This window comes from Hyla sarda, chromosome 10 (genome assembly GCF_029499605.1).
Source record: "Hyla sarda isolate aHylSar1 chromosome 10, aHylSar1.hap1, whole genome shotgun sequence".
Classification (NCBI taxonomy): Eukaryota; Metazoa; Chordata; class Amphibia; order Anura; family Hylidae; genus Hyla; species Hyla sarda.
The window spans coordinates 30847650-30991828 of record NC_079198.1 but is presented as its reverse complement, the minus strand read 5'-3'; the positions used below and the strand labels follow the sequence as shown (position 1 = coordinate 30991828).

Genomic DNA, 144179 nt, shown 5'->3' with positions numbered 1-144179 from the left:
TTATTGTGTGGGACACTTATGGGGTTATTATTACTTTATGGAGCACTATATGTGCTGGGAAAGAGTGGAGCCTAAAATGTTTGCCTGGCCTGTTTTGTTGAGATGAGTTGTGGCTGGAATAAATCATCATGACGGTCTATGCTGGATAGAGAAGAAAAAGCAAAGTGAACAACTCAAATTCTAAAAAAGAAAAATGGCTGTTTACCACAAAAAGTAAAACATTTGCCAAATGCCCCTTTAAAGGAGTACTGTATCACAGATGTCATGGAAGAAGCTGCTAAAGCCTTCGAGGTCACAGGAAACAGGATAATCCGTCCTGTTGGGATCAGCAGCAGGAAGGACCTCACGCACATTCAGGCACTGGTTGCTCCAGAGAAAACCCTGGTTTTCATTTCTTCTGCCTGCTTCTGAGATGAAAGGTCAGAGCAGGATCTGTCCACCCAGCTAATCATTGGTCAAGACAGGACATATAGAGATAGTCAGGGGCAGACTGACTGGCCTGGACTGACGTGGTTCGAGGGCCCGGATGGGTAAAGGGCCCCCCATTGCCGCCGCTACTGGGTATCCAGGACACTTGTCCCGGATTCCCAGGCAGACAGCGCTGCCTTCTGTTGTATGTGCGGTACTCGCTCATACAGGAGAAGGCATCTGTGGCCTACACAGAGGGGAGACGTGACCTCTGCCCCCACGCAGCACGTTGGTGCCTGCACTGTTGAGGAAGAAAAACGCGGGCCCCTGCTGTGCTCCGGAGGAAAAGATCACTGCGTGGGACTTCAGGTAAGCATAATTTTTTTTTCAACCTGGGAATAGAGGGGAGAGAGGAAAAACTGTTCAACTCTGCTGCCTACACCTGCTGAAAGGGGGGGGGGACTCAGCTGCCTACACCTCCTGAAGGGAGGGGGGGAAACTCTGTTGCCTGCACCAACTTGGGGGGGGGCGAGGAAGAACTCTGCTGCCTGCACCAACTGGGGGGGGGGTGGGGTGGGAAAAAACTCTGCTGCCTGCACCTACTGGGGGAAGGGGAAAATCTCTGCTGCCTACACCTGCAAGGGGGGGGGGAGGAAGGGGAAAACTCTGCTGACTACAGCTACTGGGGGGAGAGGGGAAAACTCTGCTGCCTACACCTACCGGGGGGGAGAAAACTCTGTTGCCTACACCTACTGGGGGGGGGACTCTGCAGCCTACACCTACTGTGGGGGGACCCTGCTGCCTACACCTACAGTGGGGGAACTCTGTTGCCTACATCTACTGTGGGGGAACTCTGCTGCCTACACCTACTGTGGGGGAACTCTGCTGCCTACACCTACTGGGGGAGAAAAACTCTGCTGCCTACACCTACCGTGGGGGAACTCTGCTGCCTACACCTACTGGCGGAGGGGGAAAACTCTGCTGCCTACACCTACCGGGGGACAAAAACTCTGCAGCCTACACCTACTGTGGGGGAACTCCTCAGCCTACACCTACTGTAGGGGAACTCTGCTGCCTACACCTACTGTAGGGGAACTCTGCTGCCTACACCTACTGTAGGGGAACTCTGCTGCCTGCAACTACTGTGGGGGAACCCTGCTGCCTACATTTACTGTGGGGGAACTCTGTTGCCTACACCTACTGTAGGGGAACTCTCCTGCCTACAACTACTGTGGGGGAATTCTGCTGCCTACACCTACTGTGGGGGAACTCTGTTGCCTACAATTAATGGGGGGAACTCTGCTGCCTGCACCCTACTGTGGGGGAACTCTGCTGCCTACACCTAATGTGAGGGACTATCTACTATATTCCTGCCTAGCTAATATGATGACAAACTTCCAAACTAATAGGAGGGCTACCTACTACCTACATAGCTGGTTTTCATGCAAGGGGCAGCTATCAGTGGGATTTACCTACAGGGGGCATGCCAACCTACCTGGGGACATTAACTACCTGGGGGCATGATCTACTAGGGGCCACTACCTCCTGGGGACATTACCTACCTGTAACTTCCATAAGCAACACCTTATATTCTGTCTGCTAACACAAAATACTCTGATAGTGCCCCTCCCGAGACTAGACTTCTGGATCCGCCCCTGGGTGGAGGGGGTGCTGGCTACCTACTTGACTAATTACCTGGCTACCTAACATTTTACCTGGATGCCTAACTACTTACATACATATCTTGCCACCTACCTACATATGTACATACCTGGCCTTCATACATGGCTGCCTAACTACCAAGCTAGCAACCTACCTACCTGGCTAGTCACATACCTACATATCTGGCTTCCTGATCTACCTACCTAGTTACCTATTTACCTGCCTGCCTACCTACCTGCCCTTTTACTGTGCAGAACACCAAGGAGGGCATTATGACAGTTTTGTGAGCCTATAGATGGTGAGATTGTGTAGAGGAGGGCACTGGAAAAATGTCCAGAGTCTAACATGCTTATCTTGCAGATGTTAAAAGATTAATATGGCGGTCTGATCCGGATGGAAAAGGAAAGGAAAGAGAACGCTGACGATCAGAAAATACATAATTGTAATCACTTCAAAGGTGTACAGATCTCTGTACAGCTGGTATCACCCGCTATATGGTCCTGCTTATAATCACTTATATTATATACAGATCTCTGTACAGCTGGTATCTACAACTATATTGGCACTGTATATAATCACTTATATAGTATACAGATCTTGTATAGTATATTGGTCTGTGTATAGTAGTTTTATTCAGTACAGTATGGCAGTATTATCCAGTTATTGTGTGGTGGTATATATTTACCTTAAAGTGTTTCTTATATATAAAATGTAGGTGATTTTGAGTGCAGGGGTGGTGCAGGGATTTGAGTGGAATAGGGGCGGAAATGTGACCAGCGACAGAGCATCGCAGGGGGCCATTGCTTTTTCGGGGCCCCTAAGTGTTGTCAGTCCGCCCCTGGAGATAGGAGTGGGCCCAGGTATGGGTCTCAAAAGAGAGATTTGCATCTATCATACATTTATGGCATATGGCAATGGATATGCTAATCCTTTTAGATTTAAATAAACCTGCATAGTGTTAAATATTTGATATGTCATGGAACTTGTAGAACTTGTAGTTTTCTTGGCTCTTATTGGCCTTTTTCGTCTGCTTGCAGATTAAAACATGAGCATTATTCAGGACACTACTGAGTGGAGGAAATGAAGTGCATTAACAACACAGCATCAACTGGTAGGAATGAAGTTTCTACCTTTCATTTATACAGAACATGTTTACCTAGAGTCATCACCTTTTTGGATCTTAACTGTGGCTCCCATTTCTCAGATGCCCCATAGACTTACCCCTTTGCATTCACTTCCAAGAAAATACTGCAAAAGAGAGGATGACTTTGGTTCAGAGACATCCACACATGGACATATAAGGGGCCCTGTCCTTTTTGTACACCTGCCCTTTGATGTCCTATTGACAGGCATATTATTACATTTTGCCGTGATTTCACACAAATGCGTCAGATTGCAATAATATGAATTTTGTTCTATATCTGTTTGGGCTGCACAGAGCCCATAGAGCAGCACAAACACCATTACTGGACCTTTAGACTATTTAGGACCTGTCATGACATCAGCAGAGGAGAAGAAATTAATGGGAAAAGTATGGGGGTATTGTATAGAAACCAATATATGTGGAGGTGTGGAGGTCATAGGGAGCGGTATATAGGGGGGAGGGGTAGGAAGCAGTATATGTGTGTAAGATAGAAGGCAGTATATATGAGATAAGGGGCCATAAGGAGCAGTATACATGTGTGTGTGATATGTGAGATAGGGCGTCCTAAGGAGCTGTGACATCACTGTTTGTATTATCCCTGTACTGTAACATCACTCTGTGTATTATCCCTGTACTGTGACATCACTCTGTGTATTATCCCTGTTCTGTGACATCACTGTGTGTATTATCCCTGTACTGTGACATCACTCTGTGTATTATCCCGGCATTGTAAAATCGCTGTGCATATTATCTCTGTACTATGACATCACTGTGTATTATCCCTGTACTGTGACATCACTGTTCTTCCCTGTTTTGTGAAATCACTGTGTTTATTATCTCTGTACTATCTGTAAAAAAAGGAAAAAACTGCGCTCCGTGGTGTAATAAAAGAGAGACCTGTATGGTAACGTAACTGCTATGAAGCTGCTCACCTGGGATAGTTGTGTACCCACATACACAACAATGGTGAGCGCGTAAGAGAAAGGTGTCTGCAGCCAACCGCCTCAATACAATGAATAAAGAAGTAGTCTAGACCGGAACGCCGGTTTCACATGGCCCAGGACACAGATGCCAACAGGTAAGTAAGAGCAATGATGCTTCTCCCAGAATGCAATGTGTTTCACTTCTACGGCAGCTTCATCAGGCATGCAGTGAAACGCGTTCCATTCTGGGAGAATAAACCATTATTGCTCTTACTTACCTGTTGGCATCTGTGTCCTGCGCCACGTGAAACCGGCGTTCCTGCCGAAGCTACTCCTTTAATCTCTGTACTAAGACATCACTGTCTGTAATATCCCTGTACTGTGACATCACCGTGTGTATTATCCCTGTACTGTGACATCACTGTGTATATTATCCCTGTACTGTGACATCACTGTGTGTATTATCCCTGTACTGTGACATCACTGTGTGTGTTATCCCTGTACTGTGACATCACTGTGTATATTATCCCTGTACTGTGACATCACTGTGTATATTATCCCTGTACTGTGACATCACCGTGTGTATTATCCCTGTACTGTGACATCACTGTGTGTATTATCCCTGTACTGTGGCATCACTGTGTATTATCCCTGTACTGTGATATCACTGTGTATTATCCGTGTACTGTGACATCACTGTGTGTATTATCCCTGTACTGTGACATCACTGTGTATTATCCCTGTACTGTGACATCACTGTGTGTATTATCCCTGTACTGTGACATCACTGTGTGTATTATCTGTGTACTGTGACATCACTGTGTGTATTATCCCTGTACTGTGACATCACTGTGTATATTATCCCTGTTCTGTGACATCACTGTGTGAATTATCCCTGTACTGTGACATCACTGTGTGTATTATCCCTGTACTGTGACATCACTGTGTATATTATCCCTGAACTGTGACATCACTGTGTGTATTATCCCTGTTCTCTGAAATCACTGTACTGTATATAATCCCTAAACTGTGACATCACTCTTTAAAATCCCTATACTGTGACATCACTGTGTGTGCATTATCCCTGTTCTGTGGCATCATGGTACTTTCGACTAGAGGAAGGGGTCATGGTGAACACAATAAAAAAGTTCAAAAGAGACCTGGATGCAGTTCTGGAAAGTAATAACATTACAGTATAGGTTATGAATACTAGATTAACAGAGATAGAATGTTAAACCAGGGATTTATTCTAATGCCATATTGGAATCGGGAGGAAATTTTTCCCTCTGGTATGGAGAAATTGCCATCAGCTTCATAGAGCTTTATTTTCCTTCCTCTGGATCAACACACACTAGGAATATCAGTTGAACTTGATGGACGTTTGTCTTTTTTTTTTTTTTAACCTTATGAACTATTTCCTATGTTACAGTAGAACAAAATAGTATAACAAATAGGCAGTTGCTAAGTAACAATAAAAGAAATAATAACTTACTAATAGATGACAGGATGATGGAACAAATGATCGATAATAATGGCACTCAGGAATGAGGCACAATATGATGAACAAATACAAGGACTAGTTTTTCCCATGAACTGTAACCTAACATCATACAAATTAAACGGAATGAGAAAAAATGTATACTGCTTACACCAGAAAACTGGTGTTGAGACAGTGAGCTTTGTGGTGAGGCAATACTCTGAGGGTATGTTCACACCTCAGCATTTCCGTGCGGAATTCAACGGGATTCTGCTGCGCTGTGCACACGGAGGAATTTTCGTGCCAGATGTTTCTGGACCGGAAAGTCCAATTTCCATGTCCGCAGGTAGAATGCATAGCTGTCTATGAGACGGTGCATTCCCGTATGGTCTTAGCGTCGGCATGATATGTCGGCAGCCGCAGTTTTCGGAATGTCCGCACAGATTTTGCTTTATTGTTGAATTGTTTCATATTAAAAAATGTGTAAACCAATTATGATTCAATAAATCTATCTCTAAGCAGGTTTGCCCCTTAGCACACCCTTTACATTATTTATCATGTGACTTCCATGAGACCTTGACTCGTAAAAAATAGAACACAAAAACGATGCAATCCTCATTCTCTGCATTATGTATGTGAAATGCAATGTATGGTATGCAGGAGGAAAAATGAGGAAGCAAGATTATTTTTCATTGAGCCATATGACATGTCTAGTTAAATGGTCAGACAAGCAAACAGCAAGGTCAGAAGAATCCCTTACTGGATAATGTGCTAAGTCCCAACATTAGGATGGAAGCTGAAAAAGTATTGGTGGTGGAAACATTACAATGTCTCTTTAGACAGACAAGTAGAGAATAGCTTTTACAATTTAACCCCTAAGGACTAATTTTCAGCTTAAGGACTCAAAACAATCTTCGTTTTTTCCTCCTCATCTTCTAAAAATCAGAACGCATTCAATTTTGCACCTACAGACCCATATAAGGGCTTGATTTTTGTGTCACCAATTGTACTTTGTAATGACGTTACTTATATTATAACATAATCTGCGGCGAAACAAAAAAAAATATTTGTGGGGTGAAATGAAGAAAACAAACGCCATTTTGCTAATTTTAGGGCTTCCGGTTCTACGCAGTGCACTTTTCGGTAAAAATTACAAATTATCTTTATTCTGTAGGTCCATATGGTTACAGGGATACCCAATTTATGTAGCTTTTATTTACTTTACTACTTTAAAAAAAAGTATAACTACATGCACCAAAATTAGAATGTTTAAAATTGTCATCTTGTGACCCCTATAACTTTTTTAATTTTGCTCATTTTGGGCTATATGAGGGTTTATCTTTTGCTCCGTTTTCTTTAGTTTTTATTGGTACCATTTTTGTTTTGATGGGACTTTTTGATCGCTTTTTATTAATATTTTTATGGAATCGAACGTGACCAAAAGTTCACTATTTTGGACTTTGTTTTTTCTTTTTAACGTGTACGCCATCGAAGGTACGGTTTAGTTAGCCTTATATTTTAATAGTTTGGACATTTATGCACGCGGTGATACCACATATGATTTTTTGTATTACATTATTTTATTTAAAAAAACTAGGAAAAGGGGGGTGATTTAAACTTTTATTGGGGGGGGGGGGGCTTAGTCACATGTATTCTCTTATTTTTTTTTTACCACTTTTTACTTTTCTTTTTAGCCCCCTTAGGGAGCTATACTATGCAATCTTCTGATTGCATGCACTGTTCAATGCTATGACATTGCACAGCATTGATCAGTGTTACCGGTGCTCTGCTGCTCTAGCCTGCTGCGCAGGCATGGTGCAGCAGATCGCCGATCGGACGACGAGGAGGCAGGTGAGGACCCTTCTGTCGTCCAGTAAGCTGATCGGGACATCGTGATTCTGTCGCGATAGTCCCGATCAGCTTCGATGAGCTGCCAGGATAGTCTCCCTTTCAGTTTAGATGCCACAATCAACTTTGATAGCGGCATCTAAAGGGTTAATACTGGGCATCGGCCCGATCGGCGGTGCCCGGCATTAGCCGTGGGTTCTGGCTGGGGACCCATGGGGTTTAACCCGTTCTTCGCTTGTGAGAACGGTTTAAACCCCGTTAGAGGGACACAGGACGTACAGGTATGGCCTGAGTCCTTAAGGTATTGGGAACGGAGGCGTATCCGTACGCCTTGCTTCCTTAAGGGGTTAAGCTGGCCTTACAGCTTACATAAATATTGATGAGACTGCTGACTGCTTATTTTTTTTTATCATATAGTATTGCAAATTTTCTAAGAAATTATGGGACCCAGTGGCTAATTTTTAAATAGCCCAATGTAGGTTGTATTTGTAGTCATCAAAGGGCTACATAAACCATTCTTGGCTATTTGTTATTACCGTGATAAATGTATATATATTTTTTTTAGCTTTTAAGGCTATTTGCTATAGGAGTGTAAATGTTTTGCTTTCCAACTAGTAGGTGTGCTATAAGAAATGTAATACAAAACTTACATCCACTATGTTGTGAAGCCATAATACAACACTGGGAATCTGTTTGCCTCATGCACATGAATATACTGTTTCCATTCCTGCAAGATAAATCTGTTTCTTATCAACCAATAATTAGCACTATGAAATGTTACTTGATAATCATGGAGATTAATGTAATTCTATGGTGTGAACTGGAATAGATTCATACATAAACAGGAAAATTGAATAAACTGAGGCAGGCTGCGGGGATAACCAGAAGTAATCCACAGTCTTATCTCTAATCTGTGACTTCTCGGTGACTGGCAGCACGCTTGCTTTATTTAGTCTGGCAGAATTAGTAATTTGGATACTTCGAGTAGATCATATCTCATCATATCAGTGTCTCCAGCTCTGATGCCTTCCTTGCCTGTACTCCCTCTTGTCTGTCTCTGAAATCCACTTAGGAAAATATTACATTGAATAAGTAATGTTTCATTTCCTCAAACTTTTTAGTTAAGAGTAGAGATGAGGGAATTTTTTTGAAAAATTTGATTCAGTTGATTTGCCAAATCTTTGTAAAAAAATTAGTTCCGTCCAAATTTATTTGCGTTAAATCTGTATTAAAAATGGTTATTGCTGGCCTACAGAGAGCATCAATAGGGGTGTAGAACACTTTGTATTGCTGTAACACACATAGATTGCCTGCTGGGCTAGTGAAATAATACTGTTATTCTGTATGACATGCAGATTAGAGGCGTCGCTCTTAGAATCACTGTCGCAGAACGGCACAATGACAGAGCCTGGAGGTGGCAGCAGCATGAGGAGACCATATAGTGGCTGAATGACAAAGCCTGGAGGTGGTGGCAACATAAGGAGACCATATAGTGGCTGAATGACCCAGACTGGAGGTGGCAACAGCCTGACGAGACCATAGGGCCTCACAATTGAAGAGATTAAAGATATTTTTTAACATTTAAATTGAAGATTTCAACTAGATGAACCTAAAAAGTTTAATTTAATGTGCCAGCAGCATGAGGAGACCACATGACGGTACAGTGACACAGCCTGGAGGTGGCAGAAGCATGAGGAGACCATATAGTGGGTGAATGACACAGCCTGTAGTTGGCAGCAGCATGAGCAGACCATATAAAGCTGAATGACACAGCCTGGAGTTGGTGGCAGCATGAGGAGACCATATAGTGGCTGAATAACACAGCCTGGAGTTGGTGGCAGCATGAGAAGACCATATAGTGGCTGAATGACCCAGCCTGGAGGTAGCAACAGCATGGCAAGACCATAATTGGCAGCAGCATGAGCAGACCATATAAAGCTGAATGACACAGCATGGAGTTGGCAGCAGCATGAGGAGACCTTATAGTGGATGAATGACACAGCCTGGAGTTGGCGGCAGCATGAGAAGACCATATAGTGGCTGAATGACCCAGCCTGGAGGTAGCAGCAGCATGACAAGACCATAGGACCTCACAATTGAAAAAATTAAATATATTTTTAAATTGGAGATTTCAAATAGATGAACCTAAAAAGTTTAATGTGCCAGCAGCATAAGGAGACCATATAGTGGCTGAATGACACAGCCTGGAGTCGGCAGCAGCATGAGGAGACCATATAGTGGCTGAATGACACAGCCTGGAGGTGGAAGAAGCATGGGGGAACTATATAGTTGCAGAATGAGACAGCCTGGAGGGGGCAGCAGCATAAGGAGAACATATGGTGGCAGTAGGAGACAGCCTGGAGGTGGCATCAGCAGCATCAGGAGTCCTGAAAGTGACCCGGTGACATAGTGGGGCGGTGGGCGGCAATGCCCGGTGATGAAGGTAGGTGAAAAAAGGAGAACTTGGCATCAGATGTGTGGCATCAGGTGGGTGGAAGGATCAGAATAGTGCAAAAATGTTATATATAATAAATTATATACAAGACCAGTCCTCAAAGGACAGTGAAATACATAAAAAAAGAAAGGAAAAATTATATGAAATAAAAATAATGCGAGAGATATAGGATATAAATATATGTATATACACACATATATTAGACCTGAATCAAGGGAGAATATAACAAATACAGTTTAAGATATTTAATGATATATAATAAAAATTCTCACATCTGGGCAGGGCCCTTGCACCAGATGTAAATTAGACACAGTGCAATATGATAAAAGACAGTGTAATAAGACCACCTAAAGTAAAAATAGACACATATATGTATATATATATATATATATATATATATATATATATATATATATATATAGATGGATAGCCTATGGATATTGTTACGCCTAGCGCTCCGGGTCCCCGCTCCTCCCCGGAGCGCTCACGGCGTCCTTCTCCCTGCAGCTCCCCGGTCAGCGCTGACCGGGAGCGCTGCTCTGCCATGGCCGTTGGGGATGCGATTCGCACAGCGGGACGCGCCCGCTTGCGAGTCGCATCCCAGGTCACTTACCCGTTCCCGTCTCCTGCGGTCATGTGCTGGCGCGCGCGGCTCCGCTCTCTAGGGCGCGCGCGCGCCAGCTCCCTGAGACTTAAAGGGCCAGTGCACCAATGATTGGTGCCTGGCCCAATTAGCTTAATTGGTTCCCACCTGTTCCCTGCTTATATCTAGTCTCCTCCCTTGCACTCCCTGGCCGGATCTTGTTGCCTTAGTGCCAGTGAAAGCGTTCTTGTGTGTTTATACCCTGTGTACCAGAACTATTGCTATCTCCCCTGACTACGAACCTTGCCGCCTGCCCCCGACCTTCTGCTACGTCCGACTTTGCTTCTGCCTACTCCCTTGTACCTCGCCTATCTTCAGCAGCCAGAGAGGTGAGCCGTTGCTAGTGGATACGACCTGGTCACTACCGCCGCAGCAAGACCATCCCGCTTTGCGGCGGGCTCTGGTGAAAACCAGTAGTGGCTTAGAACCGGTCCACTAGCACGGTCCACGCCAATCCCTCTCTGGCACAGAGGGTCCACTACCTGCCAGCCGGCATCGTGACAGATATAGTTTTGTGGTGTCCATATATGGGAACAAGGTAAATGTATAGTCCGACAGTCCTGGATGGTAATGTCTAATATATCCAAATGGCAGCTCAGGGAGCGATGTTACCAGAAATAGTATGAGTGGTAGTTTAGTAAAGGTTCAGAGGTACGTTGATAGTAATACCCGCAGTCCACGATGTGATTTGATATTACTCACAATCTGTACAGCCGGCGATCTCGCAGTTCTCGCGGTGAGGGCAGCAGTCGGCACTGGTACGAAGTGGTGTCCGGCCTCTGTGTGGATGAGTTGACCAGGTACAGTAAGTGGTCTCAGCAAGGTGCAGGCTTGCACGAATAGGCATCTGGTTGGAATGATCTTTGAAACAGGTAACTGGATTTCTCGCAATCCCTGGCATCCTTGTGGTAGATCGCGTGAGATCATTTAGTGGTCCAATAAGTAAGGTGCTGCAGCGCTGCCAAAGGCTGTTACATAGGCTTTAAAAAAAATAAAAGTGATAAAAGGTGGTGATGATAGAAGTTGAAATATTATACAGGGCTATATGCGTTTCAAGACAACGGTTTTATTCCACACATAGGTCATAAGTAAAACCAAAAGTGTTATATATAAATACATAAGCTCTCTCAAAGAAGGAAGAAAAAGAATAAAAAGCAGAAATATACACATGAGAAAGAAAAATTAGAGAAACCAAAAAAATGTATGCAGGAACAAATGGGGATATAAAAAAAATAATAAAAGCAAACCACATTATATAGGAAAAAGAATAATATATATTCCACAATAAATTAGTGTATGGATGTAGTGATGAACACTCTTTCCATAGGAAATGGATATGAAATGAAAAACAATTTTTTTTACATATGTAAAAATGTATAAAATATATAGAAATAAATAAATGAAATAAAATAAAATATAATAATAAAATAAAATTAACATAATAATAAATATAAAAATAAACAATGGATAAATACCATCAGGATCAGAATAGTAGCTGAGGCAGGTAGGCAGAAAAAAACGGTCTCTTTTGTAAAAGTGTTAGTGTGCACAAGTAAGTATTGAGGATATGCATTAAGTAAAACTTAACTTTTAATAATATTCTTAGGATAAGAAAATGTTTTTGAAATCAAACAAAAGGAAAGGTGGGCAAAAAAAAAAATATGTGCCACCTACACCACCAAGTATTCTTGTGATGCAAAGATCTCTAAAAGGTGGAAGGGAACAACGTATGGTCCATTGTAACCGGTGGGGGTAAAATCTTCCCCTGTAAGGCCCTACTCTCGCATTATTAATTCCCTTCTTGGCAAGTGTTACTTGCCCTAAAAAAGGGCAGCCCCACACAGGAAACTCTCCCAATTTCCACCTAAAAACCCTGGGAAATGGCAGTGTTTGTAGGTGGAAATAGGGAGAGGTTCCTGTGTGGGGCCGCCCTTTTTAGGGTGAGTAACACTTGCCAAGAATGGAATTAATAATGCAAGAGTTACAATGGACCATAAGTTGTTCCCTTCCACCTTTTAGGTCTTTGCATCACATCAATACTTGGCGGTGTAGGTGGCACATGGTGTTTTTTGCACACCTTTCCTTTTGTTTGATTAAAAAAAAAATGGGTCCATATATTTTATCCTAAGAAAAGTTAAGTCTTAGCTAATGCATATCCTCAATAGTTACTTGTGGTCTGATGCCAAGGAATGTCTGTAACTGGGGAGCAGCACCTTAAATATGTTTTGCACTATCCACATTTGTGAAGTGTTGGTGTGGCACCATGGTCAATCTACTCTGATGCATCAGGCATTGGTGGGTGGAAATCCTGGCTGATCCATGCCTGATTCATCTTCACAAAAGGTCAGTCTTTCCACATTTTTCGTTAACAGACAAGTTCTCCTCGGGGTAACTATGGCCCTCACCGCACTAAACACCCGTTCTGATGGCACACTACTGGCCAGGCAGGACAGCTTTATCATGGCAAACTCTGCTAGTTGCAGCCACAAATCAAGTTCGGCTGCCCAGAAGTCCAGCGGATCTTCAAGGTGTGTTGGCATGGTCATGTCAAGGTATGCCACCACCTACTGGTTCAGGTCCTGCTCCAGGTCTACCTGCTGCTGATGAGTTGCTTCACTATGCGGGTGAAGAAAGCTACTCATCAGCGACTGTAGACTCAGGCTGCTGCTGATGGAGCTTGTACTGCTCCTACCACCCCACCCCTTCCCAGCAGCCATGGCAGTGGAAGGTGAGCACAGAGGGCCCCTGAGTCAGACCTGTGAGAGGATGGGCGATGGCGCAGATAGGCATCAGCCAACTGACTACATAGGATGTCTCTGTAGTAGGTCAGCTTGTCCTCCCTTGTAAAATAGACCCCCATGTTGTCCAATAAGGTGGAGAGCCAGAAGTCATCCTGCTGCCGAATGGTGACAGTTCGGCAGTCACTATGCAAGCAAGTGAGCATGCATCTTGCCATTTGTGCAAGTGACTCAGAGGGACTCCCTGCCTCTATCTCCACTGCAGACTGCCACGATGTGCCTGGGTCCTCTGTCTTGCCTTTCTCATAACCCTCTTGCTCCTTTAGCTGTTCCTGCTCCTCCACTCCTGTCAGATGACTAGAAAAACTGCCCATCTCTCGAAACCTAAACTGTGCTCCACTGGGCCCATCCCCCTCCTCCTCCTCCTCCTCCAGTTCAGCCCCCACAGGGTTCATGTGGCCATGAGATGTAGGGGCCACGTCTCCAGTGCCCTGACCACCCATCATTTCCAACATATGTTGTAGTAAATGAAGCAGTGGAATGACATTAGTGAAGGACTTACATCTCTTTGCGAGAAAATTTATTTTTAAAAAGATGTTTCACTCTACACCGGACACAGAGACCTTTCAAACAGCAGAAGAAATTGATGCAGTTCATACATTGAATGAACTTTTGGAAGAACAACAACTCCCAGAAACTGGTAAGTTCCCTAAACATCTTTTTTCCAAGTCTAAAAACTTCCCTCCACTCACATTGAACCATTATGTAGACGTTTTTGTCCAGTTGGTTACCAAAGAATTTGAACGTATACCCAGGAATCGAGCATCTGATAATCTTACAAGGGTGCAACGCAGGGCTCTCATCGATCTGGGCCACTTGGACGACATTGTCATAAAACCATCTGATAAAGGTGGCAATGTCGTCCTGTGGCCCAGATCGATGTATGAGAAAGAAGCAAGTAGACAGTTAAGGGATAATGTATGTTACAAACGCCTGACCTTCAACCCACTTTCCAAGTATAAACAGGAACTTGCTGCTATCCTGGAATTGGGTGTGGAGGAAGGTGTAATCACTCAAAAACAATTTTCATACTTGCTACCGGAACACCCTGCGGTAGCCACACTGTATCTGCTCCCTAAAATCCACAAAGGATTGGAAAATCCACCCGGTCGCCCAATTGTGGCAGGCAATAATTCTCTCTCTGAACCCATTTGTAGATACATTGATCATTTTCTCAAACCCATCGTTGAATCCCTACCTTCCTACCTACGAGACACAACGGACATTCTGAGACGGTTAGATGGCATCCAATTGGATCAAGATGCCCTTCTGGTAACGTGTGACGTTGAAGCTTTATATACGTCCATTCGCCATGCAGACGGTCTTGAAGCAGTGGAGATGTTCTTTTTGATGACTGACTTCGAACCAGAAACCTGTGAGTTTATTTTAAACTTATTGAGATTTGCTCTTACGCACAACTTCTTCTTATTTGGGGACCTCCTCTACCTACAAATCCAGGGAACTGCTATGGGGGCGGCTTGTGCGAATTTGCGAATGCAAATTTATTCCTTGGATTGTGGGAGAGGAGGATATTCATGCTTGAACCCCCTGCACTCATTGAAAAGGTGTCGCTATGGGGCAGATTTATTGATGATATTCTGTTTGTCTGGCATGGGTCCACTGACGAGTTAGGATCATTCATGGATCAACTCAACAATAACAACTACAACATTAAACTAACATATAAATATGGACGTACAAATATGGAGTTTTTGGATGTACTATTCAACATCGAATCAGATGGATACATATCATCAAATGTATATCGTAAAAAGACCTCCACAAACTCCCTTCTACACGCGACATCTTCTCATCCAAAACCTCTCATCTCCAACATCCCTGTAGGTCAATTCCTCAGGATGAAGCGCATCTGTTCATCGGATACATTCTTTGAGGAACAGGCTAAGGACCTTACAAATCGATTCAAGGAAAGAGGATATAGGCAGCAGGATATATCTAAAGCATATTCAAGAGCAAAGAATACCCCCAGGAACAATCTGTTGATGCAACCCAAGCAGAAAACCCCGGATAACCAGGTGAGATATATATCTAATTATACCTCACGCTGGCGACAAATGCAGAAAGCGCTACAAAAACACTGGTCCGTTTTGCAAATGGATCCAGTTATTGCACAGTATTTAACCACTAAGCCATCTATTACATATAGACGTGCAAGAAATTTAAAAGATATACTTGTGCACAGCCACCATAAAAAACCATCTATGGAAGGCATTTTCGGAACAAGGGGCCCCAAATGGGAGTGCAAACCATGTGGGGGATGTGTGGCTTGTCCCAACATTGAAAGGGCCACAGACTTTTGGGACTCCACAGGGTCCAAAAAGTATAAAATCACCCACGCCATAGATTGTTGTACTACTGGGGTTGTCTACTATGCTGTTTGTCCCTGCAATTTGATCTATGTGGGTTTGACCTCTAGGGAGCTACGGAGAAGAGTAAGGGAACATGTTCTGAGCATCGAAGCAGCCAAGAATGAACAGGATGTCACTAAACTCAAGACATTGGCTAGGCACTTTAAAGAGCATCATGCATGCAATGGACATCTATTGAAGGTAAGAGGAATCGATAGGGTGATTGTGGGACCCAGAGGGGGAGACTGGAAGCGTATTTTGGCACAGAGGGAAACCCAGTGGATTTTTGATTTAAAAACTGTTACCCCCTTTGGCCTCAACGAGCACAATAATTATGCTCCATTCTTGTAATCATGGTTGTTCCCCATATTTTTATCTTTATCTTCATATGTATATTCCATTTATTATTGTACTGACCACGTCTGGTCTGTGGTTGGTTTTATCATTACTCTTTGAGATTTTATGGACTAATTGGTTTTACATTCTTTTTGTTCTCTCTTCCTCTTCCTCATTTGTATCTTTTCTTTTTTCTTCTTTTTTCTTCTTTTCTCCCCTCTTTTCTTTTCCGTTCCCTGGCTTATCTATATCTTTATCCTGGTTTTTCTTTCTTTCTTTCTGTTTCTTTCTTTCTTCCTTTTTCTTTCTCTTTTCTTTTTCATTTCAGGTACCTGGCATATCTGCGGATTTTGAGTTCAGCGCGGGACTATATGCACCGACTCAACACCACATTGTGATTATCTATTATTATAAATATTTTTGTAATACACTTCATCATTCACCTATTCATTTTACACATAATTATGTATAAGTACACTCAATATGGATACACCTACATGCACATATTTGCATATGCACACATGCACTTTATCCATCATATATTTATGTGTCATTTTTTACAAATTTATTCCTCATCATGTGATATTATTACTACATTTTACTCTGTGTTTTTTATTACGTTTCACTTTTTCACGAGCATGATCACTTTATTTTATTTTGGGCACGAGCACTTTGCACATTCTTGTCATCACTACATGTTGGTCTGTGTTGTCTATGTTCTCAATATAGCGCTCCCCTTATTACCACTATTTGGTTACATGCGCCCGTTGAATACGGGCTTATCCTCTCCACGCACGCGCAGCATATCTACCGGTCTGCACATGCGTTGGATTTTCCCTTACCAGTTCCAGCTTCTTGTGTTCACTGCGCGTGCGCCCGCTACCATCGTGGTGACGTCAACACGTACGCACTCCGGTGGTGCCGTGCGCATGCGCGGTTGAAGACAAGATGGCGCAGACCATTACATGTCACGCTTACAGCGCGCACAGCTGTACCAGGTATTTAATTCTTATAGAACTTGTTTGATTGGTCGATATCATGTATATAAACTTCCGTTTACCCTCCATATGACACTCCCTGAGGAAGCGAGTGAGCGAAACGACGTAGGGGTAGGCTCCCGACCTTTGTAAGTATAGCTGGGTGTCAGTTGGCTAGGTGCATGGACAGTCTTATATGTTTAATAAAACTTTTTTCAGGGACAACCGATGCTCCAACTTTTACCGAGGTGGTTTGTTTCCCCTCAGATATGTATGGGTAACATCCTTGTCTCCCTGTATTCATACTGCCGATAGCTCTGGGCAAATGACACTATACTAGCTATACTTCTTTATATGTCCTTCTTGTTTACATTAGTGTACTGGGTTTACTTAGGCACCTTTAGGTGTATTCTTTATATAGATACATGTACTGTGGCTTGTTTTTAAGTCCACTTTTCATTGAGTATTGTATACCTATATTTATGTGCCATTCCATGTGCCTATTGGACATTATTTAATATCTGTGTTCGGAGTCGTTTTCTTTCTAACTGCTGCTGATTTTTTATCATGTTTTATCTTATCTGATTATAATAAAGATTTATATTTACTCATAATATTGTGTCAGTTTGGTGCATCTATATAGGTTTTCTAGTATTTTTGGGCACCGAACAGTGGCTTATACCTTGTTTGTTTTTTGGCCTCAATTTATTGGTTTACACAGTGGAATGACATTGTTCATTCCGTAATCCAGGTGACTGACTAATAATGTGGCTTCCTCAAAGGGCCTGAGCAAACGCCAGTTGTCACGTACGAGCTGCCACTGGTTGACATTGAAGTTACACAGGGGAGTCCCCTATCCGCTTGGATCATCAAGAAATCGGTGATGGCTTTTCTCTGTTTGTATAGTCGGTCCAACATATGGAGGGTGCAATTACATCGTTTGGAAACGTCGCAAATCAGACTATGTTGGAGGAAATTGTTCTGAAGCTGCAGCTCAACGAGGTTGTGCTTTGCGGTGTGCGAGTGGCTGAAGTGCATGCAAAGTTTCCTTTCCATTGTTAGGATGTCTTGCAGATGGGGGGAACACTTCAGGAACCGCTTGACAACCAGATTGAACACGTGTGCCATGCAGGGTACATGTCTCAGGCTTCCTTGTCGCAGAGCAGACAAGATGCTCTTCCCGTTGTTGGTCACCATGGTTCCCATTTCCAGTATTCGTGGAGTAAGCCATGATTCGATTTCTTGATGAATGACTTTTAGCAGTTCCTTCCCTGTGTGACTCCGTTCGTCAAGGAAAACCATATGAAGAACAGCGTGACACCGCTGTGCCCTGCACACATGGTATGCCTTAGGGGCACTGAGACTTGTCCATGCAGTGGAGGCTGAGTACACAGTGGAGGATGAGGAGGTGGAGTCGTACACTGTCACAGGACCAAGGGCCTGAGAGCATGGAGGCGGAAGCGGCTTGACCTGTCCAAGTTGCTGTTGTGGCTGTGCAGAAACCACAATCAGCCAGTGGGGTCATGTATTGTCCCTGCCCGTAGTTACAGCATCACACGTACAATTCAATTTGGTACACACCGATAGGCTCAAGGACTGACCAACCTCCTGTTCAACGAAATTGTGCAGGGCTGGTACTGCCTTCTTCGCAAAGAAATTATGGCGTGGGACTCTCCACCTCGGTTCGGCACAAGCCATCAGTTCTCTGAAAGGTGCAGTGTCAACCACTTGAAAAGGGAGGGACTGCAGCGCCAGCAACTTAGACAGGAGCAAATTCAGCTTCTGCGCCGTTGGATGAGTGGGCGCATAGTGTTGTCTCTTGGATATGGCTTTGCCGATGGATTGCTGGCGGAATAACTGACTCGAAGTAGGAGAAGCAGGAGCATCTTGAGCGACAGAAGATGTATATGAAAGACAGCTCCCTTTGCCTGAGGTGGGGGAGCCTTGGCTGGCTGAAACAGGGAACGGTGTGCCACTGGGTGATGCAGCAGGCTGGACCACCACATCGGAGCCACGGTTCTCCAAGGCCACTTTATAGTGATGCTACATATGTTGACACAGGGCCATGGTGCCAACATTGGGACCCTGGCCACGCTTCATGCCAACACATCTTGCATGTGGCCAGGTTAACATCCTCTGGATGCTTGATGAAAAACTGCCACACCGCCAAGTACCTGATTTTCCCACCAACAGTTCGCACTGATTGACTGCTACTGCCGCCAACACCAGGATCCCCTGTTCCACTACCTCCCGGGAAGGTAGGCTGCCAGGAAGTAGGTGGTCTACACTGGGCACGGATGGTTCCAGATTTCCACTTCTGCCACCATGCTAACTGTCAACCATGCTACCACCTTGCTGGCTAAGTGCTGCCTCATGGGCAACCTGCAACTCTCTTCTCCTGATGATGATGATGAAGCCCCTTCTGCACCCAGCTGCCAAATGCGATTGGCTTCATCATCATCGAGTTGTGTCTGCACGTCACTGATGTCCTTCTTAGGTTCCTCAACAGTGTCTGCTTCAGGAGCCTGAATGCTTGCAACACCACCTCCCATGCTACTCTCCTCATCACTACTTGTCTCCTCCACTTCTTGGCTGGGCAGTAGCTGCTGACTGTCCTCTAGTAGATCGTCCTCACTAAATAGTGAAGCTGAACCCACAGCATAAGATACTTCTTTGGGGGAGGGAACAGCATAGGACAGAGACACTGGGAGGACAGGGACTGCTCTCAAGTCATAGCAACTGAGGGTTGTGTCTGAGGAACCCACCAACAGTTGACTGGGGGTGTCAGATGTCACTTGTGATGAAGTGGATGCCCGTGTTAACCAATCGATGAAGGCAGATGGGTTGCTGGTCGAGACACGACCACTAGCTGACACTGGGAGCTCTCTCTCTCTCTGCGACACCTGCTGCCACTCGCTCCTAGTCTGCTGGGAACTTTGCCTGATGATTTTAGGCCTCTGCCACTCCTCTGTGCATGTCCTGGCCCTTCTCTGCCTGACAGTGCGTATATGAGGGGAGTACAATACGCTCCACTACTATTAAAACAGTATTTGTCTATAACACTAGCAGGTGTGTACTTTTGGCTGGCCTTTCACAGTATCTAGGCTCTTAAGACTTTAACAGGGACAAAATGGTACACCACTTAGATATCAGTATTACCTATCAGTGATTCTAGGCTAGATTTGGGCTTGAGGTGAATCGCTGCTGTAAAAAAGGCTTTTCTGTGCAACACACACTGCTGTCTGTCTCTCTCTCTCTCTGCAATGGAACACTGATGTGACTGGCCGCAAGATGGCAGCCGATTATATTGGGAGTTGACATCACAGGGCTTACTCGCTGCTGATAGGCTGCATGCTGCATGTGATTTAGGGTCATCCCGCTGATCTTTGTTCCCACCTTCCCAGGATTCCTTGTCCCATGTCCTCACATGTGGAGATGCAATCACACATTCATTGTGGAGATGTATTCACATTCATTACGAATCCAATTTTTCGTAACTAATTCGGATTCGTCAGATTCGATTAGCTCATTCCTAGTTATAACTTTTTTTTTTTTCCACATTCGAGGAAGTATGAGAGCTCATATTTTGCGCCGTGAACTGAAATTTTTTTTGGTACCATTTTTGTTTTGATCAGACATTTTGATTGCTTTTTATTCATTTTTTTTATGGTATAAAAAGTGACCAAAAATGGGCTATATTTGACTTTGGAATATTTATTTATGTGTACGCCATTAACTGTGTGGTTTAATCAACGATATAGTTTTTTTAGTTCGGACATTTACGTGGTGATACCACATATGTTTATATTTATTTATTTATTTACTGAAGCTCAGGCTTGGAGCAATCAATCGCCAATCAGACACGGAGGAGACAGGTAAGGGACCCTCCTCGTGCATCCAAGCTGATCGGGACACCGCTGTTTCACCGTGGTGGACCCCATCAGCCCGACTGATCAGCCAGGAATGCTTTTTTTTTACTTTAGACAAGTAAAAATAACGTAACAGCTGTCACGCCCCCTCGCATAGGCTTGCATTGAGGGGGCGGAGTGTGACGTCACATGGGGGCGTGACGTCACATTGCTCCATCCTCGTGATTGCCAGTAATCAGACCCAGAGCGAACATGCTCCGGGGACTGATTTTAACGGGGTGTGGCGTGCAAGATCACGGGGGTCCCCAGCGTCCTTGATCTTTGAATAGGGGATAAGATGTATAAGCGCCGGAGTACCCCTTTAAGTCCAAAGCTATGATCCTTCTGGTGATTGTTGAGTGGATGGAAGCTTTAGGAGGAGTACCACTTCCGGCATGGCTGGAGACCTTTTTACCACATTTTTGTTGTCCAACATGCAGAATTACAAAAAGGAATGTTCAGTCTCCTGCTGATTAAAAATGCCTGGGCCAAAAGGGTGAAGTGGAGTGCTGACCATGGAAAACTTTGCGGGACTTTGCCACCACTGACCTCAATGTAAGACTGTCACTTGGCTATTTTGTTAGCAGAGAAGTGCCAATTGTAATGTAATCTGTACAGCATTACAGTGAATGATGACACATTCCTGTGGAATGACTTCTTCAAGTCCAGAAACATTTCCCATTCATTTCAATGGGTCAATTTAAGCAGAAGGGCTGTCCCCATAATAATGAACAAAAAATTAATAAAACAATTACAAACATAAAATAGAAACTGATTACAGAAACCTTTACTGTGGTACAGAGGGAGTAAAGGTAACCATACACCTTAGACTAAGGCCCGACCCTATTGTTCTGGGAGGGGTGAGCTGCTGCCAGATACCTCCCCTTCCTGTGGAGAATACATTAACTTTTGCCCATGTATGGAGAGGTCAGGAGAGATAACTCAGTTATTGAAAATGGGGTAAAGGGGTACTCCGCTTCTAGACATCTAATGATGTATGATCACAGGAGTTCTGATGACTGGTGATGCAGGGGCCGGAGACTCGTGACCTCCCTGCCCTGCCCCCTCATGACGTCACGCCCCGCCCAATGCAAGTCTATGGGTGGTACTGCACCCTGTCATATGGCCCTTGCATTGCCAGTCATCAGGCACGGAGCGAAGTTCGCCAAGTGCACCATATGACAGGGCGTGCTGCAGGACAGATTGCGGGAAGTTCCAGAGTCGGGATCCTGCAATCAGACATCTTATCCCCTATCCTTTGGATAAAGGATAAGATGTCTAGGGGCGGAGTACTCCTTTTAGTTAACCTATCTAGGGAATTCGCTTCTGCTCCTGTGTTTAGTCTTTGGATCGACAGATTACATGATATACAAGTGTTTCATCAGAGGGAAAATCCCATCAGAGGATAATTAGTGACTGCTTCTAAGTTTATAGAGCTCCAAGAGGATGTCAAGGGAAAGTATATGGTTGTATTACTATGGCATAGTGTTACGAGTAGCACCACTGGCCGCGGGTGCTTTTCCAGCCCAACTCCCCGTACGGACGGTTCTGCGCTTCGCATGATGCAATACAAAAGCGTGCGGTCCACTGTTTCTCGCCTGCCCTGCCATCTTCCTGCTTCCTCCATTCTCCCTGCTTGCTGGCACGCGCATACCCGCCTCCTAGGGTGCGCGCCAGTTCTCAGAGGTTTAAAGGGCCAGTGCACCATTGATTGGTGCTTGTCTGGAACTGACCCTATTTAACCCTGCACTTCCTCCTGTTTCCTGCTGGATCTTTGTGCCCTGTTGCCTTAGAGAAAGCATTCCCTTTGTTATCTGCTATTCTGTGCACCAGTTCTCTTGCTACGTTTCCTTACCACAGTTCCTTGCTGCCAGCCCTGACCTACCTGCCTGTCCCCGACTCTGAGTTTGTTTCTTCCTTCTGTACCTCCCATCACCTTGGCTGCCTTTGTGAACGAGTCATGCCAGGGGTAGCGACCTAGGAGCCGCCTGCTGAATCAAGTCCATCCCGCTTTGCGGCAGGCTCTAGTGAAAACCAGCGGCTCCTTAGACTCCACTCCCTGGTGCGGCTTACCCTATCATCCACACAGGTCCAGCAGATACCCACCACCAGCCGTGGCACATAGCTTCTGGTTGGTGCCTCTCTCTGAGGACAAGGTGGAGTGCTGACGATGGCATTTGCTGACCCGAGGGTGTGTAAGGGGTAAACATCGTTGCTACTTCTTACATACAGAAGTACAGAGATACTGTGCTAATTTATTCAGAAGATTCTTTAGTACTCCATACACAGTCTGAGCATAATGGGGGAGACTCATCAAAACTTGTGCAGAGGAAAAGTGGAACAGTTGCCCATAGCAATCAATCAGATTGCTTCTCTTATTTTTGGAGCAATCTGATTGGTTACTATAGGCAACTGCATCACACTTCCTCTACACAGGTTTTGATATGTCTCCCTCAATAAGTACTGAGCGTCCATTTTATTCGACCTGAAAGTTTGAAATTCTTGATCAAGGCAATGCACTCCGCATATGGGGGGATATTTATGGTTGGTTTGGTGACCGCGGCAGCCCATTCTCCACGAATGCTCTGGACGGGGGTGTACTCCACAATTTCACCCACTTCCAAGGTGTAGAACTTCTTATGGAGATATGGCCTTTGCACTGCTCGCCGGTTTACGAGGATGGTCTGCCCAGTGTGGCAGTCAAGGAGTGTCCCATAACCTCTGACCTTGTCGAACTTGGCCACAGTTGCTCTTGTTCTTTCTAATGGCTCCTCCCCTTCTCGGGGGTGATCCCATTTACGGATGTACAATGCCTTCATTTCTTTGGTATTTTCTTGATACCGCACTCTTTCTTGTGCTTGTGAGCATAGAGTTCTTTGTATCGGGCCTTTAGCTTTTCCATCAATTCGGCCAGCTCGGCTTCTTGACGGGCCCTTTCCCTTTCTGCAGTTGGGATTGGTGGGAGTGGCTTCCCAGGTAATGGTTGAAGTACTCTGTGCATGTACTCGATCAGCTCCGGCTCATCTCCGAACACCCATTGCGGCAATTTTGGTGAGATCGGTCGTGCACTTGGCAAGCTTGATTGAGGAATGACCTCAGGGCTGGAGGAGGAAGAATAAGCCGATGGGATTTCGGCCCATGAGCCCCAGGTTCTGTGGTGAGGGGACAATCTCACCGGTGACGCACCTCCAGGTGTCCCTGCACTGTTCACTGGAGGTGTCTCTGGCCAATCGTCATCATCATCAGGCAGTGGGGGAAGATTGCAGGCCCCCTCTTCATCTAATGACAACCGCTGCAGACGGTCAGCAAGCTCTTGAAAAAGTTGGGCTGCGACTACCACAACTTTCCGTGCTGCTCTCCGTCATGTCTGTATTCTCCAGCTCTCTCTGCAGACTGAAGAGGCTGCTCTGCGTGGTGTCTTTTATAGTGGGCTTCTTCAAAATGGCGCTGGGCAGGAAGGACACTGTCGGTGCAGCCCCAACTTCCGGTCCCTCCAGAAATGACTCCTGTATCTCTGAGTTCCCTTTTGGCTGCGGCACAGCAACTTGGTGGCCACGCCCAGGGACGGGGCGTGGCACAGCGCGGGCTTTCTTTGCGCCCTTTTCCCGCAGCAGTTCGGCTCCGCCTGTGCCGACTGGATCAGAGGATCGTAGCATGAACTCATTGCGCAGTTTACACATTTTAGTTGTAACAAAATTTTTGCCTCCCCCCTTACTTTTCTCTTGGCCCCCTTGTGTGGCGCACCACAAGCACCATTCCTGTACACAGCAACACGGTTTACAGCACATGAATAAAGTTATTTTTCTGGGGGGGGAGTACACTTTCACTAATGGCGACTGTAGTAGGCACACACCCGTATCCTGTTCGTGCAACGCCAAAAAGGCTTTGTGGTAGCCCTTGGGGAGTGTATAGCAGTGGGGATGTTGTATCGGTATATGAGGGGTTAATGTTAACCCTATAGTTCGTGACGCCAGGCTGAGGGCTAGTATGCTGAAGTAATTCTCAGGCCTATCGCCGCCCTTCCCAGTAACGATAGGTGCATGAAATGACTGAAGGTCCACAAGGAGATTTAACTTGAACTTGAACAACTTTACTTAAGTGCTTACGGTACATCCAAGGCACAGTAACAGTCTAATATAACAGTCCTTATATTGCTCAGTGACTGACAGTTGTTGCGGACCTTGAGGTATTTAGAAAGTCTCTGAATTTAGGGTAGATGTTGCAGATCCGTCCGGATTTAGGGGTGGTGATGCTGCAGAGTGTCTGGGGATTGATTCACTCTCGATTTAGTATTGATCAGCCGTCACCGCAAGGCTCAGGCCTAACTCACTGCGAGAATAGCTGTGCAGGTCCTTCTCGGTTGACAGCCCAGGAACAAGAGGGATGCTTACTGCTTGGCTGCGTAGGAACAAGAAAGAGAATAATGGCCGCCGCTCCCTTATATGGGCAGGGGCGAGGTGAATCTGATTGGTCCAAATACCTGTCATTCACTCGTACACAGAATGATGGGATTGCATACGTCATAGGGACCTCCACAGGTCTTCAAGCAGAAATACCATAGAGTTCACCTAGTCATGTGACCCGCAGGTCCTGGTACGCTATGCGCAGGTAATTAACTATTCATTTACATTTATATAACTATATTTACATAAAACTTGCATAAATTACTGGTTTACTAGATGGAATAGAGGTGACAAGGGGTAGACTATACAAAATGGACCCCTACTTCCTAGGGACTCTGACTATGGGGACCCATACACATAAAGGAACCGCATAGGATGCGGTACCGGGACACCACACATATAAGTTACCTGTACATACTGAACACATAGGCACAGACAGGTATTGTACCCCGGACTGTCAACACGAGCCATGACTTTCCTCCACCCACGGCAAAGATTCAGTTTCCTACTGTTTCCCTGTATGTAAATACCCTGGTCAAGACATAGCTTTTTAGTGCCCCCCTCTGGCACCCAGAACCCAAGGCAAATGCCAGCTGAATGAGCTTCACCACTGGTTTGGTCTGGTATGCCAAATTCATTATGTGTTTTAGACACTGTTTGTGCCTAATTAGAGTGTATTAGCAGGGGACATGAATTAGAGAAAATTATGTGGCTTTAAATGTGTCAAAGATGTGCAAAATATTCATGTCAAGGAAGCCACACCAAGAGATGGCATAACAAATAGAACATTATCTAATGTACTGTATTTAGCAAGATTAACCAAATCTATTATCCAGCACAAGTTACTATGATAAATGTAGTGCATCTTCTGCCTGCCTGGGCTAGTTTTAAGCTAAGTTTTAAGACATTACTAAATCTGCCCCATTGTGTTCCCTTTAGTCAGGAATCATATTTGACATATAGTTGGCCTTTCCTCTAAACTGATCAGTGAATCTGCTGACTAGAAGGAAAAAGATATTTAATTCAAACCCTGTGGTAAAAGATATCACGTAATCTCAAGTGTGTAACCGTATGAGTGTTACCAAGTTTGATAAGTCTGACACTTAAGATATGCTGCCCCCTAATGGAGTTGTGTGAGAATAACGCTTACGACAGTCACTTATTTACCTAGCAATAAACATTGGAGCTATCCCAGGATATTGTACCGTGTGTAAAGTTTTTATACTGAGGAAAGTAAAGGTTGAATATAATTTTATTTTAACTTACAATTTTTACTGTAAAATTATTAGAAATACAATACCAGTCGTCGATTTTCATATCAACACATACACATATACTTAACCAGAACCCTCACTTACCATGTGACATTGATAAAACTGTTATTTCCTTATGTGGTAGAGGAACTTCTCTTGCACCAGAATCGGGGTGTGACATATACCGATGTTTCCCCTATAACTACAGTCCTAATTCTGCTCCTTCATGTCCCCTACTACTCCTTAGTCTTCACTCATATCTGAATCTGAGGTTCCATTTGGGATGCAAAATCATAGCCGAACGGTCAGTTTCGTAAAAGACACTACTGGATCCCATTGACATTAAGGGGTCCATCTGGTTTCTGTCTAATCTAAAGTTTATTTAGCAGGATCTGGCCAGAAAAAAAAATTACACCTTGCAACTTTTTCTTGTCCATTCAGGTCCTGCTAAAATGACAGATTCTGTGACAGAGCTCCAACGTAAGCATAGTCTACTCTAACCTATCTTCTTCTGTACAACCCCTCAGAACTTACATTTGGCTTGTACTTTTCCCTTGAGGCCATTGCCTTCATCTAAGCCCTTAGGAGTAGGATTCTCACGCCTTGTGTCTCATGGTTGGTAGAAAGGAAATAAACAATAAAGAAGTCTTACCAAAGTGTAAAATGTACCAACATTTGGTGCATCTTACTTTATGTCCTCTCTACATCACATGACTAGGGGCCTCGCCTATAGGACACTGTTTGTTTGTCTTCTCTGCCTTTTGGCTAAGATCAAGTGGTGCATCTGTTTTTATCAGTTGTTGGCCCACTGGTGAGGATGGATTGCTGCATGGAGGAGCAGGTGTACCAGGGCGTTCTGGGGCTGGTGCCACGTCACCAGCTCAATGGCTGCCCCGATGAGCCTGTTTTTTTTTATAGATCTGGCCAAATTACTGGGCAGTAACTAATTTTTTATTTATTTATTTTGTCTTTTTTTCACTGTGCCACATTTGTCATGTTTATGTTCACCAGGATGGTCAGGGAGCGGCAGCCCTTGTGAATGTCCCTCCTGGTGGTCTAGGGAAGGTGTGTTTGGCCTTTTGGTTATAACCCTCGGCCTATTGACTTCAGCTGAAATGCCATCACTATACGCCATCAGTTTAATGTCTAGGTTGATGCCGGGAACACTTATGGTCCCTTTGTAGCTTTGGTGAAAAGGGACATCACACTCGGACCCTTGCAGGTGCCTTCTGGCCCATAGGGAAAGGCTAGCTTTGCTGGGGGGGGTCTCTCCTTTTGGAGAAGGGCTTGTGATGGACCACATCCTTGTGCACCTTTTTTTAGTGTGACACATGTGCACTTTTTCTTGCACTTGGGTGATAGAGAGCACGTTTCCTTGGCTCAAAGAGTACTATATATACACTATGTGCTACAGACAGCATTGATAAATCTAGGCAAATATTTGTCATTTGGAGACTAAAGGCCCTATTACATTGTCCAAGCCACAGTGCAAAGAATGCCAATGTCATAGATTGGCGCACATCTACAGATCCTATTACACAGTTCAGGGAGGGCAGCATGAGCGATCACTGGATCATCGTGTAGCTCTCTGCTGCAATCAGCAATTAGCTGTACATCCCTTACTAAACAGGGATGACCCATAATTAGTAGGTCAAATGATCAGCACACAATCACTATTAAAGGGGTATTCCAGGAAAAAACTTTTTTATATATATCAACTGGCTCCAGAAAGTTAAACAGATTTGTAAATTACTTCTATTAAAAAATCTTAAACCTTTCAGTACTTATGAGCTTCTGAAGTTAAGGTTGTTCTTTTCTGTCTAAATCCTTTCTGATGACATCTGTCTCGGGAAATGCCCAGTTTAGAAGCAAATCCCCATAGCAAACCCCTTCTAAACTGGGCGTTTCCCGGGAAACATGTCATCAGAGAGGATTTAGACAGAAAAGAACAACCTTAACTTCAGCAGCTGATAATTATTGAAATGATTACGATTTTTTTAATAGAAGTAATTTACAAATCTGTTTAACTTTCTGGAGCCAGTTGATATATATAAAAAAGTTTTTTTCCTGGAATACCCCTTTAAGCTGTGGAAAATCCAGAAATACGTATCCCCCTATAGCACCATCACAGGTGGAATGAAACATTACATTAAGGCGTAACTGTTAGGCAACGTTCACTCGATGAAATGTCCGCACAGAGAACCTCCGTGCGGACATTTCGCAAATTGCAGGGTGCCAGCATAATATCCTGGCCCTAGGACTGCACAGGAATGCGCTGTCTCATACATGGCTTTGCATTCCGTGTGGACTCCGCATAAAGAATGAACATGTTCATTCTTTGGGCGGACCCGGAAAATGGAATTTCTGTGCCGGAAACATCTGGCACAGAAATGCTGCCATGTGCACAGCGCAGCAGAATCCCGCTGAATTCAAGAGGACTCTGCTGTAGCGGATTTTCCGTGCCGTATTCCAATGCGGAATGCGGCACTGAAATTCTGACATGTGAAAATGGCCTTATATCACTGTTTTTATGTGCCTACCTTCTGTATTTGGCTACTAAATCCCTCTGTTCTGCTGCCCACCTAGGCTTTGTCCACCTGGCGGAATTTTCGTCGAAATTTAAAGCACATTGGGGGCTATTCAAATAATTTAGCGCCACTTTTTTTGCTTTAGCTGCAAAATGTGGTGCACACTATTAGCGCCACATATTCAGATATTTAGCACCTGATTTAGTGTCCTGTTAGCCATTTTTTTTTTTTTTAAAGGATAATGGTTAGGGCGTGGTTAAGGCTTTTGTGGTATTATCACCCTGTTTTTAAAGGTTTAGCCCCACTTTCTGGTGCACAAAGTGTCGCAGCTAATACCAAGTATAACTGGTGTTAAATGATTTGCTATTTGTGCTATATGCCCCAAACAAAGAGCCCAAACACACTTCTGAAAATGAGGCACAGTTAACACTCTTTGAGGCGCAAAATAAAATGCCCTAATAACACAAGTCTATGAATATTCCACCCATTATGTTCAATGGGTTTTGCTGTCCCATTCACACAGCAGAAATTCCACCGTAATTCCACCTAAATTGAGCTGCAAGCTTTGCAGAACGGAATTTGAGCAGAATTGCCGAATTCCACCGTGTGAACATAGCCTTATTCTGACATCCACTGCTCAAGAAGGGGCATGTCTGGGGCAAGCACTATGCCCAACCTCACCATGCATTCACTTCATCCCTGAGCCTGCTGTGCTGGGTATCTTCATCCAATCTGCTCTGCACCCCCTTCTCTCTGTTTTTATGCTGCAGTCTGATAGGACAGGAATGAGCACAGAGGAATGATAGTCCTGCCCTCACATCCTGGACTTTGTCCCAACCCGTGCTTCAACTGAGACAAAGATGATGGTGCCACCGGACAGGATTATGTTCTGGATGATATGGGGACCCCTAGCAGTCTTTTTTTTTTTTTTTTATAAACGACAAATTATATAAAAGGAGATAACATTTTTATGAAGTATATTAGAAAGATTAATCTTTTGGCCAGATGTAAAAATATTTTGAATATGACAGTGCCCATTTAAGAATCAAAACCAGAAAACCCTTTAAAAAAAAGTTGTCTTCTTGATTCAGGGGGCTTTACGTTATCACCACTTTTTTATAGCTGTTTTTCCAGCTTCTAGCTTGATAACCAACATGTAAAGTTTAATAAATAAGGGAAGCCAATTCATTTAAAGCAAAATGTTTTATAACTTTTCTAAAATTGTAATGCTCATAGTTTTGTGATTGAATAGACATTTCACCTCATGGTGCTGAAAAGGCTGAGCTGTGGAAGCCTGATGATGTCATAGTGATGTCATCAATGCAATACATATGCATTCTTGATCACTGGACTTCTATCAATGTACTAAAATAGCATTAAAGGGAAACTCCACTGCCCCAGCGTCCGGAACATTTAGCTCCGAATGATGGGTGAGCGCTGTGGGTGTTCTGGTGTCACGGCCATGCCCCTCGTGATGTCACGCCACGCCCCTCAATGCAAGTTTATGGGAGGGGGGGTGACATCCGTAGACTTGCATCAAGGGGACATGGCATGACGTTATGAAGAGCGTGGCTGTGATGTCACGACCCCCGCAGCCTGCACCCAGCATTTGGAACTAAATGTTCAGCACACTGGGGCAGTGGAGTACCCCTTTAAATTCATATGTTATGTCTTGGTACTAGAGGTGGAGGCCATTCATGGTGGAGACCCCCAGGGAGTTCTCCTTATTATTTAATTTAAAGGTTCTTAAGTTTTTGGTATATGTATGTGCTATCATAAAGTTTACTGCTTTGATGGTAAGATGGACTTGTGATATTCATGATGGCATACAGTAAATGGGGGTGCGTATAAATACTTCAGATTTCATAAGTATTTAATTGATAGTGTAAAAGTATAAAAAGTAGCATTGAGTGTAATATGACTACGGGAGGGATTTACATGTTCAGTCGGTATAGTTATCCTAGCAGTTCACAGTGAAGAACAGCTGCAAACAGTGATAGCTCTCTGGCCGAGGACAGGAGAGGTGTCATGTTAGGAGCTGAAAACAGAGTCAGCTATTCAGCAAGTTAACCATTTGATCACTGATTTCCCATGTATGATTCCGTTTGATCCATGTGCTATGCTTCTGTAACATGATATCTTACTTTAAGAATTTGGGTTATGAGTAGAAAACATATATGAGGGAGATACAAATAATCTTTTTTAAAACTTCAAGTAGGACCGTTGTTAAATGAAAGGAAATATAAAACTTTATACTAAATCCACAGCAAATTCAAATAGAATATATGTAGCTAAGAAGGTTGTAATTATTGATTCATATATTAGAAAGAGGTTTTCCAGGACTTTTGCTAACACTTCCATTGGAAAAGAGTTTACGCAGATGCCATGTTCAATTTTATGCACTTACTAGTACCTGGCCTGCCCGGTTTTTCCTATCTTATCCTTGTGGGGGAGGAAAAGCAACAAAGGAGGAAGCATTTGTCCTCATATCTCATCCTTAAATCCTGACCCCATATCCCCTCCTCATATCCCGACCCCAAATGCCCTCCTCATATTCTGACCTCATATCCTGTCCTCATATTTTTTCCTCATATCCCGTTCCCATATGCCATCCCCATATCCCATCCCCATGTCCTGACCTCATATCCTAACCTCAAATCCTGCCCTCATATCACAATGTCACATCCCATTCTCATATCCTGTCCCTATATCCCATCCCCATATCCCGACCTCATATCCTGACCTCATACCCTGTCCCCATATCCCATACCCTGGCCCCTATATCCCAAACTCATATCCCATCCCTATGTCCCATCCCCATATCCCAACCTCATATCCCAATCCTACATCCCGTCCTCATATCCCATCCCCAAATACCAACCTCATATCCCAACCTCATATCCCGTCCTCATATCCCATCCTCACTAATCCACATATCCCATCCTCAGGTGGGGCTGCATTGTGGTAAAGATATTGTAAGCTGAAAATAAAAGGGGTGTGGCTTAAAGGGTGGCCGTGTCTTTGTAAGTTGGGCCGTGGCATGCAGGGAGGGTGTGGCTTGCCAGCCAGACTGACGCATTCACCAGGAGATGCCTGACTTTGGAGTTGACTTCAAACAAAAACCCTGACCCTTGAAAATGAGGGTAGGTTAGGGTTACATTAACTATCCCATATTTTTAGTGGACATATAAGTAACATGTGACTGAGTATTATCGAAATATCTCAAGGAGTTTGGAAGTTATGCAGTAACATACATTTCTCATAGACTTGGGACTTAGTATGGGACTTTAAATAAAAACCCCTACCCTCGCAAATAAGGGTGGATAAGGGTTAAATCACCTATCCTATGTTTGTTGTTGACATATAGGTAACATGTGTGCCAAGTTTCATGTTAATATCTTTAGCCATTTGGAAGTGATGCTGGAACATACACACATACATACACAATTACACACACACACACACACACATTGAGTTTTATATATACTGTATAGATTTTGGAGAAAACACTATTTACTGAATTATTTTTACTTTTGTGTTTTTACTTCCTCACTGACTAACCATGAGTCATCTGTATAGTCTTGGTCATGTCTGTTATGAAGAGCTACTGTATTTGAGATACATTTATTAATTCTTTTTACATAAATACCTTATTGCATAGGATATCTGAGTACATCCCATTATTCCCCAAGTATCTGTCTGATAAAAAGTTAAAGAATATCTTTAAACCTGATATATACTATAGTGACACATCTATAAGAGGTGTAGAAGTTGCAGTAACTCTTTAGCAATGTTAACTAATAGACATCATGAATGGATGTTCTTGGACATATTATGTATTGATTTGATGCACTCTTCCTATAAGCCTTGTCGTGATGTCCTCCAGCCTCATATTTTATTGTACTTGCCATCATATTAATATCACAGTTCGAAATGCCACCGTTCACTTACCTTTCTTATACATATGCAACCTGCTAGGTGTCACTGGGTCAACCTCTGCATCCTATAGCAGGTAAGATAAAGATTTATGGGGATAACTAAACACAATTTTGTGCACTATCTGTAAGGCAACTGCTACAAACCAGATATCCATGGGTAATCCATGTAATTGGTCAGTCCCAAAACTGTTGTCCTGCTAGGATGGAGCTCATGATGATCACTATCCCAAATGAAATGAGAGTTCCCCATTATTGAAAGAGGGTTATTGATCATTCAGTCAACAGAGTTCACCAGATCTGGAAGGACCAGGCTACCTTGCTTCAATAACCCCAGAATATAAGCAGAGGGTATTATAAAGCTCTAAACACACTGTATAAGAGAGCGCTAGAGCTATCTTACTCACTGTGCCTCACTGATGTCTGTGAATGTTCTGAATTATATCACTAGAAAGAGTGCACTGTAATATTGGATCTGCTAATATGAGAACACAATCATGGGTGCTTCAGTATTGATGATAATACTTCACCACTTTATGTGGGTGGGCCAATGCTACATAAGACACTTTCTAATAGCACCTTCATGGTGCTGAGCTTTCATGATTGTCGTAGTCAAGAGTAGTGATACATTGTACTAAAACTGTAGAAAAATCTATTGATTATGTTACTCTTGTGTTATACTGTAGAGATCTCAGTAGTAGGTTCTTAGGGGTCCTTGAGCTCACAGGGGCTTCCTAGACAAAATGTATTGATGTCTTATCCTCAGGAAAGGTCATCAATATCAGATTGGTGGGGCGCTGATACCCAGCATTCTGCCAAAAGGCTATTTTCAGGAACTAAAGAACCAGCATATACAGTGAAGTTGAGCTAGAAGGAGACAGATTCATTAATTGTATGGTAGCCCTGCAGCTTTGACAAATAGCTGATCAGCAGGAGGTATCGGGCATTGACACCTCACCGATCTGTTACTTATGATCTATCATAGGGATAGGACATCAATCAATTTTGCCTGGAAAGCCCCTTTACACTCCAAATAATTGTGAATTTGAAGGATCCTTGGTGATATCCTATTTGGAAGTCTCAGACCTAATTGTGATTAACATTTCACTGCAGTTCCAAATTTCTCAGAGCAAGGGCAATGTAGTTCTATAGTGCACCCCAACCCTTTCAATAACTTCCCATGACGTCACTTATGATCCTTTTAGCAACACCAGAGGAGTTCAGGTGCTCGTTGAAAGCACAAATTAAATGACAAAGATGGCTTTAGCTTTAAACCCTCTGTACCATACCTTTTTGAAGAATAGGACTTTCTAGACCCATGATCCTCAGATAATTGATGCCCACCTGACAGGCAGGACCCCACCTAAGAGAGATTTATGGATATTCTATTAATGTATTTAGGATTGTTATGGATACTGTTTTGGAAAATAATTTTTGATCCTTCATCTTTGTCATCTGTGGAGGTCCCATCAGTCAATCGCCCATTAATAGCATATCTACTAGATGTGACAAACATTCTTTGGGTAGGAAAACTTTTCTAATGTTTATTTGACCAAAAATAGAACCAGATTCAAGGAGAGGTGAAAGGAAATACCCAATGCCAATATTTTCCTTCATCTCTCTCCAGCTCTTACAAGCATCAGCGTGATCAAGTCCTCATGTGCAACATTTTCAGTTACTTAAGCCTCTGCAATAAGAAATAAATAACTGCACCCATTATTTATACTGCATTGTATGTAATGGTACAGCCAAAATTTGCAACAGTATTCTTTTATTCCATGATTTTATGTATGTGTTCCCCAAATCTGACGTAAGAAAACAGTACTTTTTATTTCTCTTAACTTTTATTTCACAGATAACAATAATAATGTAATTAATTAAAACGCTATTGTTATTTCATCCGAGAAACAGCAGAAAAGGTTTCCACAACTTTTATCAAGAGATGGCGATTCCCACCAGATAACGCAATGATCATAAACAAACACTACAGTTTTGCTTACTGTGTTGCAATATGAGACAATAATTTATACATTCACTAATGCTAAAACACACAACATAAAACAGGTCAATAAAACACATAACACAAAATAAGACAATGAGACTAAGTGCTGGACATTGCTAAATGACTCAACTGCAATAAACCTAGGTTGCCTACGAGGGAGCAAATCATTTTTTAAGTATTTTCATAGTATGTTTGCAGACACCAAAACAATTAACTCCGTTGTCCATCAAAATCTTAATCTTGCACAAAAAAAATTTAAAATGGTGACAGTCACAATATTCTAACTTGATGAAGTCATCTTGGTACCTTGAGTACAAGAGAAAGGTCACCATTGTTAGATAGTATCATGGCTGCCAAGTCTCCTAGGTGAGCCAAGCATTTCCCTTATTTCTTTCATCACCTAACGCAGTTCTAAAAGGAGCTATAGGGGATGAGTAAATGTAATACCTTTCTTTGCTCCCAGTGTACCACTTCATCTTCATGTTCCTGTTCAAGTTCATGGTAGCATTTGGTGATGATGCGGTACCTGCCTGCGCTACTGAACTTATACTGCAGAGGCAACAGGGAGGCCGAAGTAGAGTTCCGGGAGCGAGGAAGAATATTACTCTCCTTTCCAGTTATTAAAGGGATACTCCAGCATTAGGTAAAAAAAGATGCTGCAGGGGCAAATGACATTTCTTCCTTTCTGCCTCGGTTCTAACACTACCAAAAATTTCTTTTGGGGGTCTAAGTCCTGTACTTCCTGGCTGAGCAGTTATTCAGTTCTTTCAGCCCTTCAACACAGTCCCCTCACCATGTCTACTTCTCTCCCACAGCATTGCTGTCAGTTACCCACTCAGGGCTGTTGCAGAACATCTCATTTCAGGTGGCAGCACCTGCTTCACGTTCCCTGTCTGCTCATCTGCCTGTGGCATTGTTTATCACACAACAGCATGCTGTAAAAACACTTAATTCTCCCTACATGTCCCATTATTAGTAAGTTATATATCTTGGAGTGCTAATCCTATTTAAATACAATTTTCTGATACTAGAGTACCCCTTTAATAACTTCATGCCTTAATCATGTCATGCTTTTTACCTTCAATGTATCCGTATCGAATTTTATATTTTGTCAAGTGCCTCTTTAACTAATCAGTTAAATGGGATTTCCCTTAATTCATAACTTCTCAAGGCTTATAAGCTCCAATGAACTTGAAATATCCAACACAATGACAATATAAATCCAGGTTAGAAAATTTCCTAGACCTGCTTATAATAGTATACTGGTGAAGTTTGCAGTTGGAGAAGCTATGGCTATCAAGTCTTTAACCCATCTCATCCCATCCAGTAGACACTTTATGACCACTTCCTTAAAGGACACCTTAAAGGGTTACTCCGGCCTTAAGACATTTCTTTGCATAGGGGATAAGATGTCTGATCATGGGGTTCCCGCCACTGGGGACCCCCACAATCTCTCATGCAGCACCCACCTGTGTGAGCTGCACGCCAGCGCTGGAGGCTCTGAGTCTGAAGTGTCACACGGGGGCGGAGACATGATGTCACGATACTCCGGCCCCATAGTCGTGAGGCTTCAGACTCAGAGCCTCCAGTGCTGGCATGCAGCTCCCACAGGTGGGTGCTGCATGAAAGATGGTCCCCAGTGGCGGGACCCCCATAATAAGACATCTTATCCCCTATCCTTTGGATAGGGGATAAGATGTCTTAGGGCCGGAGTACCCCTTTAAAGGACACAAAGTTCAGCTAACTTCACACATTTAGTATTCATTACTAATGCCAAAATACATTTTCAAGTGTAAGTACAGTTGAACATAGAAATATTCACTTTCTTTTTTCTTAAAGCACATGCTTGTTGTTTTGGACCTAAGTGACCGCTGGTTTGAAGATGGATGTTTTTGTCCAACATACACTCAACATCTTCCATACCAGTTGACATCATTCTCTAATTATATTCTTCTTACAAACCTTTGCCTATTTTGGGAGCTGGTATAGCTGGTTGGTTTATCAGGCAGTTTTAATATAACCGCATGTGGTGCAAAGACAAGGAAATGCAAACAGATACATAAAACATGGCTTTAGATCAAAGCTGCTGCATATGCTTTATATGAAAGCAGCGAACAGGCTAAGCAACAGATTGTTACAAGAAACAAAACCTTACCGATTGTTTGACAGAACATTTTGTTTAGCAGTCATAAGAGGTTCTCAGGTAAAAATACATGACAAAATATAACAGCAATAATATAACATTTATGACACCACATTATAAGAGATGATTTTTCTTCTCTTCCTTGTGAATATGAAGTTAAAACCCGGCATGTAACTCATCCAAACCCTGAATTGCAAAATAGAAAAAAAGGAAAATGAGCAAGACATTTTTGGACATGGAAAAATATTATAAAGATATAGGGGGACATTTATCATTGTTTGCTTTGGTAAGCTATGTGCTACACATACTAACACAGGGGGGTGATAAATTTGGTGCTCATAACCTATAAAAAAAAATGCCAGCTGAGACTTTTGAGAGACTTTTTTGTGACTTCTTAAATTTGCTCACATACGGGAGTTTTGTACCCTATGTGAGACCTGGAGCAGACTTTTTTTTCCCTACATGCGACTTTCGCACATTATAAATACGTGACCACTGCAAAGTGAAAACTGAAAATTGCTTAGGTAAGGCTGTTTCTAAATTTTTGCTTACCCACAAAAGTCACACAAAAAAGTGATCGCATGTGCGACTTTTGTAAGGAAAAAAAAAGGCTCTAAGTACCTTGATAAATGTCCCGCATAGAGTACATAGATACCGTATTTATCGGGGTATACCACGCACCGGCCTATAACACGCACCCTCATTTTACCAAGGATATTTGGGTAAAAAAAGTTTTTTACCCAAATATCCATGGTAAAATGAGGGTGCGTGTGTGCGCGTGTATACCCCGATACATCCCCAGGAAAGGTAGGGGGAGAGAGGCCGTCGCTGCCCGCTTCTCTCCCCCTGCCTTTCCTGGGGTCTAGAGCCCTGCTGCCGGCCCTTCTCTCCCCCTGGCTATCGGCGCCGCTGCCCGTTCTGTCCCCCTGACTATCGGTACCGGCGCCCCATTGCCGGCGCCGATAGCCAGGGGGAGAGAAGCGGCGCCGACAGCCAGGGGGAGAGAAGGGGCAGCGGCACCCATTGCCGGCGCCGCTGCCCCGTTGCCTCCCCCCATCCCCGGTGGCATAATTACCTGGGTCGGGTCCGCGCTGCTCCAGGCCTCCGGCGTACGTCCCCTGTGTCGTTGCTATGCACGGCGCGGCGCACTGACGTCATGCGCCGCGCCGTGCAGCGCATAGCAACGACGAAGGGGACGCACGCCGGAGGCCTGCAGCAGCGCGGACCCCACCCAGGTAATTATGCCACCGGGGATGGGGGGGAGGCAACGGGGCAGCGGCGCCGATAGCCAGGGGGTGAGAAGGGCCGGTAGCAGGGCTCTAGACCCCAGGGAAGGCAGGGGGAGAGAAGCGGGCAGCGACGGCCTCTCTCCCCCTGCCTTTCCTGGGGCGGTATCGGCGTATAACACGCACATAGACTTTAGGCTAAAAATTTTAAAAATTCTAAAAAGTGCGTGTTATACGCCGATAAATACGGTATATATGTAACTTATTACATTATTTGTTAATTAATTTCAAAGGCTCAGTTCACATTAGTGCCCTGGTTTCTGTTCATAAGATGGACAAGATATCTATATGGAATCGATTTTTAAAGACTGGTTGATCCTGATAAATCCTGACAGATCTATTGGGTCTATATATCAGGGTCCCGATATCTTTTAAAGGGGTACTCCCACCCTAGACATCTTATCCCCTATCCTTTGGATAGAGGATAAGATGTCTAGGGTTCGAGTACCCCTTTAAGTGTCCCTGTCCAAAGCAAAAACTTTTGCCACAAAGACATGTCAAAAGTTTTAACCAGTCAAGGTCTGTCTGGGTATTTAGAACCCCATTAATCTCCAAGGCTACTTTCACAGTGCCATTTGTCTCCGGCAGTGTGAAGCCCGTTATTTTAGGATCGCGAATAGCAGGAGAAAAATTTGTGCTTGCACAAATTTTTCTCCCGCTACTTGCCGCTAAAAAATAATGGGTCTGTCGAGACCCCATCATAGTGAATGGGGTCCATCGAGATACGTCGGAACCTGCAAGGTGACAGGTCAGTTTTCGCTAAAAAAAAAAGATAGAGCCTGACCCAGTGACAGGTCCCAACGGAAGAGTGAAAGGAGCCTAAAAGGAACCAGGAGAAGCCCACAGTTTTGCACTTCATTCTTTGGTAGTCTCTGTCTCACTCCATTATTTGTTTATGGAGCTTATATGCAATTAGACAGAACAGGCAGTGAGCAACAGAGTGAAGTACATAACCGCACGCTTCTCCAGGCTCATTTTAGAGATTGTTTTTTTTTCTAATGAGAGGGACTCTTCAATGACAAGAACAGTGCCATGGACTATGCTGCTATTGCTGTCAAAACTTCTAGAGGTGTTCTACAATGGAAGATTTTAGCACGGGCATTTGATACCTCGACAAAAACAAATCTGCCAAGCAAATAAGTTCATGCTGGTTATTTCTGTATATTCTGCATGTAAAAGATGAAGATGAGCCCACTGAATGACAATGGGGCAAGTGCTTGCGCAAATCTGTGCATTGCACCCTGTAAATCCAGAGCAGAAATCTGAGGGCCAGCCTTAGATTTCTGAAACAAATATACATATTGGTTTTGTAAGCAACATGTAAATAATCAGGTTCTGGTCATTAATAAAATCTTTTTATACACCACACAGATATGCCAAAAGTTTATAGCTTTGGCACTCACCCCTTTAGATATAAAAATTTACTTTTATTTTATTTAAAATCATGTTCGCCAGTCAGGAAAGATTGACTCCAGCTGGAGCCAGGAAAGTAACTGCCTATTTCACGGATTCCCTGCTTCTTCTGGCTAGAAGAAGCAGGGGATCTGCGAAACAGGTTGCTGCTCTCTTGACTTCAGCTGGAGTTCTTCTTTCCTGACCAACAGGCATTCACATTTTGTATCTAAATGGGTGAGTGCCAATGCTATTTTTTTTTGCATAGTTGTTATTGGCATGCTTAGCTTTGTAGTTGTGGACCTCCCCTAGACGTATTAGTCTGTGTTCCAGTTTAGAAATAATTTTTTGCTTGTGTTATAATAAGCTGTATAAATATAAATTGAACAATTGTGCCACCTGCTATATCTTCTGCGCCTTTAGTTTTGATTGATTAGGGTTTAAGTCCTGAGACATCCTCCTATAAACAGTAGCTGGGTGAAGTACGAGGTAGCACGCTTTACTCCCTGCCAAATCTGACTAATTGCAGAGATGTGCTCTATTGTAAATCTATGGATCCCCACTCCTACAATCAGATGGACTCATGACAGGTAGAGAAACTCTGTAGTATTCTTGCAGTAAGCCTAGCCATACTAGTTACAGCAGAAACAAAGACAATTCTTAGTAGGTGTAGATATCAATCTATCAATAAGGCACTACAAAAATTTACCCCACCAATGCAAATTTTATTTTTGTTTACAAAGATAACTATTTTCCATTGAGAGATTATGAGGATTGGCACTTTCAATACAGAAATTTTAAATGTGTGACCAGTTTGTGGTCCTTATGTAGGGGAGTTCTGATCCATGAGCTGTGACCTAACCTATAATTTTGAGTGGAAGTGTATTATAAATACTATGTCATAGAAATTAACTTTCTTTTTCTATTATTGGTTTTATCTACAGCTTTTCATTAGAATCCAATTGGGAAATCTGGCAGACCTAAAATAGCACAAATGACAAGATACTAGATAAAACAGAGATACAAACTTTGTAGCTTCGGATCAACACCTAAATGAATGACATTTCTGTGTTGGTCAATCCTTATGCCCACATCATGGACATTACAAGGCGTATGAATGCTCCATGTTAGTTTATTAGTTACACCAAGTATGATGTTATATATGCTACTTACTGGATGTAACTCCTTGTCAAATAGACCAAGATGCTTTTATTGAGGAACTGAGTAAAGAACAGAGAAAAGGAAAACATAATATTGGACAGTAAATTACATAAATAATTCATAACTATATACAAGGTCTGCCCGGAAAATATCAATTAACTGTTAATTTGATGTAAACCCTTTGTATGACATCAATGTATCCTGGCACAGAATGTGGGGACTAGAGCAAAACTTCTCATAGAGCAAATCTCATCAGATGTGTTAGGCTTAAATATTCCTCCAAGGAAACTATTTGGATGATTCAGAAGGTTTTCGGGGGAGGTAATCCATTATTCATGTCCAGTTATGAACTTCTTGGGGAAATCTAGTTGACACGTAAAAGTTTGGAGCCATTCATAATGAACTCCAGCACGCTGTTCCTTTTGCTCTAGTTGCAGAAGCCACAGAAAAAATGTTGTCACAACTTATCTCATGCCAAGACACTATGTCAAAATCTGAGACACGGTAGTTTTAGGAAAACCCCAATCGTGGTTGCCCATCTTTATTATATCTGTTTTATATCTGCTATGCCTGAAACAAAACACTAAAGATATGAATGTTATATTGAGGTAGAACTTATTGGTGTGTAAATGCTATTCTTTTGTGCTGTATTTTCAAATCAAATGATAAAATGTTACCTCTAACTTCTAGTCTGCAGTCCACCTGAGCTTCCCCTAAATCATTGATGGCTTTGCAAGTGTAGGTTCCACCATCAAAAGGACTTGGCTTGCGGATGTTCAAAGTGAGGACTCCTTGGTTATGTTTCATGAGGAATTTGGGATCATCTTTAATCTCCATTTTATTTTTCATCCAGATGACTCTAGGCTAAATGAGATGCAGAGGATTACTTTACCGAGTATATATCTTAAGCGATAGGATTTACAACAAAAGAAATTACACGCTGGAAGACTTTTCCCATTTATGTAGGACTGAATTATTTTAGTGTTCTCTGCTGTGCACAGTTTTTCACAAAAGACAGCTGCTTACCTTTGGATGACCTCTTACAGCACAATTCAATGCTGTACTATATCCAGCAACTACAACCCGGTCTGTGAGAGGAGTAAGGAACTTTGGAGCCTCATTGATATCCATTTCTTGGTAATCACGAGGTTTGTAGACTAAACCTGTGAAGTACAGACATAACATAAGAGAAATTAAATGTGTGTACAGGTTTACAATGTAGCTCTGGATAAAGCAACTTGTAGTAAGTTTAAGCAATTTGAACTCAATGAATGAATAAATAAAAAATGGTTTGTCTTTTTCACAAAAAACATTTTCAGCTTAAAGGTTATCCCATCAGGACAGCTGCTTTCCATAAGTCCTATTTGCGAACAGCAATTCCTCCGATAAGGACAGGATCATCCAGACACTCAGAAGTAACCTCCACAAGCAGGTAAGTAAAGAAAGCCTGTCTTTACTTACCTGTCTGTGGAGGTTACTGGATGATCCTGTCCTTATCGGAGGAATTGTTGTTTGCTTTGTATTGTGGTCAACGGGAAGGCTGCTGATAACCCCTCACTTTATCCTATATACTGTCCTTTTGTTGTGTTGGGCTCGTACAACCACCCCTGGTAAGCGCCATTATACACTGTGCATTTACTCTTTGTAGCGATATGACGCCATGGAGTGCTTTTTTTCTTATTTAGCTTCATATGTCCTATTAGGGAACACAGACATCACCCATACACCTCAGATAGCTGTCAGTGAAACACGAGTTGGCTGTTATTCCAACTTTCCCATACTCACAAATACCATCATTGGGAAGAGGGGAATGAACAACTCTCAGAGCACGCTGGGTTATCTCCTGTAGAACAAAGTATGAGCAAGTTGAAATCCAGCATGACCAATCCTTAAAGGAAAACTGTCACATATTTTCTACCGCACTATCCACCGGTATTGGTGGATAGTGCGGGAGACGCTGATTAAAACGAGCCCTACCTTGGTCTGATCCGCGCTGCCATTCGCCTGCACATGTAGTTTTAATCTCTGTGTATATCCGGCTGTAAATGGCAAAGGCGGTGCTTCTGCGGGCTAACGGACACTGACGTCTGCGCCGCTCATGAATATTCATCCTTCCTGTTCTCCCTCCCTTCGCCGCTCCTAACCAGAGGGAGGGATGAATATTCATGAGCGGCGCTGACGTCAGTGTCAGTTAGCCCGCAGAAGCACCGCCTTTGCCAGTTACAGCCGGATATACATGGAGATTAAAACTAAAATTGCGGGCGAACGGCGGCGCGGATCAGACCAAGGTAGGGCTCGTTTTAATCAGCATCTCCCGCACTATCTACCAGTACATGTGGATAGTGCGGGAGAAAATATGTGACAGTTTTCCTTTAATTCCCCAACATCACCAGAGGGTGGTCATCATGCCCCATACACATTGGATAGTCAACTGGACCCACTGATATCAGGGAATTCAAACAATGTTCAATTAATGGGCACCTTTAGTAGGGGAAAAAGAAGACCTAAATGGTCATCATGGAATAAAAGTGAGACAACCCCGTTAATGTAAAGGGAGTGGTCACCTTTTTAGGATCATCATATATCATCAATAACAGAAAGTGCTCTGTAGGGCCCTGCAGATTATACAAACTGCCCCTAATTTTAGTGAGCACTCTGTAGTGCATCAGTTCTCCTTTGGTGGTGCCGTGAAGAGATGGACACTTGCTGACAGATTCCCCCACAGATTAGAACTGGTTCCTGAGGGTACCAGTAGTGGGACATCTTGTGACCCTTCTTCTAAAAAAGATAAGAAAACCCTTCCTTCCTTCCTTGGCCAGTGTAAAATTTGCTACCCTATAAACCACAGTCCAGTTATCTATTGTTTTTACTGTAGACCAGTCATAAAGATGGAGCATGCTAAAACAAACTAAGAACACTGAATGCTTGGCCTTTTGTGAACGAGTTTGACTAAAACACATGGATGCCAGTTTCACTGATATGATATCACTAGCAGTTGAACAAGACAACAGTGGGTCCCAGCTCATAGGCGCTATGATTAATGTGTCTCATATTATACCCACCAGTCTTATCAATGACAGCCGTGTTCTTGGAAACACCTGCAGCCTCGCTCATACCAACAATGTTCTCACTGTACACTCTAAAGTAATATTCATTTCCCATGATCAGATCAGACACTGTGCAACGAGGCTGGCGATTGTGCTCATATACAGTGAACCATTCCTGAAAAGGGAAAAATGTTAAATTATAATAGCATTCCTATTATTACTTAATACAACATATGACAGGAAAGGACTTCATATTAATGTTCAAACTTTACAATATTAGAATAAGAACACCATCTTACCATTGTCTTCTTGTCAGCTTTTTGAACAGTATAACCTGTAATCTCTGAGTTTCCACTGTCCTTGGGTGGCTTCCATTCCAGCAGAGCATTAAATCCCCAAACCTCCTTTACCATCACAGTTTGTGGAGGACCTGGTTTATCTGTGTGAAACAGTGTAATAGAGTGGAAAAAGTATAAGTAATATGTCCCAATACCTGTTCATGTACTGTTATATTAAAGTGGTAGTACATAGCTTCACAGTGGATGAGGTCCTGAGCAAAATATTTCCTATTTCCCATATGGACCGCACCATGCTTCATAGTGGAATGACTGCATTGTACTTCTGCATGCACTGTCAGCCAGTTTATTGTCCTGGGGCAATTCTTCCTTCCGTGACACCTATAACTGTGCTACTGGCAGAATTTAGTCTATTAGGGAGGATACAAAATAATTTTTAATAGGCTGTGCCAAGGGTTCAGCCCTGTGGACACAAACCAGGAAAGTCCAACAAAATTGAAAACCAATAGGTCCAAAATATGACCCCAGTTAACCAATGGGGAACCTGTCATGTTAAATATAGTGTTCAATATACAAACATCTTGATATAGGGCAGGAGGTGCTGAGCAGATAGATATAGTTTTGAGGAAAAAAGATTCAATATAATAACTTTGATCTCTATTTGGCCTGGGTGGTCCAGTGGGTGGTCCTACTTGGTGATTGTAGCTATATTTATATGCCCACTCAGACAGAAAAGGCTGTCAATCACTAAGTAGAACAGTCCACTGGATTTCCAAATCCAAAATGAACAGAGAAATAAATAAGTTATTAGATAGATATTGACAGTATCCCTTATGTCCATGAGCGGGCAGTCTGTTGGTGTACTATAGCTTTTTCCCATTGAAATAAAAAGCTACAACACCAGACACGTCTGATAGATAAGAGTAGCATAATTAAAATAAAAATCAAGTGTTTTTTTCTAATTCTGGACAACTCCTCTAAATGTCCCTTCACTAAGCATTTTAGACTGGAGGCTACCATGAAAGAGATTAAATAGAGGACATCGTTTTACACAACATTCTGAATTCTGTTGGAAAATGGAAATGAATTAAATCTCCTTTCCATATTCACACGGTTACATTAGCATGGATGAAAAAAGACACATGTCCATCAAGTTCAACCAAAGGAGCGGAGAAGATGTAGGGGAGGAGATTGGGTACATTTAGAACTATAAGTTTTATACTGAACTGTCATAATAAATAATGTCCAAGATACATATTTGTGTTACTGAGCTAACTATCTATCTTATTATCCAAGTCTTGTGTCTAGCAGTGGGTCAGATCTGTGTGTGGCTGGTTTCATGTGAGTTTCTCAGACCAGAAGATATTTAAAGACATTTTTCTACAGATTTCATGCTTTCTGCCAGTGTGACCACTTAAAGGGGTACTCCCATGGAAAACTTTATTTGATTTTTTTTTTAAATCAACTGGTGCCAGAAAGTTAAACAGATTTGTAATTGACTTCTATTAAAAAAATCTTAATCTGTCCAAAACATTTTATGGGCTGTATGCTACAGAGGAAATTCTTTTCTTTTTGGATTTCTCTGATGTCATGACCACAGTGCTCTCTGCTGACCTCTGTTGTCCATTTTAGGAACTGTCCAGAGCAGCATATGTTTGCTATGGGGATTTTCTCCTGCTCTGGACAGTTCAAAAAATGGACAGAGGTGTCATCAGAGAGCACTGTGGTCATGACATCAGAGAAATCTAAAAAGAAAAGCATTTCTTCTGTAGTATATAGCCCCTAAAAAGTACTGGAAGGATTAAGATAAAAAAAAAAATAAAAAAAAAAATTCCACGGGAATACCCCTTTAAGATAATTTCAGAAAATGTATCTGTTTGGAATGATAGAGACTAACTCTTCCCAATTTACAATCGGCACATTCTGATTTGGCAATAAACAGCACATTGCTATTGCCTGCTCAGTCTTTTATATTAGTATTTGTAGGTTTAAAAAAAGCTAATTTGCAGAAATTTGTTTCAGGGCTGAAATTTGTTTAAATCAGCTGTCTGATTTAACTTAATTGAAGGTTCCCCGATTCCCCAAGGTATGATTATCAGCAGTTGTAATACAGTATAAAACACGACAAACGATGTAGGTAGATGTGATGCCGTAGTAATGGCAGCAGCAGTACCGTATGAAACATGACAAGAGATGCAGAGCTGTGTAGGGTTAGTAGTAGTTGCAGCAGCAGTACAGCAAGGAAAATTATGGACAACAAGGGAGATGTGTTGTTTCTGTGTAGAGCTGACAGCATTGACCGCCATTTTGAGAGATTTATCCAGAACAAATCTTAAAAGTTTCAGATTTGCCAAACTGTACAATTTTGGGAAAACTCTGAACAGATTTCATTCACTCATCTAGATTTGTAAGCTTAGGGTGTATTTACACCGTGTGGATTTGGTGCAGTAAAAAAACACATCAAAATTGCATCTATGTGAATCCAGGTGTTTTGCAGGTGCATGATATAAAACAAATGTGTTTTACCTGTACAAAACATGCAGCAATTACCAAATCGGGGGGGGGGGGGGGGGGGGGGGGGGAATGTCCTACTGCAGTAAAATGCACGTGCTATACATCCACTGGATAAAACAAAGTAGGACAAACAGTACTGGATCCTAGAACTGGATATTTTTTAAATTGTGTCATCAAGGCAAATGAAGCCGGCCCTGCTGGTCTGATATCGCGGGGGCAAGTTGTTTCTGGCCTTCACTTTTCCTACAGTGTCCACTAAAGGGGAAATGTGGTATTACATTTTGATAACTTAGATAAATGGCTGACTATGTAATATAGGGATATGCTGAGTACAACAAAGTGAGCTTCTGCCTTCATATATATCCCTCTTCTAGATACCCCCCTATAAAATACATATGTTATAATCTGTTTTGTCTTTGGTTAAAATGATGAAAATAATAAAATCTACTGTCTCACTAATCTTCCATCTAGAGTATAAAATATCACTGTATTCATTTTAGACAGTATTCTAGATTTGTATTCTTTTTCAGGCAGATAAAGTCATTTCCATACTCATAAATGTGAATTTGAAAATCTGAATAAGGATGCATTAAAATAAACCTTCCTCATTCTGCAGCTCGCTGAAGCTAAGGTTAAGCATCCATAACTGGATATTATCCACTGGGATTAGTTAAATATAGTTCAGATAAGGCAACCCGATCTTTACAGATCTTCCTCCCCCATGAACTTTAAATGTTATTCTTGCATCAGTCAGCAATATGAAGACAGACATGAACATGCTAGTCAGACCGTCTGCATACATTTAGACTGAAATATATTATTTGTTTCCATAAAATACAAAATTATAAATAGAAATATTGAAGTATAATGATGAAGAGGAAAAACAATCTGACTGTAAACAGGGGGGAGTACAGTATAGCACAGATGCCTACCAGAGATAATCTAGATTCCTCTCCGAAAAAGGTTAAGGGGCCCTTGACCATAGCGTGTGCCAAAAGAGATATTAGTGCCCTCGACATAGACATAACCCAGTCAGCAATAACTAGAAGCCACTAAGTATATACCAGTCAGCCATAACATTAAAACCATACTGTGCAGGTCCCCTTCATTCTGCCAAAACCGCTCTAAACCCATTAAGGAATAGACTCCACATGACTTCAGAAAGTGTCCTGTGATATCCACCACCAAGATGTTAGGGGCAGATGAATAAGTCTAGTGAGTTGTGAGCTGGAGCCTTCATGTGTCAGACTTGTTTTTCCAGCTCTTTCCAAAAATGCTTGAACATATTGAGATCTGAAGAATTTGAAGGCCAAGTTACCACTTTGTGATGTTTCTTAAACCATTCCACAATTTTTGGAGTGTGAAAAGGCATGTAACCTCCACATGATGGCAAGACCCAAGATTTCCTAAATTTCACAATGCCTCTGTCAGCTTTTCTCCTTTCTACAGTGCATTCTTGTGCCATCTCTTCCTCAAGTAAGCAACTCACATGCTCCTCACCATCCACTTTGTGTTACTCATCAGACCAGGACATTTTCTTCTGTTGCTCCATAGTCAAGTTCTGATGTTTACATTCCCATTGTAGAAGCTTTGGTGGTTGACAGGGGGTCAACATTAGAGATGTGCGAATTTTAGAAAAATTCGATTCGGCCGATTCACCAAATTTTCTGAAAAAATTCAGTTAGATACGAATTTGCCTTGTCGTAACATGCATAGGGAGTTTGCTGTGTTAGTGAAATAATATTGTTATTCGGTATGACGTGCAGATTACAGGCATTGCTATTGGAATTTATAAGGCTTATGGTTCAACAGTTGCAGTGGGGGCTCACATTGCCATAGCCTCCCGCTGTAAACAATTTCTAAGTTGTTTTTGTTCTATATTATATTTTTGAAATGCTACAACTGATGGTGTTGACTGACCGGAATATGCATTGACTTCTTGTCTGCCCTTGATTAACAAATTTCGCAATTTAATTTTAATTGAATTTCAAAATTTTTTAAATCCATTTTTGAGGACCCATTCTGGTGAGCATCGAGCTTGCAGTCTGCCATGAGGCGAGCTACCACCTGTTCCAGTCCCTGCCTCTCAGCACCCCCCCCCCCTACTGTGAAACTGCAAATTATGTTTCATTTAATCAGTTATGGTTCATTGTTATCGCTCCAACCTGTTTAATTGGATTCTTGTGCTAATTCTAAAGGTAAGATATGACGACGACCATAGGGCCCCAAAATTGAAAAGATTGATAAGACTTTCTAAAATTTTAATTGAAGATTTTGATTAGATTCACAAGTTTAATGTCCCTGGTGCCCAAAACGTTAACTTTGAACTAATACTATATGACCACAAAACCCAATATAACAAGGAGATCGCATGGCAGCACAATGAGAGAGCCTAGAGGTGGCAGCAGCCCGATGAGACCATAGGGCCTCACAATTTAAAAGATTAAAGATATTTTAAAAAAATGTTATTGAAGATTTTAAATAGATTAACATTTTAAAAGTTTAATTTAATGTGCCATGAGGAGACCATATGAAGGCAAAATGACACAGCCTGGAGGTGGCAGCAGCCTGACAAGTCCATAGGACCTCACAATTGAAAAGATTAAAGATATGTTTTTTAAATAAAGCTGAAGATTTTAAATAAATTAACATTTTAAAAGTTTAATTGATACCAGAAGCTCAGGCCTTTCGCTGTGAATCCTGCTGCTCAGGTCTCTTAGGCGTACGCCTGTGCGACAGTGTATGCGAAATGTTTGGACAAAAAAAAACTACAATCTCAAAAACAAACACAAAGGGGCGTGGCTTTTCAATAAATGGGTGTAACCCGACATTTTTCTGGGAAACACTCAGTTTTTTGGGGCCAAAAAAGCGGAGAAGAGTGAATTATGAAAACCCGACTGTCAGAGGCTGGTGCAAAAACAGGTAAAATGGTCAGGTTTTTCCCCAAGCATGCTTAATATGGGCAATATGCATAAACTAGGTAAACCAAAATTAAAAAGACTGGTTCACTTAACCCACCTTTCATCGTGACTTATATTCCTGACTTGATAGGATATATGGACAAATATTTACCTTAAATGTGTGGAGATTTTAAATAAATGAATTAAAAAAAACTGTTTACTTTGATGTTTGCATTGTTTCATGGTAGTACCTTTTAACTGTATCTGTGATTTATTCAATATCAATTGCACAACTTTATTTGTAGGATTGCTAACATAATCCACATCCAGCCTTTTCTTCCATTTGGTCTGTAGAATATTGTCACTACGGCTTGCAGCCTCAGTGTCAAAATGCATGCTTAACTGGTATTCCCAAATTGTGTAAAAAAGTGTGTTATTTCTTAAATAAAATCGCCATGGTTCACATAGCAGATTTGTCACCCAACTCAATTTCTTAGTTAGGAATCTGTGCTACAGTAGCTCATTTGTGGGATCATACCAGACAGACTAGCTTTTGTTTCCCCAGTATATCTATGATTGTTGGCCAGGTGTTCCTTCCCTGGAACACTTCTGGTAGATACTTAACCACTGCATTCCAGGAGTATCCCAAAATCTGACAGTTCACTTCCTGCCTAATATATTCCACCTCTTTAATGTATCCTTTTAACACTTTTCCTGTCTTTTTTAGGTTGGTTTTGATGTTATGGTTGATCGTTGTAACTTGCTCTTCAACCAAGGTACTTTTCCACATAACATGAGTACAGTATTGTCATCAGAATGAGAAATACATTATTATTGTTGGAATATAAAAAGTCACAATGCTCTTCAATATTTTATTTTTGCTCAGTTTTATGTAAAAAAAATATATTATCTTAATATATTTAAAAATGTATCTTTGTATAGTAGTTGTGTTTCAGTTATGATAATTCCATCTGCTAATCACATTCGATCTATCATACATTTTTTGATCTGAGAAATAGCTGAGTAGACTGATGTAATTGTGTATCTAAGGCCTCAATATAAATCAAAAAGTCCACCTGTCATTATAAATTTTATTTGCTTAAATGGATAGCACATGTGAATCCATGAAACTGCAGTAAATCTTCCAACAGCCTGTGCCCCCCCTTCCCCAACTGCAAAACACTCCTCAGTCTCCAAAAATTCCATTTAGTGTATAAATATAAAGACTAGAAAGGGAGCAGCGTGGGTGACACCTGATAGGTCAGAGCACACTGTCCACCTACTCAGTAAGTGTACACAGAAAATGCACAATTTAGGAATTCAACAGAGAGAAGGCAACAAGCAGATTATATGTGTATGCAAGATTGTACTACATCTTATTTACATATGATAGGGACCAGAAAGTACAGACCCATCGGAACAAGTGTGGCTGGGGATCAGCCATGCGGCTATGATTTATTTACTAGTTTACAACATTCTGAACCTTAATTTTATTTAAAGGAAAACGGTCATCCTGTTCACCACACACTAAACCCAATACACTGGGTTAGTGTGGGTGAGCAGTAGCCCAATGAGGGGCCACTTATTTATCCTCTTAAGGACACAGCCCATTTTGGCCTTAAGGACACAGCCAATTTTATTTTTGCATTTTTGTTTTTCCTCCTCGCCTTCTAAAAATCATAACTCTTTTATATTTCCATCCACAGACCCATGTGGGGGCTTGTTTTTTGCGTGACCAAATGTACTTTGTAATTACATCATTTTACCATAAAATGTACGGAAAATCCCAAAAATGTTTAGCAAATTTTGGAAGGTTTCGTTTTCACGCTGTACACTTTACAATTATATGTTTTCTTTATTCTGTGGGCCAATATGATTAAAATGATACCCATGATTACCTACTTTTCTAGTATTGTACTGCTTTAACAAAATAAGTATGTTTAAAATTGCCCTATTTTGATCCCCTATCTCTCATTTTCCCATATACAGGGCTGTATGAGGGCAAACATTTTGTGCCATGAACTGCAGTTTTTTCTACGCAAATGTGACTATTTTATTTATTTATTTATTTTTTTTATGTGACCTAACCAAAACACAGCAATTTTTGACTTTTATTCCGCTCACCGTACTGGATCATTTACATTATATTTTGAAAGTTCGGACATTTACCCACCAGATGATACTAAATATGTTTATTAATTTTTTTTTATGCTTTTTGGGAGTAAAATGGAAAAAAGTGCCGATTAAATTTTTTATTGGGGGAGGGGCTTTTTCACATTTTTTTTTACTTACCCCCCCCCCCCCCCCCCCACAGGGGACTATTTACAGCAATCAATAGATTACAGATAAAAAGACATGGTTGCACATCTACTTCTTGCACAAAGATCCTGTGCTCCTTAACCCCTTAAGGACTCCGGGTTTTTCCGTTTTTGCACTTTCGTTTTTTCCTCCTTACCTTTTAAAAATCATAACCCTTTCAATTTTCCACCTAAAAATCCATATTATGGCTTATTTTTTGCGTCACCTATTCTACTTTGCAGTGACATTAGTCATTTTACCCAAAAATGCAAGGTGAAACGGAAAAAAAAATCATTGTGTGACAAAATAAAAAAAAAAACACACCATTTTGTAACTTTTGGGGGCTTCCGTTTCTACGCAGTGCATATTTCGGTAAAAATTACACCTTATCATTATTCTGTAGGTCCATACGGTTAAAATGATACCCTACTTATATTGGTTTGATTTTGTCGCACTTCTGGAAAAAATCATAACTACATGCAGGAAAATTTATACGTTTAAAAATGTCATCTTCTGACCCCTATAACTTTTTAATTTTTCCACGTACAGGGCGGTATGAGGACTCATTTTTTGTGCCGTGATCTGAAGTTTTTATCGGTATGATTTTTGTTTTGATCGGACATTTTGATCACTTTTTATTCATTTTTTTATGGTATAAAAAGTGACCAAAATACTCTTTTTTGGACTTTGGATTTTTTTTGCGCGTACGCCATTGAGCGTACGGTTTAATTAATGATATATTTTTATAGTTCGGACATTTACGCACGCGGCGATACCTCATATGTTTATTTATTTATTTTTTTACACTGTTTAATTTTTTTTATGGGAAAAGGGGGGTGATTCAAACTTTTATTAGGGAAGGGGTTAAATGACCTTTATTAACACTTTTTTTTTACATTTTTTTTGCAGTGTTATAGGTCCCATAGGGACCTATAACACTGCAAACACTGATCTTCTACACAGATCACAGGCGTGTATTAACACGCCTGTGATCAGTGTTATCGGCGCTTGACTGCTCCTGCCTGGATCTCAGGCACGGAGCAGTCATTCGTCGATCGGACACCGAGGAGGCAGGTAAGGGCCCTCCCGGTGTCCGGTCAGCTGTTCGGGACGCCACGATTTCACCGCGGCGGTCCCGAACAGCCCGACTGAGCAGCAGGGTCACTTTCACTTTAGAAGCGGCGGTCAGCTTTGACCGCCGCTTCTAAAGGGTTAATACCGCACATCGCCGCGATCAGCGATGTGTGGTATTAGCCGCGGGTCCCGGCCGTTGATGAGCGCCGGGACCGACGCGATATGATGCAGGATCGCGGCGCGATCCCGCTTCATATCGCGGGAGCCGGCGCAGGACGTAAATATACGTCCTGCGTCGTTAAGGGGTTAAAACTAACAGGTCTGTGTGTAGCGAGTCTGTGAAATAAAATGCCCCTAAAATAAAATGGGCGACCTCCACAACACCAGTGCCCACAGGAGGAATGGCCCAGTGGCAGAGCAGCTCCAATGCTGCCTGAACCAGTCCCTGGCTCTGGGCCAGCACACCCCACAGAAACAGTTCCATCACAGTGTGGTGCAGTGCAGTGACCATTGTTGCTGTGATGCTTTACCTGTGGTTTATGTGGCACAGAGTTGGTGGGCTTGTTTAGGCATGATTGGGGCTGCCTGTCCACTGAGTCGTTCTTCCTGTGGGCTTGGTGTTTTGGCAGTGGTGGCCGCCATCTAGCCCTACATCAGTTTTAGTTCAGGGTGTCATTCTGCAGCTCAGTTTCATTAAAGTGAATGGAGTCAAGTAATACCACACCCAACCTGGAGACAGACAGGGAGTGGTTTTTGAAAGAAACAGCTCTGTGTTCCTATTCCTGGATAACCCCATTAAGTAATTTTTTTATTTAATCACTGAACAACCCCATTTAATATCCCATGGCACATGGGTAAAACAAAGAATCCTTCAACACTTTATGATTCTTAGAAACCTGACAAATGATAATGATGTAAAAGTATGCATTCTCATGTTGCCAATAGTATTATCACAGCTCAGAAAATCCTCCATAAAGTCTTTTAAAAAATATTAAGAGGTAACCATGACATAAGAAGCTGAAATACAAGATATTGCTACTAAATAATGTGTAAAAAGGACTATTGGCTGTGTAAAGACAGGGTTAATATACTGATGTAAACAGACCTCCAGGTATATAATAGGTATAAGGTACATGTACTCACCCACAATACGAATGCTCACTGTTGCAGTATCAACCATGTTTTCAATTTGGACAGAGAGGTCATATTTTCCTGAATGAGATCGTTCTGATGATCTTATAAAGAGAATTGTGTCTGCATCTGAAGTTCTGACACTGACTTGCTTTGGATCCAATGGTTGGCCATCTTTTGACCAGGTGACTACTGGTCTGGGTTTTCCCTGTTATAATAAAAGTATTATATGTCAGTGGTTCCTTGAATTTCTTACCTAGGATGTAATCTGTCATTTGCAAAAACCTTTTATATAATGTAGATAACATTGTATGTTTAAAGAGTGTATATTTTTGGGTGAGAAAATGTATATTTTTGGCTGTCTTGTCCGTGCAGCTATTGTCTGTGGGTCTCCATGAGGAGACTTGTCAGTCAGCCTGCTGTGTGAGCCAGGAGCATGTTATTGAGCTTGCATATTACGTATTTAGCAGTCGACTCAGATATATATTTTGTGCTGTGCATGTATATGTATTGTCCATTGTGGTTATTTTAGCAACATGCTTAACATTACTTAATGTAATGCTTGCCATCTTGCATGATGATCAAAGGCTTGAAAACCCATTTCATTAAGCCAATAGAGCAAAGAGATGCCGGCTTCTTGTCACATTGCTCTGCTCTGTAGGCCACAGGCTGCTGCGGGCATGTGTCCCCCTCTGTGTGCCATGCCCCCAGCTCATATAGAAGCACAGTCAAGTCACTCATATTGCATGTCTCTTCATAATAGCAGAGTGGGGGAGGTAGAGAAGACCTGTCACCATACTGGCTAGGGAGTGGAGATGAGGTGAGTATGTAGCATTTATTTATTTTATAGTTTGTTTGTTTTTGCTGAGGAGGACAGCTGTCTATTATTTGGGGCACTAGGAGTGGGGAACATGTGAAAATGTTGTGGGAAAAGTGCAGAGCCTACAATTCCTGTCTGAGAGATTCTACAAATACGATTAATAGCCAGGAGAAGTTGTCATGTTTGTCTGGGCTAGATAAAGAACAAAAGAAAAATAACAACTCTCAGAAATCATCACTTCAGAGTAACTGTCCTATAATACCTTACCCATCTACAGTATCTGTGTACAGCTGGTATCTACCACTATATGGTCACTGTATGGGTGCGTATAATAACAGTATGGCTTTATTATTCAGTCACCGTGTGGTAGTAATATGTGATCATGGTCTTGCTTTATTATCTGGCCCTGATAGACTGGTATTATTGGCAAGGTTGGTCTTGGTATGCTGGATTTGGTTAGTGACAGTATGGTAATATTTGTTCCTAGTATTTAGAGGTATACAGTATTATCACACATACAAAATTGCCTTGTAGCTAGCTGGGCAGGGAGTAACATATATTTTTATAGACTATAGCATTCCCATGTTTGGGGGGTGGCCTGTTTTATCTGTCTAGAGTACCAAAGTACCTTGTCTTGGCGCTGCCAGTGGTTGTCAATGTAAAGTCCATGTCTGCCACGTGTGTCTTTTTGATCATATGCATCTATTTGCAATGGTTATATCAGACACACCTGAACTTAATAACTATGTGGGTTATTTACAGTGGGGGGGGGGGGAAAGTATTTAGTCAGCCACCTATTGTGCAAGTTCTCCCACTTAAAAAGATGAGAGAGCCTGTAATTTTCATCATAGGTATACCTCAACTATGAAAGACAGAATGGGGGGAAAGGCTACAGGAAATCACATTGTAGGATTTCTAATGAATTAATTGGTAAATTTCTCTGTAAAATAAGTATTTGATCACCTGCAAACAAGCAAGATTAGCTCTCACAGAACTGTAACTTCTTCTTTAAGAGTCTCCTCTGTCCTCCAATCGTTACCTGTATTAATGGCACATGTTTGAACTTATCAGTATAAAAGACACCTGTCCAAAACCTCAAACAGTCACACTCCAAACTCCACTATGGCCAAGACCAAAGAGCTGTCGAAGGACACCAGAAAAAAAATTGTAGACCTGCACCAGACTGGGAAGACTGAATCTGCAATAGGCAAGCAGCTTGGTGTGAAGAAATCAACTGTGGGAGCAATTATTAGAAAATAGAAAACATGCAAGACCACTGATAATCTCCCTCGATCTGGGGCTCCACACAAGATCTTACCCCCATGGTGTCATAATGATCACAAGAACGGTGAGCAAAAATCCCAGAACCACACGGGGGGGGGCCTAGTGAATGGCCTGCAGAGAGCTTGGACCAAAGTAACGAAGGCTACCATCAGTAACACACTACCCCGCCAGGGACTCAAATCATGCAGTGCCAGATGTGTCCCCCTGCTTAAGCCAGTACATGTCCGGGCCAATCTGAAGTTTGCTAGAGAGCATTTGAATGATCCAGAAGAGGATTGGGAGAATGTCATATGGTCAGATGAAACCAAAGTAGAATTTTTTGGTAAAAACTCAACTCGTCATGTTTGGAGGAGAAAGAATGCTGAGTTACATCCAAAGAACACCATACCTACTGTAAAGCATGGGCTGGAAACATCATTCTTTGGGGTTGTTTTCAGCAAAGGGACCAGGAAGACTGATCTGTGTAAAGGAAAGAATAATTGGGGCCATGTATCGTGAGATTTTGAGTGAAAACCTACTTCCATCAGCTAGGGCATTGAAGATGAAACACGGCTGGATCGTTCAGCATGACAATAATCCCAAACACACCACCCGGGCAACGAAGGAGTGGCTTCGTAAGAAGCATTTCAACGTCCTGGAGTGGCCTAGCCAGTCTCCAGATCTCAATGAATAAAAAAGAGAAAAAGCTAGCCACTATATAATGACGCACACCACAAAAGATCAAACAGAAAATGCAATCTTTATTATAAACACCATTTATAGCACGAACATTTAAAACCACTTAAAAAAACATGTACTAATCATGGTGGAGGATTGTAATCCTACTCTACACCAGCCCCCTAGTGGGCACAAATAACTCAGTGGGAGGGTCCCTGAAATATGGTATAAGCAAAGAACATGTGTCACGTATATATATAACACTGCAGGGCATAACCATACAATTCAAATAAAGCACTGTACAGCTGCATACATCAAGTGATCTGTAATGGGGTAAGGACCAATAGCCCATGAAACTAACAACCATTAATACCCAACTGCCATACTAGAAAGTAGCATGTTAGATGATAACAGGGACACCCTCACCAACTAGGTAGTTCACAGCAGCTCCACGCATTCCGCTGCCCTTGGCGGCAGCCTCCTCAGGAGTGAATTGTGCTAAGTGATAGGGCGGTATATATGGCAAAACACCTGTGTACATTATGTGCTGGGCGTACCTAACTACATACCTATTTCATTGCTCACAACCTTGTGAGACCGCATATGGCACAGCCAGAAGCCAGGTTCCCAGCCCAGTAAGGCGGCGTGTGACGCAGCTGGAAGTTAGGCGCCACGTGACATAGAAAGTGACACACAGCGTGACTGGAAGTGGGGCATCGCGTGCAATACGCAAAATATCCAGAGGCAGGAAGTCTCCAGATCTCAGCGCCATAGAAAACTTTGGGGGGAGTTGAAGTCCGTGTTGCCCAGAGTATATAGCACTTCAGAATGATAGTTCAAAGGATCACATAATACTTAATCACAGCCCTGTTGAAACCCTTGTTTTAAATTATATTTAAAAACTGCATTTTATTGGTATGCATTAAAAAAAATTAACACCAAATTGTGATGATCACTCGTGAACACCAAAAACAAATAATAATAATAATGCTGAGGTGCTGGACCAATGATTATTCTGTAACGATTTAACAAAAAATAAAGGCAATATTGACTAATATTTTAAAAATTCATGAAAAAGGTGAGTGGCTGATGCACCACTGTCCTCCAGGCTGCACAGACAGAAAAAATCGTGACACCTTACTTCCTCAATTTGCCAATACCAACTACCGTGATGTATTTTGATATAACTCAATGCCCTGTTATGCAGATATCACTATCTTAGGTTTGGCGAAATTAGGCCAAACTCACCATAAATAGGGTACAGTTCATCCACATTCACATTCGCAGAAATTGATATGAAAAAATAAGCCATAAAATCTGCTTTACAGTTTTATGGTCCAATAGTTCTGACGTGTTTCTTCCCTAGATGACGGGATTTATCAAGGAACATATAGCATAGATGCCCCGTAGATAAGGACTAGAGTCAGGAGTTACAACTGGCACAAGGCCAGCATAGATCTACCTGTGTAACAGAGGAACAGTATAAGCACTTGTATATAGTATGATGTATTAAGTAATAAAAGATAGACATTAATGGCATCTGTACACACCTCACTCCTGTTGACTGTCAGAGAGACATACAGTGACGCCCAATCAGCGTCCCGGTCGTCTGCTAGTCCACACAGCTGAACCGTATGTCCCACATTGTCTCCCTTTTATGTTAACAGGTTCACGGCAGACACTGCCGGGTGCTTCCGGGGATGTGACAATCACTTCCGGCAACCGTGCGCGCTACACCGCGATTCATATACAGATAAGTAGACAGTATTCAGAAGGTGTTATAACGACATATTGTGTTTGCTGCAGAGGTATCATGATCTAGTTTGACCGTCAATAGCGCCGTTACGGGCTCAGCTAATGGCTCAGTCTGATGGCGTATGTAGTCCCATGACTACTCCCGATATCAACAAACAGAAAGCGTCTTGTCGCTATGGCACCATTCCGAGCTTTAATAGTAGCTCGGGTTGATGACAGGGGCGGTCACTAATAATCACATGATCTATCTCGGCAACAATGTACAAGGCATCACGTTGCTATGGCTAGCTATGTTAGTCTATCATTAGACAGCTGTCAATAGAGATGTCGGGAATTGTTCGCTGGCGAACTTAGCATGTTCGTGTTTGCATCGCCGGGCGAACATATGTGAAGTTCGATTCGCCCCCTATACTTTAACATTGCGGTAAACTTTGACCCTGTGAGTCAGAGTCAGCAGACACATTACAGCCAATCAGCAGCAGTCCCTCCCTTCCAGACCCTCCTACCTCCTGCATGGACGCCATTTTACCTTCATTCGGTATGCTGCAGGCTTAGAAAGTGGAGGGACAGAGAAGCTGCTCCCGCTGTATAGGGAAAGCGATAGCTAGGTTGCTGCTAGGTGGTGTATTTGGGGTCCACTTTACTCCTAAAGCACTAGTCTAACATCTGCTTTAAGGACAGCACCCAAAAAAGCTCTTTTTAGGGCTCAAATATGAGTTTGTGTGTCTTGCAACAGCTGGAGGCACCCTGGTTGGGAGGGAACCACTGGTTAAAAGGGGTACTCCAGTGTAAAATTTAAGTTCCTTCAAGCATTTAACTACAGTATTAAAAGGGCTATAAGTTCAGTCTGTGTTTCTTGCAACAGCTGGAGGCACCCTGGTTGGGAGGGGACCGCGTTAAAAGGGGTACTCCAGTGTAAAACATAAGTTCCTTCAAGCAACTAACTACAGTATTAAAAGGGCTATAAGTTCAGTCCGTGTGTCTTGCAACTGCTGGAGGCACCGCTGGCAACCTTTTTTGCTCATTGTCACACTAGTGCAAATCACATTTGGTGTGACAGTTGTTCAAAAAAAAAACAACCTTTTTTTGGCTGTGAAATAAAACCAGTGCTGCCTAAAGGGGGGCTCCAACTATGTGCTGCCTAATATGGGGGAATCTATGTGCTGCCTAAAGGGGGGATCTAAATATGTGCTGCCTAAAGGGGGCTCTATGTGCTGCCTAAAGGGAGGCTCTAACTATGTGCTGCCTAATATGGGGAATCTATGTGCTGCCTAAAGGGAGGCTCTAACTATGTGCTGCCTAAAGGGGGGCTCTAACTATGTGCTGCCTAACATGGGGGAATTGATGTGCTGCCTAAAGGGGATCTAACTATGTGATTCCTAAAGGGGGATCTAACTATGTGCTGCCTAAAGGGGGCTCTATGTGATGCCTAAAGGGAGGCTCTACCTATGTGCTGCCTAAAGGGGGGCTCTAACTATGTGCTGCCTAACATGGGGGAATCTATGTGCTGCCTAAAGGGGGATCTAACTATGTGCTGCCTAAAGGGAGGCTCTAACTATGTGCTGCCTAATATGGGGAATCTATGTGCTGCCTAAAGGGAGGCTCTAACTATGTGCTGCCTAAAGGGGGGCTCTAACTATGTGCTGCCTAACATGGGGGAATCTGAGTGCTGCCTAAAGGGGGATCTAACTATGTGATTCCCAAAGGGGGGATCTAACTATGTGCTGCCTAAAGGGGGCTCTATGTGCTGCCTAAAGGGGGATCTAACTATGTGATGCCTAAAGGGGGGCTCTATGTGCTGCCTAAAGGGGGCTAAAGCACGTTATTCCAAAGAATTTAGGAATAATAGGTGATTTATGCCCTTTATGGATTAAAACCAGACTCTGCATCAACTATGTAATTTTCCATGGGAGTTTTGCCATGGATCCCCCTCTGGCACGCCACAGTCCAGGTATTAGTCCCCTTGAAACAACTTTTAAATCACTATTATGGCCAGAAAGAGTCCCTGTGGGTTTTAAAATTCACCTGCCCATTGAAGTCAATGGCGGTTCGCCCGATTCGCCGGTTCGCGAACATTTGCGGAAGTTCGCGTTCGCCGTTCGCGAATCGAAAATTTTATGTTTGCGACATCACTAGCTGTCAATACTATTCCTCATTATGTAACTATTCCACAGGTAAATCATATAGTTAGATCAGGTATGCACGGACGGATTGGGATGATGGCACATCTAAATTATGATGGTGATTTCATTGTGATGTCATGGTCAACTTGCAACATATATTCGTTAATTCAATAACAGTTTTGTCCTAATTTACTGTATTAAAGATATATGAAAAAAATCTATACTAAATATAATAGATTAATCTATATCAACAGGGAAACTGATACTGCCCTATTGTTTATCCTAAGTACAGAAAGGGATGTCTTCATAATTTTCTTCTTATTTGAAGTACGGTATACAGTATTGAGGAGAGTATACTGGGATAAGGGGGAGGGTGAAAATAGAATTTGAAAAGGCAGGAGACAGAGTGCCCTCCCTAAACTGCTGTTCCCACACCTCTGTCCCTGCCTTTTGAGGAACCCACCTCCTTAATAGGGTGGCCTCAACCACGGTGACGTTCCCTGCTCTTGCTAAGTGATGACCCTATAGGGTGAGGTACTAATGGAAATTAAAAGGAATAGTCATAGTAGTCCCTACACCTCAGCCCAATCTGTCAGTTCCACACTCCACCAACTTATGTGTAACCAAAAATAATTTTTACTTGGTAGATTATTAATATAATGTGGAATCCTTTCATGGGATCCACCCTGGGAAATATCGATAGAACACTTTCATATCTCCCAGATTGCTAATCCTCCCATCCGGGCCAATCTTACTCAATAAATGCCAAGAAATTAAGATTTTCATTCAGACCGTGAGGATTTACCGTTTTTAATCAGTAGATCCATTCTGTTTCTTTCCTGAGTACTTTTCTGTCAACAATTCCCCTTCTATTGTCTACTTCTGGATTATCATTGTGTATGTCCCAGATATGCCTCGACACAGGTGTTTCCCGATGGTGTCTTATGTCCCCCAGATGTTCACCAATTCTCCGTCTCAACTCGCGTGTGGTCTTACCCACGTAACCGAGGGGGCAGGGACATTTACAGAGATAAATATTAGTCAATATTGACTTTATTTTTTGTTAAATAGGTACAGAATAATCATTGGTACAGCACCTCAGCATTATTATTATTATTATTATTATTATTTGTTTTTGGTGTTCATGAGTGATTATCACAATTTGGTGTTAAAGCATTTTTAATGCATACCAATAAAATACTGTTTTTAAATATCATTTAAAACAAGAGTTTCAACAGGGCTGTGATTCCGTGTTGCCCAGCCCCAAAACATCACTGCTCTAGAGGAGATCTGCATGGAGGAATGGGTCAAAATACCAGCAACAGTGTGTGAAAACCTTGTGAAGACTTACAGAAACCGTTTGACCTCTGTCTTTGCCAACAAAGGGTATATAACAAAATATTGAGATAAACTTGTCATTGACCAAATACTTATTTTCCACCATAATTTGCAAATAAATTCTGTAAAAATCAGACAACGTGATTTTTTTTTTCTCATTCTGTCTCTCATAGTTGAGGTATACCTATGATGAAAATTACAGGCCTCTCTCATCTTTTTAAGTGGGAGAACTTGCACAATTGGTGGCTGACTAAATACTTTTTTCCCCTCTGCAGGTACATTATAATTAACTTCACACTGATCAGTTGATCATCATACCTGGAAGGGTATGAGAAGGTTGACCTGTTCTCCAACTTTCTTAATATAAGTTTGTCTTAGTTGCCTTGGTAATCGGATCTTTGGTGACTCTGTAATTTAAAAAAAAGGATATCACAAAATGCTAAATTTTTATCACCGAGAAAATCACAGAGAAAATCTAAAAAGAATTATGTAATTTCCACCAGATCACCACTTAATCGTGTTACTTAAAAGTAAAATAAATGTACCTATAAGGTAGCCATGCACATAAGACAGGTGAGTGAACAACAAAAGAATGGTCTTCACAAGGCAGAAAATATGTGGACTGTCCGCCTTGAAAACACAAGCGGACATTCTGCAAATAGCATGTTTGGCTGGCGCTAGGACTGTTCTGAAAGTGCTGTCTCCATAGACGGCAGTGCACTTCCAAGCGGATTCCGCCGAAAGAATGAACATGTTCACTGTGTCCACAAAATTAAGAATGCCACTGTGTCCACAGAATTAAGGATGCCACTGTGTCCACAGAATTAAGGATGTCACTGTGGCTCCCATATAAACTGTAGCTTTGTAGAGCTGAAGGCACCTTGGTTGGGCAACATTTTTTGTAAGTGTTTCCCCGCACTCCAGCTGTTGCAAAACTACAACTCAAAGCATGCTAGGAGTTGTAGTTTTGCAAGAACTGGTGGCACCCTGGCAAGAAGTGGGGATCGTGCTGGGAAGGGGGGGGGGAAGGGATGGCGCTGGAAAAGGGGGGCAGGGATGGTGCTGGAAAAGGTGGGGAGGCAGAGATGGTGTGTGTGTGTGTGGGGGGGGGGGAGTTTGAGGGACACAGAGTGCCCCCAGTTTACCTGCCTCAGAAGCCTTTCTGCACTGCTGAGCTTCTGTATCCTCCAGTCTCTTCCTGCTTGCTGGGGTCATGTGATGTTATGATGTCACATGACCCAAGCAGTGCAGGGGAAAGCTGCCGTACCAATCAGCAGAGGAGGAAGAGGAGCTGAATAAGTCCCCCAAGAGAGAGCGTTATCCTCCACAGGCCTCCGACTTTCACTGTCACAGGCTGTTTCTGTGTGCGCTCGCTCTGCACTGCAGATTGAGCTTACAAAAACAGCTAGTGACAGGGATGGTCAGACACACCTGGGTCAGGGTGTCACCCCACCTGCACGTCAATGTCAATGGCACATATACGGATGGAAGCACAGAGAACAATGGGCCATATCCCACATAGACGTCAGCAGTAGAAACAAAAAATGCAGTGTCCAGCTCCCATCCCGCCATGATAAACGGCTAATATCTCAGCCCAAAACGCATCAGCGTTTTTTAACTTTTTATAGTGACGTCTTGCTATTCCCCCATTTTTAATATGGACCATTAAAGTTTGAAGTTTTAATCTACTTTTTTCCTTTGGGAGCTGGACACTGCATTTTTTGTTTCTACTACTGTTATATTTTGATAGTTTAAACATTTCTGCAAGCAGTTACAATAACCAGATATGTTTAGTTTTAATTTTAAAAATGTTTAATTAGTAAAATTGTAAAAGGGGTAATTTCCTTTTTTATTGGGGGAGGGGCTTATTCATGTTAATTACTTTTTTTTAACTCTCTTTATTTTAAGCAATTGTAAGCAATATTTACAGCAATTAATTGATTAATAGTACTGTTTAGTACTATGCATAGGCACAGAGCTGATCAGTGATATTAGCAAAAAGTTTGAATTACATTGCTTTATTTTAAACAATGAACATTGCTTTTCTATAGACTTTAATAAAACAACAGAAAGACTTTTTTTTACACCTACTTTATGGATGTTTTTTTTGTTTTGATTTTACAATGTGTGAACCCAGTCTTACATTCCATATTATCGTAATTTCACAGCACTTCACATGTGTTTATAATGCATAAAGGTAACTTACGCACAATCTCCCGGATTGTAACTGGCTGACCAAGAACTGCTGGCTCACTCTTTCCCGCTATATTGACAGCACGTATACGGAAGAAAAGTTTTTCACCAGTCGGAAGACCCTTCGCGGTGAATCCACATCTTTCCACAAGCTCTTTGTTGGTCTCAATCCATTCATCAGCTAAAATGAATGTAGATTGCAAATTGTTTTGGTAGGCATTAATAAAGGGGCCCATAATAGGAAAATGTAAAATATTCAATTTACGGCAAATATTACTAAAGTGGGACACTTAATTCTATTTAATTTAGTCTAGGTTCACATGGCCATTGTCTCCCATCCCGCTATTCTCCTGTCATTGCTGCTAAATGGACCATACTAACAAACAGATGAAAACTGATGCAGAATGATGCCATTAAGTGGCATCCTGTTGCATCAGTTTTTAATCCATTTATTTTCTGTTTTTATTTTGTCTGGCTACTTCCTGGTTCCTGACACCACTACTGAGCATGCTCAGAAGTAATAACGGAACAAAAACGGAGAAAACTGGTTTAAACTGAGACATCTGTTTTCAATCTGTTATCTATAGACTTTAATGTTAAAATTATAATATCCATTTTTATTCCGTTATTTTTGACGGGAGAAAAAATACTGCATGCAACGTCTTTTCCCCATTAAAAATAAAAAAAATAAACAGAACAGGAGACAAATGGTTGCTAATGGTTTGTAAAAAAAATCCCATTGACATCAATCGGATTCTTTTACAGCCATTTGCAACCCATTTAAAAATTATCAAACAGATTGATAACGGGCATTTATTAACGGGGGGCAGACGGTAATGTTAACGAGTCCTTATAGAATTTAAAAACATAGTACCAGAATTACAATAATTCATTACAATAAGAAAAATTTTTGGAAAACTTTTTCTTGATGGTTTCATCATTTAATGGTATTTGTGGATATTTAAAGGGTTGGCTCACCACCAACACCCACCCTATATCCATAGGATGGGGAAAAGTATATGATCATATAGTAAATGGAGCAGTGTGTATATTCTATTCCAACAGTAGAATCAAAATTCTTTCTCTAAACATCACTGGTTGTCCCAGCAGTCAGATCCCCAGTGATCACACACTTATCCCATATCCTGTGAAAAGTGTTGTTGGTGGCACGACCCCTTAAATTCCTAAGAATATTTGGCAGAATTCTCCCTCTGAAAAATCTCACACATGTGTGTCAAAAGCAAAGCTTAAATCTTTTGGGCTTTCTAAAACAGTTATAGCTACACCAATGACATATACTCAAAATTTTACCCATACTTACTTCCCTCTTTGCAGTACTCAATAAGATAACCATCAATGCCTCCAGCGCCAATACGATCTGGTGGTCTCCACTTAAGGGTGCAGGTTGTGTCTGTGACATCCTCAACCGTCAAGTGTAGAGGTTCACTAGTAGGAGCTGAAACATAGCATATTGTTGGTTAATTTTAAAACCTAGACAGATTTATACGCCTTTTAAGTGTCCAATATTTTAATAGCTGCCCAGACTTTATGCAAGAATGTCATTGTCCCATGTACTTTTAAAGAGGACCTGTGTCATGATCTGAAGCCATACATGGGAGAACTTCCTCCCTCACTCTGCTACACACAGCACAGAGCAGTTCAGTTTCAGATCAGCTATGATTGGATAAGGCTGCACACACACCCTCATCTCCTGCTTTTGGACTTCTGCCAGGGCAGCAAGAGGCCAAAGTCTGTGCAAGAGTTAGGGGAAAATATGCTCTGGACAAGTAAGGAGACACCTAGTGGCAGTTTTGTTTAAACACAAATAAAACATAGAAAACTTAACAAAGTAAATTAGAAAGATTTTTTATTTACCATAAAGGGGCAATAGCAAACATTAGTTTTAATGAGAGTGCCCATTCAAGGGAATCCTGTCATTCATTAAGGATACATACCGGTAGAGATCCTCATGTGGACCTAGGCTCTGATACAATAATAAGCTCCGGCGTTCTAGTAGAAGGCAGTCTCACTTACTAGGGTCAATTTCTTATGGGCTTTACTCTTTTTTGATGATGTCTTGTATATGAAATTATGACAAAGAATGTGATGCAATTAAAAGTGGACATATATATGTGTTGTGTAAAGGAGAGTGGTCCTGAATGTGGCCCTGCACTTTCAATAGCTGTTGGCTGACAACTATTCCTCCCCATCCCTCCATACGCTTGACAAATGAAATCCAACATGCCCAACCCTTCTCTCCCTGAAATAAACTGTCGGTGGAGAGTTAGGAGGTCCCCACACACATAAGTCAAAAGTTGAGTCAGCAGGTTCAGGAGTCTTTTTCCTAATGTGTATGGGCACCCTATCAAGGATTCCTAGCTTGATACTATATGAAATGCAGTTAATAGATAATGAAAAAATCATACTTTACTCATTTATATGTAACTATTAAAACCAAGTATTATTGATACTATAAAAACAGGTCATTGGTCATGTAATGTATAATCCAACAACGAAAAGCCCTTACCAATAGGCATGAATGGGTTGGTGGTGTTAGCTTCTCGGGAAATGCCAATGGCATTGACAGCAAAGATTCTAATTTCATACAAAACCCCTTCAATCATATTTGTGGACTGATATTTAATGTCTGTGTAGTATTCAAAGTTCATTTTCATCCAACGCTGGCTCCCTTTCTTTTTTCTTTCTATAAGATATCCTAAAGAATGTAGAAAACAAACGCTTATAAAAAGATGGTTTTCAGAATAAAAGTTAGTAGAGACTGTAGCATGACAGGTTTGCATTATGCACACGCATTATGAATGGATGATTTCAATTGTTTTTGTTTGACAATTTAAAGGGGCATTCCAGGAAAAAACTTTTTTTTATATCAAATGGCTCCATAAAGTAAAACAGATTTGTAAATTACTTATATTAAAAAAATCTTAATCCTTCCAATAATTATCAGCTGCTGAAGTTGAGTTGTTCTTCTGTCTGGCAACAGTGCTCTCTGCTGATATCACTGCTTGTCTCGGGAACTGCACAGAGTAGAAGAGGTTTGCTATGGGGATTTGCTTCTACTCTAGACAGTTCCCGAGACAGGTGTCATCAGAGAGCACTTAGAAAAGAACAACTCAACTTCAGCAGCTCATAAGTACTGAAAGGATTAATATGATTTTAATGGAAGTAATATACAAATCTGTTCAACTTTCTGGAGCCAGTTGATATATATATATATATATATATATATAAAGATTTTTCCTGGATAACCCCTTTAATAACATATTTATGTGATGACCAACCCAATGGAATCTGTCTTTACTTAATATATACATTTTAAGTGTGCCAATTTTTCTAATTACTGAATAGTAGGACAAATAATCTATGCTATTTTTGTTGTATAAATGCCTAGAATGTTTTGAGTACCCTAACATTGTATATTACAATACAATACATTGACGTTTCCTTATTCAATAAAACAAAGATAGCTGGAAAAAAAAAAGTGAATGAAGCAAGTTTGAAATGTCTGATTAAAGGGGTTATCCAGGATTAGAAAAACAGTTCTGTTTTCATAAAAAAAAAAAAAAAAAAAAAAAATGGAAAGATACTGTAACCTGAATACAATTTCCGCAAAGGTTAAACTGTAGAGTGGGGATTATATACAATTAATTCATGACATATATCATTACTGATCGCGCTTTTTTAATATGTGCTTTTGTTACATGTATACAGGGTTCCCTATGTTATGTTCACATTCCTCATATTGTAAGTTTTGCTGTACACCGGAGGAAATGCATATTACAATTTTCTGGATTAATTATGTGGTTCTAGTGTCTTTTATATATGAATTATATTATAAGGCTATTCCATGTTTCTCCTTACATAGTGACCTTTCTAGAACATCATTACTATGGTTTATAGATGCACTTAGTACTATACCTGCCTTTTTGGGGTTATCGCTTGTGTGAAGTTTTCGTTAATACTAGTTGCATTTTTTTAAATAAATATCTTTATATTTCCATATGCACACATTAATGCTATAGGTCTAAATCTGTCTATTATTCATTTTGTGGTTATGAACCATTGCTATGTTGGCTAACATCATTACTAAAACCAACTGACTTATTTTATGTGGGCTACTGCTTACAATGAAAGAGGTTTACCTACAAATAAACGGGCTCGTCACAATATGAAGGTTCAAGAGGTGTTGACATGCAAGGTCTGCCGCTGTATGATGACAGTGAGTCTAATGCGTTTACCAGGTAGGGTTTTGTGTCCTGGTTATTTAAAGATTGTCATACATACTTGAAACACATTAGAAACACGGCATTGTTAAACATGGGACAATGCCTGCTATTTTACTTGACCCTTAACCCCTTAAGGACTCAGCCCATTTGGGCCTTAAGGACTCAGACAATTTTATTTTTACGTTTTAGTTTTTTCCTCCTCGCCTTCAAAAAATCGTAACTCATTTATATTTTCAACCACAGACTAGTATGAGGGCTTGTTTTTTGTGCAACCAGTTGGCCGGTGTAATGCAATCACTCACTTTACCATAAAATGTATGGTGCAACCAAAAAAATACTATTTTGAAGACCTATAACTTTTTTCATTTTCCCGTATAAGCGGAGGTATGAGGGCTCATTTTTTGTGCAGTGATCTGTACTTTTTATTGATACCAAATTTGCTTATATAAAGCTTTTAATACTTTCATAATCATTAACATTTTATTTTAATATTTGGGATATTTACGCATGCAGCGATACCAAATATGTATATAAAATATTTTTTTTTACACTTTTTGGGGGTGAAATAGGGAAAATGGGACAATTTACGTTTTTATTGGGGGAGGTTTTTTTTCCCGTTTTATTTACTTTTTTTATGACTTTTTTTTACTTTTATTTTTGCACTTTAATAGTCCCCATAATGGACTATTTATAGCAATCATTCGATTGCTAATACTGTTCAGTGCTATGCAAAGGGCATAGCATTGATCAGTATTATCGGTCATCTTCTGCTCAGGACCCGTGGAAGGCAACTGAGGCAGATGATGGGACCCCCGGCTGCCATGCTGGATTATCCATTTTAGTGTCCACAATGCTGCAGATGCCGTGATCTGTATTGAACACGGCATCTGAGGGGTTAATGGCGGACATCCGCGCGATCGCGGATGTCCGCCATTACGGGCGGGTCCCTGGCTGCGCATGCCGGGCATGACGCGAGCATCGGTTATGCATGGGATGTAAATGTACGTCCTGGTGTGTTAAGTACCAGCTCACCAGGACGTACATTTACGTCCTGCGTTGTTAAAGGGTTAAATAAAGGATTTATTTTGGTACTATTTTGATATTCTAATATAGATCTTATTTTCTTTATTCTTTTGAAAGGTTGGTGTCTACTCCTACCTTGTGTTTTTTAGTCAAACTGAATGTGTTAGTAATATTATGATCATCCATCGATTCATAAAAACAAGCTTGAACAGATATAATGGAACACAAAATAACTTTGTTAAAGAGTTGCACAAATTTCTTACCCAAGATTTCCTGTCCACCATCATATGCTGGGGGCTCCCACACAACATCAGCCCAATCCTCCCCAACACAAACAATGTTTATATTTTGTGGAGGATCAGGAACATCTGAAATGAAAAAAAAAAAATTATGAAATATTTTATAGCTTAGTAACACAGGAACACCACTAGGGAAACACAGCATAGAGGGCAGCCATGATGATCTTTGCTTCCATCTGAAACCTGAATACAATGTATGTGAATGGGGTTTTGAAAACCCGATTCACGAACTTAGCTAAAAATATGGACACATTTTAAGGGATTCTATGGATTGTCGTAAGGTGAACTCCCCAATGAAATCCAATCACTATTTACACAACTAGTTACAGTCTTTAAAAAGATTCCAGTCTGGTAGTGCATTATTGGTGATTTTCAGTTTTTATGGATTATAGAAAACCAAATGACAATCTAGGTAGTACCGGAATAGAGAAATAACTTAGTACCATGTCTTACCTACCTACAACTTTGACATATAATGTAGCAGTATCTTCTCCAGAAGGATTAGTTACAACAATTTTATAGTTGCCCTCATCCTCACGTTTTGCTCCCTCTATTACAAAGCTGCTTAAATCAGACTTTGCTTCAACATGCACTCTTCCATCAATATCAGTGAATTCCTGGAAAAAATTACAAGAAATTTTTATAGTTAGTACAAACAATGTAAAAATGAATATCACTATATAGTTTAATCTCCAGTGTCATCACGTGTCATGACACTCTTTAAAAAGTAGTGCAAAAAGTTTTAAATATGTCCTCCAATTGTGTTTACTGTCCAGGACCCTAAAGAAGCTGCTGCCTTCTACATTCAAAGTGATTTGCCGCTTCTGGCAGCTCTTGACTTTCATATATAAAGGCTTGCTTTGTTTCGTTGTTTTTTGTAAGCTCCTTGACACACCACTATTTTAGCATTTTATCATAAATATGTGGTTTCTTTTACCCTAAGGAATATTTGGAGTGGTTTTATCCTGCATCTTTTGTTTTTTATTGAAAAAAAAAAAACACAATTAAGTTGGCTAATACAACCAGTATATTATCTTCTTAAGTGGCATCAAATAAATAATATTCTTTACCGCCTTAAACAATTGAATACCAGTATCCTTCAGTCATCTGGCCTTGTTGCGTCATTGAGAACATAGGACGCCATAGTGCATTGTAGGCCCTGACGCCTGACAAGAAGAGAAAGTTCACGCTCTGAAATGCAGTCATATTTGGAAGCCACAGATAACGCTGTAGGTTGTAGGAAGTGCTCATTCCCCATAAAGGAGGCATTAATATCAATAAAAGTAAAACAAGAAAAATCTGGACAACAGTGCCATCTTCTGTAAATCTTGAGCAGCTATCGTTATATAGTTTTATACAAGACCTCTTATACAGTTTATAGCTCTTATTCTCAGTTCCATCTGTCCACATATGGAGGATTCTTTCAACTTTAATCTGCCACATATTATTAACTAAAAACCATCACAATCTAAGTTTCTAAGGAATTGCAAAATCACTTTTTACATCGTATATCTTTATTATGAACTATATTGAACTCTGACCTAGACCCTCCCCCCTAAAAGGCCTTCATCCTTAATGATATTATTAAGAGAATAGAGGACCTGATCATAATACAAGTTCGACCACTCCAGTAACTGAAGTCCATCAAGAATACTATAGGTAGAGAGCTGTCAGAAATAGCCAAGTATAGTGTTTGGCCATCTCTGCAGCTCCAATAGAGAATGAATAGAGCAGTGACACACAGGCACGTCCCACCACTCCATTCTGACAGAAGACTCAGGTCCTCATATTCAAGTATGGACGTCACTAATAGGTTGTAAGCCAGCATAGTGCACTACCCGCTACCATGTAACTGGCACCCTTTGTATGTCTTATCTGTGTGCAACTATAATACTTAGCAGCTACCCCCTCCCCAATAGTTGGTGTGTGTATGACCTGTAAGACCTCCCCTCATATAACTTTGTGGCTGATCTGCATCATAGTGGGAAAAAAGATCTAACGTGACCTTGTACCAGTAACCAGTAAGTATTGCCTCTTTTGTGTGATTTTTTGGAGTGATTTTTGTCCCATTTTTCTGTTAATTTTTAATCACAAAAAGACAGGAAAATGATTGCTTGCATGTTACTTAATCACCATAATTACTTTTTTTTTTTATATAGGATAGATAACCTCTAGACGTGTCCTTCTAAAATGTTGGCCAAGCTTGTCAGTGAAAGTTGTAATTGAGAAGGCCAGTTTCTAACAAGTTTCCTGTTCCATCATTTATTAAAGCCACAAGTAATATTAGGATCTTACAATATTTTCCTTAAACCAAGTGACGGTAGGTGCGGGTTCTCCAGATATTGGGACATCAAAACGTAACTTGTTTCCAGCCACAACGATTATGGTATTGACAGGTGTTCCTCCAGAGCAGTCAAGATGGATTTTGGGAGGTTCTTGAAAAAATACAAACAGAATATTATATGGAAGCAATGGAAACACACACATTATTGTTTGGTTATTTTAGGCATGTATGAAGTGAAGTTGTAAATTCTGTTTGACAATTGAATGATACTGCAGCTGAATCTGGCTGACAACTTTTTTTTAATTACTTTTGCTACTTTACATTTTAACCCCTTAAGGACTCAGGGTTTTTCCGTTTTTGCACTTTCGTTTTTTCCTCCTTACCTTTTAAAAATCATAACCCTTTCAATTTTCCACCTAAAAATCCATATTATGGCTTATTTTTTGCATCGCCAATTCTACTTTGCAGTGACATTAGTCATTTTACCCAAAAATGCACGGCGAAACGGAAAAAAAATAATTGTGCGACAGAATCGAAAAAAAACGCCATTTTGTAACTTTTGGGGGCTTCCGTTTCTACGCAGTGCATATTTCGGTAAAAATTACATCTTATCATTATTCTGTAGGTCCATACGGTTAAAATGATACCCTACTTATATAGGTTTGATTTTGTCGCACTTCTGGAAAAAATCATAACTACATGCAGGAAAATTTATACGTTTAAAAAATGTCATCTTCTGACCCCTATAACTTTTTTATTTTTCCACGTACGGGGCGGTATGATGACTAATTTTTTACACCGTGATCTGAAGTTTTTATCGGTATGATTTTTGTTTTGATCGGACTTTTTGATCACTTTTTATTCATTTTTTAATGGTATAAAAAGTGACCAAAATACGATTTTTTGGACTTTGGAATTTTTTTGCGCGTACGCCATTGACCGTACGGCTTAATTAATGATATATTTTTATAGTTCGGACATTTACGCACTCGGCAATACCACATATGTTTATTATTTATTTTTTTTACACTGTTTTATTTTTTTTATGGGAAAAGGGGGGTGATTCAAACTTTAATTAGGGAAGGGGTTAAATGACCTTTATTAACACTTTTTTCTTACATTTTTTTGCAGTGTTATAGGTCCCATAGGGACCTATAACACTGCACACACTGATCTCCTATGCTGATCACTGGCGTGTATTAACACGCCTGTGATCAGCATTATCGGCGCTTGACTGCTCCTGTCTGGATCTCAGGCACGGAGCAGTCATTCGCCGATCGGACACCGGGGAGGCAGGTAAGGGCCCTCCCGGTGTCCGATCAGCTGTTCGGGATGCCGCGATTTCACCGCGGCGGTCCCGAACAGCCCGACTGAGCAGCCGGGTCACTTTCAGTTTCACTTTAGAAGCGGCGGTGAAAGCTTTGACCGCCGCTTCTAAAGGGTTAATACCGCACATCGCCGCGATCGGCGATGTGTGGTATTAGCCGCGGGTTCTGGCCGTTGATTAGTGCCGGGACCGACGCGATATGATGCGGGATCGCGGCGCGATCCCGCTTCATATCGCGGGAGCCGGCGCAGGATGTAAATATACGTCCTGCGTCGTTAAGGGGTTAAAGCATAAAAAGTTTTGATTTTGAGTTTAGAGTTTCATCACCTTTGACAGCAACAATAGTGCAGTATGCAGTGCTATCTCTGCTGTCAAAATGACAGAAACCATGACAGAATCCAGGCGAATCCAGTTATAGGTTAATGAGGTCTATCACGTGCCCTTGTAATCGGTTTGATAGGATTAGATTAGCAGTAGATTTTAACAAAGCCTTAACATGAAGACTTACAAGTTAGGCAAGTATATACATATTTAATTTGTTTGCCAATTTCATTTAAAATATAAGCTAACAACAAGGACCTCATATTGACCATAGAATATTATTTTCCTGTTGGGAAATGTTTTGCATTTTAACAACCAATGTGAAGGAAGTATTTTTAGTAATGATCTTACCTTCCAGTGGGACATATTCAATTTTAATCTCTGTAAAAAATAAAAGAAAACATATATAATTAGTTTTAATATTTTTATTATTGATTGTATTTTACTGTTATTAATGGCTTTTACTACTTTTTGAATAATATTATTAAGGCTAAATAATTCTATATTCAGAAAGAAAAGTCTGCATCTTTTTCATAAACTTAAGGGGGTATTCCAGGAATTTTTAGGTAATGTAGTTCATAATATAGTGTCTGTACCTGTGTGTGACATTTTTCTCACAATTCTTATGTTGTTTTCACCCCAACATTTATTTTTAACAGCATACAAAAGGACTGTTTCTCCAGGATGCAATGCGGCCGAGACCTGACTCACTAGTCAGCTGATTGAAAACCCCAGGTCTTTTGAATGGATGCAGCTCATTTATGTTTCAATGGGTGGGGTGTGTGATGTGTGGGAGGGAGGAAAATGGAATTATGGGATTGTAGTCAAAAAAGAAAAACTCAAATACCAGTTCACAAAAAGCTAGCCACAGTGTTATGGTAATGTCACAACACAGTCATTTAGCCCCAAGACAAGCGCAGATCCTTCCTAAGATTGTCCATTAGGGTGGATAACCCCTTTAATGGCAATTTGCACAGTAGGCATATAATACTTGCATAAATGTTTATAAAATATTTATTAAAAGGGTTTCAAAATGGTTTCCAGTAATGAAATGTATTACTTTACCAAGAAAGTTGAGTTTGGCAGAGAGAGACAAAGCATATCCGTCAGGTACAAAGGTGTAGTCAGCTTCATCTTCTGGTCTGACATCATCAATCACCAACTTATGAATTCTGTAGGGATCAAATAAGAGACTTATCAGACACAATTTCATTCTTGGACCACACAGGGGAAACGGATCTTTAATTTCCCAAACCTTTAAGAGGACTTGTCAGCAACTAAACAGGAGTAAAAACAAGACTGTCACTACTAGATAGGGCTTCTCATTAGGATTGCAAGCATACCGTTTTTATCTCCATAATCCTTTCCAGCACTGAAATTTTCTTAATAGATATTTAATAAGGCTCAAGAGCCCAGGGTTAGCCAACCTATCTCTACTCTGCCCACTTGGTATGCCTACCCCCCTTTGATTGACAGCCATGAGGCTTATTCTAGTTGCTCAGAGGCAGTAAATAAGAGGAGATGTGCTGGCTAACCCTGGGCGCGTACTTGGGAACAGCCCCAATTCCTATTTACATATTACTATAAAGGCTTATGCTGTATGCCCAGGATCCTGATGACTAACCCTATCTATTAATTCACTTTACTTATTTACAACACTGTTTAGCTGCTGACAGGCTTACTTTAAAGACATACAAAGTATTGCTCTATTCTATGAGAAATTCCTTTAGATGTCATCTATAAAAGAATATACATGATCTCAGGCCAGGACAACTAGCTCTTTAATAAATAAAGCCTTAGTTCTGGAACAGAACAATATATAACAGATAGACCTTGCCATATTGCGTGATTGTGACACTGCACATTATTCTTCAGAAAAGTAAGTAGTTTTTCTATATATTACGTGACTGGAGAAATTTTCCCCGATGGCCTGTGACCATGAAGTTTTGTCTTCTAATATGGGACTGGGAGAATACAGAAGCCTCCACCTATGATGGCTAGTTATGGAAGATGGCCTCTTCTACTGAGCTAAATCTTGGGGACACATCCTCGAGTTAGGTAATGAACTAAAAGGTGTTAATGTGCTTTTTACCTGCCCTTATGACTCATTGTGATACGTTTGCTTGGTCGGATCTCCACTCCATTTTTAAGCCACCTGCCAGTGACTTTTTCATCAGAAACTTCACATTTGAAGACAGCTTGTTCAGCTGCCTTTACTGTCAAGTCAGCAATTCCCTGCAAGATTTCTAGCTTCTTATCTGCAAGATGTATAACCTAAGTAAGCTTTAGTTTCTAAAGACGTAAAAAGAATCACACACATTTTGATCTGCATATCAGTACCTTCTACTACAAGTTCAGCTTCACATGCTCCACCAGTAGTTTCCACTCCATATCGTCCAATGTCTTCCTTTGTGGCCTCATTGATAATTAAAATATGTTTTTTGCCATCTTTTCTGAAACGATACTTGGTCATTTCATCACGAGTTAGCTCTACACCATCTTTTGTCCTTAAGAAGACACAAAGCTAATTCAGTACAACAGAACTCTACTTACAGAATGTAAAATAAGTTAAAAAAAAGAGAGTTGTGAGCTTTTACCAGGTAACATGGGCTCCCTCCTCTGACACCTCCACTTCTAATTCCACTTTATCACCTACAAATACTTGCTGGTCCTCAATGGGTTTTTCTATTGTCACTGGAGGCTCTAAAGAAAAAAAGAAGAAAAAACTTGGGTTTGGTACTATGCTGAAGGACAAATGGTCTCCACATATTGTTCTTTTTCCTTTCCTTGTGAGTGAATTCTTCCAAATTGTTAAAATTTCATTTTTTTTTACAGGACATGGCTGATCTCTTAAAGTCAATCTATGGTGCAGAGATCTCAGAGGTTCCCTTTGCCTTCCTCCTAGGAACTCCTAGGACTTTCAATAATTAAGTTATATTGAGTATTTCTTAATGTATTTACAAAGCCATAGTTTACATCTGTTATCCAGTTAAAGTGGATTCCCTAAAGGATACCTTCTTGGAAGTGGAAGTTCTTTTACCTTTAACATAGAGGTCTGTGGAACTCCTGTCATCACCAACAACGCAAGAATACTCCGCATCATCTGCCAGAGTACATTTATTAATAGTGAGAATTCTTTTGAGGCCAATATTCTCAAACACATATCTGTGAATAGAAAACATATAGGAATTACCTTAGCACACAAGTAAACCATTGGTTTCTTTGCATTATATACTAGGATTATGTCCTTTATTAGGTGTTATACTATTTACAGCATAAACTAATCATAATCGAAGTTTATTCCTGGACAACCCATTTAACCTTGAGTTTTTCTTTGTATCCCAAATGATACTTCTGGCAATTGTGGCTAAAATCTTTCCTGGTCTACCTGACTTTGGCTTGGTATCAAGAGATCCACCATTTTTCTACTTCTTAACAAGTGATTGAACAGTACTGACTGGCATCTCCAAGGCTTTGGATAACTTTTTATATACTTTTCCATCTCTATAGAGTTCTGCTACCTTGTTATGCAGGTCTTTTTACTCAACACATATATGGATGTGGGCTATGGGGGAGATTTAGCAAAACTTGTGCAGAGGAGAAGTTGACCAGTTGCCCATAGCAACCAATCAGATTGCTTCTTTCATTTTTCAGAGGCTTTTTTTTTTTAAATGAAAGAAGCGATCTGATTGGTTGCTATGGGCAACTCAGCAAGTTTTCCTCTGGACAGATTTTGGTAAATCTCCCCCTATATGTACGCCAAATTATCTATATTTCCAGGCATAGACTAAACTCTTCAAATTAAAGGGGAAAATGCCTATTTATTGCCTATTTATTGGTATACATTAAAAAGATACATACATAAATGTGCCACCAAAAATAAAGGAAACGTGAATTCTATAAACCAGGTAAGCTGAAGTTAAAAAAATCCAATATTGGCTGATCTCTCAGTCGATCAATAATAACCCAGCATTATGCTGTAATAGTACACATAAATTGTTGGTCAATGATATTGTATACGAATAAAAAAAAAAAAGATATTTCCCAGTATATTTGCCCGTATGCATAGCAACACTATTCACAAAGTACAGCACCTTTTACAAGAATAGCAAAATTAACATATTACAAAGATGACCATGTTCCCGTTCACAAGGAGAACCGCATTTGTTAAAGAGATAGTAACGGGAACGTTGGAAACATTACTATCTCTGTAACAGATGCGGTTCAATGCATCATTTCAAATTAATGATAAAATATTTGATCAAATATTGTTCTCATAGTCATGATTCCCATGATGAATTGTGATGATTTTAGCATCCACCAGGTACGAAACTCTCAAGGTATTTGGAGTAAATGGAGACAAAGAGAAATAGAATAACAGCATGCAAATTATATTGTTATATTGTAACACATATAACGGATTCCTTTTTACTTACTTGGCACTGGGTTTTATCACATGGCCATTTTTTAACCATTTAATTGGAAGGTCAGGGTTTGTGACTTCTACTTGCATTTTAATCTTCTGATGTTTGTCTACAGTGTAACAGTTATCGAGCCTTCTCGAAAAAGCTGCGGAATTAAACAAGAATTCAAGTCAATCATTAAAAGTGAAAAATAGTAACTGTCAGGATATTGTAAATACTAAACATTACAAACATCCCATATACAAACCCATATCCAAAAACTGTACATATGATCACAAAAATAATATAATATGGTTTGGCATAGGATTAGACAATTGCTTAATCTGGTTTTAAATTCTAATAAAAAAGAACAGACATTTGCATGGCGTAAATTGCCAGATAGAAGACAAGACAAGAAAAACTTTAAAAGAATTGACCAATGTCACTGAGACTCCAGTAAGTGGACAATGAAACCAAATATTCTAGTCAGTGACTATATATGAATGACATTACAAAACCAATTGACTTCAACAGCAACAAGCAGGAAAAACTCCTCAATCAAATGTGTAAAAAAAAGTAGGCTGCACTGGAGAGTAGATAAAACTATGGTTTTGACCATTAAAAAGATGACATTTCACCCTTCTTTACGGGACTTTAGTCAAGCAACATTGGTAACATCATGCAGTTATTGGACATCATGTGCGGGCGTGATTTCACCCTTATGAGATGGACCCCAATCAAGGAGCCCAAGAGGAGCACGGGGAGGGGAGGGATAGGTTTGGGGTGTGGATGGGGAGCAGACCTTTTCTGTTTCCCAGACGGTCCCTTTACATGAAGCTCCCAATGTAAACAAAGACTTTCATTGCTCAACAGAGACCAAAAGAGTATCCGTTTGGTCTCTATGTGGCCAGTATACTGCAAAAAAATGTAGTTTTGAATAGTGTAGTAGATAATGCTAATGTATACATTGGTATCTATAAAAACAATGTATTTAATAAATATACACTTCATTAACCTATGGGTGACTGAAAAGCTCATGATGCATCTGTTCAACAGATGCCTGTGACAGATTTCATACATTTGTATCTGTCACAGGCGTCTGGTAATAGTATACATCATACACTTTTTTTTTAAGCTTAACATTGATGTCATTATATTATCTTTAATATATATATATATATATATATATATATATATATATATATATATATATTATATATTTAAAAAAAATAGGTATAAAAGTTTCAATTTTATTTTGTCAGTGAACACATTGTTTAAAAAAAAATAAATGCCGTAATTCCAACGTTGGATACATGCTTGGCTCCACTCCATTTATTCTTTAAAATTCTTCAGGAGATACCATGATGCTGTAGTAAACCTGACACATACCATCTTGTTTCTGTACTTGAACTTTCTTTTTCTTGAGATGTTTCAGCATTCCTCTTAGATCAGTGATACCATTCTGGAAGGCAATTTTTTCATACTCGCTTGGTTTGGCATTCTTCAATATTTCCAAGACATGTGGAGGTATTCCTGCCATGGGGTCATCATCATCTTTTTTTCTTTCCACCTTCTTTACCTCTTTTTCCTTCTTTTCCCTCTCTCTTAGGTAAGCAGAAACAAAACAAGCATTCTGAATATTGAAAATAAATATGGAAAATGTTTTATTTCAAAATGACAGACAGTATTAAAGAGACTGTTTCACTAAGTTAACCACTTTCAAAATTAAAGCTAGCAGTCATAGTCATGACTGTAAGTAGTGGGCATACATGTAGTATACTTGGCCACATTTTTCCGGGCGGACATCCTGTGCTCAGCATGCTATTAAAACGATACCCATATTTACATTGTTTTTCTATAAATGCATTATTTAAAAAAATAAAAATAAACTTTTTGAACAATATAAGCCCTATTTTTTTTTCTATATCTTTTTATATATGGGGCTGTATTATTTTTTTTCATTGTTCTGGGATGTGATGAAACCACAAATCTGCAGTTTTGGTATAATTTAGCATTTACGACATTGACTGTACAGTATCATCAATGTTCTATTTAAATAGGTCTGATAATTCTGCATGCAAAGATACCAAATATAATTATTTTTATTTTACTTTTTATTTTTATTTTTGAAAAATGGAAATGGAGGGTGATTTTAAGTTTTTATTAGGGGAGGGGCTTTTTATATTTAAAAAACAACATGTTTTTAATTAAACTTTTTAATTTCCCACAAGGGACTATTATATGGACTACATGTATATGTAATTGCTGCAGATTTTAACTTCCCTATTGAAGTTAATTGGAAAAATCTGTAAAATATAGGTGACAAATCCAATGCGTGGGGCCATACCTGTATTCAAATTCTTATAATTCTTATACTTGCTGTTTATTGCCTTGGTTCTAAACCTGTTTGCATGTTTTCCTGATATCTATTTGTTATAACTTCAACTACTGCTACTGCATTCCTACCGTTATTTAGTTTTCTGGTTCCCTGTTTGTTTGTTATAGATTTTTAATCTCTTGTATCCTGACCTGTATCCCTGACCTCATACAGTTCTGTTTATTGTTTTGACTAATGTCGTCCCAGCATTTTAGTCTAGCAGAGGGACTGGCACCCAGTTGTGGAACCATCACCTAGGGCAATTACACAGGTAGGCAGGGAAAGAGTTTTCTGGGTAAGTTCAGAACGCACTTTTCCCTGCCCTATGTGACAGCACGAATTTTCTCTATCATAAAAACCTTGAGGACAAGTAGGAGGGCCTATTAGGCCTTTTTTTGGGGACCCTGTTCTCTTTCATGTACACGGCTGTCTAAAGGATTCCCTGATATAATGTTCCTTTATGAATCATTCTGATTATAATGTTGTAATAGATAATTATAATTATATAATATTATAATTACTAAACTATTTAACTTTACTCTTATTGTTCCCTTTTATAATAGTATTGATATCGACTAGACAGGAGTATCATATCTCTGCATTTGTAAGATTAATATATTTCAATATCTATTACGTTTTCTTGAGGAGAGCACTGAAATCGAGTTCCCCAGCATCACGTCTGGCCTTTCCTTCTCCACTGGGTCTAAAAGTAAGTAAAGTAAAATATTAGTTAGCAATACAGACCCTTATTTGTAAGAAAGGCTAAAGTAAAGTGGTAAGTGTTTAAAGGGGACTTTTTTGATAAGCCCTTGACACGTGGTAGTTTTTTTTAAGTGGGTAAGAATGATGCTTAAACAAAGGAATAGCTTTGATACTTACGTCCTCTTAAATGCTTTCAAAATGTTTCCATCATCTCCGGCATCTGCAATAAAAATGTAAGTTTTATTTTATATAAACATGGCAAAATGCCACCTACGTGCCGTGTATAAACTCCAAGCTATGGCATGAGGGTCAATGTACAATCAACATTATAGTACAATATCTTCTGGATAATGCACTGAAAAACAGAAGTTATATAGTGCTATAGTAGTAGAAAAGGATCCATTAGGAATATATCTATTACAAAATATGCCAAAAACAGATCTGTTTTGGACTCCATGTTACCAATGTGAGTTTAAAGGCTAAAGCTTTAGTAATAGCTTGATTATTCCCTTTCACTATTATTATCCCTGTACTGTGACATCACTGTGTGTATTATCCCTGCACTGTGACATTACTATTATTATCCCTGCACTGTGGCATCACTGTATTTAATATCCCTGCACTGTGACATCATTGTGTATTATCCCTGTACTGTGACATCACTGTAAAAACGTGACCAGCAGCAGATGCACAATAGTAACTGTATTATATCATTAGGACATCATGGATGTCTATAAAATTATCAAAATTACTAAAGTGAATACGGCTTCATATATGATCTCCACAAAGACAAAATGATTCAAAAAAGCGCAAAGGAGTCATTTAATTAAAATATAAAATATATGTAATTTTATTGATAAATATTAAAAACATGCAATTCATAAAAGATAGGGGGGAAAAAACTACAACCACTGGGGGAGGTTATACAAAAAGGGGCGACACTACCTGCTTGTGCATCAATTCATGACAATAAATAATGTGTATGACGTGTAAACAAATTTAAAGTGCATAATAGGGGCTTGCAGCAGCTTTCATAAGGTGCATTAACGTGAATAAATACCAGCATACATACCAAAGTACAGATGTAAAGGTGTAATGGTGAAACCAAGCAGGAGTGACGCCACCCCAACGATCGTTTCGGTGATACCTTCGTCCTGGGGGTGGCGTCCTAACAGTGCATGATGGTATAAATATACAGGGTAGCCAATCAGAGTATACTTTTCAATTTTATATAACACACACCTGAGTGATAAGTCTGTTCCTCCTCCAGGATTGGCGCATGACGACCGGGCCACCGAACGCCGCGGTCCTTCCGGGTATCTGTACTTTGGTATGTATGCTGGTATTTATTCACATTAATGCACCTTATGGAAGCTGCTGCAAGCCCCTATTATGCACTTTAAATTTGTTTACCCGTCATACACATTATTTATTGTCATGAATTGATGCACAAGCAGGTAGTGTCGCCACTTTTTGTTCAACCTCCCCCAGTTGTTGTAGTTTTTTCCCCCCTATCTTTTATGAATTGCATGTTTTTAATATTTATCAATAAAATTACATATATTTTATATTTTAATTAAATGACTCCTTTGCGCTTTTTTGAATCATTGTGACATCACTGTGTATATTATCCCTATACTGTGACATCACTGTGTATTATCCCTGTACTGTACATCACTGTATTTATTATCCCTATAATGTGACATCACTGTGTATTATCCCTGTACTGTACATCACTGTGTGTATTATCCCTGTACTGTGACATCACTGTGTGTACTATCCCTGTACTGTACATCACTGTATTTAACCCCTTAAGGATGCAGGGTTTTTCCCTTTTTGCATTTAAATTTTTTCCTCATCACCTTCTAAAAATCATAACACTTTCAATTTTGCACATAAAATTCCATATTATGGCTTATTTTTTGTGCCACCAATTCTACTTTGCAGTGACATTAGTCATTTTACCAAAAAATCCACAACGAAACGTAAAAAAAATTAATCGTGTGACAAAATTGAAGAAAAAATGCAATTTTGTAACTTTTGGGGGCTTCCGTTTCTACGCAGTGCATTTTTCAGTAAAGAAGAGACCTTATCTTTATACTGTAGGTCCATACGGTTTAAATGATACCCTATTTATATAGGTTGGATATTGTCGTACTTGTGAAAAAAATCATAACTACATGCAGGAAAATGTATACGTTAAAAATTCTCATCTTCTGACCCCTATAACTTACGGGCTGGTGTGAGGGCTAATTTTTTGCACCGTGTTCTGAAGTTTGTATTGGTACATTTCTGTATTGATTGGACTTTTTGATTGCTTTTTATAAATTTTTTCATTATATAAAAAGTGACCAAAAATACGCTATTTTGGAATTTTTCTGCACGTACGCCATTGACCATGCGGTTTAATTGATGATATATTTTTATAATTCGGACATTTCCGTACACGGCGATACCACATATGTTTATTTTTATCTACACCGTTTTTTTTATGGGAAAAGGGGGGTTATTCAAACTTTTATTAGGGAATGACCTTTATTAACTTATTTTTAACTTTTTTTGCAGTGTTGTAGCTCCCATAGGGGGCTATAACACTGCACACACTGATCTTTTACACTGATCCCTGCAAAGCCATAGCTTTGCATGGATCAGTGTTATAGACGGTCGATTGCTCAAGCCTGTATCTCAGGCTTGGAGCAATCAAACGCCGATCAGACACGACGAAGCAAGGTAAGGAGACCTCCGCTCGCGTGCTAGCTGTCCCGGTCAGCCCGACTGAAGCTTTCACTTTCATTTTAAAAATAGTGATCAACTTTGATCGCCGTGTCTAAAGGGTTAATAGCGTGCGGCACAACGATTGGTGCCACATGCTATTAGCCGCATGCCATTAGTCGCTGGGACCGACCCGGTATGACGCGGGGTCATGGCATGACCCCGCTTTAAATACCGGGACCTGGCGTAGGGTGTACAGGTACGCCCTACGCCCTTAAGAAGTTAATATCCCTGTACTGTGATATCACTGTGTATTACTGTATCTCTGTACTATGATATCACTGCATTTAATATTCCTGTACTGTGACATCACTGTGTATTATCCCTGTACTGTGACATCACTGTGTGTATTTTCCCTCTACTGTGACATCACTGTGTGTATTATCCCTGTGCTGTGACATCATTGTGTTTATTATTCCTGTAGTGTGACATCACTGTGTGTATTATCCCTGTACTGTGACATCACTGTGTATTATCCCTGTACTGTGACATCACTGTGTGTATTATCTCTGTACTGTGACATCACTGTGTGTATTATCCCTGTACTGTGACATCACTGTGTATATTATCCCTGTACTGTGACATCACTGTGTGTATTATCCCTGTACTGTGACATCACTGTGTGTATTATCCCTGTATTGTGACATCACTGTGTATTATCCCTGTACTGTGACATCACCGTGTGTATTATCCTTCTACTGTAACATCACTGTGTGTATTATCCCTGTACTGTGACATCACTGTGTGCATTATCCCTGTACTGTGACATCACTGTACTGTGACATCACTGTATGTATTATTTAAAAAGCTCTGTATCATATACCTTTCCCCTTGCTCACATTCTGTGAGCTCCTGGCAGGAGAAAGTGGGGATTCCCAGCAGGGCAGGTGCAACGTCACTGAAGCCTGCGAGAGCTGTGCCTCACCATGCCCCGCACGCACTTTCTGAGTTGGTCTCCTGCCAGGCTGGGAGGAGACCAAACTAACTGTTTGACTTGCGCAGGGAACAGAACAGAGCCACCTAATGGATGTTTTTTTCAATCACATTAAAAACATATAAAGGTTGAGAATTCAAATAGCAATTAAATAGCAAAGTGTCTTATGATTATATAAGGAAAAAATGTATTCAAATTTTAGATTGGTGACAGGTACTCTATAAATTTAGGTAAGTAATAGCATATTCATTAATTGCAATCCACAAACTAGCATCATGATTTGGTCTCGGTCCTGAGAAAGTGGATCTTCCTCAGATACAGTGTTGTCTTTAGAGTGCACAAGGGTTTGGCAGGCAATGACGCATATGCTGCTTGATTTTTAATAAATTAGTTTTTTTCTACTGCTGCATTTTTGCCCTTTATTGCCCCCTCCAGCCTTACCGTAATCTGATGGCCCATTCTGCAAGTAACTACAGCAACCTGTTCTCTGCAGTATGTCATCTTTATCTTCTAGTTATTTTTACATTAAAACCAATTTAAATGTAATAACCTGTTGATATCAGCTGAATTGTTGTACCTTTGGATTGTTTGCTTAAAATGACTGTTGAGTATAACACTACTCCCCCCATTTGTTCCTCTGTATGTACTTTTGTACTTGTTCCTATGAATGAACTCATTTTTCATTTGTTACAACTTCCATACATGAGTTGGTTATCCTTTTTGTATTATATAGCTATATTTTGATATTTTATGTATATGTACTGGGGTTATGGCAGAGTTTGGCAAACAGGGTGCCTCTAACTGTTGCAAAACTACAACTCCCACCATGTCCAGACAGCCTTAGGCTGTCTGGGCATGGTGGGAGTTGTAGTTTTGCAACAGCTAGAGACACTCTGTTGGGAAAACACTGGGTTATGGGCTTGACCTCTCCTCTCTGATGTCTTCTGTATGTGTCTATACAATAATGTTATTATGACCTGGTGATTCAGTATCTCAAAAAAACTGAATAATTTACCATCGGAGACTGATTTTTCCAAGACTGCCAACATATTAATTGTTTTTTCTCCCATATAATATTGGGCAATGGGGTGACGTACCTGATTCGGCCCCTTGGGTAGACATCTTTGTGTATCCTGTATAAAGCAACTTCTTTGGTAACATATGAAACCCTTTTAAAGTGCTACTCCAGTGGAGATTTTTTTTTTTTTTTTTTCAAACCAACTTGTGCCAGAAAAACTTAATCCTTCCAGTACTTATCAGCTGTTGTATGCTGTAGAGGAAGTTGTGTAGTTCTTTCTGCTGACACCTCTTTCCATGTCAGGAACTGTCCAGAGAAGGAGTGGTTTGCTTTGGGGATGTGGGATGTGCTCCTTTTCTGTAAAGTTCCTGACATGGACAGAGGTGTCAGCAGAGAGCACTGTGGTCATACAGAAAAGAACAACTCAACTTCCTCTGGAACATACAGCAGCTAATAAGTACTGGAAGGATTAAGATTTTTAATAGAAGTAATTTACAAATCTGTTTAACTATCTGGGGCCAGTTGATATGAAAAATATTTTTTTTCCCCACCGGAGTACCCCTTTAAGATACAAATCCATCTCTTATACCTGTGTGTATAGTAGCACTTGAGAAATATTACTTTTTATATGTATTCTTACCTTGAACTGATACAGAAAAGGTGCAGTTTTCCCTGTTGTCAGGTGAGCTTACTTCACATCTGTATCCCCCATTATCAGCCTTGACTGCTTTGAAAACCTTTAGCCCAAAATGGTACAGCTGCAGAAATATGGTAGACAATATTATACATACATGTTAACAACTTGGGAGGCAAAGAGTTTCATCTCTAGATAAGTCCTTTATACTATTAAGACCTTGGACTGGAATAGTTACTTTAGTTCTTGATATTGTCCCGCACGCCTTCTGTGATATTTTACAAATTCTCCATTTTGAACCTAACTAGAGATGAGCGAACTTACAGTAAATTCAATTCGTCACGAACTTCTCGGCTCGGCAGTTGATGACTTATCCTGCATAAATGAGTTCAGCTTTCAGGTGCTCCTGTGGGCTTGAAAAGGTGGATACAGTCCTAGGAGACTCTTTCCAAGGACTGTATCCACCTTTTCCAGCCCACCGGAGCAACGGAAAGCTGAACTAATTTATGCAGGAAAAGTCAGCAACCGCCGAGCCGAGAAGTTTGTGAAGAATCGAATTTACTGTAAGTTCCCTCATCTCTAAACCTAACGAAAACCTACAATTTATGCCATTACATCCATGGATTTACATAGAAAGCTTTACTCATTGTTACAATTGTCCAAGAAGTTCCACCAAATGAGAGGAAAGAATGTGGATGAAAGGAAGGGGTAGGTGTGAATCATAAATAAAAAAAAATGCAGACTTCAGGTGGCCGTTTGGTTTGGTTGACATATATAAAAGGATCCCATATATTTATAAGAGTTTCTTATGGTGTTTCTTAAAGCTATCAACTGTTTCTGCTGTGACCAACTCCAGAGGTGATTATTCCATTAGCCCCAAACTCTGATAAAGCTCTAAGGAGCGAAACATGTCAGGGGGGGCTATTTGTCTTTAGTTTTTAATAAGCCTGTGTCACCAGTCTCATTTATATATGTTGTAGGAGTGCAACCATCAACAGTATATTTGATGTGATACGCACAGTGTTATACGCCAGTGGGTGCATGCTCTCTTTATGTTATAGTGACGTACATTTATTATGAACATATATAAAGGTGAAGGATAAAAAATAATCTGATTTTGTTACATCTATTCCCATAAAATCTAGCTCCAATCAGCCCCATAACCCCTTTAGATACAATTTTGTTACAAATTTCAATATTGAGGCATCTAATATTAGAAAAATACTAACTAAAAATTGGCCCATTATTCAAAATGATAAAATTCTAAATCAAATAATTCCCCCAGCTCCTAATGTCACTTACAGACGTTCTAAAAATCTTAGCAATCTGTTAGCCCCCAGTAGATTTTCCGAACATCCGACACCACAAAATATTCGTACCTTTAAACCATATTGTTTCCCCTGTAAAAAAAGTTGCTGCCTTTGCTGCGAATGGATCATTCAAACTGACACTTTTTCTTCTCATTTCACACAACAAACATTTAAAATAAAAGATTCATTAAATTGTGACACCACTTTTGCTATCTATCTATTAACCTGTGGTTGCGACCGCCAATACGTTGGCCGCACCACACAAACGGTGCGCTCTAGGATGATCAAGCACAGATGGAACATAAAACATGGCTTTTTGTTGCACAGTTTGTCCCGACACTTCACTCTTCACCATCAAAAAAATACTGAAACATTGAAATTAATCATTTTAGAAATCATCCCAATTCATTTACCTAACAGAATACAAAGATTAAATAATCGTGAATCCTTCTGGATTCACAAATTACATACTTTGCACCCTCAAGGTTTTAATGAATGTATCGATACAGTTAAATAATCTGATAAATCATAATATTACATTTCCCCTAATAGATTAATCTCTAAAATATTACATCTATACCCGTTTTTTTCGTTGTTCCTTCTGTGCTGTTCATCCTGGAGCGTCCTATCCAGGATATTGTTTCCTTTTCTCCTACTTGTTTATTGCAATTGGTTTATGGTTATTTTATTTTTATTATTTTTATTTTTATTATTTTTATTATTCTTATTATCTGGTCGCTTTTCATTGTTTATCTATTATTATTTATTCTCTATTATCCAGGTTCTTTTTTTTTTTTTTTTTTTCCTCCTTGTATACAAGGAAGATAAATGTATACATTTTTTATTTTTTTTATTTTTTATTCTTTATTTTCTATTTTCTATTTTTTATTTATTATTTAATATTTTTTTGTTTTTGTTTGCAAATTTTGATTTTATAAATATGTTGTTATTCTTCTATGAGTATTCACACCTTGCGTCTTGGCCGGGTGCTGTATTTAATACCGCACTAGTTATTCTAGTTCATTTCCCCTCCCTCTTTTCTAAGTAGTGTTCACATGTCATTCTCGGGTCAGTCGCGATATGTATTATCGCACTGTTCATTTTACTGTATTTGTACTGTCATTTCCTATTTGGTGCAGCGATATATAATCCAATTTTTTGCTTTCTGAACTAATACATATGGTACCTTATAGGTCCATATGTTTCTATACTATTTATTTTGAAATAATATCCAACTTGCGTTGTTGAATGCCGCACCGGTGACCAAGCGGTGTGATTGCTTAAGTCGCTTGTGGAGTATATTCACACCACATGCGATAATTATATTATATGTTTATGTGATTACATTGTGCTTCTACATTATTGTTTTATTTTTTTGTGATTTTTGTCTGTCTCTCTATATATATTTATTTATATTTTTCTATATTTTTTATATATTGTCACATTCATATGTGGATATGTAATTTTATGCAACAACTCTTTCAAAAAGTACTCTAATGGTTAATTCCTGGAGGTATATATATCTGTTACCAGCCTTCTTGTCACTATGCCGGCTGGCAGGTAGTGGATCCTCTGTGCCAGAGAGGGATTGGCGAGGACCGCGCTAGTGGACCGGTTCTAAGTCACTACTGGTTTTCACCAGAGCCCGCCGCAAAGCGGGATGGTCTTGCTGCGGCGGTAGTGACCAGGTCGTATCCACTAGCGACGGCTCACCTCTCTGACTGCTGATGATAGGCGAGGTACAGGGGAGTAGACAGAAGCAAGGTCGGACGTAGCAGAAGGTCGGGGGCAGGCGGCAAGGTTCGTAGTCAGGGTGGATAGCAGAAGTACTGGTACACAGGCTTTAGACACACAAAACGCTTTCACTAGGCACAAGGGCAACAAGATACGGCAAGGGAGTGCATGGGAGGAGGTCAGATATAGTCAGGGACCAGGTGGAAACCAATTAGCTAATTGGGCCAGGCACCAATCATTGGTGCACTGGCCCTTTAAGTCTCAGGGAGCTGGCGCGCGCGCGCCCTAGAGAGCGGAGCCGCGCGCGCCAGCACATGACAGCAGGGGACGGGAACGGGTAAGAGACCTGGGATGCGACTCGCGAGCGGGCGCGTCCCGCTGTGCGAATCGCATCCCCAACGGCCATGACAGTGCAGCGCTCCCGGTCAGCGGGACTGACCGGGGAGCTGCAGGGAGAAAGACGCCGTGAGCGCTCCGGGGAGGAGCGGGGACCCGGAGCGCTAGGCGTAACAGTACCCCCCCCTTAGGTCTCCCCTTTTTTTTGTCCGGTGACTGCCTCCCCTGGGATGAGGACACCGGGAAGGAATGGATGGTTTCCTCAATGGCAGGCAGTACAGCAGGAGTGGGAATGGGGAGGGAGGGCAGAGGGCGAGGCCTGGCATGGGGCAGTGTGACACCAGGATGAGGGCCATGAGGAGGCACCGAGGCTTGCCTGAGTGGACTGGGAGGGGGGGAGAGGCATTTTCTGTGGCAGGCAGAGTCCCTAACGACCTTAGGGGGACCGGATACAGGAGGAACCACAGGGTCACGGCAGGGAGTACTGGGAACCGGTTTAAGGCAGTCCTTGAAGCAAGAGGTACCCCAGCTCTTGATCTCCCCTGTGGACCAATCCAGGGTTGGGGAATGGTGTTGAAGCCAGGGTAGTCCAAGGAGAATTTCGGAAGTGCAATTGGAGAGGACCAAAAACTCAATTTTTTCGTGATGAGTTCCGATGCACATTAGGAGGGGCTCCGTGCGGTAACGCACGGTGCAATCCAACCTGGCTCCGTTGACCGCGGAAATGTGGAGTGGCTTGACAAGACGGGTCACCGGGATGCGGAATTTATTCACCAAGGACTCCCGAATAAAATTCCCAGAGGCACCAGAGTCCAGGCAGGCCACGGCTGAGAGGGAAGAGCTGGCTGAAGGCGAAATCCGTACAGGCACCGTGAGACGTGGAGAAGCCGACTTAGCATCAAGAGACGCCACACCCACGAGAGCAGGGTGCGAGCGTGCGTTTCCCAGACGTGGAGGACGGATAGGGCAATCCACCAAAAAATGTTCGGTACTGGCACAGTACAGACAAAGATTCTCTTCCTTACGGCGATTCCTCTCTTCCAGGGTCAGGCGAGACCGATCCACTTGCATGGCCTCCTCGGCGGGAGGCCTAGGCGCAGATTGCAGTGGAGACTGTGGGAGAGGTGTCCAGAGATCTAAGTCTTTTTCCTGGCGGAGCTCTTGATGTCTCTCAGAAAAACGCATGTCAATGCGAGTGGCTAGATGAATGAGTTCATGCAGGTTAGCAGGAGTTTCTCGTGCGGCCAGAACATCTTTAATGTTGCTGGATAGGCCTTTTTTAACCTCTTAAGGACCAATGACGTTGTGGAACGTCATGGCACCCTGGGCTTTAAGGACCAATGACGTTCCACAACGTCATGGCATTTTCCGGTCTCTGCCGCTCGCCGGGCAGAGATCGGAACTGGATGCCTGCTGAAATCCTTCAGCAGGCATCCAGGGCATACTCCGAGGGGGGCCATGTAGGCCCCCCATGTCGGCGATCGCCGCAAATCGCAAGGGAAATCGCCCTTGCGATTTGCGGCGATACCGGGCTGATCGGGTCTCTGGGACCCGACCGCCCGGTAATTTTGCATGATCCCGGCTGTCACAGACAGCCAGGACCATGCTGGAGTATCGGAGCGAGGTGGCAAGCCGGCCACCTCCTCCGATCCCCTGCGATCTGTCGGTTAGTTAACCGACCAATCGCAGGGGGGGGGGGGGGGCGGTTACTTCCTCCCGTCCTGCCTGGCCCCTGAAAGTCCGGAGAGGACGGGAGGAAGACCGGAGGACGCGGCGGGGGACGGGGGAGTGCTGGGGACCGGCCCCGGTACTTACCTCGTCCCTGAAGACCCGGATCCCTGAGATGAAGACGGCGGCGGAGGAGACAGGTGAGTAGATCTTCAGCCGCGGTCGGGCCCTTTACAGCAATGCACGTCGCCGTAAAGCGACATGCATTGCTGTAAAGGGACCCTGTAAACTACAACTCCCAGCATGCCCAGACAGCCCTTGGCGTCTGGGCATGCTGGGAGTTGCAGTTTTGCAACATCTGGAGGTCCACAGTTTGGAGACCACTGTACCCTTCCAGATGTTGGAAAACTACACATCCTCAGCATGCCCTTACTGTCCAGGCATGCTGGGAGTTGTAGTTCTGTAACATCTGGTCCTTCAGATGTTGCAGAACTACAACTCCCAGCATGCCTGGACAGTTTTGGCATACTGGGAGTTGTAGTTTTGCAACATCTGGAAGGGCACAGATTGGGAACCACTGTATTAGTGGTCTGCAAACTGTAGTCCTCCAGATGTTGCAAAACTACAACTCCAAGCATGCTGGGAGTTGTAGTTCGGCAACATCTAGCTCTAAAGATGTTGCCGAACTACTACTCCCAGCATGCCTGAGAATGCTGGGAGTTGTGGTTTTGCAACAACAGGAGGCACACTGGTTGGGAAACATTGTCTGTTTCCTAACTCAGTGTTTCCCAACCCGTGTGCCTCCAGCTGTTGCAAAACTATAACTACCAGCATGCACTGATGGACTGTGCATGCTGGGAGTTGTAGTTTTGCAACAGCTGGAGGTCCCCCCCCCCCACTGTGAATGTACAGGATACATTCACACGGGCAGGGGGCTTACAGTGAGTATCAGGCTGCAAGTTTGCGATGCAGCAAATTTTGCGCGGCAGCTCAAACTCGCTGTAACCCCCCGCCCGTGTGACTGTACCCTAAAAACACTACACTACACTAACACAAAATAAAATAAAAAGTAAAAAACACTACATATACACATACCCCTACACAGCCCCCCTCCCCCAATAAAAATGAAAAACGTCTGGTACGCCACTCTTTCCAAAATGGAGCCTCCAGCTGTTGCAAAACAACAACTCCCAGTATTGCCGGACAGCCGTTGACTGTCCAGGCATGCTGGGAGTTTTGCAACAGCTGGAGGCACCCTGTTTGGGAATCACTGGCGTAGAATACCCCTATGTCCACCCCTATGCAAGTCCCTAATTTAGGCCTCAAATGCGCATGGCGCTCTCACTTTGGAGCCCTGTCGTATTTCAAGGCAACAGTTTAGGGTCACATATGGGGTATCGCCGTACTTGGGAGAAATTTCTTAACAAATTTTGGGGGGCTTTTTCTCCTTTCACCCCTCATGAAAAGGTGAAGTTGGGGTCTACACCAGCATGTTAGTGTAAAAAAAAATTTTTTTTACACTAACATGCTGGTGTTGCCCCATACTTTTCATTTTGACAAGAGGTAAAAGGGAAAAACGCCCCCCAAAATTTGTAATGCAATTTCTCCCGACTACGGAGATACCCCATATGTGGGCGCAAAGTGCTCTGGGGGCGCACAACAAGGCCCAGAAGGGAGAGTGCACCATGTACATTTGAGGTGATTTGCACAGGGGTGGCTGATTGTTACAGCGGTTTTGACAAACGCAAAAAAAACAAAACCTCACATGTGACCCCATTTCGGAAACTACACCCCTCACGGAATGTAATGAGGGGTGCAGTGAGAATTTACCCCCCACTGGTGTCTGACAGATCTTTGGAACAGTGGGCTGCGCAAATTAAAAATTTTGTACAGCCCACTGTTCCAAAGATCTGACAGACACCAGTGGGGGGTAAATGCTCACTGTACCCCTTGTTACGTTCCTCAAGGGGTCTAGTTTCCAAAATGGTATGCCATGTGGGGGTTATTTTGCTGTCCTGGCACCATAGGGGCTTCCTAAATGCGACATGCCCCCCGAGCAAAATTTGCTCTCAAAAAGCCAAATATGACTCCCTCTCTTATGAGCATTGTAGTTTGCCCGTAGTGCGCTTCAGGTCAATTTATGGGGTACCTTCATACTCATAAGAGATGGGGTTACAAATTTTGGGGGGTATTTTCTGCTATTAACCCTTGCAAAAATGTGAAATTTGGGGGGGGGGAAACACATTTTAGTGAAAATTTTTTTTTTTTTTACGTATGCAAAAGTCGTGAAACCCCTGTGGGGTATTAAGGCTCACTTTATTTCTTGTTACGTTCCTCAAGGGGTCTAGTTTCCAAAATGATATGCCATGTGGGTATTTTTTGCTGTCCTGGCACCATAGGGGCTTCCTAAATGCGACATGCCCCCGAGCAAAATTTGCTCTCAAAAAGCCAAATATGACTCCTTCTCTTCTGAGCATTGTAGTTCGCCCGTAGTACACTTCAGGTCAACTTATGGGGTACCTCCATACTCAGAAGAGATGGGGTTACAAATTTTGGGGGGTATTTTCTGCTATTAACCCTTGCATACATGTGAAATTTGGGTGGAAACACACATTTTAGTGACATTTTTAAAACATTTTTTTACATATGCAAAAGTCGTGAAACACCTGTGGGGTATTAAGGCTCACTTTATTCCTTGTTACGTTCCTCAAGGGGTCTAGTTTCCAAAATGGTATGCCATGTGGGTATTTTTTCCTGTTCTGGCACCATAGGGGCTTCCTAAATGCAACATGCCCCCCAAAAACCATTTCAGAAAAACGTACTCTCCAAAATCCCCTCGTCGCTCCTTCGCTTCTGAGCCCTCTACTGTGCCCGCCGAACACTTTACATAGACATATGAGGTATGTGCTTACTCGAGAGAAATTGGGCTACAAATATAAGTATACATTTTCTCCTTTTACCCCTTGTAAAAATTCAAAAATTGGGTCTACAAGAACATGCAAGTGTAAAAAATGAAGATTGTGAATTTTCTCCTTCACTTTGCTGCTATTCCTGTGAAACACCTAAAGGGTTAAAACGCTGACTGAATGTCATTTTGAATACTTTGGGGGGTGCAGTTTTTATAATGGGGTCATTTATGGGGTATTTCTAATATGAAGACCCTTCAAATCCACTTCAAACCTGAACTGGTCCCTGAAAAATTGTGATTTTGGAAATTTTGTGAAAAATTGGAAAATTGCTACTGAACTTTGAAGCCCTCTGGTGTCTTCCAAAAGTAAAAAATCGTAAATTTTATGATGCAAACATAAAGTGGACATATTGTATATGTGAATAAAAAAATAATTATTTGGAATATCCATTTTCCTTACAAGCAGAGAGCTTCAAAGTTAGAAAAATGCAAAATTTTCAATTTTTTCATCAAATTTTGGAATTTTTCACTAAGAAACGATGCAAGTATCGACAAAATTTTACCAATAACATAAAGTAGAATATGTCACGAAAAAACAATCTTGGAATCAGAATGATAGGTAAAAGCGTCTTAGAGTTATTAATGCTTAAAGTGACAGTGGTCAGATGTTCAAAAAACGCTCTGGTCCTAAGGTGTAAAATGGCCTGGTCCTTAAGGGGTTAAAGGTCGCGCAGAGGGCCTCATTATTCCAGGATAGTTCAGAAGCAAGAGTACGGAATTGTATGGCGTACTCGCCAACGGAAGAATTACCCTGGACCAGGTTCAGCAGGGCAGTCTCAGCAGAAGAGGCTCGGGCAGGTTCCTCAAAGACACTTCGAATTTCCGAGAAGAAGGAGTGTACAGAGGCAGTGACGGGGTCATTGCGGTCCCAGAGCGGTGTGGCCCATGACAGGGCTTTTCCAGACAGAAGGCTGACTACGAAAGCCACCTTAGACCTTTCAGTAGGAAACTGGTCCGACATCATCTCCATGTGCAGGGAACATTGCGAAAGAAAGCCACGGCAAAACTTAGAGTCCCCATTAAATTTGTCCGGCAAGGACAGGCGGAGGCTAGGAGTGGCCACTCGCTGCGGAAGGGGTGCAGGAGCTGGCGGAGGAGATGATTGCTGCTGAAGTTGGTGCACAATGGTGGACATTTCCGACAGCTGGTGGGTTAGATGGGCGATCTGTCGGGATTGCTGGGCGACCACCGTGGTGATATCAGAGATATAAGGCAGAGGGACCTCAGCGGGATCCATGGCCGGATCTACTGTCACGATGCCGGCTGGCAGGTAGTGGATCCTCTGTGCCAGAGAGGGATTGGCGAGGACCGCGCTAGTGGACCGGTTCTAAGTCACTACTGGTTTTCACCAGAGCCCGCCGCAAAGCGGGATGGTCTTGCTGCGGCGGTAGTGACCAGGTCGTATCCACTAGCGACGGCTCACCTCTCTGACTGCTGATGATAGGCGAGGTACAAGGGAGTAGACAGAAGCAAGGTCGGACGTAGCAGAAGGTCGGGGGCAGGAGGCAAGGTTCGTAGTCAGGGTGGATAGCAGAAGTACTGGTACACAGGCTTTAGACACACAAAACGCTTTCACTAGGCACAAGGGCAACAAGATCCGGCAAGGGAGTGCATGGGAGGAGGTCAGATATAGTCAGGGACCAGGTGGAAACCAATTAGCTAATTGGGCCAGGCACCAATCATTGGTGCACTGGCCCTTTAAGTCTCAGGGAGCTGGCGCGCGCGCGCCCTAGAGAGCGGAGCCGCGCGCGCCAGCACATGACAGCAGGGGACGGGAACGGGTAAGTGACCTGGGATGCGACTCGCGAGCGGGCGCGTCCCGCTGTGCGAATCGCATCCCCAACGGCCATGACAGTGCAGCGCTCCCGGTCAGCGGGACTGACCGGGGAGCTGCAGGGAGAAAGACGCCGTGAGCGCTCCGGGGAGGAGCGGGGACCCGGAGCGCTAGGCGTAACACTTCTCTTGTTATGCCTGATGAAGCTGCGCAAGCGCAGCGAAGCGCGTTGCATTTAATAAATCCATTGATTTTACTTGGCTCCCTGATGGTTCCTCTCTGCGCCGGACAAACTCCTGAATCCATGGTCATTCGGTTTTGATGGTACATTTATTGTTATCATACTGGTGACACAGGTATTTTTAAACATGTTTGGTTATACGTTTTAAGAAACACACTAATAAAAAATTACATTTTTGGGTGGGTTATAATAAGGGTATCAGTGGTCCCCAAAACAGGATTTGTGGTTTGTAGATGTAACTTACTCTTGTCCTACCGCTCTAACATTAAAAAAGCCTTTTCATCTCTGGAGAGTTAATGTGTATTTTCCTCCAGCCAAAGAAGGAACCCTTGTCTTTTTTCAGTATTTTACGGTCCAGTAATTCATATATTGTTGCAATTTGTTTTCAAATTTAATCCCCTACCCCCTCAAGATTTCTTGACAGACCAGGACTGCACAACTCTCACACCCAAGCCTCCTTCCCACACACACACCTCCACCACCATCTCTAACAATCAGGTCTGGTGCTACGATCATTAAGACTGTTTACCATGTGATTTGTCATGCGATTGTTACCCAGGAGGTATCAGTGACTAGGTGATCTAAGGGTGACCAATGGGATCCCCCCAGAGCCACATAAAAGCCCTGGGTGGACCATCTGCTCGCTCTCATGTTTCCTACTGAAGTCCAGTCAAGTTGTGCCTAAGTGTATGTCCAGAGTCATAGAAGGCCTCAAGTACAGTCTGCAGCCACAAGCTACAAACCTGCAAGTAAGTAGATGTACATAAGGTAGTGTCACAATTAGTAAGCTACACCAAAAGTAAGAAGACACTAACCAAAACCATGATTACAAAATTACAAAATAATCTTTAATAAAGAGTAAACAGACAATAAAACATATATAAATAAAATGGCCCAGTAGGAAAATATCTATGGTAAGCACATACCAGGGCAGGCTGTAAATAAGTATACAATAGAAGAGTATAAACCACACTCTTGCAAAGCCAGTAGCATAAACAATATAAAGATGTAAAATAGTCAAGCAGAGTGGGGTAAAAAATAATATAACCAGTACCAGATGGAATAATAAACCTTACACAGGGATATGCCAAACCCCTACATATGTTTTGCTCCTTCGAGCTTCCTGCAAGTAAGCCACAATCACAGTCTTGTCGGTCATCAGTCACAAGTCAAGTCAGTCACAGTCATCATTTGTCAAGTTAATTTGGCCTGCATTAAATTGACTCCATCTACTACAAGTCCCAGAAAGCCCTTAACCCTTTAAGGACCCAGCCAATTTTCACTGTAGGACACGGCCATTTTTTTCACATCTGACCACTGTCACTTTAAACATTAATAACTCTGGGATGCTTTTACCTGTCATTCTAATTCCGAGATTGTTTTTTCGTGACATATTCTACTTTATGTTAGTGGTAAAATTTTGTCGACTTTTCGTTAAAGTTGGATGTGTAAATGGCTTTTTTTTTTCTCAAAAATGCTGGTTTTCCCTCAAGGGATAATAGGACAAAATGCCCCCCAAAATTTGTAACCCCATCTCTTCTGAGTATGGAAATATCCCATGTGTGGAAATCAAGGGCTCTGCTGGTGCAATACAATGCTCAGAAGAGAAGGAGCGCCATTGGGCTTTTGGGAAGAAAATATGTTTGGAATGGAAGTCGGGGGCCATGAGCGTTTACAAAGTCCCCCATGGTGCCAGAACAGTGGACCCGCCACATATGACCCTATTGGCCCGCCCCGGCTGCCATTCTCAAGGGCGGTGCCAGGGCCGGACTGACCCGCCGCTGCCGCTGCTGAGGTCCGGGACGCTCGTCCCAGATCCCCAGCAGACAGCGGTGCCTTCTCCTGTATGTGCGATACAAGCACATACAGGAGAAGGCGTCCCCTCTGTGTGAGCCGCATCTGCAGCTACACAGAGGAGACGTGACCTCCGCACCCACGCAGCACGCAGTACAGGCGCCGGTGACGTCACTCATCGGTGCCTGCACTGTGGAGGGGAGAAGACACGGGTCCCTGCTGAACAGATAGCTGCGTGGGATATCAGGTGAGCTCTGCATATACTATACCTTTAGGGAAGGGGGGGGAGGGGGGTGCTCTGCATATACTGTACCTATAGGGAAGGGGGAGAGGGGGGTGCCCTGCATATACTGTACCTATAGGGAAGGGGGGGAGAGGGGGGTGCTCTGCATATACTGTACCTATAGGAGAAAGGGGTGCTCTGCATATACTGTACCTATGGGGGATGGGGGGCTCTGCATATACTGTACATATAGGGAAGGGGGGAGAGGGGGGTGCTCTGCATATACTGTACCTATAGGGAAGGGGGGGAGGGGGGGCTCTGCATATACTGTACCTATAGGGAAGGGGGGAGGGGGTGGTGCTCTGCATATACTGTACCTATAGGGAAGGGGGAGAGGGGGGTGCTCTGCATATACCTATAGGGAAGGGAGGGAGAGGGGGGGTGCTTTGCAGATACCTATGGGAAAGGGAGGGAGAGGGGGGTGTAGCTCTGCATATACCTATGGGGAAGGGGGGGTGTAGCTCTGCATATACCTATGGGGAAGAGGGGGGGTGTAGCTCTGCATATACCTATGGGGAAGAGGGGGGGTGTAGCTCTGCATATACCTATGGGGAAGGGGGGTGTAGCTCTGCATATACCTATGGGGAAGAGGGGGGGGTGTAGCTCTGCACATACCTATGGGAAAGAGGGGGGGTGTAACTCTACATATACCTATGGGAAAGAGGGGGGTGTAACTCTTCATATACCTATGGGAAAGAGGGGGGGTGTAGCGTAGCTCTGCATATACCTATGGGAAAGAGGGGGGGATGTAACTCTGTATATACCTATGGGAAAGAGTGGGTTACCTGGCTACCTACCTACCTGCCCTTTTACTGTGCAGGACACCAAGGAGGGAATTATTACAGTTTGTGGGCCTATAGATGGAAAGATTGTGTAGAGGAGGGCACTGAATATATGCAGAGTCTGACATATTTTTTCCTGCAGATGTTAAGAGATCCACATGGCGGTCTTATCCGGATGGAGAAGAAAAGGAAAGAGGAGTCCCAAAATGTAACTGTAATCACTTATATGGTATACACATCCTGTGTACAGCTGATATCTACCACCATATGGTCCTGTATATAATCACTTATATTGTTTACAGATCCTTTATAGTATACTGGTCTGTGTATAGTGGTTTTATTCAGTACAGTATGGCGGTATTATTCAGTTATTGTGCGGTGGTATATATTTACTCCTTGTATACCAGTATTATTGGTCATGGAAATTTATCTACGTTAAAGTGTTTCTTACATAAATTTATAAATTTAAATTTATTGTGTGTGGGATTTGGGTGGAATAGGGACGTGGCAGAAGATTGACGAGCTGCAGAGCCTAGCAGGGGCCCTTGCCTTTTTTTTGGTCCGGGGGCCCCGAGTGTTGTCAGTCCGCCCCTGGGGGGAGGGGAGGGAGGGGATGTAATTAAGGGGGGGTGGGGGGGGATGCCAAACAAAGGGTCCGCCCCGGGTGCCAAATGCTCTAGGTACGCCCCTGGTCAGAACCGCTGTAAAATCAGAAAATGAAAGTTAACCCTTCCCCCCCGATCTGCTATTGGTGGTCACATCTAGACCACCAATAGCAGGGATAGGACACCCGTGATCCCGCTTCTATTAAACCCGTAATGACCCGTAATTGTGCAAATCGCAAGTGTGATTTCACTTGCGATTTTCCGCGATCGCTAACATGGGGGGTCTGATGACCTCCCTGGGCGTTTGCACGGGATGCCTGCTGAATGATTTCAGCAGGCATCCCGGTCCGATCCCCGCCCGGTGCGCGGCGGGGGCCGGAATTCTCTATGACGTACGCGTACGTCATGGGTCCTTAAGTACCAGGGTGTCATGACGTATGCATACGTCAAGGGTTCTTAAGGGGTTAAGGTCTCTGAGTCACTGGTCACCTCCGTGGGCCTGGTTAAACTATATAGACTTTTCCGCCTGTCTAACCTCGTAAAGCTACCGTTATCCTTAACTTGGCGTCGGAGTCATTATTGCCCCAGTGCCTAGCCCAGGATCCAGGGGTATACCTTCGGGTGGTATTGAGGATAAACCATGCCCTGGTGTCACAAATACAAAGGGTTAATGCAAATTGCCCCTAGGGTAATTCCATCTGCCCTTTGCATCATACCCCATACCACAGATTTGAATTAACCCCTTCCTCTGAGTAAAATCTTCCACAGTAACACAAGAAACAATAGTTTACTTACAAAATCACTAAATTTACACTCAAAACTTGCAATTTATTCCAGGACACACTTAGCAAGTCCTGTTACCTTTAATTTATGTGTCTTACCTGATAGACCTACAGAGAAAGAAATCCTTAAGACATGCTGTGGATCACATCTGCAAATAACAAGCTCCCTTAAGTGACGGCACACTGTTACTATTTAAAGGGGTTATCACCCATAAGGTGACTTTAGTATTTACCTGCAAGACACCGCTGTTTTCTTTTTGTGAAATGGCTATTTCTTGTTGGAGTTACCTCGCTCTAATTACAAGTCCCAGGATTCCTTGTTTGTAAGTGTGAGGTCTCTTTTCTCCCTCCCACACATGAGCCATCCCATCGTTTGCAGAACACCTGAGCTACAATTTCCTGCAGAGATATGAAGAATGATTCCATGATTCACCTCCCCCCCCCCAAACCCCAACAGTCGCTCCACCCATTGAAGCAGACAAGCTCCTTTCAACACCTGACTAGTTATGTAATGTCTTGGGCCACACAGCAACCTTGCAAAACCTGAGATGACACTCATTTTGTATGCTGATAAAAATAAACACCGGAGCAAAGATCAAATAAGAATTGCCAGACCACCATCAAACAGATACAGACACTATATTATGAACTACACTTCACTAACAGTGTACACTAACTACAGCCTCTGTAGCATAGTCAAATAAAAAAAAATCCTGGAATACCACTTTAAGCTCTGGCTGTGTCATCCAGCATTACCCAATTCACACTTCATCCAATACTCACTAATCAAAAATACATCTTCCCATACATTACCAAAACTCCTATAAGCTATGACACAGTCTAAATAATGGTATGTCAGTAATAATAACATGTTAGAGCCCTTTCTATCCTTTTCCAAGTATTACTATGTAGAGATACATCAATAAACTGCCAATGTGTCTCTTTTTGGAAAGGGGACCTAACTTTATTACAGAAACCTACACTTTTTTTTTTTTTTTTTAGCAATGCACAGTAAATAAAAATGATCGCTTTGTACAACCTGCAAGATGTATGGAGCTATCATACATTACTCATAACAGTCTATGGGCCTCTACAGTACACTTTGTGCCTTCTATTTTATAAAGAGCAATGCCATGCACCATTTGTTGCCATATTACATATATTCTACCTTAGGCCTCAATCATCCTTCACTCTTTGATCAGTATTTTTTACTTTTTTAAAGCCAGGATCAAGATGTCAAATTTGAAAACTTTGCAAGTTGGGAAAATCCCTTTAAGGGAATGGTGGATATTGCTGAACATGTTAGAAAAAAAATAGAAAACATTTTAAGGGAATTTGTATGAAGAAACTTTCGCAAAAATGACCCATAAAGCAGGAAACTACTATGTCCACTGTAAAACCCAAGATGGATTTTGTCATCAGCATTTTGGAGGAAAAGGTTCCATCATAAGTTCCATGGGATTGTAGAGGGGACTGGGTCCCCGCAATATAGAGGTACTCCGTCCTATAGGGTGTCAGATCAGCAGGTTCTGAGATGGGGAGGAACTAGACCTGGCCTAGGCCCATTAGCAGCTAAACACATGCACACAAAAGTGCACACTAGAAGAGACATACATGCAGAGACATAAGTGGACACTTGAAGAATTATAGTGGCCATGCACTTTCAATAATTGTTGACCAACAGTTATTTCTCAAGACCTCCCCATGCTCATGTATGTTAAGCAGGGCGGAAAGTCCATGCTTCCTCTATGGCAGTGTTTCCCAAACGCGGTCCTCAAGCACCTCCAACAGGTCATGTTTTCTGGATTTCCTTAGTCTTTCACAGGTGAGATAATTATGGTCAGTGAACCAGGCATCACCCCAGTTATATCACCTGCAAAAGACTAAGGAAATCCAGAAAACATGACCTGTTGGGGGTGCTTGAGGACCGCGTTTGGGAAACAATGCTCTATGGGGAGAGTCGGAAGGCGCCATGCACTGAAGACTATTGGTAAAACCCTGCAGAGATGCTAAAAGGGAATCTGTCAGGTACCTTCGACTTTTCCAACCTGCTTGGACCATGGAAGCTCAGGAGAACAGCATTTCAATGGCTGTGACTGGTTATACAGCAGCAGTGAGTGAATGCAGTCAGCTTGCTATCAAACCCCCCGATCAGGCTTGATGGACATCATGAATGTATGGCTTCTGCCTGGGCTCAAGCTGTCAATCACCCAGGGCCGTCTCTGCCTATAGGGCACACTTTTGATGGCGGCCTGCAACAATAAAGTTAGCCACCATCCACCATTCGGACATTGCGCATGCTTCCATACATTCACAATGCCAACCTTGCCCTCTGTGACAGTGTGCATGTCTGTCTGCCTCTGAGGAGTACTACTTTCAGCGGTGCCATGCTCTTCCCAGGCAGACAGACATGATCACCAATATTCTCTGCCTCAAGATATCACAACTCCGCCACCACTTGGGCTGTGGAGGACAATGATGGCACTATTGGGGGCTTGTGTGTGCACGATTATGTATGGTGCTGAAGGGTTCTGCTGCAGGACCCCATTGCTGCCTAATGTCAAATGACAAGACCCCGGTGAGGTCGGCGTTATCTCCAGAGGAGGCTTCTGATTGATTACATAAGGAGGAGGATTGTTACAGTGTGTCAGCATAGTAGTAAGAAGATTACGCGAGTAGGGGGTTGTTACAGTGTGTCCCCCCAGTAGTAAGGAGATTACATGTGGAGGGGGTTGGTTACAGTGTATCACTCCAGTAGAATGGTAATTATATGGAGGAGGTTTGTTACAGTGTGTCACCCCAATAGTAAGGTGATTAGATGAGGGTGAGGCTTGCTACAGTGTGTCACCTAAGTAGTAAGAAGATTACATGAGTAGGGGGTTGTTACAGTGTGTCACCCCAGTAGTATGGAGATTACATTAGGAGGGGGTTTGTTATAGTGTGTCACACCAGTAGTAAGGAGATTACATGAGGAGACGTGTCAAAGGGCAGAGCCACAGGGCGGCAAAATTTGATTTCGCCTAGGATGCCAAAAATCCTTGCACCAGGCCTGCAATCGATTGTCAATATATGCACACAAGAATAATGAAACTGTTCTTAAAGAGGTTCTCCGCTGCAAACATCTTATCCCCTATCCAAAGGACATGGGATAAGATGTTAGATCGTGGGGGTCCTGCCCCTGAGGACCCCCGCGATCTCCGTTGTGGCACCCCAGTCAATTCTGTGGTTGTGGCCCAGATTGTTGTTGGGAATATGAATAAAATACACCAGACTATTAACCACACCTCAAAGACCTCACCATACAATATGGTGCATAATGTTAAAAAATAGATTATAGACAGAACGTGCTTCAAATTCACAGATATTTTATTTACTTAAATTAAAGCTAAAACATTATCATAGGTAATAAAATACACACAATGTAAAAAGCACTTAACCTGCCACAGTGCCCTAGTGGTGGATGAAGGATAAATATATAACAACACTGTTACTGTATTCTGTAGGATATATAAATAACAACACTGCCACTATGTTCAGTAGTGTTGCTCGCGAATATTCGCAATTCGAATATTATTCGCGAATATCGCATATTCGCGAATTCGCGAATTTCGCGAATATAGCGCTATATATTCGTAATTACGAATATTCGTTTTTTTTTTTTTTTGTTTTTTTTTTTTTTTCACAGTACACATCACAGTGATCACCCCTCTCTGCTTCCAGCTTGTGTGGTGTAAAGAAGGCTGTAATACTACTGTGTGAGACTGGCGTGCGAAAATTCGCATATGCGAAAATTAGCGTATGCGAATTTCCATATTGTTAATTTTCGCATGCGTGTATTTTCGCATACGCGAAAATAAAACGAGGGTATAACGAATATGCGAATATTCGCGAATATATGACGAATATTCGTCCATATATTCGCGAATATTCGCGAATTCGAATATGGCCTATGCCGCTCAACACTAATGTTCAGCAGAATATTATATCTTTCTTATATATAATCGATTGTCCAACTGCTGGTATTCTAGTATTCTTATTAAATGTCCATTTCAGGATATTGCAGTGGGTATGTCCAAATGTGAACCAACTTAAATAAAGTTCTAATATGGATCAATCTCACCCGTGGGACGCCGCTGGTCCCATACTGCGACGGACCAGATATGACTTACCGGTATGCTGCAGCTGGTCACGTACTGCAATGGACCTGATGGAATTAGCTGCAGATAGGCTTTCCTAATACTGGGAGAACATACAAAGTGTTTGCACGACCCCTTCTACAGGTGAGAAAGGAATAAAAGTGTGTAGTTACACACTTTTATTCCTTAACTACTGAAGAAGGGGTCGTGCAATCACTCCGAGTACCCTGAAACGCGTCTAGAGTTTCACTGTCTGAACATAGCACTATACGCACTGGCATCTGTTTCTGGACAACTATATCTATCCAAGATGTACCTGCAGTGGAAGCCTGCTTCAGTTTTCTGACGTCACCCACTATGAGAGAGGTGCATGAGAAACATTGCGCTCCTGCTGGAGCTTCAGCTTGGTTGCATCTGCTGGGACCCGGTGAGCTCAGTACCGGCACACAATGCAAAACACCAGCTACATCTTTGTATGTTCTCCCAGTATTAGGAAAGCCTATCGGCGGGTAATTCCATCAGGTCCGTTGCAGTACGTGACCAGCTGCAGCATACCGGTAAGTCATATCTGGTCCGTCGCAGTATGGGACCAGTGGCGTCCCACGGGTGAGATTGATCCATATTAGAACTTTATTTAAGTTCGTTCACATTTGGACATACCCACTGCAATATCCTGAAATGGACATTTAATAAGAATAATAGAATACCAGCAGTTGGACTATCAATTATATATAAGAAAGATATAATATTCTGCTGAACATAGTGGCAGTGTTATTATTTATATATCCTACAGAATACAGTAACAGTGTTGTTATATATTTATCCATCGTCCACCACTAGGGCCCAGTGGCAGGATAAGTGCTTTTTACATTGTTTGTATTTTATTATCTATGATCATTTGTTTTAATCTTTATTTTATGTTAATAAAATATCTGTGAATTTGAAGCACGTTCTGTCTATAATCTATTTTTTACATTATGCACCATATTGCATGATGAGGTCTTTGAGTTGTGATTAATAGTCGGGTAATGACATAGCACAGGAGGGGATCAAGAGGAAATGATGTGGCACAGGGGGTGATAAGGGGGGGATGATTTGGCACCAGGGGATCAGAGAAGGAGGGGGGTGAATGATGTCACCGGCAAACGTGGTCTTCTGCTTCTGTGCTGGGGCTTCTCCAGGGCGGTGCAGTGGGGGGCCTGGGCCTCTTACTGGGGTATTGGCGGTACCCTCCAGACGGCAGCCCTGTGTGCAAGGTAGAGCCGGCACATAAGCATGGTTGTCCCCTATTGGGAGTGTTTTTTTCGCCTAATGGGAGAGTTTTGTCCCCTACTGTCCCCTATTGGGAGTGTTTTGTCTCCTACTGTCCCCTATTGGGAGTGTTTTTTCCCCTAATGGGAGTGTTTTGTTCCCTATTGTCCCCTATTGGGAGTGTTTTGTCCCCTAATGGGAATGTTTTGTGCCCTATTAGGTGTGTCCACATGCGCTATTGGGTATGTCCCCTATTCGGATGGCGCAAACACATTAAGTCTTATGGGATTCTGCCGGGGAATTAAAAACTGTCCACTATTTGGAGGTGTCCCCTATTTGGAGGTGTTCATTAAGGGAGATTCTACTGTTTTTGGTTCTGAAGCCACCGAAATGTCATCCAAAAATAGGAAAAATTGAGGATTAAAGAAAACTAAGTAGATAACTGATATAGATATAGCAAGTCCTTACTTATAAAAGTAAGAAAGATCTGCTGGGAGCTGTAAATCACTGTCTATGTAGAGGATAGGAGCTTCTTCAGGGTCCTGTACAAAACACACAATGTCCTAAAAATGTAAAATAGAGCCACTCTCACCTGGTGCAGCTATTCCTGGCACAGGTAAAGAGTAGTACAGAATATGTAATACCTCCCTGTACTGTAGGGGGCACTACCAGACAGCCAGTCAGTGCATATACTTCAGTAATACAGGTGTTTTATCAGTGAATGCCCTTTCTGATTGGTCAATTCTTCCAGTCATTGACATGCTTCACAGTTCGTGACTGTCTGTAGCATTGTATGACGAGTATGGTTTCAAGTTACAATGGTCCAGAAAAGACCTTTGTTTGTTGAAACTATTGTATGTTGAGGTCATTGTAAGTTGAGGGATCACTGTATTGCTCTTCTAAACGTCCGTATGAATAAACTAACTGGCTTACACATTTAATACCACTAGAGGGTGCAAGATAGATTCAAATGGTTCTCAAATGGCATCCTCTGGCTGGCTGCTAAAGCCAACTTCCCCACTTTTCCCTAAATCTCTCCCATTCTCCTACCTGGAAGTGAATTTCCCCCTTTTATCACAATGTCATTTTTAGATCTAAAATCGATCTAGATTTTAGATCTAGTTCTAATTTATTCTTCAACCTTTACAGGACATTCTAAGAGCCATGAAGGCTTGTTATTTGCAACACCAATTGCACTTTGCAGTGACAGCTTTTATTTTACCATATAATGTACTTTAAAATGAAAACGGGGACGTGATGTCGCGGTAACGCCCCCTGGTGACACCGCCTCCTCCATTCATGTCTATAGGAGGGGGCATGAAGGGGGCGTGGCGTGATGTCACTAGGGGGCGTGACTGTGATGTCACATCCCCATCTCAGAAGCAGAGCCTGGCACAGAGTGCCGGGGGCTGAACCGAGATCCTTTGGATAGGAGATAAGCTGTAGAAACCCGAAATACCCCTTTAACTCATCTAGGGGTTATTTTTTTTTAATTATGTACAACAAAAATAGAGAAACATAGCCGCACATCCACCATTTGTATTTTGATCTACTTGCTTCTCAGCATAATTTCAAAAACTATCAGGTTGTTAGTATACATTTTGAACAAAATGTACAAGCCACCTGGTCAGAGTGGGTCCCTAACCTGACACTGGCATAGCGCTGGGCAGCGACCACTGCCTCCGAGACACAAAGCCCACCGGGGGAATGACCCAGTGGCCAGGAAGCCCTACTGCTGCCCGACCAAGCCCCTGGCTCTGGGCCACACAACCCCACAGACAAAGCATCACAGAAAAAATGGCCGCCAGAGAGAACCACACCAGTGTGAAACCTACCATGTGCCCCCTGCCAGAGGGCTGGGAGAATGTTAGGAGGAAACCCTTATGCAGTCTCCTGCTAATTAAATGTGCCTGGGCTGAATGGGTGGAGTGCTGGCCATGGAAGGAAGGAGAGACAACAAATGTACAACAAAAATAGAGAAACATAGCTGCACATCCACCATTTATATTTTGATCTACTTCTCAGCATAATTTCAAAAACTAACAGGTTGTTAGTATATATTTTGATCAAAAAGTACAAGCCCACTCGCCAGGTCAAGGCCACCTAGTCAGAGTGAGTCCCTAACCTGACACTGGCGTAGCCCACTGCCTCTTCACAGTCTCCCAGTCCTCTGGCAGGGAGCACATGGTAGGTTTCAAACTGGTGTGGTTCTCTGTGGTGGCCGTTGTTACTGTGATGCTTTGTCTGTGGGGAGGTGTGGCCAAGGGCTTGGTCGGGCAGCAGTGGGGCTGCAGGGCCACTGGGTCATTTCCCCTGCGGGGTTGGTGTCCCTATCCTAACCCTGGTGGAGCGCTGGTCACCGCCCGGCGCTACACCAGTGTTAAGATAGGGACCCACTCTGACTAGGTAGCCTTGACGTGGTGAGAGGGCTTGTACTTTTTGATCAAAATGTATAATGACAACCTGTTAGTTTTTGAAATTATGCTGAGAAGCAAGTAGATCAAAATACAAATGGTGGATGTGCGGCTATGTTTCTGTTTCTCTACTTTTGTTGTACATTTGTTTTAATTATGACTAGGTACATTGTTACTGGGGAAAGGATCATTATTATTAGGGAAATGGGCATTATTAATAACTACAGGAGTATTGCATCTGGCTCCAGTGAGCATTGTGACTGGCAACAGGGGGCATTATTTCTGGAACATACAGGTCAGTGATATTGTTATATGGGATCTGTTTTGGGAAAGAACTGCTGACAGAGACTTTAAACAGAGCTTCCTTTAGGGTGCACGGTTGGAACATATCATCACTTTTTATTGTTGCTTTAGAGATAAAGTCCAGACAAAGATTTGTTCTACTGGAAATAGGTCTTCACAGGTTACCTCCCCATGGTGAATACTTAGAAGAATCTTGCTATTAACTGTTAGTTGCACCATGATACCCTCAATAGGGTAGAGAGGTTTGTGATACGGGATTCACATACTGTAGCACAGGATGGTGCACCATACTCACCATACCTTGACAGGATTAAAAGAGGTCAATCCACAGCCACACTACAACCTATATTTTTCAGAAGTAGGCACATGGAGTACCAGAATACTGCAGTAATAAAGGGATTGTCTTATTTAAAGGAGATCTGAAGCCCTAGACACTTATCCGCAGGAGGGGGATAAGTGTCTAATCATAGGGTCCGAACACTGGGACCCCCTGCGATCTCCTGTATGGGCCCTGGCTCTTCCATGGTTCTCTCATGCAGGAGGTGTGCCAACTGTAGCATGACGCAATGGCCAACATGCCTCCTCCATATATCTCTATGGGAGATGTGGAGATGCAGCGTTCGTGCATCCCCGCCTCTTCCATAGAGCTGTTTGGAGGAGACATGTCGTCAAACCTAAGCGAGGTCAACGAAACACGCATTAGCCATGCAGAGCCACGGTAATTCAGGGTCTCTTCCCCACCCCCTTAGCCCAACCCTATGTAAGTAGTAGTTAGCTATACATGGGCCATTTCTTTCCTAGCAGCCTCCCAGTCTGACTGGGAGAGCAGTGTTCACACTGGTGTGGTGCTGTGCGGCATCTGTTGCTGCCGCGGCGCCATGTCTGCGGGGAGGTGCGACCCATGGACTGGTTTGAGTGGCATTGGGGCCGCTCTGCCAATGGGTCATTCCCCCTGTGGGCACTGGTGTCGCGGCGGTGGTCGCCGCCCAGTGCTACGCCATTTTATGCTAGGGACGTTAGGGACCCACTCTAAATAGGTGGCCTTGACGTGGCAAGTGGGCTTGTACTTTTTGATCAAAACTTATATATTAACAACCTGTTAGTTTTTGAAATTATGCTGAGAAGCAATTAGATCATTGTGCAAGATTGTAGATGTGCACCATGTCTGTCTTCTACCTGAATTCCTATATTTTTCAGAAGTAGGTACATGGAGTACCAGAATACAGCAGTAATTAAGGGATTGCCTTATTTAAAGGAGATCTGCAGCCCTAGACACTTATCTGCAGGAGGGGGATAAGTGTCTAATCATAGGGGGTCCGAACACTGGGACCCCCTGCGATCTCCTGTATGGGCCCTGGCTCTTCCATGGTTCTCTCATGCAGGAGGCGTGCCGACTGTAGCATGACACAATGGCCAACATGCCTCCTCCACATATCTCTATGGGAGATGTGGAGATGCAGCGTTCGTGCATCCCCGCCTCTCCCATAGAGCTGTTTGGAGGAGACATGTCGTCAAACCTCAGCGAGGTCAATGAAACACGCATTAGCCATGCAGAGCCGCGGTAATTCCGGTTCCCCGCACAGGAGATCGCAGGGAGTCCCAGTGGTCGGACCCCCCAACGATCAGACCCATCCCCTATTCTGCAGATAGAGGATAAGTGTCTAGGGCTGCAGTACTCTTTTAAGTGCTGTCTCTGTTCATCTCTTTTCTTGGTTTTTCAAGGACTTTGAACCTGGTCTAATGAGGTCACTATTCTACTATTCCTATTTCATATACTTTATCGGGTGCTGCTGACTTTTTTCTATTTCAGAATCCGTGTAGACTCTGAAGCTAAAGTGTTGTCACATATCATAGCTTTGCCTTAATGGAGCTGAGCTAAAAATCCAGCCAAGAAGCATGCACCGAGTATAATAAATAGCAGGTGATTATCCCATGTATATTGGCTTACATATCATCTTTTAGGTCACGACTGGACAGTCTGTAAGGAGCGTGTACAAGCAGTTAACTTTTTAAGATCACTTTCAGGACTCACACATTCACTTCTTATTAAATAGAATTCTTGTTTTTGCTGAGCTTTGACATTTCTGTTAACCATTGTGCTTTTTATTGCAGGTTGTGTTGCAACTTAGAAGCGCTGTATACTGTACTATATTTACTGTATGACTATATTGTTAAACATTCTGCAGCACCAATGCAGTTTGGCAACTTGGTGACAGCGAAGTTCACCCCTGAGTTGCTTTGGGTAGTTAAAGGGGTATTCCGGGAATATTTTTATTTGACTATGCTACAGGGGCTGTAAAGTTAGTGTAGTTCATAATATAGTGTCTGTACCTGTGTGTGACAGTTTTCTCACAATTATTCTGTGATTTTCACCTCACTATTTATTTTTAACAGCATACAAAATGACTGCTGTCTCGGATTTTTCCCAGCTTGCAATGCGGCCGAGACCTGACTCACTAGTCAGCTGATGAAAGGGAGCCTGTCTGCTTCAATGGGTGGAGGGATCAATCTGCAACTAATGCAACAGCTGGAGGCACCCTGATTGAAAACCACAGGTCTGCAGCTCATTTATGTTTCAATCGGTGGGGTGTCTGATGTGTGGGAAGAAGGAAAATAGAATTGTGGGATTTGTAGTCAAAAAAAGAAAAATCAAACAGGAAGTTCACAAAAAGCTAGCCACAGTATTATGGTAATCTCACAACATAGTCATTTAGCCCCAAGACAAGAGCAGATCCTTCCTAAGCATGTCCATTACTGTCTGCCAGGTATGTACTAAAATCACCTTATGGTGGATAACCCCTTTAATAGAGGCTACTACGGGAAGCCTGCTGTGAGTCTAAGATTGGTGAGAGAGACAGATGGCCATTCTGATGGGTCCCCATTCTTACAATAAGATGGGTGTTTTCTCTCTGGAAGTGGGTTCTGTTCTGTGTTAATAGCAAGTGATGAAGTGATAGCAGTGTTCCTAGACATGTAGAGAGCCCCCACGGGTAGTGTAGCTTGTCTGAGAAAAGCAGAAAGCTGGATATGTAGAGTTGTGTCTGCATTAAAGGGGTATTCCAGCTTTATACTTCTTATCCCCCATCCAAAGGATAGGGGATAAGATGTATGATTGCAGGTGTCCCGCCGCTTGGGACCCCCGCAATCTCAGTGCAGCCCCCGCCATTCTGTGCCGGGCGCTGCCTCTGAGATGGGGACGTGATGTCACGGCCACGCCCCCTAGTGATGTCACACCACGCCCCTCCATTCATGTCTATGGGAGGGGGTGTGACGGTCATCCCTGTCTCTGAGGCAGCGCCCAGCACAGAATGCCAGGGGCTGCACCAAGATTGCGGGGGTCCCGAGCGGCGGGACCCCTGTGATCATACATCTTTTCCCCTATCCTTAAGATAGGGATAAGATGTATAAAGCCAAAATACCCCTTAAAAGTGAGAATCTCTGTAAATTTTGTCCTGACTGTGAGACTACTTTGTGGGCAGGGAAGGAAAAAGCATATGAAACAATCCCCATAAGTAACAGAGAGAACAGTGGTAGTGACGCCTACCATGGTGAAGTGAGGCAACAGGAGAGACAGCTGAGGCCTCCTAGAGCAAGAGATGAACAAGTGTGACATTCAGTACCATTAGTGATACCACCTGAGGAAGATTGGTGTCCCAAGAACAAGAAACCACCCATTTTAACATGCTATAATGCCCATAAAAGTAAACTTCTAGAAAAATCCCTTCAGATGCATCCTTTACTGAATTTAGCACCATCTTTTGTATTTATAGGTTTGTACAGCCAGCAGGGTCTGCCAATACAATTCTTCATCTGATGAAGAGTAACCTAAGCCTTGAAATGCGTAATATAGAGTTTATAAATTTATTTAATAAACCTGTCCTGAATTTATCCATATCACTAGCAACCTGTGGTTTGCTTTGCACGTCCAGGATTTTTCCTTCCTTTTAGATTCTCATCATGACTTGCAGAGGCATAACTTGTAGCTTCTGGGCCCCAATGCAAAATCTGAAACAGGGCCCCATGTGCCATTTATAATACTGGTCTCTTATGGGGCAGATATGCCTTGGGGCCCCCTTAAGCACCAGGGCCCCGGTGAGGCTGCTACCTCAGCACCCCCTATATTTACACCCCTGATGACTTGGTTGGAATGGTCCAATACATGGGAGGCTGAACCACCCATAATCTGTCATAAGCATAACCCATAAGTGTCTGTCTTTCACACTACCCCTCAAGGTGAGCAGTTCTTTGTAAGAGATTACTAGTTTATTTTATATACTTTTGTGGATGACATATTGCCTAATAATTAGTTTGTACTAATAAATAAAACATGCAGGAAATAAAGGGATAACTTAACAACAGTAGTATGTAAATAATAGTATGGTAACAAATAATGGATTGGCCTAGGTATCTCAAACATTTGTTGTGTAAATAGAAGAACGCTGTAAATAATAAGGGTAAGTCGGTTAATTAAGGCATGCAATGAATGAAACACGATGAATAAATTGTATGGATAATGCAGAAATGAAGATAAAATGAAAATAAAATTAAATACCCCTTTAGAATCAATGCTTTTATTACTACCAATACTATTACCACACTTGAAAATGGCACTTTGAGTGATAGATATTCTCTCCACAGGAGATAAGACCTTGAATATGTGCACGGAAATGGCATTACAAAGACCTGAGAGACTTATTCTCTATTGCTACAATTTCAATAGTTATCAACCATATCATATGGTTACATCCTACCCACAAGAAATAAGACTTTAAATAATGCTTAATTCTTTAAAATTGCCAGAGGTGGCTATATATAATCTGTTTAGTTTTTTTGTTGTCTTTATTTTTATATTTTTCTTTGTGTACAATGAACCCATTTTTGACAGCAATATACCATTATATGTAATATTACAGCCACGAGGGCCCTATGGCAGGGCATTATATTTAATTCTGTATTTTTAGCTGTCTTCAGCTTTTATCTTACAATAAATTATCACTAATATTTTGATAACACCAATTGATCACATTTCTAGGAATGCTTTGAGGACTGTGCATCTTGTTTTCTAAATATCCAGTCTGCATCCTCATTACACAGAGGTGCTAACTTTAACCCCTTAAGGACGCCTCCTGTTTTTACCTTAACCCCTTAAGGACGCAGGGCGTACCTATATGCCCCCCGTTTCCGAGTCCTTGAGGACTCAGGGCATACAGGTATGCCCTGCATTCTTCTGGCCCCTGCCACTCGTCGGGTCAGGACCAGACCAGGTTGCCTGCTGATATCGTTCAGCAATCAGGTCCTGAGGTCCCCTCAAATCGCTGATCAATTCAAATCGGCAATTTGTGGCGATTCCGGGCTGATCAGGTTTTTGATGACCCAATAGCCTGGAAAATAGGGATGATCGGAGATGTCAGAGACATCCCCGATCATCCTGAAGGATAGGAGTGAGTTGGCAGTGATGGCACCTCCTCCTATTCCCTGCCATTGGTCGGTTACGACTAACCGACAAATGGCAGTTGGGGCCGGGGGGGTTACAGTTGAAATCCCCGCTCTCGCCTCCCCTGGATGTCGGGTAGAGTGGGGGGGAAGATGGCAGCGGGTACCAGGGTCACGAGGAGGCCGGAGTCCTTGGGATCGGCGGCAAGCAGCAGGATCGGCAGCAGTGAGGAGGCGGCGGCGGCAGAGCTGCGGTGGATGCAGCAGTGAAGATCAGTGGTATGTGACCTTCACTGCTGCCTTCTAGGAGTTGCCAAAACTTCCAGCATGCTCAGACAGCCAAAGTCTGTCTGGGCATGCTGGAAGTTGTAGTTTTGCAACATCTGGAGGTCCACAGTTTGGAGACCACTATACAGTGGTGCCCAAGCTGTAGCCCCACAGATGTTGCAAAACTATAACTCCAAGCATGCCCAGACTGCCCAGGCATGCTGGGAGTTGCATTTCTGTAACATCTGGCACTTCAGATGTTGCAGAACTTCAACTCCCAGCATGCCTGGACAGTCTCAGCATGCTGAGAGTTGTAGTTTTTCAACATCTGGGAAAGCACAGTTTGGACACCACTATACAGTGGTATCCAAACTGTAGCATTCCAGTTGTTGCAAAAGTACAACACCAAGCATGCCCATACTGCCCAGGCATGCTGGGAGTTGTAGTTCGGCAACATGTGGCCCTTCATATGTTGCCGAACTACAACTCCCAGCATGCCGGGGCAGTCTGAGCATGCTTGGAGTTGTAGTTTTGCAACATCTGGGGGGCTACAGTTTGGACACCACTACACAGTGGTCTCCAAACTGTTCTCCTCCAGTTGTTGCATAACTACAACTCCCAACATGCCCTTCAGCTGTCTGGGCATGCTGGGAGCTGTAGTTTTGCAACAACTGGAGGCACACTGGTTGGGAAACATTGTTTCCTAACTCAGTGTTTCCCAACCAGGGTGCCTCCAGCTGTTGCAAAACTATAACTCCCAGCATGCATGCTGGGAGTTGTAGTTTTGCAACAGTTGGAGGCACACATGTTTGGAAACACTGAGTTAAGTAACAAACTCAGTGTTTTGCAACCAGTGTGCCTCCAGCTATTGCCTAACTACAACCCCCAGCATGCACAGACAGCTAAAGGGCATGCAGGATGTTGTAGTAGTATGCCTCCAGATGTTGCCTAACTACAAGTCCCAGCATTCCCTTCTGCTGTCCGTGCATGCTGGGAGTTGTAGTTTTGCAACAGCAGAAGATTCCCCCCCCCCCCATGTGAATGTACAGGGTACATTCACACGGTTGGGTTTACAGTGAGTTTCTCACTGCAAGTTTGACTGGCAGCGAATTTTCCGCTGCTAATCAAACTCCCAGCGGGAAACTCACTGTGAACCCCCGCCCGTGTGATTGTACCCTAAAAACACTACACTACACCTGCAAAAAAATGAGAAACGTCTGGTAAGGCACGGTTTCTAAAATGGAGTCTCCAGCTGTTGCAAAACAACAACTCCGAGTGTTGCCGGACAGCCATTGACTGTCGTGGCTTGCTGGGAGTTTTGCAACAGCTGGAAGCACCCTGTTTGGGATAACACTGCCGTAGAATAATTTTGGTACCAGAGGCAAGTGTACTTCTTGCATCCGGGTCCGTCCCATGCAAATCCCTAATTTTGGCCTCAAATGAGCATGGTGCTCTCTCACTTCGGAGCTCTGTCGTAGTTCAAAGCAACAGTTTAGGGCCACATATGGGGAATTTCTGTACTCGGGAGAAATTGCCTAACAAATTTTGGGGGGCTTTTTCTCCTTTACCCCTTATGAAAAGGTAAAGCTGGGGTCTACACCAGTATGTTATTGTAAAAACATGTAATTTTTTACACCAACATGCTGATGTTTCCCCATACTTTTCAGGAAAAGGAAAAAAAATCAAAAAACATTTGTAACACATTTGTACAGAAATACCCCATATGTGGACGTAAAATGCTCTGCGGATGCACAACAAGGCTCAGGAGTGAGAGTGCCATGCACATTTGAGGTATTTGCACAGGGGTGGCTGATCGTTACAGCGGTTCTGACATAAATGCAAAAAAAAAAAACACCCACATGTGACCCCATTTTAGAAACTACACCCCTCAGGGAACTTAACAAGGGGTATAGTGAGCCTTAACACCCCACAGGTGTTTGAAGAATTTTCGGTAAAGTTGGACGTGAAAATAACATTTTATTTATTTTTTTACTAAAATGCTGGTGTTATCCCAAATTTTTCATTTTCACAAGGGGTAATAAAAAAAAGCCACCCAAAATTTGTAACCCCATTTCTTCTGAGTTTGGAAATGCCCCATATGTGGATGTAAAGTCCTCTGCAGGCACCCTACAATGATCAGAAGAGAAAGAGCTCCATTGGGCTTTTGGAGAGAGAATGTGTCTGGAATTGAAGGCCATGTGTGTTTACAAAGCCCCCCGTGGTGCCAGAACAGCGGACCCCCCCTCCACATGTGACCCTATTTTGGAAACTAAACCCCTCACAGAATGTAATTAGGGGTAAAGTGAGCATTTACACCCCACAGGTGTCTGACAGATTTTTTAAACAGTGGTCCGTGGAAATGAAAAATTAGATTTTTAACTCAAAAATTATGGTGTTACCCCAAATTTTTCTTTTTCAAGAGGTAATAGGTGAAAATGGACCCCAAAATTTGAATCCCAATTTCTCCCAATTAACAAAATTATCTGGACGTTAAGTGCTCTGCTAGTGCACTACAGGTCTCAGAGCAGAAAGAGCGCCATTGGACTTTTGGAGAGAGAATTTTGATGAAATTGAAGTTCCGGGCCATGTGCATTTACAAACCTACAATAGTGCCAGAACAGCAGAAACCCCCCCCCCCCCCATTGTTACCCCATTTTGTATACTACACCCCTCAAAGAATTTAATAAGGGGTGCAGTGAGTATTTACACCCCACTGGCATTTCACAAATCTTTGGAACAAAATTTTCCATTTTCATATCCAACTTCAACACAAAGTCGTCAATCACCTGTGAGGTGTAAACGTTCACTATACCCCTTGTTACGTTCCTTGAGGGATGTAGTTTCCAAAATAGTATGCCATGTGGGGGTTATTTTGCTGTTCTGGCACCATGGAGACTTCCTAAATGCAACATGGCCCCCAAAAACCATGACAGCAAAATTTGTTTTTAAAAATCCCACAGTTGCTCTTTTCATCTTGAGCCATGTTGTGAGCCCGCAGGGCACTTTATGTCAACATATGAGGTATTTCAATACTCAAGAGAAATTGGGCTACAAATTTTTTTTTTTTTTTTGGGGGGGGGGGGGGCTTTTTCTCCATTTACCTCTATTAAAAATGAAAAAATGGGGCTACAAGAACATGTTAGTGTAAAAAATGCAGATTTAGATTTTTCTCCTCTACTTTGCTGCTATTCTTGTGAAACACCTAAAGGGTTAACAAACTTTCTGAACATCATTTTGAATACTTTGAGGGGTGTAGTTTCTATTATGGGGTCATTTATAGGGTATTTCTCACAGAAAGGCCCCTCAAATCCACTTCAAACTTAACAGGTCCCTGAAAAATTCTGATTTAGAAATATTTGTGAAAATTTTGAAAATTGCTTCTATACTTTGAAGCCCTCTAATGTCAACCTTATGATGCCAACATAAAGTATACATATTGTATTTGTGAATCAATATAAAATTCATTTGGAATATCCATCTTCCTTACAAGCAGAGAGATTCCAAGTTTTTTCATTACATTTTGTGATTTTTCACCTAGAAAGGAAGTAAGTAACGCCGAAAATATACCACTATGTTAAAGTAGAATATGTCACGAAAAAACAGTCTCGGAATCAGAATGAATTAAAAGCATTCCAGAGTTATTAATGCATAAAGTGACAGTGGTCAGAATTGCAAAAAAGGACTTAGTCCTTAAAGGGGTACTCCGGCCCTGAGACATCTTATCCCCTATCCAAAGGATAGGGGATAAGATGTCTCACTGCGGGGGTCCTCCTGCTGGGGACCCCCGCAATGTTCTATTCACCACCCACCTGTTTGAGCTGCACGCCGCGGTGCCAACTCACAAACAGCCGGGTGCCGACCACGGGGCCGGAGTATCATGACATCAAGACTCCGCCCCTGTGTGATGTCACGCCCGCCCCCGCTATGCAATCTATGGGAGGGGGCGTGACAGGGGCCGAGTCATGGGGATATAGATAGGGGATAAGATGTCTCAGGGCCGGAGTACCCCTTTAAGAGTCCTTAAGGGGTTAATGACCGGGCCCAATTTTTCAAATCTACCCTGTGTCTCTTTAAGTGGTAATACCTCTGACATGCTTTTACTTAGCGAAACAATTCTGAAATATTTTTTTTCGTGACATATTGTACTTAATATTAATGGTAAATCTTTGTTGATTCATGCAGTAATTAATTTGAAAAGCTCCAAAATTATTTTTCCAACAAAAATTTTTTCCCCCTTTTTTGTGTTGTCATGTTCTAACAGCCATAACTTTTTTTTTTTCATCCAACGCCATTAAGTGAGGGCTTATTTTTTGCGGGACAACCTTTACTTTTTATTGGTACCATTTTTGTCATTCATGCTACCTTTTGATCTTTTTTATTCCACGTTTTGGACCAAAATTAGAATTTTTTTACGCCATTCACCGTGCGGGATATATACAATGATCTATTTATTGTACAAGTCATTACGGTCGTTGCAATACCTATTATGTACAGGTTATTTTTTTTTTGGGGGGGGGATGATAATATATGGTTTTATTGGGAAAGGGGTATTTATTTATAATTTTTTTTTACTTTATTAATTTATTTAAAACCTTTTACATTTTTTTTACTTTTCACTTTTAACCTGTTATACTATGCTGCAGTACATCTGTACTGCAGCACAGTATAACTGCCAGTATCAGCCTATGGCTGGATCTCACAGGCTGCTGTACTAGGCAGACAGGAGACCATCACCTGGCCTCCTGCTGCCATGGCATCCAACGGAATCCCGCAAGCCCCCTTCCCCTGTCAACATTATAGATTCTGTGATCAGGACTGATCATGGCATCTATTGGTTAATTCTGCTGAGACCAGCTCTGTTTCACTGATATCTCAACATCTCTATCTCACTGGTATTAAATAAACAGTTGAAGTGCACACTGCAGGTGCACTCTATCACAGGCTATTGCAATCTGTCAGTGGTGTTGTACAGCACTGAATATCCTTCCCCTAGGTAAAATGAATCGATCCTTGATTAAAGGACACCAATCAGTATATCTGGATTTACAGGGTCGATAGAGCATAAACCAGTGAATAGTGAATGTGTTTTTAATCTCCTATTTCTGTATATAGTAAGTGAATAAAAAAAAGTTAAATTTTATGGTGGAGGGTATCAGAGGGTGTTCGTGCCCACTGGGCACAATTGTTGTTGGTACAATGCTGCTGAGACCGACGCGATCTCATTCTCGGCAGCTGCGGCGGGACCCCGGCTGTGATTGACACCCGGTCCTGCTGGCAATCTCCTACAGCGCATAGCACTGAGCAGTAGATCGCTAGGATGTATGCATTCGTCCAGTTGCGCTAACTAGCTAGCAACTCGGACATATGCATATGTCCTGGGGCGGAAAAGGGTTAAGGCCACCACTACATATTTTTGGTAGGCCCCAGAACATTTTTTTCTAACCCCTTGGCAACAACCACCATATATATAGGGAAGATGCATGCTCAGGGTATATAAAGCAGACTCAGAAGCTGAGCTTGCCTAATACACAACGAGTGCTGGTTGCTATCAGCAGTTGATACCCACTGTCACTGGCATCAAATGATTGCTTATAAAAGGGTGAGACTTCCTATTGTGTACTGTTCACTTTTCAGCTGTTTCCTACTTATCATGTCAAATAGGATTAAAGGGAAAGGTTACACCAGTAGAAGGATAACACTGGATCCACCACCATTCACATTGACTGAAGCTATCACAGAGCATTCCAGTTAACTTAAATGGGAATTCATGTCAATAGGGTCTGGGTCAGACTATTGTGTCTATGTCCATGGAGCTTGCAGTAAAACATATCTCTAAATGCTGTAAAAATAGCTCAGGCAAGATGATATCCCCCATAATAATGTACTACGAGAGAAATTAAAATCAGAAAATAGCAACTGATTAAAAAAAAGAACTTGTTTCTGTATCTGTCTCTAACCAGTATAAACACATGAAGGCAATACATTTACTTTAAGGAGTTAATTCAAGTAAATTTATTAAATCTTAAAAAATAAAATTATACCTTTTTTGCTTCATCAAAACTTTCTTCAAACTTGTATCGGGTTCCACTTTTGCTTCCCAGCTCCAGCCATTTTCCTTTAAACCATTTCACTGTAGGCTTTGCAGTAAGCTGAGTACCATTTACAGTAATGTTCACAGAAAAATCTTTCCCTGTACAAAAAGTGGAAAGAACAAAAAGGTTAAAATAAATAAATGAATAAAGAAAAAAAAAGGAAAAAATACACACACACACACACACACACACACACACTGTATAGGTAGTGTAATGTTTAACATAATCTCATCTCCATAGTAAACTTATTGAAATGTATTCATTTATTTATCCAAAGCATAAAAATTATCATAACAGCGAAATGAAGAAAAAATTACTTCTGCAAAACTGGTAGCAACATTTGTAGAGGGACCCCGGCAATCAGACATCTTATCCCCTATCCAAAGGATAGGGGATAAGATGTCTAGGGGTGGAGTACCCCTTTAAGGACAGGCCAATTTTTTTTTTTTTTACTTTCGATTTTTTCTCCTCTCCTTTTAAAAATCATACCGCTTTATATTTTGCACCTACAGACTCATATAAGGGCTTGTTTTTTGAGCCACCAATTGTACTTTGTAATGACATCAATCATTTAATAACAAAATTTAACAAAAAATATATATTTGTGGGGTAAAATTGAAAAATAAATGCCATTTTGTAAATTTCTGCATAGTGCAATTTTCAGTAAAAATGACGCCTGATTTTATTCTATAGGTCCATATGGTTAAAAGGATACCTAAGTTATGTAGGTTTTATTTTATTTTACTACTTTAAAAAAATCCTAACTACATGCACCAAAATTAGTATGCTTAAAATTGTCATTTCTGACCCCTATAACTTTTTTTATTTTTCCGCATAGGGGGCTATATGAGGGCAAATTTTTCACGTAGTCTGTAGTTTTTATCGGTATTATTTTAGTTTTGCTGAGACTTTTTGTTCGCTGTTTATTAGTTTTTTATGGTATAGGAAGTGACCAAAAATGCACAATTTTGGACTTTAGTATTTTTTTTTGCGTGTACGCCATCGACCGTGCGGTTTAGCTAAACTTATATTTTAATAGTTCAGACATTTATGCACGTGGTGGTACCACATATGTTTATAAAAAAAAATTATTACAACATTTTATTTAAAAAATGGGAAAAGGGTGGTGATTTAAACTTTTAATTCACTTTTATGATCTTTTATTTTTACACTTACATATTTTTTTTAGCCCTCACAGGGGGCTATAACATGCACACTTTTGATTGCTTACAATGATCAATGCTATGCCATAGCATAGCATTGATCAGTGTTCTCAGCACTCTACTGCCCTAGCCTGCTGAGCAGGCTTGGAGCAGCAGATGGCCGAATGGATGATGAAGAGGCAGATGAGGACCCTCTCGTCGTCCAGTAAGCTGATCAGGACATCGCGGTTTTGTCGCGATAGTCCCGATCAGCTCCGCTGAGCTGCCGGGATAGTTTTAGTTTCATTTTAGATGCTGTGATCAACTTTGATTGCGGCGTCAAAAAGGTTAATGCCGGGCATCGGCCCAATCAGCAGTGCTCTGCATTAGCTGATTATCCTGGTTTCCCGGGACCCACCAGGTTTAACCAGTTTAGCAACCAGGACCCACTGAGTTTAACCCATTCTCTGTTCGTGAGAACAGTTTAAACCCCATTAACAGGACTAAGGACATACAGGTACGCTCTGGGTCCTTACGTACCAGGATGTCAGGGCGTACCTGTATGCCCTGTGTTCTAGATGGGTTAAACACAAAATACTCCACCCAAAAGACACACATGACATTATAGACAATTAATAACATATGTATAAGAAAATCGGGAGCTAACAGGAAAGCTAGTCCTCATCAATAATGCTGTATATGACCTGTTCTAAAATTTAAACCAAAAGATACAAAAGTATATTCCATGAAAATCTAGTGAGTTTCTCTTTCAATAACACCTGTCTGCAGTCACCCACCCTATGCCAAGAAAACAGAATCCGGACAGATCTCCCTAATCTTCAGTTCTAAAATACCTAATAGCAATAGGATTCCGAGCATGACAAATGTGTTCTTTTATCCTCTTTTAAACATTGTTTACTTCCAACATTATATAAATTATGCATGTGCATGAGGCCCTATGTCCTGTGGCAGTGTATGAATTGTTTCACACCATGTCTTTTATTATCAACTAACAGAGTATCCGGTGTTGCCCTGTCTTCCTACCTAAACCTTGTAGGATGGAGGCAGGTTGCAGGTGTCCCTGGCAAAGGATGAAACCCAAAATTCCAAAGTCCAAAATAGCGTATTTTTGGTCACTTTTTATTTCATGAAAAAAAATGAATAAAAAGCGATCAAAAAGTCCAATCAATACAAAAAAAAAATACAAAAAAAATTAAAAGTTATAGTGGTCAGAAGATGTCAATTTTAAATGTATAAATTTAAGTCTATCAGTACATGTTGGGAGTTGTAGTTTTCAACAGCTGGAGACACACTGGTTGCAAAACACTGAGTTAGATAACAAACTCTATTTTGCAACCAGTGTCCCTTCAGTTGTTGCAAAACTACAAATCTCAGCATGCACTTACAGCCGAAGCATGCTCTTACAGCATGTACGGTCTATCAGTGCATGCTGGGACTTGTAATTATGCAACAGCTGGAGGCTCACTATAGCAACTCCCAGCATGCCCTTTGGTAGTTTGTGCATGCTGGGGGTGGTAGTTATGCAACAACTGGAGGCACACTTTTTCATTGAAAAAATGTGCCTCCAGCTGTTGCATAACTAAAACCCCCAGAATGCACAAACTACCAAAGGGCATGCTGGGAGTTATAGTTCTGCCTTCTGCTGTTGCATAACAACAACTCCCAGTGTGCCCTTATGTGCACGCAGGGAGTTGTTGCTAACCAACAGCAGGAGGTCAGCCTTACCTCCTGCTGCTGCGTGATGCTCCTCCTACCTGTCGCCACTGCCACTATCTTCATTCCTGGGGCCCCGATCCCGCCGATGGTGGGGATCGGGGGCCCCCACTCAGGTACGGACTCCATGGCACCCGCTCTCGCCCTCTGGAATAGGGGTGGAGTGGGTGCCATTAGGGACACTACCACAGCAGGAGTCCTGATTCGTCAAATAAGGACGATCGTGGGGTGGCACCAGTGCCACCTCACTCCTGCTGCTAAAGGGTGAAAGGGGACTTATCGGACGGCAACCGGGTCCGATCCCCACCCGGCGAGTGGCAGGGGCCGGATATCTCATAGACGTACAGGTACATCCTGTGTCCTTAAGTACCAAGACGTCAGGGCGTACCTGTAGGCCGTGTGTCCTATAAGTCAAGTACCTCAGAATTTTCTCTTATATGGCTATTAAGCCTAAATGTTGGGGTATGCAAATGTACAATGCTTCTACGTCACAGCATAGCCAAAAATACATTTCTTTTCCTCCTGCATAAGTGACAAATCATATTGGGTATCTCATAAGTAACTCAAAATAAAAGGAAAAAGGAGAGGCGCGCTCCTGGTGTGATACCGTTTGAGGTAAAAACGGGTACGTGCGAGTTAGATGCACCTTACCGTGGTTAGTTGTTCTGCGGGCACAACACCTTTGTAAGCCTTCAGATAGCAAGAAGCCGTTGGTATCCCTGGTCCGAGATCCAAGCGTACGGTGGCGTTAGGTAGGTGGCTGCCTCTGCATCCCTAACCATGACTGGCAAGTCCGGTTCTAACGTGTAGGAATAGGGAGAAAAATCGGGATGAGATCCGGCGCCTCCTCCGATGTAATAAAGATGTAACAAAACTGCCTATATTTAAAAAAGGCTGTTTTATTGGAGGGTGCTTAAATAAAACAGCCTTTTTTAAATATAGGCAGTTTTGTTACATCTTTATTACATCGGAGGAGGCGCCGGATCTCATCCCAATTTTTCTCCCTATTCCTACTCATAAGTAACTCAGGCACAGTTCCTCTAACAGTGCGTCTACCCATTGGCATAACTAATTTAAAGACAAAAATTTTGAGTTTTATCCTGTACAGTCTGGTTGTAATGCCTTGGATTGTTTCCAGCACTTGGTGCACAGGCCAGAAATGCTTCAAAATGTTGCACAATCCATGTTTGTAGGTCATTTTTTTATGTTGCTACTATGACCATTTTTCTTTGGAGCAAGAGTGCTGGATGTGTTTTCTGCACATTTATCTTGCACTTTAGACTTGGACAGATAGATTTTGCACAGGTGCAGCTGGTGTGAATCTCCTTGTATCTCCTGTTTATACTAATATTTCTTCAGACTGTTTACATTATGATGCAATCAAACAAAACTTTTTTCATATTTTTTTCACTAAAAGAGAGTTCTACATTGAACTTTCTTTTATTTGTTTTTAAGCAGATTACTGCTCTGCAGGCTTCATCTCTAATTTGCAGTTCTCCAGAGCTGGTGGGTGTAGCTCTCTTCCCCCCCCCCCCCCTTAAAGGGGTACTCCGCCCCAAGACATCTTATCCCCTATCCAAAGGATAGGGGATAAGATGTCAGATCCCTGGGGTCCCGCTGCTGGGGACCCCGGGGATCGCTGTTGCAGCACCCCGCTATCATTACTGCGTAGAGCGAGATCGCTCTGTACGTAATGACGGGCAATACAGGGGCCGGAGCATCGTTACGTCACGGCTCCGCTCCTCGTGACGTCACGGCCTGCCCCTGTCAATACAAGTCTATGGGAGGGGGCGTGGCAGTCGTCACGCCCCCTGCCATAGACTTGCATTAAGGGGACGGGCCGTGATGTCATGAGGGGCGGAGCCATGCCATCAAGCTGCTCCGGCCCCTGTATCGCCAGTCATTACGCACAGAGCGAACTCGCTCTGTGCAGTAATGATGGCGGGGTGCCGCAGTGGCGATCCCCGGGGTCCCTAGCAGTGGGACCGTGGGGATCTAACATCTTATCCCCTATCCTTTGGATAGGGGATAAGATGCCAGGGGCGGAGTACCCCTTTAAAGGTGTACTCCCGTGGAAACCTTTTTTTTTTTTAAATCAACTGGTGCCAGAAAGTTAAACAGATTTGTAAATCACTTCTATAAAAAAAAATCTTAATCCTTCCAGTACTTTTTAGGGGCTGTATAAATCCAAAAAGAAATGCATTTTCTTTGATGTCCAGACCACAGTGCTCTCTGCTGACCTCTGCTGTCCATTTTAGGAACTGTCCAGAACAGAAGAAAATCCCCATAGCAAACATATGCTGTTCTGGACAGTTCCTAAAATGGACAGCAGAGGTCAGCAGAGAGCACTGTGGTCAGGACATGACAGGAAATGCATTTCTTTTTTGTATTTCTCTTTAGTATACAGCCCCTAAAAAGTACTGGAAGGATTAAGATTTTTTAATAGAAGTGATTTACAAATCTGTTTAACTTTCTGGCACCAGTCGATTAAAAAAAAAAAGTTTTCCACGGGAGAGCTCTGTTATTTTGTACAAGGGGATAGCTTGTCCAAAATAACAGATCCTTGCACTGTATCTTTGTGCTCTGTGGTCACTCTGTACTGCATGTCTCAATCTTAAAATTGGTGCATGTAATAAATAATAATAAACCTGAGTGACACAAGTACATTTGATTGCGATATTGTCGACAGAAGTGTCAGCACATACCTGTTTGCACATTTAAATCGTGAGGTTTCTTCACAAATAATCCTGTATGGGTGGCTAAATCGACTTCGGGTTCAGGAGCATCTTGAATCAAAACACAAAGACATTTGAAATAACTCAAAGTAATAATATATTGTACCACATACTGTAGTAATGTATCAAGACAGAAATAAATAATTGTATCTAAATAACTACATATATATATATGGACACACAAACAATATACAGTAAAGGTTAAAGTTTTTAATGAATATTGGCTATATGCTCACCTTATATGATGTGTAGCATTTTGATAAAATATAATTTTTCCTTCGTGATTTAACGTGCCCAATATATGATAAAGATTTGGTATGCTGACAACAGGCAGGCTAAATCCCCATGTTTTTCGATTATTTAGTGCTTAAAGTGCACAAAGGTGTATAGGTACCCTTTGACAAAGGCAGATCTGCTCAGAGCTTTTCAGCTAAATAACTTTTGTAATAAGCATATGTAGGTATGAAGTTAGGGTACAATATAACTAGAGATGAGCAAAGTTACAGTGATTCGATTCATCACTGCTACCGCATGTGGACGAAACCATGCAGTGGGCAATGGCTGTGTGATGTTGCTAACATTACCAGCAAAATTGTGCAGCCATTAGCCACTGCATGCAGGTCTGGCGACATAAGGACGTACACTAAATAGTTATATGAGGATTCGTAATTGTGCATATTTTAGTAAACTGAGTTGTCCTTTACGTATAAAATAATTATGTGAGAACTAAACCATTGTCACAACAAAAGGCAGCTAAACAGTTGTACCAGACTGAGGGCATGGGGTTGACTCTGCAGTATTAGTATGGCTCTCTTCCCTAAAATTATGTTCCATGTGTATATACCCTCAATATTCAGCTTAACTAATAAGACTCACATCCCATTGAGAACATTACACCTTTGTGCACTCAGAGTACTAAGCAGAGATACACATTAACTATTACAGCACTATGTTTCTTACTAGAGATGAGCGAATTTTTAAAAAATTTGATACGCCGATACTGCTCCTGCCACCCCACCCCTCCCCAGCAGCCATGGCAGTGGAAGGTGAGCACAGAAGCCCCCCCCCAAGTCAGACCTGCGAGAGGATGGACGCAGATAGGCATCGGCCAACTGACTACATAGGATGTCTCTGTAGTACGTCAATTTGTCCATCCTCTCAGTGGGTGTAAAAAAGGCCGCCATTTTGTGCCGATAGCGAGGGCCCAATAAGGTGGAGAGCCAGAAGTCATCCCGCTGCCGAAAGGTGACAATTCGGTGGTCACTATGCAAGCAAGTGAGCATGCATCGGAGGGATTATCTGCCTCCATCTCCACTGCATACTGCTATAATGTGTCTGGGTCCTCTGTCAGATGACTAGAAAAACTGCCCATCTCGTAAAACCTAAACTGTGCTCCACTGTGCCCCTCCTCCTCCAGTTCAGCCCCCACAGGGCTCATTTGCACATGAGATGTAGGTGCCACATCTCTAGTGCCCTGACCAGCCATCGTTTCCAAGTAAATGAAGTAGTGGAATGACGTTGTTAATCCCGTAATCCTGGTGACTGACTAATAATGTGGCTTCCTCAAAGGGCCTGAGCATATGACATGTCACGTATGAGCTGCCACTGGTTGATATTGAAGTTACACAGGGGAGTCCCCCTATCCTCTTGGATCAAGAAATCGGTGATGACTTTTCGCCGTTCGTATAGTCAGTCCAACATATGGAGGGTTGAATTCCGTGTGGAAACATCACAAATCAGACTATGTTGGAGGATACCGTTCTGATGTTCCAGCTCAAGGAGGGTGTGCTTTGCGGTGTACGAGTGGCTGAAGTGATTGCAAAGTTTACTTCCCTCACATGTGGATCCGCCATTGTAGATGCCCGGCCCCTGGAGCCTTTACCACACTAAATGGAGTTTAATTAAGCGTTTTGCGCAATCGAATCCCGGCGATATTCGCCATTCATTACGTATCAAATTTTTCTGAAATTCGTGACGAGTTCGGATTCGTCAGATTCAATTCGCTCATCCCTATTTCTCACAATATCAACTGTTGTCAGGTAGTATTTAGAGTTTTTTATATACATTGAGGAAAACTTAACTATAGTAGCTATTAAAATATAACCAATGTTCTTTAAACATTTAGTAAATAATGGATTACGTAAAAAAATTAGGGACATACAAGATGTACAATTCTGTTTATGAAAACTTGGTAGTTAAAGCCCTATATTTTAGTTGCATGCGAAGTAGTTTGAGGTAGTGCATAACTCAATGGACCCTAATATGGTTAGTGGAGTCCAACAATATTTGCTTCTGTAATAAACAGAAGCCATGATGCTATGTTAACAGAGCTAAATATGTACAGTAACTAACAACACATTTGCATTAAAATCATATCAAATAATTGATTGGAAAAACGTATAAAATAATTAAGCAGCATAATAAAAAGTATCAAAACTCCAGACTTCAAAAGCTGTAAAATGTTCTTCTCAGTAATTCACCAAAAAAGATTTATGACCTGTTATCGCCAAGCCATATACTGTAAATAATAATAAATTAGATTAAGTATTAAATTCAATGATAAACTAGATTTTTCATTATGTTCCTTTTTATAATCCTAACTAACTATTGTAAATACTGCGTTGGGATGTTTGAATGAATGCCAGATGTTTTTCTTTTTTTCTGATGCCCGTCTTCTGGACTTGAAAAACTTACCATACGAAGATATGTCTTCAAAGTAGTCCTCTGTAAATTAAAAACGAAAATGGACACTCATAAAAAAGTCAAGACAACAGAAATTGTTTGCTAACTGAACCAGCCAAGCACATTATCTAACACAACATCATGTAGACAGCATGCCCCACCGATCGATGATACATAATTCTGGTTCTCTGATGTTCTAAGTGTTCCAGTGTTCCTATTACAACCATTGGAAAATAGTCGGTCAGCCGTGTATCATTACCCATCATGCATTTCATGCTGTATTAGACTACTTTGTCTTCACCTGTTGATTTCAAAAACATTTCAGACTGAAAGGAGACTAATCCAATCTTCTTAAAGGATTAAAGGTATCTTGATTTTTCTTCGACTCATAGTGAAGTGTCGTATATCTATTCTGATGACTGCTTATGTCTCTAAGTTTTGAAGACTTACCATCCTGTGCCATGTCTTCGTCATAATACTCTGTAAATCAGAAAATTAAAATGTATACTCAGAAAAGGTGTAAAGAATAGGCATTATTCACCAAGTTGTGTACCGTGCGCTACACCAAGTATGAACAAGAAACTGTGCAAACAATACTTCATTGCTGTATTGCAATGAAAAATGGTTTTCTGACATGATGAGTCTCCAACCGGGTCTTCCATGCCACATGCAAAATGGCTCTTCAGCTGTAATTCCAAAACTGGTAACAGCCTGGTCCTTCGATGAAAGACGTTGAACAGAAATATGGAACATGCAGAAACATATAGGAAATCAACTACAAACATCTGGGACAGTAAACATATAACAGTCAACATTTACATGCGAGAAAAGGAAAACATCACACAGAGCATTCTTGATAACTCAGCATACATAAGAGAGGATATAGCAATGCCACTCATACAGACAGACTTTATAGACAACACAGAACTCCATTTACAGAGACATATACAACGAGAAAAGCATGCACATGTACAATACATTCAATACAACATATCACAAAGACACACAATACAAGCATACATATATTATACATGATTTATTCTAATGTGTTTGGACATTGGACATGTTACACAAAGTATGAGGATAATTCTCTGCATCTCCAATCATGTTGTGTATGTTGTTCTTTTTTCCAACCAAAAACATTACATTGAGACTGGAACAATCCTGATTAGCCATGGAGTATAATATTTGACAACATAATCCAATCTTATATTAATTATACATTGTGTATGACTAGTCTAATATTGTTACATTATTCTATATATGGGCCTTATTTAGCTTCATTGCTTTATGGTCATTGACACAACCATATCTGAAACAAGCTACATTTAGGGTACGTTCACATGAGTGGCTCCCCAGTGTATTTTACGCTGTGGATTCACCGCTGAAGGACCGCTGTATGGTGGCTGCTCGGAGTGGCAACACATCGCTATGAGCAGACACACTGTGATGTGCAAGTCGCCGCGTGCATACACAGTATACTCGTACATTGCGGCAGCTCTTGGCCTAGCTCATAGAGCAGGGGGAGCTTCAGTGTGTCAGCTCGTAGCGATGTATTGCCGCTCAAAAAAGGCCCATCTAAAGGCACCATACAGCAGTCGGATCCGCAGCATAAAATACGCTGGGGATCCGCTCTTGTGAACGTACCCTTAATGTGTAAATGCAGGCAAGATAATTCTTCCTTTAAGATCCATATTGTTTTTCTGTATGTACAGTAAAATGGTTGTGCTGCAAAATATTTAAATAAACTAACATATTACAGAACTAGATGTAACACAATGCGTTGCCCTTTTACTTCAATTCTTTTTACATAGTTACTTAGTTCAAAAGGTTGCAAAGAGACAAGAATCCATCAAGTTCAACCAATAACCCTCCTGGGATGATCCAGAGGAAGGCAAATAATACCCTGTGAGGCTGATGCCAATTGCCAATTTTTCCCTGACTCAAATATGGCAATCAGAATAAATCTCTGGATCAACGTTCTATCCACATACATCCATAACTTAGTTTACTTATATTATAGTAAAAGGGGCCCTTTGAAAAAAAAAAAAAACAGTGTATTACATAGTTACCCACTATTGGGATCTTATTCAATAGCCTGACAAGAAGTTTTCAATTTCTCAGCAGTGCTACCCTTCATATAAGATAATGGGTAAGGACTATTGATAGTATTCAGAATATTGGGCAGACTAGATGGGCCAAATGGTTCTTATCTGTCGACACATTCTATCTTTCTATATGTTTTGTTGTTCTCTCATTTAGCTTTTTGAAGTAACCCCCAAATGAAATATTCCCTTTATAACTAAGAATGGCCTCATTGGCTTATCAGTGAGCCCAAAGACTTTAATCAGAATACAGTTTCCATAGCCAAGTCACTTACTGCCCCATAACTGGGTGATAATTGGTTTGTATTTTAGATATTTTATACCTTTTACAATAGTTATATTGTAATATTATACATTGTAATATATAAAATAATGCCCTTTTCAGTAGACAATAATAATAAATCTTTAATCTAATATATTGGTGTTCAAAATTTAGCTTTTATTGTAAAGTGCTGATCGGGCCTAGGTTGAGCTAGACCATGAGAGGCCGTATACTGGACAGTAAACACAGTATAATTGTATCAATACATGTGTATAACCTCTATTGTAGTTATTCAATGATGGGTACCAGGCAGGAAGTTAGGTTGCTGTACATTTTAAACTGAAGGGAGCATCAAGACTGTCTGAAGAATCAGTTCACACCACTTGTATGTCTGACATTTACAACAGTAAATGATCCTGATGTAAATCCTGAATGTATTCATAGACTTCTAAGGGCACGACATGTGTTCTTTTGGATTATGCTGGGGCAGTATGAGTTAGCATACCTTTTGCTTATTGTGTTGGAAAGTGGAGCCAATTCTACTTATCTGCACACAGGTATCCCAGTAAAATATATAGGGGGAAGTTTATAAAACTGTCTAATAGAAAAACTGTCTTTATTGCCCCTACAAAAAATCAGAGCTCAGCTTTCATATCTTAACCCCTAGGGGTCATACAATATATAACGTATTTTTCGCTGTATAAGACGCACTTTTTCTTCCCCAAAGAAAAGTTGGTGCGTCTTATAAGGCGAATACATACCTATGGCGGCGGTCCCTGCGACCATCAATGGCCGGGACCCGCGGCTAATACAGGACATCCCCGATTGCGGTGATGCCCTGTATTATCCCTTCAGATGCGGCGATCAAAGCTGACCGCCACGTCTGAAGCGAAAATAACACTAACCCGGCTGTTCAGTCGGGCTGTTCGGGACCGCCGCGGTGAAATCGCGGCATCCCGAACAGCTTACAGGACACCGGGAGGGACCTTACCTGCCTCCTTGGTGTCTGCTCCGTGCCGGGATCCCCTGCATGTCCGGCGCTCTCCTTCGTCGTCATCACGTCGTTGCGCACGCCGTCCCGTCATCCAATAGGAGCGGCGTGCGTAGCGGCATGCGTAGCGACATCATGGCGGCAACGGAGAGCGAGGATACCGGGCAGCAGAGATGTTCCGGAGCGACGGGGACACCCCGGGGACGCGGTGACAGCGATGGAGGGCGATATCCAGGGCAGCGGTAACGAGCGGTGACGGTCCGGAGCGGCGGGGATAAGGGAATACTATCTCCTATACCAGTGGTCTTCAACCTGCGGACCTTCAGATGTTGCAACACTACAACTCCCAGCATGCCCGGACAGCCAAGGGCTGTCCGGGCATGCTGGGAGTTGTAGTTTTGCAACATCTGAAGGTCCGCAGGTTGAAGATCACTGTCCTGTACTTTACATTGTATTTGGTTCAGAATCTTTATTTTCTACATTTTTATCCTATAAAATTAGGTGCGTCTTATATGCCGGAGCGTCTTATATGACGAAAAATACGGTATGTATATATATATATATATATATATATATATATATACATATATATATATATATATATATACACATATATATATATATATATATATATATATATATATATATAGCGCTGCAGTCTGGGCTTATGGGCACAGCAACAAACATGTATGTTGTACTGTACAATGGGGAAGAACCTGTGCAGAGAAAAAGTTGACCAGTTGCCCATAGAACCAATCACTTCTTTCATTTTCAGAGGCCTTGTTGAAAATGAAAGAAGCAATATGATTGGTTGCTATGGGCAACCGGTCAACATTTTCTCTCCACAGGTTTTGATAACTCTCGCGCAATGAAGTGAGTGTAGGAGCCGCCACCACTCACAGTGATTAACTCAGTGATAGTGCAGCCATTAACTGCTAAATGCTGTGGGATCTAAGAGGTTTCTGACAGGTGCGGTACTGGTCACTATCAGCCCCCCCCCCCCCCCCCCCCCACAAGGTTTTTGCTGGGCCAATCATTTTCCATGCCCACCGGAAATAGTCTGTGCTGGTCCCAGGGCGATTTGCTGATAAAGTTTGCCTCAGGTAGATTCTACTAGCAGAATTTAAAATATAACATTATTTATTCCATAAAATGAACAGTGTAAACGCAAAATAGCTAATTCTTGGTCATCTCGCATCCCAGAAAAAAATGGAATAAAAAGTGATCAAAAAGTCACATATATGCAAAGGTGGGACCAATAAAAATTAAGATCCCAATGCAAAATAAAAGACCGCAAACAGCCCATAGAGAAAAACATAAAAAGTTATAGGGGTCAGAATAGGGCAATTTTAAAAATATTTATTGGCCCTCATTTACTATTGCAAACCCGACATGTTTTGTTGGGTTGTGCGCCAGATTCTGTCGCACTGCACTAGAAATTCTGTCTGTGCCAGATTTTGCACCAGAATTTGCGCCAGAATTGAAAAAACCCCAACTAACTCTCCATTTTGCTAAGAAAACCTGAAAAAAGGTCATTGTCGCTGGGGAAAGGGGGCGTGGTCTCTGAAAAGGGCCGTGTTCCCGACATTTTCACAAAAAAACAACATATTTACTAAGGTTTCCACATAAAATGTGGTGGATTTGAGCTGAGGAAAACCAGACAGATCAGAGCGTGTGTAAATAAGGCAAAGTGTAGGGAAAGTGGAAAAGGTAGGGAAACCTTAGTTAATACCGTGGAAAATAAATTGTAGGGAATTAAAACCCACAAAGAAACCTACACAACACTCTTAGTAAATAAGGGCCATTATGTTAAAACAAAGTTTGACTTTTTTTTTTAAGTAGTTCCATTATAAAAAAAAGAATATGGATATTGGTGTAATTATATTGACCCACAGAATAAAGAGAACATGAAAAATGTCTGTATACAAATATATATTTTCTGCTTTGCCATATTTTTATGGTAAAATTAAAAGTTTCATTGCAAAGTAAAATTGGTTGCAAAATTGAGCTCTTATATGGATGTGTACAAAAATATGTCTCTTAGAAAAACCTAAACCACAAAAATGAAAATTGAGTGTCCTCAAGATCAAAACCCACTGTGTCCTTAAGGGATTAAACAGCTTTGGTAACATGAAAGCTAATATCTGATTGGCTGCTTTGGGCAACAAAGACAGTTTTACTATAAGACTACGTTCACACAGTGTATTTGCATATGTATTTTATAAAATATGTCAGTAAAATCACTAAAAAAATTACATCCATATTTACAAAATGAATGTGCTCTATGTAAATCTATGGAAAAGTGGTTGTCTGTGCACACAATATGTAAAAAAAAAAAAACTGACCTATTTTTTACACCCATGTAAAAAAATGATATGTTACTTATTTGCGCGGATGTAAAAAATACAACCATTTTTATTTACTGTGTGCACAGACAGCACATTAATTTTGTAAACACAGATGCTAATTTTCCACAATTTTTTAAAATACAATATGCCTGAAAATACACTGTGTGAACATAGTCTTAGATGGTTGATATAAATCTGCCCCTATAGTGTGCAATAGGTTCGGGCATTGTAGCGTGAATCTTATTTTTTTATTTATTTAATATATTTTATTATTTAAGGACCATGTATGAAATTTCTGTTTTGTTTTTTTATAACCAAGTCAAATATAGATATAAGGGGGAGATTAAAATTGTATAGAAAAGAAAATGTTTTTGCTGCCCATAGCAACCAGTCATGGTATATTAAACAATGATAAAAAGATTTAAACTCATGCATTATGTAAAATGTAACATGTTCCTAATCTACAAGTATTTCTTAAAATATACTGTTTGAGAGATATACCATAAATGGGGGAGATTTTTCAAAACCTGTGTAAAGGAAAAGTCAGATTCCTTCTTTCATTTTCTAAAAGGCCTCTGAAAAATGAAAGAAGCAATCTGATTGGTTGCTATGGGCAAGGTTTGATAAATCTCCCCCCATGTGCCTTCTCTCTTTTGCCCTGTTGCCCTTGGTTACAACAATCTAAGGGTACACATTGGGGGAGATTTATCAAAACCTGTCCAGAGGAAAAGTTGCTGAGTTGCCCATGGCAACCAATCAGCTTTCTCCTTTCATTTTTGAAAAGGCCTCTGAAAAAGGAAAGAAGTGATCTGATTGGTTGCTATGGGCAACTCAGCAACTTTTCCTCTGGACAGGTTTTGATAAACCTCATCCATTGAGATGGTCAGGTATGCTGAGTGCAACTGCATATTGCTCATTATTCTCTTTTTATGCAAGCAAGGGGGATTGTGGGAAAGTGTGTGCTCTGTTGCCTAGCAATAACAGGGTCACAGTTCAGAGAGGAAACCAGGAAGTGATCAGATCCATGAGGGAGAACAGTACAGGGATGATGGCCATATTGCTTAAGGAAAAAAATCTGCACAGTTGTCCTCCTTTACATTATGTATGCGGTAAACATCTAATTTCACCAAATTTTCTTCATGGGAAAACCCTTTTGATTTTATATCCTGCTCTTGAAAAATGAAAGCTGAGTTGTGATTGGTTTCTACAGGCAACAAAGACAGTTTTCGTTTAAGGGCAAATCGACACATACATGGGGAGATTTATCATCAAAATCTTTCCATAGAAAAAGTTACTTAGTTGCCCATAGCAGCCAATCAGGTCGCTTCTTTCATTTTTCAGAGACCTTTTCAAAAATGAAAGACGCAATCTGATTGGTTGCTATGGGCAACTCAGTAACTTTTCCTCTGGACAAGTTTTGATGAATCTCCCCTACTGCGTCTGCTGCACATTTGATGCTGTGTATGGTCCGTTCACACATGGATATTTTGCTACAGATTTTCACCAGCTGATTTTGCTACTTATTGACTTCACTGGATAGCAATATCCACTGCGGAAAATCTGCAGCAAAAAACCCTAGTATGAACGCGCCCTTAATCGATGTAACTAAATGAGTGAACATGGCATCAAATCTCCAGCAAACATGGTAGGTGTGAATTCGACAGTTTTTTGTTATCTCCCCAATAAGTGATCTGCATGCCCAGCAATTCCTTGCTTCCTGAGTCAATATCTAAGCGGATACCTGGGATGATTTACTAACACTGGAGAGAACATGTGAATTCAATAAGGAGTTTCATGACGATACAGACTGACTGAGTTTTTTTTAATAAGGGTTCATTCACATGTACAGTACTACAGATGTGATGATGGTAAATCGATTAAACTTTATGACTGAATACGGCATCAAATCTGCAGGAAACATGTGAATGCTCCTTAAAGGGGTATTCCGGGCAAAAACATTTTATCCCCTATCCAAAGGATAGGGGATAAGATGTCTGATCGCAGGGGGGCCCGCTGCTGAGACCCCCCGCGATCTTCCTGCAACACCCGCATTCTATGCGGTGCTGAATCTCCAGTTTCGGAAACCTCCGGGTTTACGGGACTGGGGACATGACGTCACGCCACGCCCCCTCCATTCATGTCCATGGGAGGGGGCGTGACGACCGTCACGCCCCCTCCCATAGACATGAATGGAGGGGGCGTGATGTCACGTCCCCAGTCCCGGAAACCCGGAGGTTTCCGAAACTGGAGATTCAGCACCTGCATTCTATGCGGGCGCTGCAGAGAGATCGCGGGGGGTCTCAGCAGTGGGCCCCCCGTGATAACACATCTTATCCCCTATCCTTTGGATAGGCGATAAAAGGTTTTTGCCCGGAATACCCCTTTAAAGATCATAAAACTCTTATTTCTAATATCCCACTTACAGCAATTTACTATTTCTGTAATGCAAACAATGTATAAATACATAACATGCAGGACATTGCAAATAGACACAAAGAACAAAAACACCACCATGATATCCATGTCAAGGGCGTCTCCAGTCTTTGAGAGTTTGCCGTTACAATGCCAGATTAGGGTTAGTATGTCATATATGACGTGGCTCTGGTACGTGGTCCTGGCTCTGGTTGGCTTCTGCTGTTCAATGTTCAGGTCAAGATGACTATGTGGCTGGAGTTCCATGGCGCAACTTTCACATAAAAATAGGTCCATAGTTGAAAGGAACATGATGTGAACTTGATAAAGTATCTGTGTTGTTCCTCTGGAATCATTTGTAAAGTCTCTCCCACATCTCTCAGAATATTCAGACAGGACAAAGCTTCCATCTTAACCCTGCACTTGGTCCTCATGTCTTCATTGTTCTTGTCCTGATTTCAAAGCAGGCGGACTTGAGGAGCAACTTCAAGTTTCTAGAGCAAAATTTGTCGCAAGGCCTTCAACCTGACCATATGGTACTCCATTTGGGACATCTCAAGCACCAAGGCGTGGACTGCTGTTTCTGCACCCTCTATTGCATGACTTCCCATAAGCAGAAGGACCTAAAAGGAACTTGCGCAGCACATAGAAACAGTCTACTTTATAGCAGATACAACTTCTTGTGAGAACAACTTTTGTACTTAAGTTTCTCAGAATATTAGTAAGCCAGACAGGAATTTGAGTGTTTGTGAGCACAGTCTGCGCAATACATGAATGGGAAGTACAGAGGTATATTGCAGACTGCTTTGCTTAAACTGTTTCTGTAGTGGAGGCCAGCTATAACATGGTTCATTCTGTGACATGTTACAAAAGACACACAAACCACAAAAAGACAAAAAAAGACACAATACTACTCTGCACCAACAACCAACACATACATTATTTTTATAGTATACATTGAAAAACAAAGAGACAAAATACAAACAACATGCTGGAGCGCTAACATTAACACCGATGCAATCACATAAAATAATTCATAGAGCACAACATAAAAATAGAGTACAAAAAAAAAAAAAAAATACTTTAATAAATACCGAGAGAATTTGGTCGGCTGGTTTAGACACTTTAAATATCAAATAGATTACTTTAAGATCATATTGCTCAGGATTAATATAAGGCTTCCAGGTTGTAGTAATAAAAATGGTATTATCTGTATTTGGGGATAAAATGCAACAGGGCTAGGATGACAGACAGGGGGAGTAGGTAGCTGCCAGGGGCAACATGGCGGGTAGAGGGGGCAGTTAAAATCAATGGGGGAGATTTATCAAAACCTGTGTATAGGAAAAGTTCCCCAGTTGCCCATAGCAACCAATCAGATCGCTTCTTTCATTTTTGCAGAGGCCTTGTTAAAAGTGAAAGAAGCGATCTGATTGGTTGCTAGGGGCAATTGGGGAACTTTTCCTCTTGACAGGTTTTGATAAATCTCCCCCAATGAGTTAATAAATAAACCACATATTGATGAGGGTACAAAACCTTTCACATAGGAATCAACTTACACTATGTGAGAGATGCCTACTGTAACAACCATTTTGGAGAGAAAAAAGGAGAGAAAGTGTATATAAATATTAAGTGAGGCATGAAGTCAGAATATGAGTAGCAAGAACTGATGGATGCAACTATTACAGTGGCCAACTGGGCCCATCTTGATAGATGCATGTCTGTGGAGGAGATGGAGAGAAATTGGGAGAATGTGTTATAATTAAGGCTCATTTTAGATGGGCGGGCTTATGCCAGATACAAGTGCTGATCTCACAGATCGGTGCATGTCAGATGAGCTTATTACATGTGTATCCAGGGATCCATAGTTTGTGTAGCCCTTTGCTTACATGATTGTTGGCTGCACATCCCCTGTTTGCACAGGAAGATTTGTGGCTGACTGCTGCAATCAGTTGCCGAACAGTTGAATGCTCAATTGTCATCTGATCGTTGGGTCTTATGGGACAATAACTCTTATAAATGAAAGATTGGTGAAGAAGGGTTAGGATGGAGGCAATTGCCTAACCATGGATAAGGGTAGGTATTGGGAAACCGCTGCCCTGAGCAGAAAAGTTATACTGTAACTAAATGGCATTATGCAAAACTTTTGAAATATCCTACCGACTTTTCAAAAGTTTTGATCGGAAGGGGCCTGAGTGTTCAGACTCCCGCCGATCATGAGATGGTGCCGGGAGAAGTTTAGACTTGGTGTGTTCTCTCCCTGTGTCATGTGATTGAGACAAACTCTCCATGTAAGTCTATGAAAGTGTCTCGATCACATGACACAGACGAGGTGCACGGGGGGGGGGGGGGAGGAGAGACTTCTCCCGACTCGTTCTCCTGACTCCGTCAATCAAAACTTTTGACATTTCTCTAAGACATTTCAAAAGTTTTGCATGACAGGTATACTATAAGAGCAAGAATCATGAGAATGGACTTTGTCTTCCAGATTTGCATATGCAGTTTATAGCTTTGTCAAGGCATTTCTATTATAAATAATTATACATTTGTAACAAAACTTCCACACTTTATATGGAAGTCCAGAAGACAAAGGCCACCATTTTTTTTTTTTTTTTTTTTTGTAGTTTCTCAACTTTGTCCATAGCATGTAGCAACAATATGGGTCAGTTCTTCTGGATATTTCAAACCATATTGAAACAACAAAAAATAAATATTACAACCTTGGAGCCTAATATTAATCCTCATAGAAGATATAATTCCTTTGAGCTCAATGAGTTGCGTTGCATGATGGCTAGCCACTTTTTTACGCTAAAACTAATTTTGCAGCTGCCTGTATCCAATGCCTATTTAAAGGCACAAAAATATGGAAAATGTAATGATCCCTAGTTCAAAATTAAAGGGTACTTGTCATTATGAAAAACCTTTGTCCTGTGCTAGGGCAGTAATCTCCAAACTACGGACCTCAAGATGTTGCAAAGCTAAAACTATGTAGTTGTAGTGTGGCAGTTTTGCCACCACTGGGGGTCCTACAGTTTAAAGATCACTGTTCTAGGAACTAGGGTCATGTCAAAAGTTTTAGTTGGCGTTTAAACCTACCACTGATGAAGAGCACAAGGCGGAAGAGAACACAATAAGCCATGTGGATTTCTCTGAACTATTTCTCATGATTGGTCAGGGTCTCTACCACATTTCATTTTATTTATTTTTTTACAGTGCCCATTTAAGGTTGTATGTTTTCTCCACACTGTAAGGTAAAAAAAAATAAAGTGTGAGCCCATTGAAAATATGGATTTAAAAGCAGGTATCAGACCTTTTAAAATTGATGACCTATTTTCAGGATAGGTGGAGGCCGATCCCTGGCAGCCCCACAATCAGCTTCTTTCAAGGGGCCTTCTTTAATGTTTACAAGTGCTAATCCTTGCATGTGCCGTGTTATTAGTAGCAGCCTTGCAAAAACTGCAACTTGTTCTCATTCACTACTGGAGATTAGACCATTAAGTTTAAAAAGTCAGATAGCTCCTTTAGGTCTTTATACGTAATTACAAAATCTATAGTGGCACCACACTTGGGGGTTACTCACTAAATGTGCCTATATTTGAAAATGTTTACATATATCAGTGCTTCTACAGAATGTTTTTCTAGTAAGGTTTCTAGTAGTTTTATTAATTAAAGGGATTGGAGTTTCTTTTTAGATTGCATTTAGCATGTAGAATATAGTGCTACATGTAAAACAGTTTATACTTACCTAATAAAGTGCAGGGCTATTTCCGGATTGTTGTAGTGTGTGAGTGTTAGAACTTGGTGACTGGCTTCACAAGCCTCAGTTTGCTCCCTAGAGGAGACTATGTGTGTTTAATATTAGGTGTCAGAACAATTCAAGGAAGGTATAGTCTAAGCAGTGACATCTACACATCAGGATTCAGGAGCACATGGTCCAAGTAAGTCCCTGGACCATGTGTGCCAGTAATCACCAATTATATCTATATATGTGTTTTTAGAATGCAGATGTAATCGAATACTATCTGATGCATTTAGTAGCGCAATTCCAAGAGTGACACACATTTCTTCCTACATCGCTGGATAGAATGAGAACATGTCTAGCCGAGTACATAGGACAGCACAAAGGTTACAGGGGGGTACAGCAATGAGAGGCACAGCAGCAGGAACAATATTCAAGGGCAAGCCCAATATTGAGGAATGCCAAGCACAGTACTTGGGGGCATAGCAGCAGGCACAGTACTTGAGGGTACACAAGCAGGCACAGTATTTGAAGACATAGCAGTAGGCATAGGATTTGAAAGCAGCATAGCAGGCACAACATTGAGGCAAACTGCAAGCATAAGGAGAGAAGTAGGCATAATATTGGTAACAGCACATGAAACACAGTATAGAGGAGCAGTAGGCACCCTATTGGGGGCAAAAACAGTGGGCACAGTGTAAAGAATATGCAGGAGGACAGTTTGGGTTCATCTGCAGCAAGTATAACAATGGAAGTAGAAGTAGGCGCTAAACTGGGGATTTAATCATATGGTGGCATCTGTCTCATCTGTCTAGACTAATGATATAAAGTGACTTGGGAAGTCCACACTGAATTTGGCTATTTAAAAATATTAGAAAAACTACTTTTACTGCTAACCCATCATCACTTTCATGCCTTAACCATATATCATCAAGGCATTCCCCCACCCCACGAGTCTTGACTCGTATCACCCTGTTTGGATATAGGGAGAAATCTATCATTCAATGCTGCAGGACAAAGAGAAGCTTGTGGATCAGGCAGCATGAAAGTGATGAGAGTTTCCCTTTGAGATGAGTTTTACTAGACAGTCTATAGATGAGATTAATATGGTAACTTCAAACCATTCTTCAATATTATCTACTCTTATCTTATCTACTCTTATAGAATTTGTCTAAATAAAGTAACACTTGGGCTCTCATTTATCACAAATTTGTGCTTTTTTTAAATAATTTTATTTCCATATTATATTAGTTTTCTCTCATATTCTTTAACAAGATTTTTAGATGTTGGGAACTTTTTGTGCATTTGACATGAGCCAAAGGGCTCTCAAAGTGATCAAAAGAACAATTTTTCATTTATTTAACTATATTTATATTTATCTAAATATAGAGTGCAAAATATATAAATTACTCAGATTGTGAAAAAGTAGAAAGCTACATCCACATTTAGGATAAATAGCTGAAAGTGATGACTTTCTCTAAAAAAAAAAAAAAAAACATTTTGTGCATGTTTAGCAAATGACAATAACAAATAAACTGAAGTTTCCCCATACGTTTTCACCACGATTTATATCTAACTCCTATGGTAAATGAAGGCCCTAATGTACTAGTCAATGCTTAATAGTGAAAAACCTGTTTATATGGATAAAAAAAAGCACAGGATCCAGTAATATAGTGCAATATATGCACACAAAGTTGCATGAGGGTGCCTACATTTAGATACAGTCCACACTTCCAATTATAGAATTTACGTGTGTTTTATTTGTGCTACTTTACCTTTCTGCTCCTCTTTAGATGCATCCTCTGAAGTTTCCTCCGGAAGTGGGGATTGAGGGGTAGCAGGAGCCTCGGCTGGTGGAGCCTCGGCTGGTGGAGCCTCGGCTGGCGGCGCCTCAGGTGGTGGAGCCTCTTTTGCTGCTTCAGCTGGTTTTGCAGCCGGCTTCACAGGTTTCTTTGCTGGGCCAACTCCTTTTTTAGCCGCTAAATAGAAGAAAAAAACAGTTTGGAACAACTTGTAATATTTGCTGTATAAAACATTTGACAGTTTATTGATTGATTTATTTTTTTACTTTATATATTTTATATTTTTTAATTTACTTATACACACACCCATATCTACATTTACTTACACATACACCTAAATAAATATTTAAAAATTATTAAAAATATAATAAAGTTTATTTAAAAAGGAACAAGATTCCCACGGCCAAACCCGCTGCCAACCCAAGATGAACATTCTAAATAATTTCTTAGGGGTCATTGGTCATTGGTATTTAGAACCAAATGAATTTATAGACCAATTCCAATTAATTCACTGCTCTACCCCCCCCTCCCCCCTCTGCCCCCCGGGGCTAATTATGAGAGATTACAGATCTTAAATGAGTTCTGTAGTGAAATATAACTTATCCCCTATCCTTTGGATAGGGGATAAGTTATAGATCGTGGGTGGTCCGACCGCTGGAACCTCCCGTGACCTTCTGATCAGGGCCCCGGAGTCTGCTAGTCTGCTGGAAGGGGGTGTGCTGACCCCCGCACGGAGTGGCGGCTGACATGCCCCCTCCATGTATCCCATAGAGATACATGGAGGGGGGTGTCGGCAGCGGCTTCCTGCGGGTATTGGAACGGCCGCTTCAGGAGATCGCGGAGGTCCCAGTGGTCTGACCACCCACAATTTATAACTTATCCCCTATCCTTTAGCTATGGGGATAAATTTCACTGCACTACTCCTTTAAGTCCTTCGACTTATTGAGTCCAAGTTTTTTCTTATGTACCATGGGGTTCTTCCACTCTTTCCCTTGCTAAAATGGTGTTTGAAATATTTTCCCCCAATTATTCAGTTATAGTCCCCCTAATAAAAGTGACAAACACCATGACCCCTTTAATGCAAGCCACAGTACCTTTTTCTTACTTAGGATAGTTAAATATGCAGCCAGTGTCATATTGCCATTAATATGAAAGTACACATCCAATACTATGAGGGCAACAGGGACTATGTTTGACTGAAATACCAATATTTTCATAAAATTTCTCTAGAAGAATTT

At 41.7% G+C, this 144179-nt stretch overlaps 1 protein-coding gene across 2 annotated transcripts; it reads right to left on the bottom strand.

The window, feature by feature from the left end:
- Positions 1 to 36704: 36704 nt before the first annotated feature.
- LOC130293704 (myosin-binding protein C, fast-type-like) lies at positions 36705 to 129779 on the bottom strand. 2 transcript variants are annotated; one of them, XM_056542721.1, is made up of 29 exons: positions 129736 to 129779; positions 129298 to 129327; positions 126574 to 126654; positions 120942 to 121090; positions 86826 to 86943; positions 81639 to 81681; positions 81394 to 81462; positions 79772 to 79986; positions 78416 to 78548; positions 77020 to 77144; positions 76577 to 76682; positions 76320 to 76486; positions 76072 to 76237; positions 75045 to 75151; positions 74331 to 74360; positions 72343 to 72482; positions 70505 to 70664; positions 70012 to 70116; positions 67009 to 67197; positions 65803 to 65937; positions 64495 to 64662; positions 62607 to 62695; positions 54324 to 54519; positions 44398 to 44537; positions 44114 to 44273; positions 42078 to 42214; positions 41729 to 41915; positions 41064 to 41110; positions 36705 to 37398 (listed from the first exon to the last, which is right to left on the bottom strand). In XM_056542721.1, exons 1-28 carry the CDS (start codon positions 129746 to 129748, stop codon positions 41100 to 41102), a joined length of 3369 nt encoding a protein of 1122 aa, XP_056398696.1. In that variant the 5' UTR covers positions 129749 to 129779; the 3' UTR covers positions 36705 to 37398; positions 41064 to 41099. The 2 variants fall into 2 exon arrangements, with proteins under 2 accessions (XP_056398696.1, XP_056398695.1); XM_056542720.1 differs by lacking the exon at positions 129736 to 129779 and adding an exon at positions 129587 to 129617.
- Between the last annotated feature and the right edge of the window lie 14400 nt (positions 129780 to 144179).

Excerpts from the sequence above, each read along its gene's own strand:
- LOC130293704 (XM_056542720.1), bottom strand. Across the intron at positions 72,483-74,330 it reads TGAATATGTCCCACTGGAAG|AACCTCCCAAAATCCATCTT; the intron begins GTAAGATCATTA and ends TATTTTTTCAAG. Across the intron at positions 44,538-54,323 it reads AGTGAGCATTCGTATTGTGG|ATAAACCAGGTCCTCCACAA; the intron begins GTGAGTACATGT and ends TGTTTCACACAG.